Genomic DNA, 144,179 nt, shown 5'->3' with positions numbered 1-144,179 from the left:
CGGAAATCACGTGGGCCCCACCCGGAAATCACGTGGGCCCCACCCGGAAATCACGTGGGCCCCACCCGGAAATCACGTGGGCCCCACGGGGAAATCACGTGGGCCCCACCCGGAAATCACGTGGGCCCCACCCGGAAATCACGTGGGCCCCACCCGGAAATCACGTGGGCCCCACCCGGAAATCACGTGGGCCCCACGGGGAAATCACGTGGGCCCCACCCGGAAATCACGTGGGCCCCACCCGGAAATCACGTGGGCCCCACCCGGAAATCACGTGGGCCCCACCCGGAAATCACGTGGGCCCCACCCGGAAATCACGTGGGCCCCACCCGGAAATCACGTGGGCCCCACCCGGAAATCACGTGGGCCCCACGGGGAAATCACGTGGGCCCCACCCGGAAATCACGTGGGCCCCACCCGGAAATCACGTGGGCCACACCCGGAAATCACGTGGGCCCCACCCGGAAATCACGTGGGCCCCACGGGGAAATCACGTGGGCCCCACCCGGAAATCACGTGGGCCCCACCCGGAAATCACGTGGGCCCCACCCGGAAATCACGTGGGCCCCACCCGGAAATCACGTGGGGCCCACCCGGAAATCACGTGGGCCCCACGGGGAAATCACGTGGGCCCCACCCGGAAATCACGTGGGCCCCACCCGGAAATCACGTGGGCCCCACCCGGAAATCACGTGGGCCCCACCCGGAAATCACGTGGGCCCCACCCGGAAATCACGTGGGCCCCACCCGGAAATCACGTGGGCCCCACGGGGAAATCACGTGTGCCCCAAGGGGAAATCACGTGGGCCCCACCCGGAAATCACGTGGGCCCCACCCGGAAATCACGTGGGCCCCACCCGGAAATCACGTGGGCCCCACGGGGAAATCACGTGGGCCCCACCCGGAAATCACGTGGGCCCCACCCGGAAATCACGTGGGCCCCACCCGGAAATCACGTGGGCCCCACGGGGAAATCACGTGGGCCCCACCCGGAAATCACGTGGGCCCCACCCGGAAATCACGTGGGACCCACCCGGAAATCACGTGGGCCCCACCCGGAAATCACGTGGGCCCCACCCGGAAATCACGTGGGCCCCACGGGGAAATCACGTGGGCCCCACCCGGAAATCACGTGGGCCCCACCCCGGAAATCACGTGGGCCCCACCCGGAAATCACGTGGGCCCCACCCGGAAATCACGTGGGCCCAACCCGGAAATCACGTGGGCCCCACCCGGAAATCACGTGGGCCCCACCCGGAAATCACGGGGGCCCCACGGGGAAATCACGTGGGCCACACGGGGAAATCACGTGGGCCCCACCCGGAAATCACGGCTGGCCCACCGGGAAATCACGTGGGGCCCACCCGGAAATCACGTGGGCCCCACCCGGAAATCACGTGGGCCCCACCCGGAAATCACGTGGGCCCCACCCGGAAATCACGTGGGCCCCACGGGGAAATCACGTGGGCCCCACGGGGAAATCACGTGGGCCCACCCGGAAATCACGTGGGTCCCACCCGGAAATCACGTGGGCCCCACCCGGAAATCACGTGGGCCCCACCCGGAAATCACGTGGGCCCCACCCGGGAAATCACGTGGGCCCCACCCGGAAATCACGTGGGCCCCACCCGGAAATCACGTGGGCCCCACCCGGAAATCACGAGGGCCCCACCCGGAAATCACGTGGGCCCCACCCGGAAATCACGTGGGCCCCACCCGGAAATCACGTGGGCCCCACCCGGAAATCACGTGGGCCCCACCCGGAAATCACGTGGGCCCCACCCGGAAATCACGTGGGCCCCACCCGGAAATCACGTGGGCCCCACGGGGAAATCACGTGGGCCCCACGGGGAAATCACGTGGGCCCCACCCGGAAATCACGTGGGCCCCACCCGGAAATCACGTGGGCCCCACCCGGAAATCACGTGGGCCCCACCCGGAAATCACGTGGGCCCCACCCGGAAATCACGGGGGCCCCACGGGGAAATCACGTGGGCCCACGGGGAAATCACGTGGGCCCCACCCGGAAATCACGGGGGGCCCACTGGGAAATCACGTGGGGCCCACCCGGAAATCACGTGGGCCCCACCCGGAAATCACGTGGGCCCCACCCGGAAATCACGTGGGCCCCACCCGGAAATCACGTGGGCCCCACCCGGAAATCACGTGGGCCCCACCCGGAAATCACGTGGGGCCCACCTGGAAATCACGTGGGCCCCACCCGGAAATCACGTGGGCCCCACCCGGAAATCACGTGGGCCCCACCCGGAAATCACGTGGGCCCCACCCGGAAATCACGTGGGCCCCACGGGGAAATCACGTGGGCCCCACCCGGAAATCACGTGGGCCCCACCCGGAAATCACGTGGGCCCCACCCGGAAATCACGTGGGCCCCACCCGGAAATCACGTGGGCCCCACCCGGAAATCACGTGGGCCCCACCCGGAAATCACGTGGGCCCCACCCGGAAATCACGTGGGCCCCACCCGGAAATCACGTGGGCCCCACCCGGAAATCACGTGGGCCCCACCCGGAAATCACGTGGGCCCCAGCCGGAAATCACGTGGGCCCCACCCGGAAATCACGTGGGCCCCACCCGGAAATCACGTGGGCCCCACCCGGAAATCACGTGGGCCCCACCCGGAAATCACGTGGGCCCCACCCGGAAATCACGTGGGCCCCACCCGGAAATCACGTGGGCCCCACCCGGAAATCACGTGGGCCCCACCCGGAAATCACGTGGGCCCCACCCGGAAATCACGTGGGCCCCACCCGCAAATCACGTGGGCCCCACCCGGAAATCACGTGGGCCCCACCCGGAAATCACGTGGGCCCCACCCGGAAATCACGTGGGCCCCACCCGGAAATCACGTGGGCCCCACGGGGAAATCACGTGGGCCCCACCCGGAAACCACGTGGGCCCCACCCGGAAACCACGTGGGCCCCACCCGGAAATCACGTGGGCCCCACCCGGAAATCACGTGGGCCCCACCCGGAAATCACGTGGGCCCCACCCGGAAATCACGTGGGCCCCACCCGGAAATCACGTGGGCCCCACCCGGAAATCACGTGGGCCCCACCCGGAAATCACGTGGGCCCCACCCGGAAATCACGTGGGCCACACCCGGAAATCACGTGGGCCCCACCCGGAAATCACGTGGGCCCCACCCGGAAATCACGTGGGCCCCACCCGGAAATCACGTGGGCCCCACCCGGAAATCACGTGGGCCCCACCCGGAAATCACGTGGGCCACACCCGGAAATCACGTGGGCCCCACCCGGAAATCACGTGGGCCCCACCCGGAAATCACGTGGGCCCCACCCGGAAATCACGTGGGCCCCACCCGGAAATCACGTGGGCCCCACCCGGAAATCACGTGGGCCCCACCCTGAAATCACGTGGGCCCCACCCGGAAATCACGTGGGGCCCACGGGGAAATCACGTGGGCCGCACGGGGAAATCACGTGGGCCCCACCCGGAAATCACGTGGGCCCCACCCGGAAATCACGTGGGCCACACCCGGAAATCACGTGGGCCACACCCGGAAATCACGTGGGCCCCACCCGGAAATCACGTGGGCCCCACCCGGAAATCACGTGGGCCCCACCCGGAAATCACGTGGGCCCCACCCGGAAATCACGTGGGCCCCACCCGGAAATCACGTGGGCCCCACCCGGAAATCACGTGGGCCCCACCCGGAAATCACGTGGGCCCCACCCGGAAATCACGTGGGCCCCACCCGGAAATCACGTGGGCCCCACCCGGAAATCACGTGGGCCCCACCCGGAAATCACGTGGGCCCCACCCGGAAATCACGTGGGCCCCACCCGAAATCACGTGGGCCCCACGGGGAAATCACGTGGGCCCCACGGGGAAATCACGTGGGCCCCACCACGGGGAAATCACGTGGGCCCCACCCGGAAATCACGTGGGCCCCACCCGGAAATCACGTGGGCCCCACCCGGAAATCACGTGGGCCCCACCCGGAAATCACGTGGGCCCCACCCGGAAATCACGTGGGCCCCACCCGGAAATCACGTGGGCCCCACCCGGAAATCACGTGGGCCCCACACGGGAAATCACGTGGGCCCCACCCGGAAATCACGTGGGCCCCACCCGGAAATCACGTGGGCCCCACCCGGAAATCACGTGGGCCCCACCCGGAAATCACGTGGGCCCCACCCGGAAATCACGTGGGCCCCACCCGGAAATCACGTGGGCCCCACCCGGAAATCACGTGGGCCACACGGGGAAATCACGTGGGCCCCACGGGGAAATCACGTGGGCACCACCCGGAAATCACGTGGGCCCCAGCCGGAAATCACGTGGGCCCCACCCGGAAATCACGTGGGCCCCACCCGGAAATCACGTGGGCCCCACCCGGAAATCACGTGGGCCCCACCCGGAAATCACGTGGGCCCCACCCGGAAATCACGTGGGCCCCACCCGGAAATCACGTGGGCCCCACCCGGAAATCACGTGGGCCCCAGCCGGAAATCACGTGGGGCCCACCCGGAAATCACGTGGGCCCCACCCGGAAATCACGTGGGCCCCACCCGGAAATCACGTGGGCCCCACCCGGAAATCACGTGGGCCCCACCCGGAAATCACGTGGGCCCCACGGGGAAATCACGTGGGCCCCACCCGGAAATCACGTGGGCCCCACCCGGAAACCACGTGGGCCCCACCCGGAAATCACGTGGGCCCCACCCGGAAATCACGTGGGCCCCACCCGGAAATCACGTGGGCCCCACCCGGAAATCACGTGGGCCCCACCCGGAAATCACGTGGGCCCCACCCGGAAATCACGTGGGGCCCACCCGGAAATCACGTGGGGCCCACCCGGAAATCACGTGGGCCCCACGGGGAAATCACGTGGGCCCCACCCGGAAATCACGTGGGGCCCACCCGGAAATCACGTGGGCCCCACGGGGAAATCACGTGGGCCCCACGGGGAAATCACGTGGGCACCACCCGGAAATCACGTGGGCCCCAGCCGGAAATCACGTGGGCCCCACCCGGAAATCACGTGGGCCCCACCCGGAAATCACGTGGGCCCCACCCGGAAATCACGTGGGCCCCAGCCGGAAATCACGTGGGCCCCACCCGGGAAATCACGTGGGCCCCACCCGGAAATCACGTGGGCCCCACCCGGAAATCACGTGGGCCCCAGCCGGAAATCACGTGGGGCCCACCCGGAAATCACGTGGGCCCCACGGGGAAATCACGTGGGCCCCACCCGGAAATCACGTGGGCCCCACCCGGAAATCACGTGGGCCCCACCCGGAAATCACGTGGGCCCCACGGGAAATCACGTGGGCCCCACCCGGAAATCACGTGGGCCCCACGGGGAAATCACGTGGGCCACAGCCGGAAATCACGTGGGCCCCACCCGGAAATCACGTGGGACCCACGGGGAAATCACGTGGGCCCCACCCGGAAATCACGTGGGCCCCACCCGGAAATCACGTGGGCCCCACCCGGAAATCACGTGGGCCCCACCCTGAAATCACGTGGGACCCACGGGGAAATCACGTGGGGCCCACCCGGAAATCACGTGGGCCCCACGGGGAAATCACGTGGGCCCCACCCGGAAATCACGTGGGCCCCACCCGGAAATCACGTGGGCCCCACCCGGAAATCACGTGGGCCCCACCCGGAAATCACGTGGGCCCCCACCCGGAAATCACGTGGGCCCCACGGGGAAATCACGTGGGCCCCACCCGGAAATCACGTGGGCCCCACCCGGAAATCACGTGGGCCCCACCCGGAAATCACGTGGGCCCCACCCGGAAATCACGTGGGCCCCACCCGGAAATCACGTGGGCCCCACCCGGAAATCACGTGGGCCCCACCCGGAAATCACGTGGGCCCCACCGGGAAATCACGTGGGCCCCACCCGGAAATCACGGGGGGCCCACCGGGAAATCACGTGGGGCCCACCCGGAAATCACGTGGGCCCCACCCGGAAATCACGTGGGCCCCACCCGGAAATCACGTGGGCCCCACCCGGAAATCACGTGGGCCCCACCCGGAAATCACGTGGGCCCCACCCGGAAATCACGTGGGGCCCACCCGGAAATCACGTGGGCCCCACCCGGAAATCACGTGGGCCCCACCCGGAAATCACGTGGGCCCCACCCGGAAATCACGTGGGCCCCACCCGGAAATCACGTGGGCCCAACCCGGAAATCACGTGGGCCCCACGGGGAAATCACGTGGGCCCCACGGGGAAATCACGTGGGCCCCACCCGGAAATCACGTGGGTCCCACCCGGAAATCACGTGGGCCCCACCCGGAAATCACGTGGGCCCCACCCGGAAATCACGTGGGCCCACCCGGAAATCACGTGGGCCCCACCCGGAAATCACGTGGGCCCCACCCGGAAATCACGTGGGCCCCACCCGGAAATCACGAGGGCCCCACCCGGAAATCACGTGGGCCCCACCCGGAAATCACGTGGGCCCCACCCGGAAATCACGTGGGCCCCAGCCGGAAATCACGTGGGCCCCACCCGGAAATCACGTGGGCCCCACCCGGAAATCACGTGGGCCCCACGGGGAAATCACGTGGGCCCCACCCGGAAATCACGTGGGCCCCACGGGGAAATCACGTGGGCCCCACCCGGAAATCACGTGGGCCCCACCCGGAAATCACGTGGGCCCCACCCGGAAATCACGTGGGCCCCACCCGGAAATCACGTGGGCCCCACCCGGAAATCACGTGGGCCCCACCCGGAAATCACGTGGGCCCCAGCCGGAAATCACGTGGGCCCCACGGGGAAATCACGTGGGCCCCACCCGAAAATCACGTGGGCCCCACCCGGAAATCACGTGGGCCCCACCCGGAAATCACGTGGGCCCCACCCGGAAATCACGTGGGCCCCACCCGGAAATCACGTGGGCCCCACCCGGAAATCACGTGGGCCCCACCCGGAAATCACGTGGGCCCCACCCGGAAATCACGTGGGCCCCACCCGGAAATCACGTGGGCCCCACCCGGAAATCACGTGGGCCCCACCCGGAAATCACGTGGGCCCCACGGGGAAATCACGTGGGCCCCACCCCGAAATCACGTGGGCCCCACCCGGAAATCACGTGGGCCCCACCCGGAAATCACGTGGGCCCCACCCGGAAATCACGTGGGCCCCACCCGGAAATCACGGGGGCCCCACGGGGAAATCACGGGGGCCTCACGGGGAAATCACGTGGGCCCCACCCGGAAATCACGGGGGGCCCACCGGGAAATCACGTGGGGCCCACCCGGAAATCACGTGGGCCCCACCCGGAAATCACGTGGGCCCCACCCGGAAATCACGTGGGCCCCACCCGGAAATCACGTGGGCCCCACCCGGAAATCACGTGGGGCCCACCCGGAAATCACGTGGGCCCCACCCGGAAATCACGTGGGCCCCACCCGGAAATCACGTGGGCCCCACCCGGAAATCACGTGGGCCCCAGCCGGAAATCACGTGGGCCCCACCCGGAAATCACGTGGGCCCCACCCGGAAACCACGTGGGCCCCAGCCGGAAATCACGTGGGCCCCACGGGGAAATCACGTGGGCCCCACCCGGAAATCACGTGGGGCCCACCCGGAAATCACGTGGGCCCCACCCGGAAATCACGTGGGCCCCACCCGGAAATCACGTGGGCCCCACGGGGAAATCACGTGGGCCCCACCCGGAAGTCACGTGGGCCCCACCCGGAAATCACGTGGGCCCCACCCGGAAATCACGTGGGCCCCACCCGGAAATCACGTGGGCCCCACCCGGAAATCACGTGGGCCCCACCCGGAAATCACGTGGGGCCCACCCGGAAATCACGTGGGCCCCACCCGGAAATCACGTGGGCCCCACCCGGAAATCACGTGGGCCCCACCCGCAAATCACGTGGGCCCCACCCGGAAATCACGTGGGCCCCACCCGGAAATCACGTGGGCCCCACCCGGAAATCACGTGGGCCCCACGGGGAAATCACGTGGGCCCCACCCGGAAATCACGTGGGCCCCACCCGGAAATCACGTGGGCCCCACCGGGAAATCACGTGGGCCCCACCCGGAAATCACGGGGGGCCCACCGGGAAATCACGTGGGGCCCACCCGGAAATCACGTGGGCCCCACCCGGAAATCACGTGGGCCCCACCCGGAAATCACGTGGGCCCCACCCGGAAATCACGTGGGCCCCACCCGGAAATCACGTGGGCCCCACCCGGAAATGGGGCCCACCCGGAAATCACGTGGGCCCACCCGGAAATCACGTGGGCCCCACCCGGAAATCACGTGGGCCCCACCCGGAAATCACGTGGGCCCCACCCGGAAATCACGTGGGCCCCACGGGGAAATCACGTGGGCCCCACGGGGAAATCACGTGGGCCCCACCCGGAAATCACGTGGGTCCCACCCGGAAATCACGTGGGCCCCACCCGGAAATCACGTGGGCCCCACCCGGAAATCACGTGGGGCCCACCCGGAAATCACGTGGGCCCCACCCGGAAATCACGTGGGCCCCACCCGGAAATCACGTGGGCCCCACCCGGAAATCACGAGGGCCCCACCCGGAAATCACGTGGGCCCCACCCGGAAATCACGTGGGCCCCACCCGGAAATCACGTGGGCCCCACCCGGAAATCACGTGGGCCCCACGGGGAAATCACGTGGGCCCCACCCGGAAATCACGTGGGCCCCACCCGGAAATCACGTGGGCCCCACGGGGAAATCCCGTGGGCCCCACCCCGAAATCACGTGGGCCCCACCCGGAAATCACGTGGGCCCCACGGGGAAATCACGTGGGCCCCACCCGGAAATCACGTGGGCCCCACCCGGAAATCACGGGGGCCCCACGGGGAAATCACGGGGGCCTCACGGGGAAATCACGTGGGCCCCACCCGGAAATCACGGGGGGCCCACCGGGAAATCACGTGGGGCCCACCCGGAAATCACGTGGGCCCCACCCGGAAATCACGTGGGCCCCACCCGGAAATCACGTGGGCCCCACCCGGAAATCACGTGGGCCCCACCCGGAAATCACGTGGGGCCCACCCGGAAATCACGTGGGCCCCACCCGGAAATCACGTGGGCCCCACCCGGAAATCACGTGGGCCCCACCCGGAAATCACGTGGGCCCCAGCCGGAAATCACGTGGGCCCCACCCGGAAATCACGTGGGCCCCACCCGGAAATCACGTGGGCCCCACCCGGAAATCACGTGGGCCCCAGCCGGAAATCACGTGGGGCCCACCCGGAAATCACGTGGGCCCCACGGGGAAATCACGTGGGCCCCACCCGGAAATCACGTGGGCCCCACCCGGAAATCACGTGGGCCCCACCCGGAAATCACGTGGGCCCCACGGGGAAATCACGTGGGCCCCACCCGGAAATCACGTGGGCCCCACGGGGAAATCACGTGGGCCCCACCCGGAAATCACGTGGGCCCCACCCGGAAATCACGTGGGCCCCACCCGGAAATCACGTGGGGCCCACCCGGAAATCACGTGGGCCCCACCCGGAAATCACGTGGGCCCCACCCGGAAATCACGTGGCCCCACGGGGAAATCACGTGGGCCCACCCGGAAATCACGTGGGGCCCACCCGGAAATCACGTGGGCCCCGCGGGGAAATCACGTGGGCCCCACCCGGAAATCACGTGGGCCCCACCCGGAAATCACGTGGGCCCCACCCGGAAATCACGTGGGCCCCACCCGGAAATCACGTGGGCCCCACCCGGAAATCACGTGGGCCCCACGGGGAAATCACGTGGGCCCCACGTTGAAATCACGTGGGCCCCACCCGGAAATCACGTGGTCCCCACCCGGAAATCACGTGGACCACACCCGGAAATCACGTGGGCCTCCACCCGGAAATCACGTGGGCCCCACCCGGAAATCACGTGGGCCCCACCCGGAAATCACGTGGGCCCCACCCGGAAATCACGTGGGCCCCACGGGGAAATCACGTGGGCCCCACCCGGAAATCACGTGGGCCCCACCCGGAAATCACGTGGGCCCCACCCGGAAATCACGTGGGCCCCACGGGGAAATCACGTGGGCCCCACCCGGAAATCATGTGGGGCCCACCCGGAAATCACGTGGGCCCCACCCGGAAATCACGTGGGCCCAACGGGGAAATCACGTGGGCACCACCCGGAAATCACGTGGGCCCTAGCCGGAAATCACGTGGGCCCCACCCGGAAATCACGTGGGCCCCACCCGGAAATCACGTGGGCCCCACCCGGAAATCACGTGGGCCCCACACGGAAATCAGGTGGGGCCCACCCGGAAATCACGTGGGCCCCACCCGGAAATCACGTGGGCGCCACCCGGAAATCACGTGGGCCCCACCCGGAAATCACGTGGGCCCCACCCGGAAATCACGTGGGCCCCACGGGGAAATCACGTGGGCCCCACGGGGAAATCACGTGGGCCCCACCCGGAAATCACGTGGGCCCCACCCGGAAATCACGTGGGCCCCACCCGGAAATCACGTGGGCCCCACCCGGAAATCACGTGGGGCCCACCAGGAAATCACGTGGGCCCCACCCGGAAATCACGTGGGCCCCACCCGGAAATCACGTGGGCCCCACCCGGAAACATGTGGGCCCCACCCGGAAATCACGTGGGCCCCACCCGGAAAACACGTGGGCCCCACCCGGAAATCACGTGGGCCCCACCCGGAAATCACGTGTGCCCCACCCGGAAATCACGTGGGGCCCACCCGGAAATCACGTGTGCCCCACCCGGAAATCACGTGGGCCCCACCCGGAAATCACGTGGGCCCCACCCGGAAATCACGTGGGCCCCACCCGGAAATCACGTGGGCCCCACGGGGAAATCACGTGGGCCCCACCCGGAAATCACGTGGGCCCCACCCGGAAATCACGTGGGGCCCACCCGGAAATCACGTGTGCCCCACCCGGAAATCACGTGGGCCCCACCCGGAAATCACGTGGGCCCCACCCGGAAATCACGTGGGCCCCACCCGGAAATCACGTGGGCCCCACCCGGAAATCACGTGGGCCCCACACGGAAATCACGTGGGCCCCACCCGGAAATCACGTGGGCCTCACCGGGAAATCACGTGGGGCCCACCCGGAAATCACGTGGGCCCCACCCGGAAATCACGTGGGCCCCACCCGGAAATCACGTGGGCCCCACCCGGAAATCACGTGGGCCCCACGGGGAAATCACGTGGGCCCCACGGGGAAATCACGTGGGCCCCACGGGGAAATCACGTGGGCCCCACGGGGAAATCACGTGGGCCCCACCCGGAAATCACGTGGGCCCCACCCGGAAATCACGTGGGCCCCACCCGGAAATCACGTGGCCCCACGGGGAAATCACGTGGGCCCACCCGGAAATCACGTGGGGCCCACCCGGAAATCACGTGGGCCCCACGGGGAAATCACGTGGGCCCCACCCAGAAATCACGTGGGCCCCACCCGGAAATCACGTGGGCCCCACCCGGAAATCACGTGGGCCCCACCCGGAAATCACGTGGGCCCCACCCGGAAATCACGTGGGCCCCACCCGGAAATCACGTGGGCCCCACCCGGAAATCACGTGGGCCCCACCCGGAAATCACGTGGGCCCCACGGGGAAATCACGTGGGCCCCACGGGGAAATCACGTGGGCCCCACCCGGAAATCACGTGGGCCCCACCCGGAAATCACGTGGGCCCCACCCGGAAATCACGTGGGCCCCACCCGGAAATCACGTGGGGCCCACCATGAAATCATGTGGGCCCCACCCGGAAATCACGTGGGCCCCACCCGGAAATCACGTGGGCCCCACCCGGAAACACGTGGGCCCCACCCGGAAATCACGTGGGCCCCACCCGGAAAACACGTGGGCCCCACCCGGAAATCACGTGGGCCCCACCCGGAAATCACGTGTGCCCCACCCGGAAATCACGTGGGGCCCACCCGGAAATCACGTGTGCCCCACCCGGAAATCACGTGGGCCCCACCCGGAAATCACGTGGGCCCCACCCGGAATCACGTGGGCCCCACCCGGAAATCACGTGGGCCCCACGGGGAAATCCGTGGGCCCCACCCGGAAATCACGTGGGCCCCACCCGGAAATCACGGGGGGCCCACCCGGAAATCACGTGTGCCCCACCCGGAAATCACGTGGGCCCCACGTCACGTGGGCCCCACCCGGAAATCACGTGGGCCCCACCCGGAAATCACGTGGGCCCCACCCGGAAATCACCCCACCCGGAAATCACGTGGGCCCCACCCGGAAATCACGTGGGCCCCACCCGGAAATGGGCCCCACCCGGAAATCACGTGGGCCCACCCGGAAATCACGTGGGCCCCACGGGGAAATCACGTGGGCCCCACGGGGAAATCACGTGGGGCCCACCCGGAAATCACGTGGGCCCCACGGGGAAATCACGTGGGCCCCACCCGGAAATCACGTGGCCCCACGGGGAAATCACGTGGGCCCACCCGGAAATCACGTGGGGCCCACCCGGAAATCACGTGGGCCCCACGGGGAAATCACGTGGGCCCCACCCGGAAATCACGTGGGCCCCACCCGGAAATCACGTGGGCCCCACCCGGAAATCACGTGGGCCCACCCGGAAATCACGTGGGCCCCACCCGGAAATCACGTGGGCCCCACGGGGAAATCACGTGGGCCCCACGTTGAAATCACGTGGGCCCCACCCGGAAATCACGTGGTCCCCACCCGGAAATCACGTGGACCACACCCGGAAATCACGTGGGCCCCCACCCGGAAATCACGTGGGCCCCACCCGGAAATCACGTGGGCCCCACCCGGAAATCACGTGGGCCCCACCCGGAAATCACGTGGGCCCCACGGGGAAATCACGTGGGCCCCACCCGGAAATCACGTGGGCCCCACCCGGAAATCACGTGGGCCCCACCCGGAAATCACGTGGGCCCCACGGGGAAATCACGTGGGCCCCACCCGGAATCATGTGGGGCCCACCCGGAAATCACGTGGGCCCCACCCGGAAATCACGTGGGCCCAACGGGGAAATCACGTGGGCACCACCCGGAAATCACGTGGGCCCTAGCCGGAAATCACGTGGGCCCCACCCGGAAATCACGTGGGCCCCACCCGGAAATCACGTGGGCCCCACCCGGAAATCACGTGGGCCCCACCCGGAAATCACGTGGGCCCCACCCGGAAATCACGTGGGCCCCACCCGGAAATCACGTGGGCCCCACCCGGAAATCACGTGGGCCCCACCCGGAAATCACGTGGGCCCCACCCGGAAATCACGTGGGCCCCACGGGGAAATCACGTGGGCCCCACGGGGAAATCACGTGGGCCCCACCCGGAAATCACGTGGGCCCCACCCGGAAATCACGTGGGCCCCACCGGAAATCACGTGGGCCCCACCCGGAAATCACGTGGGCCCCACCAGGAAATCACGTGGGCCCCACCCGGAAATCACGTGGGCCCCACCCGGAAATCACGTGGGCCCCACCCGGAAATCACGTGGGCCCCACCCGGAAATCACGTGGGCCCCACCCGGAAAACACGTGGGCCCCACCCGGAAATCACGTGGGCCCCACCCGGAAATCACGTGGGCCCCACCCGGAAATCACGTGGGCCCCACCCGGAAATCACGTGGGCCCCACCCGGAAATCACGTGGGACCCACGGGGAAATCACGTGGGCCCCACCCGGAAATCACGTGGGCCCCACCCGGAAATCACGTGGGCCCCACCCGGAAATCACGTGGGGCCCACGGGGAAATCACGTGGGCCCCACCCGGAAATCACGTGGGCCCCACCCGGAAATCACGTGGGCCCCACCCGGAAATCACGTGGGCCCCACGGGGAAATCACGTGGGCCCCACGGGGAAATCACGTGGGCCCCACCCGGAAATCACGTGGGCCCCACCCGGAAATCACGTGGGCCCCACCCGGAAATCACGTGGGGCCCCACCCGGAAATCACGTGGGCCCCACCCGGAAATCACGTGGGCCCCACGGGGAAATCACGTGGGCCCCACCCGGAAATCACGTGGGCCCCACCCGGAAATCACGTGGGCCCCAGCCGGAAATCACGTGGGCCCCACCGGGAAATCACGTGGGCCCCACCCGGAAACCACGTGGGCCCCAGCCGGAAATCACGTGGGCCCCACCCGGAAATCACGTGGGCCCCACCCGGAAATCACGTGGGCCCCACCCGGAAATCACGTGGGCCCCACCCCGAAATCACGTGGGCCCCACCCGGAAATCACGTGGGCCCCAGCCCGAAATCACGTGGGCCCCACGGGGAAATCACGTGGGCCCCACCCGGAAACCACGTGGGCCCCAGCCGGAAATCACGTGGGCCCCACGGGGAAATCACGTGGGCCCCACCCGGAAATCACGTGGGGCCCACGGGGAAATCACGTGGGCCCCACCCGGAAATCACGTGGGGCCCACCCGGAAATCACGTGGGCCCCACCCGGAAATCACGTGGGCCCCACCCGGAAATCACGTGGGCCCCACCCGGAAATCACGTGGGCCCCACCCGGAAATCACGTGGGCCCCACCCGAAATCACGTGGGCCCCACCCGGAAATCACGTGGGCCCCACGGGGAAATCACGTGGGCCCCACCCGGAAATCACGTGGGCCCCACCCGGAAATCACGTGGGCCCCACCCGGAAATCACGTGGGCCCCACCCGGAAATCACGTGGGCCCCACCCGCAAATCACGTGGGCCCCACCCGGAAATCACGTGGGCCCCACCCGGAAATCACGTGGGCCCCACCCGGAAATCACGTGGGCCCCACGGGGAAATCACGTGGGCCCCACCCGGAAATCACGTGGGCCCCACCCGGAAATCACGTGGGCCCCACCGGGAAATCACGTGGGCCCCACCCGGAAATCACGGGGGGCCCACCGGGAAATCACGTGGGCCCCACCCGGAAATCACGTGGGCCCCACCCGGAAATCACGTGGGCCCCACGGGGAAATCACGTGGGCACCACCCGGAAATCACGTGGGCCCCACCCGGAAATCACGTGGGCCCCACCCGGAAATCACGTGGGCCCCACCCGGAAATCACGTGGGCCCCACCCGGAAATCACGTGGGCCCCACACGGAAATCACGTGGGCCCCACCCGGAAATCACGTGGGCCCCACGGGGAAATCACGTGGGCCCCACGGGGAAATCACGTGGGCCCCACCCGGAAATCACGTGGGTCCCACCCGGAAATCACGTGGGCCCCACCCGGAAATCACGGGGCCCCACCCGGAAATCACGTGGGCCCCACCCGGAAATCACGTGGGCCCCACCCGGAAATCACGTGGGCCCCACCCGGAAATCACGTGGGCCCCACCCGGAAATCACGAGGGCCCCACCCGGAAATCACGTGGGCCCCACCCGGAAATCACGTGGGCCCCACCCGGAAATCACGTGGGCCCCACCCGGAAACACGTGGGCCCCACCCGGAAATCACGTGGGCCCCACCCGGAAATCACGTGGGCCCCACCCGGAAATCACGTGGGCCCCACCCGGAAATCACGTGGGCCCCACCCGGAAATCACGTGGGCCCCACCCGGAAAACACGTGGGCCCCACCCGGAAATCACGTGGGGCCCACGGGGAAATCACGTGGGCCCCACCCGGAAATCACGTGGGCCCCACCCGGAAATCACGTGGGCCCCACGGGGAAATCACGTGGGCCCCACGGGGAAATCACGTGGGCCCCACCCGGAAATCACGTGGGCCCCACGGGGAAATCACGTGGGCCCCACCCCGAAATCACGTGGGCCCCACCCGGAAATCACGTGGGCCCCACGGGGAAATCACGTGGGCCCCACCCCGAAATCACGTGGGCCCCACCCGGAAATCACGTGGGCCCCACCGGGAAATCACGTGGGCCCCACCCGGAAATCACGTGGGCCCCACCCGGAAATCACGGGGGCCCCACGGGGAAATCACGGGGGCCTCACGGGGAAATCACGTGGGCCCCACCCGGAAATCACGGGGGGCCCACCGGGAAATCACGTGGGGCCCACCCGGAAATCACGTGGGCCCCACCCGGAAATCACGTGGGCCCCACGGGGAAATCACGTGGGCCCCACCCGGAAATCACGTGGGCCCCACCCGGAAATCACGTGGGCCCCACCCGGAAATCACGTGGGCCCCACCGGGAAATCACGTGGGCCCCACCCGGAAATCACGTGGGCCCCACCGGGAAATCACGTGGGCCCCAGCCGGAAATCACGTGGGCCCCACCCGGAAATCACGTGGGCCCCACCCGGAAATCACGTGGGCCCCACCCGGAAATCACGTGGGCCCCAGCCGGAAATCACGTGGGCCCCACCCGGAAATCACGTGGGCCCCACGGGGAAATCACGTGGGCCCCACCCGGAAATCACGTGGGCCCCAAGGGGAAATCACGTGGGCCCCACCCGGAAATCACGTGGGCCCCACGGGGAAATCACGTGGGCCCCACCCGGAAATCACGTGGGCCCCACGGGGAAATCACGTGGGCCCCACCCGGAAATCACGTGGGCCCCACCCGGAAATCACGTGGGCCCCACCCGAAATCACGTGGGCCCCACCCGGAAATCACGTGGGCCCCACCCGGAAATCACGTGGGCCCCACCCGGAAATCACGTGGGCCCCACGGGGAAATCACGTGGGCCCACCGCGGAAATCACGTGGGCCCCACCCGGAAATCACGTGGGCCCCGCGGGGAAATCACGTGGGCCCCACCCGGAAATCACGTGGGGGCCCCACCCGGAAATCACGTGGGCCACCACCCGGAAATCACGTGGGCCCCACCCGGAAATCACGTGGGGCCCCACCCGGAAATCACGTGGGCCCCACGGGGAAATCACGTGGGCCCCACGTTGAAATCACGTGGGCCCCACCCGGAAATCACGTGGTCCCCACGGGGAAATCACGTGGGCCCCCACCCGGAAATCACGTGGGCCCCCACCCGGAAATCACGTGGGCCCCACCCGGAAATCACGTGGGCCCCACCCGGAAATCACCGGGGAAATCACGTGGGCCCCACCCGGAAATCACGTGGGCCCCACGTGGGCCCCACCCGGAAATCACGTGGGCCCAACGGGGAAATCACGTGGGCACCACCCGGAAATCACGTGGGCCCTAGCCGGAAATCACGTGGGCCCCACCCGGAAATCACGTGGGCCCCACCCGGAAATCACGTGGGCCCCACCCGGAAATCACGTGGGCCCCCACACGGGAAATCACGTGGGCCCCACCCGGAAATCACGTGGGCGCCACCCGGAAATCACGTGGGCCCCACCCGGAAATCACGTGGGCCCCACCCGGAAATCACGTGGGCCCCACGGGGAAATCACGTGGGCCCCACGGGGAAATCACGTGGGCCCCACCCGAAATCACGTGGGCCCCACCCGGAAATCACGTGGGCCCCACCCGGAAATCACGTGGGCCCCACGGGGAAATCACGTGGGGCCCACCAGGAAATCACGTGGGCCCCACCCGGAAATCACGTGGGCCCCACCCGGAAATCACGTGGGCCCCACCCGGAAATCACGTGGGCCCCACCCGGAAATCACGTGGGCCCCACCCGGAAAACACGTGGGCCCCACCCGGAAATCACGTGGGCCCCACCCGGAAATCACGTGTGCCCCACCCGGAAATCACGTGGGCCCCACCCGGAAATCACGTGTGCCCCACCCGGAAATCACGTGGGCCCCACCCGGAAATCACGTGGGCCCCACCCGGAAATCACGTGGGCCCCACCCGGAAATCACGTGGGCCCCACGGGGAAATCACGTGGGGCCCACCCGGAAATCACGTGGGCCCCACCCGGAAATCACGTGGGCCCCACCCGGAAATCACGTGTGCCCCACCCGGAAATCACGTGGGCCCCACCCGGAAATCACGTGGGCCCCACCCGGAAATCACGTGGGCCCCACCCGGAAATCACGTGGGCCCCACCGGGAAATCACGTGGGCCCCACACGGAAATCACGTGGGCCCCACCCGGAAATCACGTGGGCCTCACCGGGAAATCACGTGGGGCCCACCCGGAAATCACGTGGGCCCCACCCGGAAATCACGTGGGCCCCACCCGGAAATCACGTGGGCCCCACCCGGAAATCACGTGGGCCCCACCCGGAAATCACGTGGGCCCCACGGGGAAATCACGTGGGCCCCACGGGGAAATCACGTGGGCCCCACCCGGAAATCACGTGGGCCCCACCCGGAAATCACGTGGGCCCCACCCGGAAATCACGTGGGCCCCACCCGGAAATCACGTGGCCCCACCCGGAAATCACGTGGGCCCACCCGGCAATCACGTGGGCCCCACCCGGAAATCACGTGGGCCCCACGGGGAAATCACGTGGGCCCCACCCGGAAATCACGTGGGCCCCACCCGGAAATCACGTGGGCCCCACCCGGAAATCACGTGCCCCACCCGGAAATCACGTGGGCCCCACCCGGAAATCACGTGGGCCCCACCCGGAAATCACGTGGGCCACCACCCGGAAATCACGTGGGCCCCACCCGGAAATCACGTGGGCCCCACGGGGAAATCACGTGGGCCCCACGGGGAAATCACGTGGGCCCCACCCGGAAATCACGTCACCCGGAAATCACGTGGGCCCCACCCGGAAATCACGTGGGCCCCACCCGGAAATCACGTGGGGCCCACCATGAAATCACGTGGGCCCCACCCGGAAATCACGTGGGCCCCACCCGGAAATCACGTGGGCCCCACCCGGAAAACCGGAAATCACGTGGGCCCCACCCGGAAAACACGTGGGCCCCACCCGGAAATCACGTGGGCCCCACCCGGAAATCACGTGTGCCCCACCCGGAAATCACGTGGGCCCCACCCGGAAATCACGTGTGCCCCACCCGGAAATCACGTGGGCCCCACCCGGAAATCACGTGGGCCCCACCCGGAAATCACGTGGGCCCCACCCGGAAATCACGAGGGCCCCACGGGGAAATCACGTGGGCCCCACCCGGAAATCACGTGGGCCCCACCCGGAAATCACGGGGGGCCCACCCGGAAATCACGTGTGCCCCACCCGGAAATCACGTGGGCCCCACCCGGAAATCACGTGGGCCCCACCCGGAAATCACGTGGGCCCCACCGGGAAATCACGTGGGCCCCACCCGGAAATCACGTGGGCCCCACCCGGAAATCACGTGGGCCCCACGGGGAAATCACGTGGGCCCCACCGGGAAATCACGTGGGCCCCACCCGGAAATCACGTGGGCCCCACCCGGAAATCACGTGGGCCCCACGGGGAAATCACGTGGGCCCCACGGGGAAATCACGTGGGGCCCACCCGGAAATCACGTGGGCCCCACGGGAAATCACGTGGGCCCCACCCGGAAATCACGTGGCCCCACGGGGAAATCACGTGGGCCCACCCGGAAATCACGTGGGGCCCACCCGGAAATCACGTGGGCCCCACGGGGAAATCACGTGGGCCCCACCCGGAAATCACGTGGGCCCCACCCGGAAATCACGTGGGCCCCACCCGGAAATCACGTGGGGCCCACCCGGAAATCACGTGGGCCCCACCCGGAAATCACGTGGGCCCCACGGGGAAATCACGTGGGCCCCACGTTGAAATCACGTGGGCCCCACCCGGAAATCACGTGGTCCCCACCCGGAAATCACGTGGACCACACCCGGAAATCACGTGGGCCCCCACCCGGAAATCACGTGGGCCCCACCCGGAAATCACGTGGGCCCCACCCGGAAATCACGTGGGCCCCACCCGGAAATCACGTGGGCCCCACGGGGAAATCACGTGGGCCCCACCCGGAAATCACGTGGGCCCCACCCGGAAATCACGTGGGCCCCACCCGGAAATCACGTGGGCCCCACGGGGAAATCACGTGGGCCCCACCCGGAAATCATGTGGGGCCCACCCGGAAATCACGTGGGCCCCACCCGGAAATCACGTGGGCCCAACGGGGAAATCACGTGGGCACCACCCGGAAATCACGTGGGCCCTAGCCGGAAATCACGTGGGCCCCACCCGGAACTCACGTGGGCCCCACCCGGCAATCACGTGGGCCCCACCCGGAAATGACGTGGGCCCCACACGGAAATCACGTGGGGCCCACCCGGAAATCACGTGGGCCCCACCCGGAAATCACGTGGGCCCCACCCGGAAATCACGTGGGCCCCACCCGGAAATCACGTGGGCCCCACCCGGAAATCACGTGGGCCCCACGGGGAAATCACGTGGGCCCCACGGGGAAATCACGTGGGCCCCACCCGGAAATCACGTGGGCCCCACCCGGAAATCACGTGGGCCCCACCCGGAAATCACGTGGGCCCCCACCCGGAAATCACGTGGGGCCCACCAGGAAATCACGTGGGCCCCACCCGGAAATCACGTGGGCCCCACCCGGAAATCACGTGGGCCCCACCCGGAAACACGTGGGCCCCACCCGGAAATCACGTGGGCCCCACCCGGAAAACACGTGGGCCCCACCCGGAAATCACGTGGGCCCCACCCGGAAAATCACGTGGGCCCCACCCGGAAATCACGTGGGCCCCACCCGGAAATCACGTGGGCCCCACCCGGAAATCACGTGGGACCCACGGGGAAATCACGTGGGCCCCACCCGGAAATCACGTGGCCCCCACCCGGAAATCACGTGGGCCCCACCCGGAAATCACGTGGGCCCCACGGGGAAATCACGTGGGCCCCACCCGGAAATCACGTGGGCCCCACCCGAAATCACGTGGGCCCCACCCGGAAATCACGTGGGCCCCACCCGGAAATCACGTGGGCCCCACGGGGAAATCACGTGGGCCCCACCCGGAAATCACGTGGGCCCCACCCGGAAATCACGTGGGCCCCACCCGGAAATCACGTGGGGCCCACCCGGAAATCACGTGGGCCCCACCCGGAAATCACGTGGGCCCCACGGGGAAATCACGTGGGCCCCACCCGGAAATCACGTGGGCCCCACCCGGAAATCACGTGGGCCCCACCCGGAAATCACGTGGGCCCCACCCGGAAATCACGTGGGCCCCACCCGGAAATCACGTGGGCCCCACGGGGAAATCACGTGGGCCCCACCCGGAAATCACGTGGGCCCCACCCGGAAATCACGTGGGCCCCACCGGGAAATCACGTGGGCCCCACGGGGAAATCACGTGGGCCCCACCCGGAAATCACGTGGGCCCCACGGGGAAAATCACGTGGGGCCCACCCGGAAATCACGTGGGCCCCACCCGGAAATCACGTGGGCCCCACCCGGAAATCACGTGGGCCCCACCCGGAAATCACGTGGGCCCCACCCGGAAATCACGTGGGCCCCACCCGGAAATCACGTGGGCCCCACCCGGAAATCACGTGGGCCCCACCCGGAAATCACGTGGGCCCCACCCGGAAATCACGTGGGCCCCACCCGGAAATCACGTGGGCCCCACCCGGAAATCACGTGGGCCCCAACCCGGAAATCACGTGGGCCCCACCCGGAAATCACCCCACCCGGAAATCACGTGGGCCCCACCCGGAAATCACGTGGGCCCCACGGGGAAATCACGTGGGCCCCACCCGAAATCACGTGGGCCCCACCCGGAAATCACGTGGGCCCCACGGGGAAATCACGTGGGCCCCACGGGGAAATCACGTGGGCCCCACGGGGAAATCACGTGGGCCCCACCCGGAAATCACGTGGGCCCCACCCGGAAATCACGTGGGCCCCACCCGGAAATCACGTGGGCCCCACCCGGAAATCACGTGGCCCCACCCGGAAATCACGTGGGCCCACCCGGAAATCACGTGGGGCCCACCCGGAAATCACGTGGGCCCCACCGAAATCACGTGGGCCCCACCCGGAAATCACGTGGGCCCCACCCGGAAATCACGTGGGCCCCACCCGGAAATCACGTGGGCCCCACCCGGAAATCACGTGGGCCCCACCCGGAAATCACGTGGGCCCCACCCGGAAATCACGTGGGCCCCACCCGGAAATCACGTGGGCCCCACCCGGAAATCACGTGGGCCCCACGGGGAAATCACGTGGGCCCCACGGGGAAATCACGTGGGCCCCACCCGGAAATCACGTGGGCCCCACCCGGAAATCACGTGGGCCCCACCCGGAAATCACGTGGGCCCCACCCGGAAATCACGTGGGGCCCACCAGGAAATCACGTGGGCCCCACCCGGAAATCACGTGGGCCCCACCCGGAAATCACGTGGGCCCCACCCGGAAACACGTGGGCCCCACCCGGAAATCACGTGGGCCCCACCCGGAAAACACGTGGGCCCCACCCGGAAATCACGTGGGCCCCACCCGGAAATCACGTGTGCCCCACCCGGAAATCACGTGGGCCCCACCCGGAAACCACGTGGGCCCCACCCGGAAATCACGTGCGCCCCACCCGGAAATCACGTGGGCCCCACCCGGAAATCACGTGGGCCCCACCCGGAAATCACGTGGGCCCCACCCGGAAATCACGTGGGGCCCACCCGGAAATCACGTGTGCCCCACCCGGAAATCACGTGGGCCCCACCCGGAAATCACGTGGGCCCCACCCGGAAATCACGTGGGCCCCACCCGGAAATCACGTGGGCCCCACCCGGAAATCACGTGGGCCCCACCCGGAAATCACGTGGGCCCCACGGGGAAATCACGTGTGCCCCAAGGGGAAATCACGTGGGCCCCACCCGGAAATCACGTGGGCCCCACGGGGAAATCACGTGGGCCCCACCCGGAATCACGTGGGCCCCACGGGGAAATCACGTGGGCCCCACCCGGAAATCACGTGGGCCCCACCCGGAAATCACGTGGGCCCCACCCGGGAAATCACGTGGGCCCCACCCGGAAATCACGTGGGCCCCACCCGGAAATCCCGTGGGCCCCACCCGGAAATCACGTGGGCCCCACGGGGAAATCACGTGGGCCCCAGCCGGAAATCACGTGGGCCCCACGGGGAAGTCACGTGGGCCCCACGGGGAAATCACGTGGGCCCCACGGGGAAATCACGTGGGCCCCACCCGGAAATCACGTGGGCCCCACGGGGAAATCACGTGGGCCCCACCCGGAAATCACGGGCCCCACCCGGAAATCACGTGGGCCCCACCCGGAAATCACGTGGGCCCCACCCGGAAATCACGTGGGCCCCACGGGGAAATCACGTGGGCCCCACCCGGAAATCACGTGGGCCCCACCCGGAAATCACGTGGGCCCCACCCGGAAATCTCGTGGGGCCCAACCGGAAATCACGTGGGGCCCACCCGGAAATCACGTGGGGCCCACCCGGAAATCACGTGGGCCCCACCCGGAAATCACGTGGCCCCCACCCGGAAATCACGTGGGCCCCACGGGGAAATCACGTGGGCCTCCGGGAAATCACGTGGGCCCCACCCGGAAATCACGTGGGCCTCTCCCGGAAATCACGTGGGCCCCACCCGGAAATCACGTGGGCCCCACGGGGAAATCACGTGGGCCCCACCCGGAAATAACGTGGGCCCCACCCGGAAATCACGTGGGCCCCACCCGGAAATCACGTGGGCCCCACCCGGAAATCACGTGGGCCCCACGGGGAAATCACGTGGGGCCCACCCGGAAATCACGTGGGCCCCGCCCGGAAATCACGTGGGCCCCACCCGGAAATCACGTGGGCCCCACCCACCCGGAAATCACGTGGGGCCCACCCGGAAATCACGTGGGCCCCACCCGGAAATCACGTGGGCCCCACCCGGAAATCACGTGGGCCCCACCCGGAAATCACGTGGGCCCCACCCGGAAATCACGTGGGCCCCACCCGGAAATCACGTGGGCCCCACCCGGAAATCACGTGGGCCCCACCCGGATATCACGTGGGCCCCACCCGGAAATCACGTGGGCCCCACCCGGAAATCACGTGGGGCCCACCCGGAAATCACGTGGGCCCCACCCGGAATCACGGGCCCCACCCGGAAATCACGTGGGCCCACCCGGAAATCACGTGGGCCCCACCCGGAAATCACGTGGGCCCCACCCGGAAATCACGTGGGGCCCACCCGGAAATCACGTGGGGCCCACCGGGAAATCACGTGGGCCCCACCCGGAAATCACGTGGGCCCCACGGGGAAATCACGTGGGCCCCACGGGGAAATCACGTGGGCCCCACGGGGAAATCACGTGGGCCCCACCCGGAAATCACGTGGGCCCCACACCGGAAATCACGTGGGCCCCACCCGGAAATCACGTGGGCCCCACCCGGAAATCACGTGGGCCCCACCCGGAAATCACGTGGGCCCCACCCGGAAATCACGTGGGCCCCCACCCGGAAATCACGTGGGCCCCACCCGGAAATCACGTGGGCCCCACCCGGAAATCACGTGGGCCCCACCCGGAAATCACGTGGGCCCCACCCGGAAATCACGTGGGCCCCACCCGGAAATCACGTGGGCCCCACCCGGAAATCACGTGGGGCCCACCCGGAAATCACGTGGGCCCCACCCGGAAATCACGTGGGCCCCACCCGGAAATCACGTGGGGCCCACCCGGGAAATCACGTTTGCCCCACCCGGAAATCACGTGGGCCCCACCCGGAAATCACGTGGGCCCCACCCGGAAATCACGTGGGGCCCACCCGGAAATCACGTGGGCCCAACCCGGAAATCACGTGGGCCCCACCCGGAATTCACGTGGGCCCCACCCGGAAATCACGTGGGCCCCACCCGGAAATCACGTGGGCCCCACCCGGAAATCACGTGGGCCCGACGGGGAAATCACGTGGGCCCCACGGGGAAATCACGTGGGCCCCACGGGGAAATCACGTGGGCCCCACCCGGAAATCACGTGGGCCCCACCCGGAAATCACGTGGGCCCCACCCGGAAATCACGTGGGCCCCACCTGGAAATCACGTGGGCCCCACCCGAAATCACGTGGGCCCCACGGGGAAATGACGTGGGCCCCACCCGGAAATCACGTGGGCCCCACCCGGAAAATCACGTGGGCCCCACCCGGAAATCACGTGGGCCCCACGGGGAAATCACGTGGGCCCCACCCGGAAATCACGTGGGCCCCACGGGGAAATCACGTGGGCCCCACCCGGAAATCACGTGGGCCCCACCCGGAAATCACGTGGGCCCCACCCGGAAATCACGTGGGGCCCACCCGGAAATCACGTGGGCCCCACGGGAAATCACGTGGGCCCCACGGGGAAATCACGTGGGCCCCATGGGGAAATCACGTGGGCCCCACGGGGAAATCAGGTGGGCCCCACGGGGAAATCACGTGGGCCCCACGGGGAAATCACGTGGGCCCCACCCGGAAATCACGTGGGCCCCACCCGGAAATCACGTGGGCCCCACGGGGAAATCACGTGGGCCCCACCCGAAATCACGTGGGCCCCACGGGGAAATCACGTGGGCCCCACCCGGAAATCACGTGGGCCCCACCCGGAAATCACGTGGGCCCCACGGGGAAATCACGTGGGCCCCAGCCGGAAATCACGTGGGCCCCACGGGGAAATCACGTGGGCCCCACCCGGAAATCACGTGGGCCCCACCCGGAAATCACGTGGCCCCACCCGGAAATCACGTGGGCCCCACCCGGAAATCACGTGGGCCCCACCCGGAAATCACGTGGGCCCCACCCGGAAATCACGTGGGCCCCACCCGGAAATCACGTGGGCCCCACGGGGAAATCACGTGGGCCCCACGGGGAAATCACGTGGGCCCCACCCGGAAATCACGTGGGCCCCACGCGGAAATCACGTGGGCCCCACCCGGAAATCACGTGGGGCCCACCCGGAAATCACGTGGGCCCCACCCGGAAATCACGTGGGGCCCACCCGGAAATCACGTGGGCCCCACCCGGAAATCACGTGGGCCCCACCCGGAAATCACGTGGGCCCCACCCGGAAATCACGTGGGCCCCACCCGGAAATCACGTGGGCCCCACCCGGAAATCACGTGCGCCCCACCCGGAAATCACGTGGGCCCCACCCGGAAATCACGTGGGCCCCACCCGGAAATCACGTGCGCCCCACCCGGAAATCACGTGGGCCCCACCCGGAAATCACGTGGGCCCCACCCGGAAATCACGTGGGCCCCACCCGGAAATCACGTGGGCCCCACCCGGAAATCACGTGGGGCCCACCCGGAAATCACGTGGGCCCCACCCGGAAATCACGTGGGCCCCACCCGGAAATCACGTGGGCCCCACCCGGAAATCACGTGGGCCCCACCCGGAAATCACGTGGGCCCCACCCGGAAATCACGTGGGCCCCACCCGGAAATCACGTGGGCCCCACCCGGAAATCACGTGGGCCCCACCCGGAAATCACGTGGGCCCCACCGGGAAATCACGTGGGCCCCACGGGGAAATCACGTGGGGCCCCACCCGGAAATCACGTGGGCCCCACCCGGAAATCACGTGGGCCCCACCCGGAAATCACGTGGGCCCCACCCGGAAATCACGTGGGCCCCACCCGGAAATCACGTGGGGCCCACCCGGAAATCACGTGGGCCCCACCCGGAAATCACGTGGGCCCCACCCGGAAATCACGTGGGCCCCACCCGGAAATCACGTGGGCCCCACGGGGAAATCACGTGGGCCCCACGGGGAAATCACGTGGGCCCCACGGGAAATCACGTGGGCCCCACCGGGAAATCACGTGGGCCCCACCCGGAAATCACGTGGGCCCCACCCGAAATCACGTGGGCCCCACCCGGAAATCACGTGGGCCCACCCGGAATCACGTGGGCCCCACCCGGAAATCACGTGGGCCCCACCCGGAATCACGTGGGCCCCACCCGGAAATCACGTGGGCCCCACCCGGAAATCACGTGGGCCCCACCCGGAAATCACGTGGGGCCCACCCGGAAATCACGTGGGCCCCACCCGGAAATCACGTGGGCCCCACCCGGAAATCACGTGGGGCCCACGGGGAAATCACGTGGGCCCCACCCGGAAATCACGTGGGCCCCACCCGGAAATCACGTGGGCCCCACCCGGAAATCACGTGGGCCCCACCCGGAAGTCACGTGGGGCCCACCCGGAAATCACGTGGGCCCCACCCGGAAATCACGTTTGCCCCACCCGGAAATCACGTGGGCCCCACCCGGAAATCACGTGGGCCCCACCCGGAAATCACGTGGGCCCCACGGGGAAATCACGTGGGCCCCACGGGGAAATCACGTGGGCCCCACCGGGAAATCACGTGGGCCCGACCCGGAAATCACGTGGGCCCCACCCGGAAATCACGTGGGGCCCCACCCGGAAATCACGTGGGCCCCACCCGAAATCACGTGGGCCCCACCCGAAATCACGTGGGCCCCACCCCGAAATCACGTGGGCCCCACCCGGAAATCACGTGGGCCCCACCCGGAAATCACGTGGGCCCCACCGGGAAATCACGTGGGCCCCACCCGGAAATCACGTGGGCCCCACCCCGGAAATCACGTGGGCCCCACCGGGAAATCACGTGGGCCCCACCCGGAAATCACGTGGGCCCCACCGGGGAAATCACGTGGGCCCCACCCGGAAATCACGTGGGACCCACCCGGAAATCACGTGGGCCCCACCCGGAAATCACGAGGGCCCCACCCGGAAATCACGTGGGCCCCACCCGGAAATCACGTGGGCCCCACCCGGGGATCACGTGGGCCCCACGGGGAAATCACGTGGGCCCCATGGGGAAATCACGTGGGCCCCACGGGGAAATCACGTGGGCCCCACGTTGAAATCACGTGGGCCCCACCCGGAAATCACGTGGTCCCCACCCGGAAATCACGTGGGCCACACCCGGAAATCACGTGGGCCCCACCCGGAAATCACGTGGGCCCCACCCGGAAATCACGTGGGCCCCACCGGGAAATCACGTGGGCCCCACCCGGAAATCACGTGGGCCCCACCGGGAAATCACGTGGGCCCCACGGGGAAATCACGTGGGCCCCAGCCGGAAATCACGTGGGCCCCACCCGGAAATCACGTGGGCCCCACCGGGAAATCACGTGGGCCCCACCCGGAAATCACGTGGGCCCCACCCGGAAATCACGTGGGCCCCACCCGGAAATCACGTGGGCCCCACCCGGGGAAATCACGTGGGCCCCACCCGGAAATCACGTGGGCCCCACCCGGAATCACGTGGGCCCCACCGGAAATCACGTGGGCCCCACGGGGAAATCACGTGGGCCCCACGGGGAAATCACGTGGGCCCCACGCGGAAATCACGTGGGGCCCACCCGGAAATCACGTGGGGCCCACCCGGAAATCACGTGGGCCCCACCCGGAAATCACGTGGGCCCCACCCGGAAATCACGTGGGCCCCACCCGGAAATCACGTGGGCCCCACCGGGAAATCACGTGGGCCCCACCCGGGAAATCACGTGGGCCCCACCCGGAAATCACGTGGGCCCCACCCGGAAATCACGTGGGCCCCACCCCGAAATCACGTGGGCCCCACCCGGAAATCACGTGGGCCCCACCAGGAAATCACGTGCGCCCCACCCGGAAATCACGTGGGCCCCACCCGGAAATCACGTGGGCCCCACCCGGAAATCACGTGGGCCCCACCCGAAATCACGTGGGCCCCACCCGGAAATCACGTGGGGCCCACCCGGAAATCACGTGGGCCCCACCCGGAAATCACGTGGGCCCCACCCGGAAATCACGTGGGCCCCACCCGGAAATCACGTGGGCCCCACCCGGAAATCACGTGGGCCCCACCCGGAAATCACGTGGGCCCCACCCGGAAATCACGTGGGCCCCACCCGGAAATCACGTGGGCCCCACCCGAAATCACGTGGGCCCCACCCGGAAATCACGTGGGCCCCACGGAAATCACGTGGGCCCCACCCGGAAATCACGTGTGCCCCACCCGGAAATCACGTGGCCCCCACCCGGAAATCACGTGGGCCCCACCCGGAAATACGTGGGCCCCACCCGGAAATCACGTGGGGCCCACCCGGAAATCACGTGGCCCCACCCGGAAATCACGTGGGCCCCACCCGGAAATCACGTGGGCCCCACCCGGAAATCACGTGGGCCCCACCCGGAAATCACGTGGGCCCCACCCGGAAATCACGTGGGCCCACACCCGGAAATCACGTGGGCCCCACGGGGAAATCACGTGGGCCCCACCCGGAAATCACGTGGGCCCCACGGGGAAATCACGTGGGCCCCACCCCGAAATCACGTGGGCCCCACCCGGAAATCACGTGGGCCCCACCCGGAATTCTCGTGGGCCCCACCCGGAAATCACGTGGGCCCCACCCGAAATCACGTGGGCCCCACCCGGAAATCACGTGGGCCCCACCCGGAAATCACGTGGGCCCCACCGGGAAATCACGTGGGCCCCACCGGGAAATCACGTGGGCCCCACGGGGAAATCACGTGGGCCCCACCCGGAAATCACGTGGGCCCCACCGGGAAATCACGTGGGCCCCACGGGGAAATCACGTGGGCCCCACCCGGAAATCACGTGGGCCCCACCCGGAAATCACGTGGGCCCCACCCGGAAATCACGTGGGCCCCACCCGGAAATCACGTGGGCCCCACCCGGAAATCACGTGGGCCCCACGGGGAAATCACGTGGGCCCCACGGGGAAATCACGTGGGCCCCACCCGGAAATCACGTGGGCCCCACCCGGAAATCACGTGGGCCCCACCCGGAATCACGTGGGCCCCACCCGGAAATCACGTGGGCCCCACCCGGAAATCACGTGGGCCCCACCCGGAAATCACGTGGGCCCCACCCGGAAATCACGGGGGCCCACCCGGAAATCACGTGGGCCCCACCCGGAATCACGTGGGCCCCACCCGGAAATCACGTGGGCCCCACCCGGAAATCACGTGGGCCCCACCCGGAAATCACGTGGGCCCCACCCGGAAATCACGTGCGCCCCACCCGGAAATCACGTGGGCCCCACCCGGAAATCACGTGGGCCCCACCCGGAAATCACGTGGGCCCCACGGGGAAATCACGTGGGCCCCACCCGGAAATCACGTGGGCCCCACCCGGAAATCACGTGGGCCCCACCCGGAAATCACGTGGGCCCACCGGGGAAATCACGTGGGCCCCACCCGGAAATCACGTGGGCCCCACGGGGAAATCACGTGGGCCCCACCGGGAAATCACGTGGGCCCCACGGGGAAATCACGTGGGCCCCACCCGGAAATCACGTGGGCCCCACCGGGAAATCACGTGGGCCCCACCCGGAAATCACGTGGGCCCCACCCGGAAATCACGTGGGCCCCACCCGGAAATCACGTGGGCCCCACCCGGAAATCACGTGGGGCCCACCCGGAAATCACGTGGGCCCCACCCGGAAATCACGTGGGCCCCACCCGGAAATCACGTGGGCCCCACCCGGGAAATCACGTGGGCCCCACCCGGAAATCACGTGGGCCCCACGGGGAAATCACGTGGGCCCCACGGGGAAATCACGTGGGCCCCACCCGGAAATCACGTGGGCCCCACCCGGAAATCACGTGGGCCCCACCCGGAAATCACGTGGGCCCCACCCGGAAATCACGTGGGCCCCACCCGGAAATCACGTGGGCCCCACCCGGAAATCACGTGGGCCCCACCCGGGAAATCACGTGGGCCCCACCCGGAAATCACGTGGGCCCCACCCGGAAATCACGTGGGCCCCACGGGGAAATCACGTGGGCCCCACCCGAAATCACGTGGGCCCCACGGGGAAATCACGTGGGCCCCACCCGGAAATCACGTGGGCCCCACCGGGAAATCACGTGGGCCCCACGGGGAAATCACGTGGGCCCACCCGGAAATCACGTGGGGCCCACCCGGAAATCACGTGGGCCCCACGGGGAAATCACGAGGCCCCACCCGGAAATCACGTGGGCCCCACCCGGAAATCACGTGGGCCCCACCCGGAAATCACGTGGGCCCCACCCGGAAATCACGTGGGCCCCACCCGGAAATCACGTGGGCCCCACGGGGAAATCACGTGGGCCCCACGTTGAAATCACGTGGGCCCCACCCGGAAATCACGTGGGCCCCACCCGGAAATCACGTGGGCCACACCCGGAAATCACGTGGGCCCCACCCGGAAATCACGTGGGCCCCACCCGGAAATCACGTGGGCCCCACCCGGAAATCACGTGGGCCCCACCCGGAAATCACGTGGGCCCCACGGAAATCACGTGGGCCCCACCCGGAAATCACGTGGGCCCCACCCGGAAATCACGTGGGCCCACAGCCGGAAATCACGTGGGCCCCACCGGGAAATCACGTGGGCCCCACCCGGAAATCACGTGGGGCCCACCCGGAAATCACGTGGGCCCCACCCGGAAATCACGTGGGCACCCACCCGGAAATCACGTGGGCCCACCCGGAAATCACGTGGGCCCCACCCCGGAAATCACGTGGGCCCCACCCGGAAATCACGTGGGCCCCACCCGGAAATCACGTGGGCCCCACACGGAAATCACGTGGGGCCCACCCGGAAATCACGTGGGCCCCACCCGGAAATCACGTGGGCCCCACCCGGAAATCACGTGGGCCCCACCCGGAAATCACGTGGGCCCCACCCGGAAATCACGTGGGCCCCACCCGGGAAATCACGTGGGCCCCACCCGGAAATCACGTGGGCCCCACCCGGGAAATCACGTGGGCCCCACCCGGAAATCACGTGGGCCCCACCCGGAAATCACGTGGGCCCCACCCGGAAATCACGTGGGCCCACCCGGAAATCACGTGGGCCCCACCCGAAATCACGTGGGCCCCACCCGGAAATCACGTGGGCCCCACCCGAAACACGTGGGCCCCACCCGGAAATCACGTGGGCCCCACCCGGAAAACACGTGGGCCCCACCCGGAAATCACGTGGGCCCCACCCGAAATCACGTGGGCCCCACCCGGAAATCACGTGGGGCCCACCCGGAAATCACGTGTGCCCCACCCGGAAATCACGTGGGCCCCACCCGGGAAATCACGTGGGCCCCACCCGGAAATCACGTGGGCCCCACCCGGAAATCACGTGGGCCCCACGGAAATCACGTGGGCCCCACCCGGAAATCACGTGGGCCCCACCCGGAAATCACGTGGGCCCACCCGGAAATCACGTGGGCCCCACCCGGAAATCACGTGGGCCCCACCCGGAAATCACGTGGGCCCCACCCGGAAATCACGTGGGCCCCACCCGGAAATCACGTGGGCCCCACCCGGAAATCACGTGGGCCCCACCCGGAAATCACGTGGGCCCCACCCGGAAATCACGTGGGCCTCACCCGGAAATCACGTGGGGCCCACCCGGAAATCACGTGGGCCCCACCCGGAAATCACGTGGGCCCCACCCGGAAATCACGTGGGCCCCACCCGGAAATCACGTGGGCCCCACCCGGAAATCACGTGGGCCCCACAGGGGAAATCACGTGGGCCCCACCCGGAAATCACGTGGGCCCCACCCGGAAATCACGTGGGCCCCACCCGGAATTCACGTGGGCCCCACCCGGAAATCACGTGGGCCCCACCCGGAAATCACGTGGGGTCCACCCGGAAATCACGTGGGCCCCACCCGGAAATCACGTGGGCCCCACCCGGAAATCACGTTGGCCCCACCCGGAAATCACGTGGGCCCCACCCGGAAATCACGTGGGCCCCACCCGAAATCACGTGGGCCCCACCCGGAAATCACGTGGGGCCCACCCGGAAATCACGTTTGCCCCACCCGAAAATCACGTGGGCCCCACCCGGAAATCACGTGGGCCCCACCCGGAAATCACGTGGGCCCCACCCGGAAATCACGTGGGCCCCACCCGGAAATCACGTGGGCCCCACCCGGAAATCACGTGGGCCCCACCCGGAAATCACGTGGGCCCAACCCGGAAATCACGTGGGCCCCACCCGGAAATCACGTGGGCCCCACGGGGAAATCACGTGGGCCCCACCCGGAAATCACGTGGGCCCCACCCGGAAATCACGTGGGGGCCCCACCCGGAAATCACGTGGGCCCCACCCGGGAAATCACGTGGGCCCCACCCGGAAATCACGTGGGCCCCACCCGGAAATCACGTGGGCCCCACGGGGAAATCACGTGGGCCCCACCCGGAAATCACGTGGGCCCCACACGGAAATCACGTGGGCCCCACCCGGAAATAACGTGGGCCCCACCCGGAAATCACGTGGGCCCCACCCGGAAATCACGTGGGCCCCACCCGGAAATCACGTGGGCCCCACCCGGAAATCCCGTGGGCCCCACCCGGAAATCACGTGGGCCCCACCCGGGAAATCACGTGGGCCCCACCCGGAAATCACGTGGGCCCCACCCGGAAATCACGTGGGGCCCCACCGGGAAATCACGTGGGCCCCACCCGGAAATCACGTGGGCCCCACGGGGAAATCACGTGGGCCCCACGGGGAAATCACGTGGGCCCCACCCGGAAATCACGTGGGCCCCACCCGGAAATCACGTGGGCCCCACCCGGAAATCACGTGGGCCCCACCCGGAAATCACGTGGGCCCCAGCCGGAAATCACGTGGGCCCCACCCGGGAAATCACGTGGGCCCCCACCCGGAAATCACGTGGGCCCCACCCGGAAATCACGTGGGCCCCACCCGGAAATCACGTGGGCCCCACCCGGAAATCACGTGGGCCCACCCGGAAATCACGTGGGCCCCACCCGGGAAATCACGTGGGCCCCACCCGGGAAATCACGTGGGCCCCACCCGGAAATCACGTGGTCCCCACCCGGAAATCACGTGGGCCCCACCGGGGAAATCACGTGGGCCCCACCCGGAAATCACGTGGGCCCCACCCGGAAATCACGTGGGCCCCACCCGGAAATCACGTGGTCCCCACCCGGAAATCACGTGGGCCCCACCCGGAAATCAGGTGGGCCCCACCCGGAAATCACGTGGGCCCCACCCGGAAATCACGTGGGCCCCACGGGGAAATCACGTGGGCCCCACCCGGAAATCACGTGGGCCCCACCGGGAAATCACGTGGGCCCCACCCGGAAATCACGTGGGCCCCACCCGGAAATCACGTGGGCCCCACCCGGAAATCACGTGGGCCCCACGGGGAAATCACGTGGGCCCCAACCGGAAATCACGTGGGCCCCACCCGGAAATCACGTGGGCCCCACCCGGAAATCCCGTGGGCCCCACCCGGAAATCACGTGGGCCCCACCCGGAAATCACGTGTGCCCCACCCGGAAATCACGTGGGCCCCACCCGGAAATCACGTGGGCCCCAGCCGGAAATCACGTGGGCCCCACCCGGAAATCACGTGGGCCCCACGGGGAGATCACGTGGGCCCCACCCGGAAATCACGTGGGCCCCACCCGGAAATCACGTGGGCCCCACCCGGAAATCACGTGGGCCCCACCCGGAGATCACGTGGGCCCCACCCGGAAATCACGTGGGCCCCACCCGGGAAATCACGTGGGCCCCACCCGGAAATCACGTGGGCCCCACCCCGGAAATCACGTGGGCCCCACCCGGAAATCACGTGGGCCCCACCCGGAAATCACGTGGGCCCCACCCGGAAATCACGTGGGCCCCACCCGGAAATCACGTGGGCCCCACCCGGAAATCACGTGGGCCCCACCCGGAAATCACGTGGGCCCCACCCGGAAATCACGTGGGCCCCCAGCCGGAAATCACGTGGGCCCCACCCGGAAATCACGTGGGCCCCACGGGGAAATCACGTGGGCCCCACGGGGAAATCACGTGGGCCCCTACGGGGAAATCACGTGGGCCCCACCCGGAAATCACGTGCGCCCCACCCGGAAATCACGTGGGCCCCACCCGGAAATCACGTGGGCCCCCCACCCGGAAATCACGTGGGCCCCCACCCGGAAATCACGTGGGCCCCACGGGGAAATCACGTGGGCCCCTCCCGGAAATCACGTGGGCCCCACCCGGAAATCACGTGGGCCCCTCCCGGAAATCACGTGGGCCCCACCCGGAAATCACGTGGGCCCCACCGGGAAATCACGTGGGCCCCACCCGGAAATCACGTTGGCCCCCACCCGGAAATCACGTGGGCCCACCCGGAAATCACGTGGGCCCCACCCGGAAATCACGTGGGCCCCACCCGGAAATCACGTGGGGCCCACCCGGAAATCACGTTTGCCCCACCCGGAAATCACGTGGGCCCCACCCGGAATCACGTGGGCCCCACCCGGAAATCACGTGGGCCCTACCCGGAAATCACGTGGGCCCAACCCGGAAATCACGTGGGCCCCACCCGGAAATCACGTGGGCCCCACGGGGAAATCACGTGGGCCCCACCCGGAAATCACGTGGGCCCCACGGGGAAATCACGTGGGCCCCACCCGGAAATCACGTGGGCCCCACCCGGAAATCACGTGGCCCCACCCCGGAAATCACGTGGGCCCCACGGGGAAATCACGTGGGCCCCACCCGGATATCACGTGGGCCCCACGGGGAAATCACGTGGGCCCCACCCGGAAATAACGTGGGCCCCACCCGGAAATCACGTGGGCCCCACCCGGGGAAATCACGTGGGCCCCACCCGGAAATCACGTGGGCCCCACCGGGAAATCACGTGGGCCCCACCCGGAAATCACGTGGGCCCCACCCGGAAATCACGTGGGCCCCACCCGGAAATCACGTGGGGCCCACCCGGAAATCACGTGGGCCCCACCCGGAAATCACGTGGGCCCCACCCGGAAATCACGTGGGCCCCACCCGGGAAATCACGTGGGCCCCACCCGGAAATCACGTGGGGCCCACCCGGAAATCACGTGGGCCCCACCCGGAATCACGTGGGCCCCACCCGGAAATCACGTGGGCCCCACCCGGAAATCACGTGGGCCCCACGGGGAAATCACGTGGGCCCCACGGGGAAATCACGTGGGCCCCACCCGGAAATCACGTGGGCCCCACGGGGAAATCACGTGGGCCCAACCCGGAAATCACGTGGGCCCCACCCGGAAATCACGTGGGCCCCACCCGGAAATCACGTGGGCCCCACCCGGAAATCACGTGGGCCCCACCCGGAAATCACGTGGGCCCCACCCGGAAATCACGTGGGCCCCACCCGGAAATCACGTGGGCCCCACCCGGAAATCACGTGGGCCCCACCCGGAAATCACGTGGGCCCCACCCGGAAATCACGTGGGCCCCACCCGGAAATCACGTGGGCCCCACCCGGAAATCACGTGGGCCCCACCCGGAAATCACGTGGGCCCCACCCGGAAATCACGTGGGGCCCACCCGGAAATCACGTGGGCCCCACCCGGAAATCACGTGGGCCCCACCCGGAAATCACGTGGGCCCCACCCGGAAATCACGTGGGCCCCACCCGGAAATCACGTGGGCCCCACGGGGAAATCACGTGGGCCCCACCCGGAAATCACGTGGTCCCCACCCGGAAATCACGTGGGCCCCACGGGGAAATCACGTGGGCCCCACCCGGAAATCACGTGGTCCCCACCCGGAAATCACGTGGGCCCCACGGGGAAATCACGTGGGCCCCACCCGGAAATCACGTGGGCCCCACGGGGAAATCACGTGGGCCCCACCCGGAAATCACGTGGGCCCCACCCGGAAATCACGTGGGCCCCACCCGGAAATCACGTGGGCCCCACGGGGAAATCACGTGTGCCCCACCCGGAAATCACGTGGGCCCCACCCGGAAATCACGTGGGCCCCACCCGGAAATCCCGTGGGCCCCACCCGGAAATCACGTGGGCCCCACGGGGAAATCACGTGGGCCCCACCCGGAAATCACGTGGGCCCCACCCGGAAATCACGTGGGCCCCAGCCGGAAATCACGTGGGCCCCACCCGGAAATCACGTGGGCCCCACGGGGAGATCACGTGGGCCCCACCCGGAAATCACGTGGGCCCCACCCGGAAATCACGTGGGCCCCACCCGGAAATCACGTGGGCCCCACGGGGAGATCACGTGGGCCCCACCCGGAAATCACGTGGGCCCCACCCGGAAATCACGTGGGCCCCACCCGGAAATCACGTGGGCCCCACCCTGAAATCACGTGGGCCCCACCCGGAAATCACGTGGGCCCCACCCGGAAATCACGTGGGCCCCACCCGGAAATCACGTGGGCCCCACCCGGAAATCACGTGGGGCCCACCCGAAATCACGTGGGCCCCACCCGGAAATCACGTGGGCCCCACCCGGAAATCACGTGGGCCCCACCCGGAAAACACGTGGGCCCCACCCGGAAATCACGTGGGCCCCACCCGGAAATCACGTGGGCCCCACCCGGAAATCACGTGGGCCCCACCCGGAAATCACGTGGGCCCCACCCGGAAATCACGTGGGCCACACCCGGAAATCACGTGGGCCCCACCCGGAAATCACGTGGGCCCCACCCGGAAATCACGTGGGCCCCAGCCGGAAATCACGTGGGCCCCACGGGGAAATCACGTGGGCCCCACCCGGAAATCACGTGGGCCCCACCCGGAAATCACGTGGGCCCCACCCGGAAATCACGTGGGCCCCACCCGGAAATCACGTGGGCCCCACCCGGAAATCACGTGGGCCCCACCCGGAAATCACGTGGGCCCCACCCGGAAATCACGTGGGGCCCACCCGGAAATCACGTGGGCCCCACCCGGAAATCACGTGGGCCCCACCCGGAAATCACGTGGGGCCCACCCGGAAATCACGTTTGCCCCACCCGGAAATCACGTGGGCCCCACCCGGAAATCACGTGGGCCCCACCCGGAAATCACGTGGGCCCCACCCGGAAATCACGTGGGCCCCACCCGGAAATCACGTGGGCCCCACCCGGAAATCACGTGGGCCCCACCCGGAAATCACGTGGGCCCCACCCGGAAATCACGTGGGCCCCACGGGGAAATCACGTGGGCCCCACCCGGAAATCACGTGGGCCCCACCCGGAAATCACGTGGGCCCCACCCGGAAATCACGTGGGCCCCACACGGAAATCACGTGGGCCCCACCCGGAAATCACGTGGGCCCCACCCGGAAATCACGTGGGCCCCACCCGGAAATCACGTGGGCCCCACCCGGAAATCACGTGGGCCCCACCCGGAAATCACGTGGGCCCCACCCGGAAATCACGTGGGCCCCACCCGGAAATCACGTGGGCCCACCCGGAAATCACGTGGGCCCCACCCGGAAATCACGTGGGCCCCACCCGGAAATCACGTGGGCCCCACCCGGAAATCACGTGGGCCCCACGGGGAAATCACGTGGGCCCCACCCGGAAATCACGTGGGCCCCACCCGGAAATCACGTGGGCCCCACCCGGAAATCACGTGGGCCCCACCCGGAAATCACGTGGGCCCCAGCCGGAAATCACGTGGGCCCCACGGGGAAATCACGTGGGCCCCACCCGGAAATCACGTGGGCCCCACCCGGAAATCACGTGGGCCCCACCCGGAAATCACGTGGGCCCCACCCGGAAATCACGTGGGCCCCACCCGGAAATCACGTGGGCCCCACCCGGAAATCACGTGGGCCCCACCCGGAAATCACGTGGGCCCCACCCGGAAATCACGTGGGGCCCACCCGGAAATCACGTGGGCCCCACCCGGAAATCACGTGGGCCCCACCCGGAAATCACGTGGGCCCCACCCGGAAATCACGTGGGGCCCACCCGGAAATCACGTGGGCCCCACCCGGAAATCACGTGGGCCCCACCCGGAAATCACGTGGGCCCCACCCGGAAATCACGTGGGGCCCACCCGGAAATCACGTGGGCCCCACCCGGAAATCACGTGGGCCCCACCCGGAAATCACGTGGGCCCCACCCGGAAATCACGTGGGCCCCACCCGGAAATCACGTGGGCCCCACCCGGAAATCACGTGGGCCCCACCCGGAAATCACGTGGGCCCCACGGAGAAATCACGTGGGCCCCACCCGGAAATCACGTGGGCCCACCCGGAAATCACGTGGGCCCCACCCGGAAATCACGTGGGCCCCACCCGGAAATCACGTGGGCCCCACGGGGAAATCACGTGGGCCCCACCCGGAAATCACGTGGGCCCCACCCGGAAATCACGTGGGCCCCACCCGGAAATCACGTGGGCCCAACCCGGAAATCACGGGGCCCCACCCGGAAATCACGTGGGCCCCACGGGGAAATCACGTGGGCCCCACCCGGAAATCACGTGGGCCCCACGGGGAAATCACGTGGGCCCCACCCGGAAATCACGTGGGCCCCACCCGGAAATCACGTGGGCCCCACCCGGAAATCACGTGGGCCCCACGGGGAAATCACGTGGGCCCCACCCGGAAATCACGTGGGCCCCACCCGGAAATCACGTGGGCCCCACCCGGAAATCACGTGGGCCCCACCCGGAAATCACGTGGGCCCCAGCCGGAAATCACGTGGGCCCCACGGGGAAATCACGTGGGCCCCACGGGGAAATCACGTGGGCCCCACGGGGAAATCACGTGGGCCCCACGGGGAAATCACGTGGGCCCCACCCGGAAATCACGTGGGCCCCACCCGGAAATCACGTGGGCCCCACCCGGAAATCACGTGGGCCCCACCCGGAAATCACGTGGGCCCCAGCCGGAAATCACGTGGGCCCCACGGGGAAATCACGTGGGCCCCACCCGGAAATCACGTGGGCCCCACCCGGAAATCACGTGGGCCCCACCCGGAAATCACGTGGGCCCCACCCGGAAATCACGTGGGCCCCACCCGGAAATCACGTGGGCCCCACCCGGAAATCACGTTGGCCCCACCCGGAAATCACGTGGGGCCCACCCGGAAATCACGTGGGCCCCACCCGGAAATCACGTGGGCCCCACCCGGAAATCACGTGGGGCCCACCCGGAAATCACGTTTGCCCCACCCGGAAATCACGTGGGCCCCACCCGGAAATCACGTGGGCCCCACCCGGAAATCACGTGGGCCCCACCCGGAAATCACGTGGGCCCCACCCGGAAATCACGTGGGCCCCACCCGGAAATCACGTGGGCCCCAGCCGGAAATCACGTGGGCCCCACGGGGAAATCACGTGGGCCCCACCCGGAAATCACGTGGGCCCCACCCGGAAATCACGTGGGCCCCACCCGGAAATCACGTGGGCCCCACCCGGAAATCACGTGGGCCCCACCCGGAAATCACGTGGGCCCCACCCGGAAATCACGTGGGCCCCACCCGGAAATCACGTGGGCCCCACCCGGAAATCACGTGGGCCCCACCCGGAAATCACGTGGGGCCCACCCGGAAATCACGTGGGCCCCACCCGGAAATCACGTGGGCCCCACCCGGAAATCACGTGGGCCCCACCCGGAAATCACGTGGGCCCCACCCGGAAATCACGTGGGCCCACCCGGAAATCACGTGGGCCCCACCCGGAAATCACGTGGGCCCCACCCGGAAATCACGTGGGCCCCACCCGGAAATCACGTGGGCCCCACCCGGAAATCACGTGGGCCCCACCCGGAAATCACGTGGGCCCCACCCGGAAATCACGTGGGCCCCACCCGGAAATCACGTGGGCCCCACCCGGAAATCACGTGGGCCCCACGGAAATCACGTGGGCCCCACCCGGAAATCACGTGGGCCCCACCCGGAAATCACGTGGGCCCCACCCGGAAATCACGTGGGCCCCACCCGGAAATCACGTGGGCCCCACCCGGAAATCACGTGGGCCCCACGGGGAAATCACGTGGGCCCCACCCGGAAATCACGTGGGCCCCACCCGGAAATCACGTGGGCCCCACCCGGAAATCACGTGGGCCCCACCCGGAAATCACGTGGGCCCAACCCGGAAATCACGTGGGCCCCACCCGGAAATCACGTGGGCCCCACCCGGAAATCACGTGGGCCCCACCCGGAAATCACGTGGGCCCCACGGGGAAATCACGTGGGCCCCACCCGGAATCACGTGGGCCCCACACGGAAATCACGTGGGCCCCACCCGAAAATAACGTGGGCCCCACCCGGAAATCACGTGGGCCCCAGCCGGAAATCACGTGGGCCCCACCCGGAAATCACGTGGGCCCCACCCGGAAATCACGTGGGCCCCACCCGGAAATCACGTGGGCCCCACCCGGAAATCACGTGGGCCCCACCCGGAAATCACGTGGGCCCCACCCGGAAATCACGTGGGGCCCACCCGGAAATCACGTGGGCCCCACCCGGAAATCACGTGGGCCCCACCCGGAAATCACGTGGGCCCCACCCGGAAATCACGTGGGCCCCACGGGGAAATCACGTGGGCCCCACCCGGAAATCACGTGGTCCCCACCCGGAAATCACGTGGGCCCCACCCGGAAATCACGTGGGCCCAACCCGGAAATCACGTGGGGCCCACCCGGAAATCACGTGGGCCCCACCCGGAAATCACGTGGGCCCCACCCTGAAATCACGTGGGCCCCACCCGTAAAACACGTGGGCCCCACCCGGAAATCACGTGGGCCCCACCCGGAAATCACGTGGGCCCCACCCGGAAATCACGTGGGCCCCACCCGGAAATCTCGTGGGCCCCACCCGGAAATCACGTGGGCCCCACCCGGAAATCACGTGGGTCCCACCCGGAAATCACGTGGGCCCCACCCGGAAAAACCGTGGGCCCCACCCGGAAATCACGTGGGGCCCACCCGGAAATCACGTGGGCCCCACGGGGAAATCACGTGGGCCCCACCCGGAAATCACGTGGGCCCCACGGGGAAATCACGTGGGCCCCACCCGGAAATCACGTGGGCCCCACCCGGAAATCACGTGGGCCCCACGGGGAAATCACGTGGGCCCCACCCGGAAATCACGTGGGCCCCACACGGGCCCCACCCGGAAATCACGTGGGCCCCACCCGGAAATCACGTGGGCCCCACCCGGAAATCACGTGGGCCCCACCCGGAAATCACGTGGGCCCCACCCGGAAATCACGTGGGCCCCACCCGGAAATCACGTGGGCCCCACCCGGAAATCACGTGGGCCCCACCCGGAAATCACGTGGGCCCCACGGGGAAATCACGTGGGCCCCACCCGGAAATCACGTGGGCCCCACCCGGAAATCACGTGGGCCCCACCCGGAAATCACGTGGGCCCCACCCGGAAATCACGTGGGCCCCACCCGAAATCACGTGGGCCCCACCCAGAAATCACGTGGGCCCCACGGGGAAATCACGTGGGGCCCACCCGGAAATCACGTGGGCCCCACCCGGAAATCACGTGGGCCCCACCCGAAATCACGTGGGCCCCACCCGGAAATCACGTGGGCCCCACCCGGAAATCACGTGGGCCCCACCCGGAAACCACGTGGGCCCCACCCGGAAATCACGTGGGCCCCACCCGGAAATCACGTGGGCCCCACCCGGAAATCACGTGGGCCCCACCCGGAAATCACGTGGGCCCCACCCGGAAATCACGTGGGCCCCACCCGGAAATCACGTGGGCCCCACCCGGAAATCACGTGGGCCCCACCCGGAAATCCCGTGGGACCCACCCGGAAATCACGTGGGCCCCACGGGGCCATCACGTGGGCCCCACCCGGACCTCACGTGGGCCCCACCCGGAACTCACGTGGGCCACAGCCGGAAATCACGTGGGCCCCACCCGGAAATCACGTGGGCCCCACGGGGAAATCACGTGGGCTCCACCCGGAAATCACGTGGGCCCCACCCGGAAATCACGTGGGCCCCACCCTGTTATCACGTGGGCCCCACCCGGAAATCACGTGGGGCCCACCCGGAAATCACGTGGGCCCCACGGGGAAATCACGTGGGCCCCACCCGGAAATCACATGGGCCCCACCCGAAATCACGTGGGCCCCACCCGGAAATCACGTGGGCCCCACCCGGAAATCACGTGGGCCCCACCCGGAAATCACGTGGGCCCCACCCGGAAATCACGTGGGCCCCACGGGGAAATCACGTGTGCCCCAAGGGGAAATCACGTGGGCCCCACCCGAAATCACGTGGGCCCCACGGGGAAATCACGTGGGCCCCACCCGGAAATCACGTGGGCCCCACGGGGAAATCACGTGGGCCCCACCCGGAAATCACGTGGGCCCCACCCGGAAATCACGTGGGCCCCACCCGGAAATCACGTGGCCCCACGGGGAAATCACGTGGGCCCCACCCGGAAATCACGTGGGCCCCACCCGGAAATCACGTGGGCCCCACCCGGAAATCACGTGGGCCCCACCCGGAAATCACGTGGGCCCCACCCGGAAATCACGTGGGCCCCACGGGGAAATCACGTGGGCCCCACCCGGAAATCACGTGGGCCCCACCCGGAAATCACGTGGGCCCCACCCGGAAATCACGTGGGCCCCACCCGGAAATCACGTGGGCCCCAGCCGGAAATCACGAGGGCCCCACGGGGAAATCACGTGGGCCCCACCCGGAAATCACGTGGTCCCCACCCGAAAATCACGTGGGCCCCACCCGGAAATCACGTGGGCCCCACCCGGAAATCACGTGGGCCCCACCCGGAAATCACGTGGGCCCCACCCGGAAATCACGTGGGCCCCACCCGGAAATCACGTGGGCCCCACCCGGAAATCACGTGGGCCCCACCCGAAAATCACGTGGGCCCCACCCGGAAATCACGTGGGCCCCACCCGGAAATCACGTGGGGCCCACCCGGAAATCACGTGGGCCCCACCCGGAAATCACGTGGGCCCCACGGGGAAATCACGTGGGCCCCACCCGGAAATCACGTGGGCCCCACGGGGAAATCACCGTGGGCCCCACCCGGAAATCACGGGGGCCCCACCCGGAAATCACGTGGGCCCCACCCGGAAATCACGTGGGCCCCACGGGGAAATCACGTGGGCCCCACCCGGAAATCACGTGGGCCCCACCCGGAAATCACGTGGGCCCCACCCGGAAATCACGTGGGGCCCACCCGGAAATCACGTGGGCCCCACCCGGAAATCACGTGGGCCCCACGGGGAAATCACCTGGGCCCCACCCAGAAATCACGTGGGCCCCACCCGGAAATCACGTGGGCCCCACCCGGAAATCACGTGGGCCCCACCCGGAAATCACGTGGGCCCCACCCGGAAATCACGTGGGCCCCACCCGGAAATCACGTGCGCCCCACCCGGAAATCACGTGGGCCCCACCCGGAAATCACGTGGGCCCCACCCGGAAATCACGTGGGCCCCACCCGGAAATCACGTGGGCCCCACCCGGAAATCACGTGGGCCCCACCCGGAAATCACGTGGGCCCCACCCGGAAATCACGTGGGCCCCACCCGGAAATCACGTGGGCCCCACGGGGAAATCACCTGGGCCCCACCTGGAAATCACGTGGGCCCCACCCGGAAATCACGTGGGCCCCACCCGGAAATCACGTGGGCCCCACCCGGAAATCACGTGGGCCCCACGGGGAAATCACGTGGGCCCCACCCGGAAATCACGTGGGCCCCACCCGGAAATCACGTGGGCCCCACCCGGAAATCACGTGGGCCCCACCCGGAAATCACGTGGGCCCCACCCGGAAATCACGTGGGCCCCACCCGGAAATCACGTGGGCCCCACCCGGAAATCACGTGGGCCCCACCCGGAAATCACGTGGGCCCCACCCGGAAATCACGTGGGCCCCACCCGGAAATCACGTGGGCCCCACCCGGAAATCACGTGGGCCCCACCCGGAAATCCCGTGGGACCCACCCGGAAATCACGTGGGCCCCACGGGGAAATCACGTGGGCCCCACCCGGAAATCACGTGGGCCCCACCCGGAAATCACGTGGGCCACAGCCGGAAATCACGTGGGCCCCACCCGGAAATCACGTGGGCCCCACGGGGAAATCACGTGGGCTCCACCCGGAAATCACGTGGGCCCCACCCGGAAATCACGTGGGCCCCACCCTGAAATCACGTGGGCCCCACCCGGAAATCACGTAGGGCCCACCCGGAAATCACGTGGGCCCCACGGGGAAATCACGTGGGCCCCACCCGGAAATCACATGGGCCCCACCCGGAAATCACGTGGGCCCCACCCGGAAATCACGTGGGCCCCACCCGGAAATCACGTGGGCCCCACCCGAAATCACGTGGGCCCCACCCGGAAATCACGTGGGCCCCACGGGGAAATCACGTGTGCCCCAAGGGGAAATCACGTGGGCCCCACCGAAATCACGTGGGCCCCACGGGGAAATCACGTGGGCCCCACCCGGAAATCACGTGGGCCCCACGGGGAAATCACGTGGGCCCCACCCGGAAATCACGTGGGCCCCACCCGGAAATCACGTGGGCCCCACCCGGAAATCACGTGGGCCCCACGGGGAAATCACGTGGGCCCCACCCGGAAATCACGTGGGCCCCACCCGGAAATCACGTGGGCCCCACCCGGAAATCACGTGGGCCCCACCCGGAAATCACGTGGGCCCCACCCGGAAATCACGTGGGCCCCACGGGGAAATCACGTGGGCCCCACCCGGAAATCACGTGGGCCCCACCCGGAAATCACGTGGGCCCCACCCGGAAATCACGTGGGCCCCACCCGGAAATCACGTGGGCCCCAGCCGGAAATCACGAGGGCCCCACGGGGAAATCACGTGGGCCCCACCCGGAATCACGTGGGCCCCACCCGAAAATCACGTGGGCCCCACCCGGAAATCACGTGGGCCCCACCCGGAAATCACGTGGGCCCCACCCGGAAATCACGTGGGCCCCACCCGGAAATCACGTGGGGCCCACCCGGAAATCACGTGGGCCCCACCCGGAAATCACGTGGGCCCCACCCGGAAATCACGTGGGCCCCACCCGGAAAACACGTGGGCCCCACCCGGAATTCACGTGGGGCCCACCCGGAAATCACGTGGGCCCCACGGGGAAATCACGTGGGCCCCACCCGGAAATCACGTGGGCCCCACCCGGAAATCACGTGGGCCCCACCCGGAAATCACGTGGGCCCCACGGGGAAATCACGTGGGGCCCACCCGGAAATCACGTGGGCCCCACCCGGAAATCACGTGGGCCCCACCCGGAAATCACGTGGGCCCCACCCGGAAATCACGTGGGCCCCAGCCGGAAATCACGTGGGCCCCACGGGTAAATCAGGTGGGCCCCACCCGGAAATCACGTGGGCCCCACCCGGAAATCACGTGGGCCCCACCCGGAAATCACGTGGGCCCCACGGGGAAATCACGTGGGCCCCACCCGGAAATCACGTGGGCCCCACCCGGAAATCACGTGGGCCCCACCCGGAAATCACGTGGGCCCCACCCGGAATCACGTGGGCCCCACCCGGAAATCACGTGGGCCCCACCCGGAAATCACGTGGGCCCCACGGGGAAATCACGTGGGGCCCACCCGGAAATCACGTGGGCCCCACCCGGAAATCACGTGGGCCCCACCCGGAAATCACGTGGGCCCCACCCGGAAATCACGTGGGCCCCAGCCGGAAATCACGTGGGCCCCATGGGTAAATCAGGTGGGCCCCACCCGGAAATCACGTGGGCCCCACCCGGAAATCACGTGGGCCCCACCCGGAAATCACGTGGGCCCCACCCGGAAATCACGTGGGCCCCACCCGGAAATCACGTGGGCCCCACCCGGAAATCACGTGGGCCCCACCCGGAAATCACGTGGGCCCCACGGGGAAATCTCGTGTGCCCCACCCGGAAATCACGTGGGCCCCACCCGGAAATCACGTGGGCCCCACCCGAAATCACGTGGGCCCCACCCGGAAATCACGTGGGCCCCACCGGGAAATCACGTGGGCCCCACCCGGAAATCACGTGGGCCCCACCCGAAATCACGTGGGCCCCAGCCGGAAATCACGTGGGCCCCAGCCGGAAATCACGTGGGCCCCACGGGGAAATCACGTGGGCCCCACGGGGAAATCACGTGGGCCCCACGGGGAAATCACGTGGGCCCCACGGGGAAATCACGTGGGCCCCACCCGGAAATCACGTGGGCCCCACCCGGAAATCACGTGGGCCCCACCCGGAAATCACGTGGGCCCCATCCGGAAATCACGTGGGCCCCACCCGGAAATCACGTGGGCCCCAGCCGGAAATCACGTGGGCCCCACGGGGAAATCACGTGGGCCCCACCCGGAAATCACGTGGGCCCCACCCGGAAATCACGTGGGCCCCACCCGGAAATCACGTGGGCCCCACCCGGAAATCACGTGGGCCCCACCCGGAAATCACGTTGGCCCCACCCGGAAATCACGTGGGGCCCACCCGGAAATCACGTGGGCCCCACCCGGAAATCACGTGGGCCCCACCCGGAAATCACGTGGGGCCCACCCGGAAATCACGTTTGCCCCACCCGGAAATCACGTGGGCCCCACCCGGAAATCACGTGGGCCCCACACGGAAATCACGTGGGCCCCACGGGGAAATCACGTGGGCCCCACGGGAAAATCACGTGGGCCCCACCCGGAAATCACGTGGGCCCCACCCGGAAATCACGTGGGCCCCACCCGGAAATCACGTGGGCCCCACCCGGAAATCACGTGGGCCCCACCCGGAAATCACGTGGGCCCCACCCGGAAATCACGTGGGCCCCACCCGGAAATCACGTGGGCCCCACCCGGAAATCACGTGGGCCCCACGGGGAAATCACGTGGGCCCCACCCGGAAATCACGTGGGCCCCACCCGGAAATCACGTGGGCCCCACCCGGAAATCACGTGGGCCCCACGGGGAAATCACGTGGGCCCCACCCGGAAATCACGTGGGCCCCACGGGAAATCACGTGGGCCCCACCCGAAATCACGTGGGCCCCACCCGGAAATCACGTGGGCCCCACCCGGAAATCACGTGGGCCCCACCCGGAAATCACGTGGGCCCCAGCCGGAAATCACGTGGGCCCCAGCCGGAAATCACGTGGGCCCCACCCGGAAATCACGTGGGCCCCACCCGGAAATCACGTGGGCCCCACCCGGAAATCACGTGGGCCCCACCCGGAAATCACGTGGGGCCCACCCGGAAATCACGTGGGCCCCACCCGGAAATCACGTGGGCCCCACCCGGAAATCACGTGGGCCCCACCCGGAAATCACGTGGGCCCCACGGGGAAATCACGTGGGCCCCACCCGGAAATCACGTGGTCCCCACCCGGAAATCACGTGGGCCCCACCCGGAAATCACGTGGGCCCCACGGGGAAATCACGTGGGCCCCACGGGGAAATCACGTGGGCCCCACGGTGAAATCACGTGGGCCCCACCCGGAAATCACGTGGGCCCCACCCGGAAATCACGTGGGCCCCACCCGGAAATCACGTGGGCCCCACCCGGAATCACGTGGGCCCCACCCGGAAATCACGTGGGCCCCACCCGGAAATCACGTGGGCCCCACCCGGAAATCACGTGGGCCCCACGGGGAAATCACGTGGGCCCCACGGGAAATCACGTGGGCCCCACCCGGAAATCACGTGGGCCCCACCCGGAAATCACGTGGGCCCCACCCGGAAATCACGTGGGCCCCACGGGGAAATCACGTGGGCCCCACCCGGAAATCACGTGGGGCCCACCCGGAAATCACGTGGGCCCCACCCGGAAATCACGTGGGCCCCACCCGGAAATCACGTGGGCCCCACCCTGAAATCACGTGGGCCCCACCCGGAAATCACGTGGGCCCCACCCGGAAATCACGTGGGCCCCACCCGGAAATCACGTGGGCCCCACCCGGAAATCACGTGGGGCCCACCCGGAAATCACGTGGGCCCCACCCGGAAATCACGTGGGCCCCACCCGGAAATCACGTGGGCCCCACCCGGAAAACACGTGGGCCCCACCCGGAAATCACGTGGGCCCCACCCGGAAATCACGTGGGCCCCACCCGGAAATCACGTGGGCCCCACCCGGAATCACGTGGGCCCCACCCGGAAATCACGTGGGCCCCACCCGGAAATCACGTGGGCCCCACCCGGAAATCACGTGGGCCCCACCCGGAAATCACGTGGGCCCCAGCCGGAAATCACGTGGGCCCCACGGGGAAATCACGTGGGCCCCACCCGGAAATCACGTGGGCCCCACCCGAAATCACGTGGGCCCCACCCGGATATCACGTGGGCCCCACCCGGAAATCACGTGGGCCCCACCCGGAAATCACGTGGGCCCCACCCGGAAATCACGTGGGCCCCACCCGGAAATCACGTGGGGCCCACCCGGAAATCACGTGGGCCCCACCCGGAAATCACGTGGGCCCCACCCGGAAATCACGTGGGGCCCACCCGGAAATCACGTTTGCCCCACCCGGAACACGTGGGCCCCACCCGGAAATCACGTGGGCCCCACCCGGAAATCACGTGGGCCCCACCCGGAAATCACGTGGGCCCCACCCGGAAATCACGTGGGCCCCACCCGGAAATCACGTGGGCCCCACCCGGAAATCACGTGGGCCCAACCCGGAAATCACGTGGGCCCCACCCGGAAATCACGTGGGCCCCACGGGGAAATCACGTGGGCCCCACCCGGAAATCACGTGGGCCCCACCGGAAATCACGTGGGCCCCACCCGAAATCACGTGGGCCCCACCCGGAAATCACGTGGGCCCCACCCGGAAATCACGTGCCCCACGGGAAATCACGTGGGCCCCACCCGGAAATCACGTGGGCCCCACGGGGAAATCACGTGGGCCCCACCCGGAAATCACGTGGGCCCCACACGGAAATCACGTGGGCCCCACCCGGAAATAACGTGGGCCCCACCCGGAAATCACGTGGGCCCCACCCGAAATCACGTGGGCCCCACCCGGAAATCACGTGGGCCCCACCCGGAAATCACGTGGGCCCCAGCCGGAAATCACGTGGGCCCCATGGGTAAATCAGGTGGGCCCCACCCGGAAATCACGTGGGCCCCACCCGGAAATCACGTGGGCCCCACCCGGAAATCACGTGGGCCCCACCCGGAAATCACGTGGGCCCCACCCGGAAATCACGTGGGCCCCACCCGGAAATCACGTGGGCCCCACCCGGAAATCACGTGGGCCCCACGGGGAAATCACGTGTGCCCCACCCGGAAATCACGTGGGCCCCACCCGGAAATCACGTGGGCCCCACCCGGAAATCACGTGGGCCCCACCCGGAAATCACGTGGGCCCCACCCGGAAATCACGTGGGCCCCACCCGGAAATCACGTGGGCCCCACCCGGAAATCACGTGGGCCCCACCCGGAAATCACGTGGGCCCCACGGGGAAACTGTGCCCCACCCGGAAATCACGTGGGCCCCACCCGGAAATCACGTGGGCCCCACCCGGAAATCACGTGGGCCCCACCCGGAAATCACGTGGGCCCCACCCGGAAATTACGTGGGCCCCACCCGGAAATCACGTGGGCCCCACCCGGAAATCACGTGGGCCCCAGCCGGAAATCACGTGGGCCCCACCCGGAATCACGTGGGCCCCACGGGGAAATCACGTGGGCCCCACGGGGAAATCACGTGGGCCCCACGGGGAAATCACGTGGGCCCCACCCGGAAATCACGTGGGCCCCACCCGGAAATCACGTGGGCCCCACCCGGAAATCACGTGGGCCCCACCCGGAAATCACGTGGGCCCCATCCGGAATCACGGGGCCCCACCCGGAAATCACGTGGGCCCCAGCCGGAAATCACGTGGGCCCCACGGGGAAATCACGTGGGCCCCACCCGGAAATCACGTGGGCCCCACCCGGAAATCACGTGGGCCCCACCCGAAATCACGTGGGCCCCACCCGGAAATCACGTGGGCCCCACCCGGAAATCACGTTGGCCCCACCCGGAAATCACGTGGGGCCCACCCGGAAATCACGTGGGCCCCACCCGGAAATCACGTGGGCCCCACCCGGAAATCACGTGGGGCCCACCCGGAAATCACGTTTGCCCCACCCGGAATCACGTGGGCCCCACCCGGAAATCACGTGGGCCCCACACGGAAATCACGTGGGCCCCACGGGGAAATCACGTGGGCCCCACGGGAAATCACGTGGGCCCCACCCGGAAATCACGTGGGCCCCACCCGGAAATCACGGGGCCCCACCCGGAAATCACGTGGGCCCCACCCGGAAATCACGTGGGCCCCACCCGGAAATCACGTGGGCCCCACCCGGAAATCACGTGGGCCCCACCCGGAAATCACGTGGGCCCCACCCGGAAATCACGTGGGCCCCACGGGGAAATCACGTGGGCCCCACCCGGAAATCACGTGGGCCCCACCCGGAAATCACGTGGGCCCCACCCGGAAATCACGTGGGCCCCACGGGGAAATCACGTGGGCCCCACCCGGAAATCACGTGGGCCCCACGGGAAATCACGTGGGCCCCACCCGAAATCACGTGGGCCCCACCCGGAAATCACGTGGGCCCCACCCGGAAATCACGTGGGCCCCACCCGGAAATCACGTGGGCCCCAGCCGGAAATCACGTGGGCCCCAGCCGGAAATCACGTGGGCCCCACCCGGAAATCACGTGGGCCCCACCCGGAAATCACGTGGGCCCCACCCGGAAATCACGTGGGCCCCACCCGGAAATCACGTGGGGCCCACCCGGAAATCACGTGGGCCCCACCCGGAAATCACGTGGGCCCCACCCGGAAATCACGTGGGCCCCACCCGGAAATCACGTGGGCCCCACGGGGAAATCACGTGGGCCCCACCCGGAAATCACGTGGTCCCCACCCGGAAATCACGTGGGCCCCACCCGGAAATCACGTGGGCCCCACGGGGAAATCACGTGGGCCCCACGGGGAAATCACGTGGGCCCCACGGGGTCACGTGGGCCCCACCCGGAAATCACGTGGGCCCCACCCGGAAATCACGTGGGCCCCACCCGGAAATCACGTGGGCCCCACCCGGAAATCACGTGGGCCCCACCCGGAAATCACGTGGGCCCCACCCGGAAATCACGTGGGCCCCACGGGGAAATCACGTGGGCCCCACGGGGAAATCACGTGGGCCCCACGGGGAAATCACGTGGGCCCCACCCGGAAATCACGTGGGCCCCACCCGGAAATCACGTGGGCCCCACCCGGAAATCACGTGGGCCCCACGGGGAAATCACGTGGGCCCCACCCGGAAATCACGTGGGGCCCACCCGGAAATCACGTGGGCCCCACCCGGAAATCACGTGGGCCCCACCCGGAAATCACGTGGGCCCCACCCTGAAATCACGTGGGCCCCACCCGGAAATCACGTGGGCCCCACCCGAAATCACGTGGGCCCCACCCGGAAATCACGTGGGCCCCACCCGGATCACGTGGGCCCCACCCGGAAATCACGTGGGCCCCACCCGGAAATCACGTGGGCCCCACCCGGAAATCACGTGGGCCCCACCCGGACACGTGGGCCCCACCCGGAAATCACGTGGGCCCACCCGGAAATCACGTGGGCCCCACCCGGAAATCACGTGGGCCCCACCCGGAAATCACGTGGGCCCCACCCGAAATCACGTGGGCCCCACCGAAATACGTGGGCCCCACCCGGAAATCACGTCACGTGGGCCCCAGCCGGAAATCACGTGGGCCCCACGGGGAAATCACGTGGGCCCCACCCGGAAATCACGTGGGCCCCACCCGGAAATCACGTGGGCCCCACCCGGATATCACGTGGCCCCACCCGGAATCACGTGGGCCCCACCCGGAAATCACGTGGGCCCCACCCGGAAATCACGTTGGCCCCACCCGGAAATCACGTGGGGCCCACCCGGAAATCACGTGGGCCCCACCCGGAAATCACGTGGGCCCCACCCGGAAATCACGTGGGGCCCACCCGGAAATCACGTTTGCCCCACCCGAAATCACGTGGGCCCCACCCGGAAATCACGTGGGCCCCACCCGAAATCACGGGCCCCACCCGGAAATCACGTGGGCCCCACCCGAAATCACGTGGGCCCCACCCGGAAATCACGTGGGCCCAACCCGGAAATCACGTGGGCCCCACCCGGAAATCACGTGGGCCGCACGGGGAATCACGTGGGCCCCACCCGGAAATCACGTGGGCCCCACCCGGAAATCACGTGGGCCCCACCCGGAAATCACGTGGGCCCCACCCGGAAATCACGTGGGCCCCACCCGGAAATCACGTGGGCCCCACGGGGAAATCACGTGGGCCCCACCCGGAAATCACGTGGGCCCCACCGGTCACGTGGGCCCCACCCGGAAATCACGTGGGCCCCACACGAATCACGTGGGCCCCACCCGGAAATAACGTGGGCCCCACCCGGAAATCACGTGGGCCCCACCCGGAAATCACGTGGGCCCCACCCGAAATCACGCGGGCCCCACCCGGAAATCACGTGGGCCCCACCCGGAAATACGGGGCCCCACCCGGAAATCACGTGGGGCCCACCCGAAATCACGTGGGCCCCACCCGGAAATCACGTGGGCCCCACCCGGAAATCACGTGGGCCCCACCCGGAAATCACGTGGGCCCCACGGGGAAATCACGTGGGCCCCACGGGGAAATCACGTGGGCCCCACCCGAAATCACGTGGGCCCCACCCGGAAATCACGTGGGCCCCACCCGGAAATCACGTGGGCCCCACCCGGAAATCACGTGGGCCCCAGCCGGAAATCACGTGCCCCACGGGGAAATCACGTGGGCCCCACCCGGAAATCACGTGGGCCCCACCCGGAAATCACGTGGGCCCCACCCGGAATCACGTGGGCCCCACCCGGAAATCACGTGGGCCCCACCCGAAATCACGTGGGCCCCACCCGGAAATCACGTGGGCCCCACCAAATCACGTGGGCCCCACCCGGAAATCACGTGGGCCCCACCCGGAAATCACGTGGGCCCCACCCGGAAATCACGTGGGGCCCACCCGGAAATCACGTGGGCCCCACCCGGAAATCACGTGGGCCCCACCCGAATCACGTGGGGCCCACCCGGAAATCACGTGGGCCCCACCCGGAAATCACGTGGGCCCCACCCGGAAATCACGTGGGCCCCACCCGGAAATCACGTGGGGCCCACCCGGAAATCACGTGGGCCCAACCCGGAAATCACGTGGGCCCCACCCGGAAATCACGTGGGCCCCACGGGGAAATCACGTGGGCCCCACCCGGAAATCACGTGGGCCCCACCCGAAATCACGTGGGCCCCACCCGGAAATCACGTGGGCCCCACGGGAAATCACGTGGGCCCAACCCGAAAATCACGTGGGCCCCACCCGGAAATCACGTGCCCCACGGGGAAATCACGTGGGCCCCACCCGGAAATCACGTGGGCCCCACGGGGAAATCACGTGGGCCCCACCCGGAAATCACGTGGGCCCCACCCGGAAATCACGTGGGCCCCACCCGGAAATCACGTGGGCCCCACGGGGAAATCACGTGGGCCCCACCCGGAAATCACGTGGGCCCCACCCGGAAATCACGTGGGCCCCACCCGGAAATCACGTTGGCCCCACCCGGAAATCACGTGGGGCCCACCCGGAAATCACGTGGGCCCCACCCGGAAATCACGTGGGCCCCACGGGAAATCACGTGGGGCCCACCCGGAAATCACGTGGCCCCACCCGGAATCACGTGGGCCCCACCCGGAAATCACGTGGGCCCCACCCGGAAATCACGTGGGCCCCACCCGGAAATCACGTGGGCCCCACCCGGAAATCACGTGGGCCCCACCCGGAAATCACGTGGGCCCCACCCGAAATCACGTGGGCCCAACCCGGAAATCACGTGGGGCCCCACCCGAAATCACGTGGGCCCCACGGGGAAATCACGTGGGCCCCACCCGAAATCACGTGGGCCCCACCCGGAAATCACGTGGGCCCCACCCGGAAATCACGTGGGCCCCACCCGGAAATCACGTGGGCCCCACCCGGAATCACGTGGCCCCACGGGGAAATCACGTGGGCCCCACCCGAAATCACGTGGGCCCCACGGGGAAATCACGTGGCCCCACCCGGAAATCACGTGGGCCCCACACGGAAATCACGTGGGCCCCACCCGGAATAACGTGGGCCCCACCCGGAAATCACGTGGGCCCCACCCGAAATCACGTGGGCCCCACCCGGAAATCACGTGGGCCCCACCCGAAATCACGTGGGCCCCACCCGGAAATCACGTGGGCCCCACCCGGGAATCACGTGAGGCCCACCCGGAAATCACGGGCCCCACCCGGAAATCACGTGGGCCCCACCCGGAAATCACGTGGGCCCCACCCGGAAATCACGTGGGCCCCACGGGGAAATCACGGGCCCCACGGGAAATCACGTGGGCCCCACCCGGAAATCACGTGGGCCCCACCCGGAATCACGTGGGCCCCACCCGGAAATCACGTGGGCCCCACCCGGAAATCACGTGGGCCCCACCCGGAAATCACGTGGGCCCCACCCGGAAATCACGTGGGCCCCACCCGGAAATCACGTGGGCCCCACGGGGAAATCACGTGGGCCCCACGGGGAAATCACGTGGGCCCCACCCGAAATCACGTGGCCCCACCCGGAAATCACGTGGGCCCCACCCGGAAATCACGTGGGCCCCACCCGGAAATCACGTGGGCCCCACCCGGAATCACGTGGGCCCCACCCGGAAATCACGTGGGCCCCACCCGGAATCACGTGGGCCCCACCCGGAAATCACGTGGGCCCACCCGGAAATCACGTGGGCCCCACCCGGAAATCACGTGGGCCCCACCCGGAAATCACGTGGGCCCCACCCGGAAATCACGTGGGCCCCACCCGGAAATCACGTGGGCCCCACCCGGAAATCACGTGGGCCCCACCCGAAATCACGTGGGCCCCACCCGGAAATCACGTGGGCCCCACCCGGAAATCACGTGGGCCCCACCCGGAAATCACGTGGGCCCCACGGAGAAATCACGTGGGCCCCACCCGGAAATCACGTGGGCCCCACCCGGAAATCACGTGGGCCCCACCCGGAAATCACGTGGGCCCCACCCGGAAATCACGTGGGCCCCACCCGGAAATCACGTGGGCCCCACCCGGAAATCACGTGGGCCCCACCCGGAAATCACGTGGGCCCCACCCGAAATCACGTGGGCCCCACCCGGAAATCACGTGGGCCCCACCCGGAAAATCACGTGGGCCCCACCCGGAAATCACGTGGGCCCCACCCGGAAATCACGTGGGCCCCACCCGGAAATCACGTGGGCCCCACCCGGAAATCACGTGGGCCCCACCCGGAAATCACGTGGGCCCCACCCGGAAATCACGTGGGCCCCACCCGGAAATCACGTGGGCCCCACCCGGAAATCACGTGGGCCCCACCCGGAAATCACGTGGGCCCCACCCGGAAATCACGTGGGCCCCACCCGGAAATCACGTGGGCCCCACCCGGAAATCACGTGGGCCCCACCCGGAAATCACGTGGGCCCCACCCGGAAATCACGTGGGCCCCACCCGGAAATCACGTGGGCCCCACCCGGAAATCACGTGGGCCCCACGGGGAAATCACGTGGGCCCCACCCGGAAATCACGTGGGCCCCACCCGGAAATCACGTGGGCCCCACCCGGAAATCACGTGGGCCCCACCCGGAAATCACGTGGGCCCCACCCGGAAATCACGTGGGCCCCACCCGGAAATCACGTGGGCCCCACCCGGAAATCACGTGGGCCCCACGGGAAATCACGTGGGCCCCACCCGGAAATCACGTGGGCCCCACCCGGAAATCACGTGGGCCCCACCCGGAAATCACGTGGGCCCCACCCGGAAATCACGTGGGCCCCACCCGGAAATCACGTGGGCCCCACCCCCCACCCGGAAATCACGTGGGCCCCACCCGGAAATCACGTGGGCCCCACCCGGAAATCACGTGGGCCCCACCCGGAAATCACGTGGGCCCCACCCGGAAATCACGTGGGCCCCACCCGGAAATCACGTGGGCCCCACGGGGAAATCACGTGGGCCCCACCCGGAAATCACGTGGGCCCCACCCGGAAATCACGTGGGCCCCACCCGGAAATCACGTGGGCCCCACCCGGAAATCACGTGGGCCCCACCCGGAAATCACGTGGGCCCCACCCGAAATCACGTGGGCCCCACCCGGAAATCACGTGGGCCCCACCCGGAAATCACGTGGGCCCCACCCGGAAATCACGTGGGCCCCACCCGGAAATCACGTGGGCCCCACCCGGAAATCACGTGGGCCCCACCCGGAAATCACGTGGGCCCCACCCGGAAATCACGTGGGCCCCACCCGGAAATCACGTGGGCCCCACCCGGAAATCACGTGGGCCCCACCCGGAAATCACGTGGGCCCCACCCGGAAATCACGTGGGCCCCACCCGGAAATCACGTGGGCCCCACCCGGAAATCACGTGGGCCCCACCCGGAAATCACGTGGGCCCCACCCGGAAATCACGTGGGCCCCACCCGGAAATCACGTGGGCCCCACCCGGAAATCACGTGGGCCCCACCCGGAAATCACGTGGGCCCCACCCGGAAATCACGTGGGCCCCACCCGGAAATCACGTGGGCCCCACCCGGAAATCACGTGGGCCCCACCCGGAAATCACGTGGGCCCCACCCGGAAATCACGTGGGCCCCACCCGGAAATCACGTGGGCCCCACCCGGAAATCACGTGGGCCCCACCCGGAAATCACGTGGGCCCCACCCGGAAATCACGTGGGCCCCACGGGGAAATCACGTGGGCCCCACCCGGAAATCACGTGGGCCCCACCCGGAAATCACGTGGGCCCCACCCGGAAATCACGTGGGCCCCACCCGGAAATCACGTGGGCCCCACGGGGAAATCACGTGGGCCCCACCCGGAAATCACGTGGGCCCCACCCGGAAATCACGTGGGCCCCACCCGGAAATCACGTGGGCCCCACCCGGAAATCACGTGGGCCCCACCCGGAAATCACGTGGGCCCCACCCGGAAATCACGTGGGCCCCACCCGGAAATCACGTGGGCCCCACCCGGAAATCACGTGGGCCCCACCCGGAAATCACGTGGGCCCCACCCGGAAATCACGTGGGCCCCACCCGGAAATCACGTGGGCCCCACCCGGAAATCACGTGGGCCCCACCCGGAAATCACGTGGGCCCCACCCGGAAATCACGTGGGCCCCACCCGGAAATCACGTGGGCCCCACCCGGAAATCACGTGGGCCCCACCCGGAAATCACGTGGGCCCCACCCGGAAATCACGTGGGCCCCACCCGGAAATCACGTGGGCCCCACCCGGAAATCACGTGGGCCCCACCCGGAAATCACGTGGGCCCCACGGGGAAATCACGTGGGCCCCACCCGGAAATCACGTGGGCCCCACCCGGAAATCACGTGGGCCCCACCCGGAAATCACGTGGGCCCCACGGGGAAATCACGTGGGCCCCACCCGGAAATCACGTGGGCCCCACCCGGAAATCACGTGGGCCCCACCCGGAAATCACGTGGGCCCCACCCGGAAATCACGTGGGCCCCACCCGGAAATCACGTGGGCCCCACCCGGAAATCACGTGGGCCCCACCCGGAAATCACGTGGGCCCCACCCGGAAATCACGTGGGCCCCACCCGGAAATCACGTGGGCCCCACCCGGAAATCACGTGGGCCCCACCCGGAAATCACGTGGGCCCCACCCGGAAATCACGTGGGCCCCACGGGGAAATCACGTGGGCCCCACCCGGAAATCACGTGGGCCCCACCCGGAAATCACGTGGGCCCCACCCGGAAATCACGTGGGCCCCACCCGGAAATCACGTGGGCCCCACCCGGAAATCACGTGGGCCCCACCCGGAAATCACGTGGGCCCCACCCGGAAATCACGTGGGCCCCACCCGGAAATCACGTGGGCCCCACCCGGAAATCACGTGGGCCCCACCCGGAAATCACGTGGGCCCCACCCGGAAATCACGTGGGCCCCACCCGGAAATCACGTGGGCCCCACCCGGAAATCACGTGGGCCCCACCCGGAAATCACGTGGGCCCCACCCGGAAATCACGTGGGCCCCACCCGGAAATCACGTGGGCCCCACCCGGAAATCACGTGGGCCCCACCCGGAAATCACGTGGGCCCCACCCGGAAATCACGTGGGCCCCACGGGGAAATCACGTGGGCCCCACCCGGAAATCACGTGGGCCCCACCCGGAAATCACGTGGGCCCCACCCGGAAATCACGTGGGCCCCACCCGGAAATCACGTGGGCCCCACGGGGAAATCACGTGGGCCCCACCCGGAAATCACGTGGGCCCCACCCGGAAATCACGTGGGCCCCACCCGGAAATCACGTGGGCCCCACCCGGAAATCACGTGGGCCCCACCCGGAAATCACGTGGGCCCCACCCGGAAATCACGTGGGCCCCACCCGGAAATCACGTGGGCCCCACCCGGAAATCACGTGGGCCCCACCCGGAAATCACGTGGGCCCCACCCGGAAATCACGTGGGCCCCACCCGGAAATCACGTGGGCCCCACCCGGAAATCACGTGGGCCCCACCCGGAAATCACGTGGGCCCCACCCGGAAATCACGTGGGCCCCACCCGGAAATCACGTGGGCCCCACCCGGAAATCACGTGGGCCCCACCCGGAAATCACGTGGGCCCCACCCGGAAATCACGTGGGCCCCACCCGGAAATCACGTGGGCCCCACCCGGAAATCACGTGGGCCCCACCCGGAAATCACGTGGGCCCCACCCGGAAATCACGTGGGCCCCACCCGGAAATCACGTGGGCCCCACCCGGAAATCACGTGGGCCCCACCCGGAAATCACGTGGGCCCCACCCGGAAATCACGTGGGCCCCACCCGGAAATCACGTGGGCCCCACCCGGAAATCACGTGGGCCCCACCCGGAAATCACGTGGGCCCCACCCGGAAATCACGTGGGCCCCACCCGGAAATCACGTGGGCCCCACCCGGAAATCACGTGGGCCCCACCCGGAAATCACGTGGGCCCCACCCGGAAATCACGTGGGCCCCACCCGGAAATCACGTGGGCCCCACCCGGAAATCACGTGGGCCCCACCCGGAAATCACGTGGGCCCCACCCGGAAATCACGTGGGCCCCACCCGGAAATCACGTGGGCCCCACCCGGAAATCACGTGGGCCCCACCCGGAAATCACGTGGGCCCCACCCGGAAATCACGTGGGCCCACCCGGAAATCACGTGGGGCCCACCCGGAAATCACGTGGGCCCCACCCGGAAATCACGTGGGCCCCACCCGGAAATCACGTGGGCCCCACCCGGAAATCACGTGGGCCCCACCCGGAAATCACGTGGGCCCCACCCGGAAATCACGTGGGCCCCACCCGGAAATCACGTGGGCCCCACCCGGAAATCACGTGGGCCCCACCCGGAAATCACGTGGGCCCCACCCGGAAATCACGTGGGCCCCACCCGGAAATCACGTGGGCCCCACCCGGAAATCACGTGGGCCCCACCCGGAAATCACGTGGGCCCCACCCGGAAATCACGTGGGCCCCACCCGGAAATCACGTGGGCCCCACCCGGAAATCACGTGGGCCCCACGGAAATCACGTGGGCCCCACCCGGAAATCACGTGGGCCCCACCCGGAAATCACGTGGGCCCCACCCGGAAATCACGTGGGCCCCACCCGGAAATCACGTGGGCCCCACCCGGAAATCACGTGGGCCCCACCCGGAAATCACGTGGGCCCCACCCCGAAATCACGTGGGCCCCACCCGGAAATCACGTGGGCCCCACCCGGAAATCACGTGGGCCCCACCCGGAAATCACGTGGGCCCCACCCGGAAATCACGTGGGCCCCACCCGGAAATCACGTGGGCCCCACCGGAAATCACGTGGGCCCCACCCGGAAATCACGTGGGCCCCACCCGGAAATCACGTGGGCCCCACCCGGAAATCACGTGGGCCCCACGGGGAAATCACGTGGGCCCCACCCGGAAATCACGTGGGCCCCACCCGGAAATCACGTGGGCCCCACCCGGAAATCACGTGGGCCCCACGGGGAAATCACGTGGGCCCCCACCGGGAAATCACGTGGGCCCCACCCGGGAAATCACGTGGGCCCCACCCGGGGAAATCACGTGGGCCCCACCCGGAAATCACGTGGGCCCCACCCGGGAAATCACGTGGGCCCCACCCGGAAATCACGTGGGCCCCACGGGGAAATCACGTGGGCCCCACCCGGGAAATCACGTGGGCCCCACCCGGAAATCACGTGGGCCCCACCCGGAAATCACGTGGGCCCCACCCGGAAATCACGTGGGCCCCACCCGGAAATCACGTGGGCCCCACCCGGAAATCACGTGGGCCCCACGGGGAAATCACGTGGGCCCCACCCGGAAATCACGTGGGCCCCACCCGGAAATCACGTGGGCCCCACGGGGAAATCACGTGGGCCCCACGGGGAAATCACGTGGGCCCCACCCGGAAATCACGTGGGCCCCACTCGGAAATCACGTGGGCCCCACCCGGAAATCACGTGGGCCCCACGGGGAAATCACGTGGGCCCCACCCGGAAATCACGTGGGCCCCACCCGGAAATCACGTGGGCCCCACCCGGAAATCACGTGGGCCCCACCCGGAAATCACGTGGGCCCCACCGGGAAATCACGTGGGCCCCACCCGGAAATCACGTGGGCCCCACGGGGAAATCACGTGGGCCCCACCCGGAAATCACGTGGGCCCCACCGGGAAATCACGTGGGCCCCACCCGGAAATCACGTGGGCCCCACCGGGAAATCACGTGGGCCCCACCCGGAAATCACGTGGGCCCCACCCGGAAATCACGTGGGCCCCACCCGGAAATCACGTGGGCCCCACCCGGAAATCACGTGGGCCCCACCCGGAAATCACGTGGGCCCCACCCGGAAATCACGTGGGCCCCACCCGGAAATCACGTGGGCCCCACCCGGAAATCACGTGGGCCCCACCCGGGAAATCACGTGGGCCCCACCCGGAAATCACGTGGGCCCCACCCGGAAATCACGTGGGCCCCACCGGGAAATCACGTGGGCCCCACCCGGAAATCACGTGGGCCCCACCCGGAAATCACGTGGGCCCCACCCGGGAAATCACGTGGGGCCCACCCGGAAATCACGTGGGCCCCACCCGGAAATCACGTGGGCCCCACCCGGAAATCACGTGGGCCCCACCCGGGAAATCACGTGGGCCCCACCGGGAAATCACGTGGGCCCCACCCGGAAATCACGTGGGCCCCACCGGGAAATCACGTGGGCCCCACCCGGAAATCACGTGGGCCCCACCCGGAAATCACGTGGGCCCCACCGGGAAATCACGTGGGCCCCACCCGGAAATCACGTGGGCCCCACCGGGGAAATCACGTGGGCCCCACCCGGGAAATCACGTGGGCCCCACCCGGGAAATCACGTGGGCCCCACCCGGAAATCACGTGGGCCCCACCCGGGAAATCACGTGGGCCCCACCCGGGAAATCACGTGGGCCCCACCGGGAAATCACGTGGGCCCCACCCGGAAATCACGTGGGCCCCACCCGGAAATCACGTGGGCCCCACCCGGAAATCACGTGGGCCCCACCCGGAAATCACGTGGGCCCCACGGGGAAATCACGTGGGCCCCACCCGGGAAATCACGTGGGCCCCACCCGGAAATCACGTGGGCCCCACCCGGAAATCACGTGGGCCCCACCCGGAAATCACGTGGGCCCCACCCGGAAATCACGTGGGCCCCACCCGGAAATCACGTGGGCCCCACCCGGAAATCACGTGGGCCCCACCCGGAAATCACGTGGGCCCCACCCGGAAATCACGTGGGCCCCACCCGGAAATCACGTGGGCCCCACCCGGAAATCACGTGGGCCCCACCCGGGAAATCACGTGGGCCCCACCCGGAAATCACGTGGGCCCCACCCGGAAATCACGTGGGCCCCACCCGGAAATCACGTGGGCCCCACCCGGAAATCACGTGGGCCCCACCCGGAAATCACGTGGGCCCCACCCGGGAAATCACGTGGGCCCCACCCGGAAATCACGTGGGCCCCACCCGGAAATCACGTGGGGCCCACCCGGAAATCACGTGGGCCCCACCCGGAAATCACGTGGGCCCCACCCGGAATCACGTGGGCCCCACCCGGAAATCACGTGGGCCCCACCCGGAAATCACGTGGGCCCCACCCGGAAATCACGTGGGCCCCACGGGGAAATCACGTGGGCCCCACGGGGAAATCACGTGGGCCCCACCCGGAAATCACGTGGGCCCCACCCGGAAATCACGTGGGCCCCACCCGGAAATCACGTGGGCCCCACCCGGAAATCACGTGGGCCCCACCTGGAAATCACGTGGGCCCCACCCGGAAATCACGTGGGCCCCACCCGGAAATGACGTGGGCCCCACCCGGAAATCACGTGGGCCCCACCCGGAAATCACGTGGGCCCCACCCGGAAATCACGTGGGCCCCACGGGGAAATCACGTGGGCCCCACCCGGAAATCACGTGGGCCCCACGGGGAAATCACGTGGGCCCCACCCGGAAATCACGTGGGCCCCACCCGGAAATCACGTGGGCCCCACCCGGAAATCACGTGGGCCCCACCCGGAAATCACGTGGGCCCCACCAGGAAATCACGTGGGCCCCACGGGGAAATCACGTGGGCCCCACCCGGAAATCACGTGGGCCCCACGGGGAAATCACGTGGGCCCCACGGGGAAATCACGTGGGCCCCACCCGGAAATCACGTGGGCCCCACCCGGAAATCACGTGGGCCCCACCCGGAAATCACGTGGGCCCCACGGGGAAATCACGTGGGCCCCACCCGGAAATCACGTGGGCCCCACGGGGAAATCACGTGGGCCCCACCCGGAAATCACGTGGCCCCACGGGGAAATCACGTGGGCCCACCCGGAAATCACGTGGGGCCCACCCGGAAATCACGTGGGCCCCACGGGGAAATCACGTGGGCCCCACCCGGAAATCACGTGGGCCCCACCCGGAAATCACGTGGGCCCCACCCGGAAATCACGTGGGGCCCACCCGGAAATCACGTGGGCCCCACCCGGAAATCACGTGGGCCCCACGGGGAAATCACGTGGGCCCCACGTTGAAATCACGTGGGCCCCACCCGGAAATCACGTGGGCCCCACCCGGAAATCACGTGGGCCCCACCCGGAAATCACGTGGGCCCCACCCGGAAATCACGTGGGCCCCACCCGGAAATCACGTGGGCCCCACCCGGAAATCACGTGGGCCCCACCCGGAAATCACGTGGGCCCCACCCGGAAATCACGTGGGCCCCACCCGGAAATCACGTGGGCCCCACCCGGAAATCACGTGGGCCCCACCCGGAAATCACGTGGGCCCCACGGGGAAATCACGTGGGCCCCACCCGGAAATCACGTGGGCCCCACCCGGAAATCACGTGGGCCCCACCCGGAAATCACGTGGGCCCAACCCGGAAATCACGTGGGCCCCACCCGGAAATCACGTGGGCCCCACCCGGAAATCACGTGGGCCCCACCCGGAAATCACGTGGGCCCCACCCGGAAATCACGTGGGCCCCACCCGGAAATCACGTGGGCCCCACCCGGAAATCACGTGGGCCCCACCCGGAAATCACGTGGGCCCCACCCGGAAATCACGTGGGCCCCACCCGGAAATCACGTGGGCCCCACCCGGAAATCACGTGGGCCCCACCCGGAAATCACGTGGGCCCCACCCGGAAATCACGTGGGCCCCACGGGGAAATCACGTGGGCCCCACCCGGAAATCACGTGGGCCCCACCCGGAAATCACGTGGGCCCCACCCGGAAATCACGTGGGCCCCACGGGGGAAATCACGTGGGCCCCACCCGGAAATCACGTGGGCCCCACCCGGAAATCACGTGGGCCCCACCCGGAAATCACGTGGGCCCCACCCGGAAACACGTGGGCCCCACCCGGAAATCACGTGGGCCCCACCCGGAAATCACGTGGGCCCCACCCGGAAATCACGTGGGCCCCACCCGGAAATCACGTGGGCCCCACCCGGAAATCACGTGGGCCCCACCCGGAAATCACGTGGGCCCCACCCGGAAATCACGTGGGCCCCACCCGGAAATCACGTGGGCCCCACCCGGAAATCACGTGGGCCCCACCCGGAAATCACGTGGGCCCCACCCGGAAATCACGTGGGCCCCACCCGGAAATCACGTGGGCCCCACGGGGAAATCACGTGGGCCCCACCCGGAAATCACGTGGGCCCCACCCGGAAATCACGTGGGCCCCACCCGGAAATCACGTGGGCCCCACCCGGAAATCACGTGGGCCCCACGGGGAAATCACGTGGGCCCCACCCGGAAATCACGTGGGCCCCACCCGGAAATCACGTGGGCCCCACCCGGAAATCACGTGGGCCCCACCCGGAAATCACGTGGGCCCCACCCGGAAATCACGTGGGCCCCACGGAAATCACGTGGGCCCCACCCGGAAATCACGTGGGCCCCACCCGGAAATCACGTGGGCCCCACCCGGAAATCACGTGGGCCCCACCCGGAAATCACGTGGGCCCCACCCGGAAATCACGTGGGCCCCACCCGGAAATCACGTGGGCCCCACCCGGAAATCACGTGGGCCCCACCCGGAAATCACGTGGGCCCCACCCGGAAATCACGTGGGCCCCACGGGGAAATCACGTGGGCCCCACCCGGAAATCACGTGGGCCCCACCCGGAAATCACGTGGGCCCCACCCGGAAATCACGTGGGCCCCACCCGGAAATCACGTGGGCCCCACCCGGAAATCACGTGGGCCCCACCCGCAAATCACGTGGGCCCCACCCGGAAATCACGTGGGCCCCACCCGGAAATCACGTGGGCCCCACCCGGAAATCACGTGGGCCCCACCCGGAAATCACGTGGGCCCCACCCGGAAATCACGTGGGCCCCACCCGGAAATCACGTGGGCCCCACCCGGAAATCACGTGGGCCCCACCCGGAAATCACGTGGGCCCCACCCGGAAATCACGTGGGCCCCACCCGGAAATCACGTGGGCCCCACCCGGAAATCACGTGGGCCCCACCCGGAAATCACGTGGGCCCCACCCGGAAATCACGTGGGCCCCACCCGGAAATCACGTGGGCCCCACGGGGAAATCACGTGGGCCCCACCCGGAAATCACGTGGGCCCCACGGGGAAATCACGTGGGCCCCACCGGAAATCACGTGGGCCCCACCCGGAAATCACGTGGGCCCCACCCGGAAATCACGTGGGCCCCACCCGGAAATCACGTGGCCCCACCCGGAAATCACGTGGGCCCCACCCGGAAATCACGTGGGCCCCACCCGGAAATCACGTGGGCCCCACCGGGAAATCACGTGGGCCCCACCCGGAAATCACGTGGGCCCCACCCGGAAATCACGTGGGCCCCACCCGGAAATCACGTGGGCCCCACCCGGAAATCACGTGGGCCCCACCCGGAAATCACGTGGGCCCCACCCGGAAATCACGTGGGCCCCACCCGGAAATCACGTGGGCCCCACCCGGAAATCACGTGGGCCCCACCCGGAAATCACGTGGGCCCCACGGGGAAATCACGTGGGCCCCACCCGGAAATCACGTGGGCCCCACCCGGAAATCACGTGGGCCCCACCCGGAAATCACGTGGGCCCCACCCGGAAATCACGTGGGCCCCACCCGGAAATCACGTGGGCCCCACCGGGGAAATCACGTGGGCCCCACCCGGAAATCACGTGGGCCCCACCCGGAAATCACGTGGGCCCCACCCGGGAAATCACGTGGGCCCCACCCGGGAAATCACGTGGGCCCCACGGGGAAATCACGTGGGCCCCACGGGGAAATCACGTGGGCCCCACCCGGAAATCACGTGGGCCCCACCGGGAAATCACGTGGGCCCCACCCGGAAATCACGTGGGCCCCACCCGGAAATCACGTGGGCCCCACCGGGAAATCACGTGGGCCCCACCCGGAAATCACGTGGGCCCCACCCGGAAATCACGTGGGCCCACCCGGAAATCACGTGGGGCCCCACCCGGAAATCACGTGGGCCCCACGGGGAAATCACGTGGGCCCCACCCGGAAATCACGTGGGCCCCACCCGGAAATCACGTGGGCCCCACCCGGAAATCACGTGGGCCCCACCCGGAAATCACGTGGGCCCCACCCGGGAAATCACGTGGGCCCCACCCGGAAATCACGTGGGCCCCACCCGGAAATCACGTGGGCCCCACGGGGAAATCACGTGGGCCCCACGGGGAAATCACGTGGGCCCCACCCGGAAATCACGTGGGCCCCACGCGGAAATCACGTGGGCCCCACCCGGAAATCACGTGGGCCCCACCCGGAAATCACGTGGGCCCCACCCGGAAATCACGTGGGCCCCACCCGGAAATCACGTGGGCCCCACCCGGAAATCACGTGGGCCCCACGGGGAAATCACGTGGGCCCCAGCCGGAAATCACGTGGGCCCCACCCGGAAATCACGTGGGCCCCACCCGGAAATCACGTGCGCCCCACCCGGAAATCACGTGGGCCCCACCCGGAAATCACGTGGGCCCCACCCGGAAATCACGTGCGCCCCACCCGGAAATCACGTGGGCCCCACCCGGAAATCACGTGGGCCCCACCCGGAAATCACGTGGGCCCCACCGGAAATCACGTGGGCCCCACCCGGAAATCACGTGGGCCCCACCCGGAAATCACGTGGGGCCCACCCGGAATCACGTGGGCCCACCCGGAAATCACGTGGGCCCCACCCGGAAATCACGTGGGGCCCACCCGGAAATCACGTGGGCCCCACCCGGAAATCACGTGGGCCCCACCCGGAAATCACGTGGGCCCCACCCGGAAATCACGTGGGCCCCTCCCGGAAATCACGTGGGCCCCACCCGGAAATCACGTGGGCCCCACGGGGAAATCACGTGGGCCCCACCCGGAAATCACGTGGGCCCCACCCGGAAATCACGTGGGCCCCACCCGGAAATCACGTGGGCCCCACCCGGAAATCACGTGGGCCCCACCGGAAATCACGTGGGCCCCACCCGGAAATCACGTGGGCCCCACCCGGAAATCACGTGGGCCCCACCCGGAAATCACGTGGGCCCCACCCGGAAATCACGTGGGCCCCACGGGGAAATCACGTGGGCCCCACGGGGAAATCACGTGGGCCCCACCCGGAAATCACGTGGGCCCCACCCGGAAATCACGTGGGCCCCACCCGGAAATCACGTGGGCCCCACCCGGAAATCACGTGGGCCCCACCCGGAAATCACGTGGGCCCCACCCGGAAATCACGTGGGCCCCACCCGGAAATCACGTGGGCCCCACCCGGATATCACGTGGGCCCCACCCGGAAATCACGTGGGCCCCACGGGGAAATCACGTGGGGCCCACCCGGAAATCACGTGGGCCCCACCCGGAAATCACGTGGGCCCCACCCGGAAATCACGTGGGCCCACCCGGAAATCACGTGGGCCCCACCCGGAAATCACGTGGGCCCCACCCGGAAATCACGTGGGGCCCACCCGGAAATCACGTGGGCCCCACCGGGAAATCACGTGGGCCCCACCCGGAAATCACGTGGGCCCCACCCGGAAATCACGTGGGCCCCACCGGGAAATCACGTGGGCCCCACCCGGAAATCACGTGGGCCCCACCCGGGAAATCACGTGGGCCCCACCCGGAAATCACGTGGGCCCCACGGGGAAATCACGTGGGCCCCACGGGGAAATCACGTGGGCCCCACCCGGAAATCACGTGGGCCCCACCCGGAAATCACGTGGGCCCCACCCGGAAATCACGTGGGCCCCAACCGGAAATCACGTGGGCCCCACCCGGAAATCACGTGGGCCCCACCCGGAAATCACGTGGGCCCCACCCGGAAATCACGTGGGCCCCACCCGGAAATCACGTGGGCCCCACCCGGAAATCACGTGGGCCCACGGGGAAATCACGTGGGCCCCACCCGGAAATCACGTGGGCCCCACCCGGAAATCACGTGGGCCCCACCCGGAAATCACGTTTGCCCCACCCGGAAATCACGTGGGCCCCACCCGGAAATCACGTGGGCCCCACCCGGAAATCACGTGGGGCCCACCCGGAAATCACGTGGGCCCCACCGGGAAATCACGTGGGCACCACCCGGAAATCACGTGGGCCCCACCGGGAAATCACGTGGGCCCCACCCGGAAATCACGTGGGCCCCACCCGGAAATCACGTGGGCCCGACCCGGAAATCACGTGGGCCCCACGGGGAAATCACGTGGGCCCCACGTTGAAATCACGTGGGCCCCACCCGGAAATCACGTGGTCCCCACCCGGAAATCACGTGGGCCACACCCGGAAATCACGTGGGCCCCACCCGGAAATCACGTGGGCCCCACCCGGAAATCACGTGGGCCCCACCCGGAAATGACGTGGGCCCCACCCGGAAATCACGTGGGCCCCACGGGGAAATCACGTGGGCCCCACCCGGAAATCACGTGGGCCCCACGGGGAAATCACGTGGGCCCCACCCGGAAATCACGTGGGCCCCACGGGGAAATCACGTGGGCCCCACCCGGAAATCACGTGGGCCCCACCCGGAAATCACGTGGGCCCCACCCGGAAATCACGTGGGCCGGAAATCACGTGGGCCCCACGGGGAAATCACGTGGGCACCACCCGGAAATCACGTGGGCCCTAGCCGGAAATCACGTGGGCCCCACCCGGAAATCACGTGGGCCCCACGGGGAAATCACGTGGGCCCCACCCGGAAATCACGTGGGCCCCACACGGAAATCACGTGGGCCCCACCCGGAAATCACGTGGGCCCCACGGGGAAATCACGTGGGCCCCACCCGGAAATCACGTGGGCCCCACCCGGGGAAATCACGTGGGCCCCACCCGGAAATCACGTGGGCCCCACGGGGAAATCACGTGGGCCCCACGGGGAAATCACGTGGGCCCCACCCGGAAATCACGTGGGCCCCACCCCGGAAATCACGTGGGCCCCACCCGGAAATCACGTGGGCCCCACCCGGAAATCACGTGGGCCCCACCAGGAAATCACGTGGGCCCCACCCGGAAATCACGTGGGCCCCACCCGGAAATCACGTGGGCCCCACCCGGAAATCACGTGGGCCCCACCGGAAATCACGTGGGCCCCACGGGGAAATCACGTGGGCCCCACGGGGAAATCACGTGGGCCCCACCCGGAAATCACGTGTGCCCCACCCGGAAATCACGTGGGGCCCACCCGGAAATCACGTGTGCCCCACCCGGAAATCACGTGGGCCCCACCCGGAAATCACGTGGGCCCCACCCGGAAATCACGTGGGCCCCACCCGGAAATCACGTGGGCCCCACGGGGAAATCACGTGGGGCCCACCCGGAAATCACGTGGGCCCCACCCGGAAATCACGTGGGCCCCACCCGGAAATCACGTGTGCCCCACCCGGAAATCACGTGGGCCCCACCCGGAAATCACGTGGGCCCCACCCGGAAATCACGTGCGCCCCACCCGGAAATCACGTGGGCCCCACCCGGAAATCACGTGGGCCCCACCCGGAAATCACGTGGGCCCCACCCGGAAATCACGTGGGCCCCACCCGGAAATCACGTGGGGCCCACCCGGAAATCACGTGGGCCCCACCCGGAAATCACGTGGGCCCCACCCGGAAATCACGTGGGCCCCACCCGGAAATCACGTGGGCCCCACCCGGAAATCACGTGGGCCCCACCCGGAAATCACGTGGGCCCCACCCGGAAATCACGTGGGCCCCACCCGGAAATCACGTGGGCCCCACCCGGAATTCTCGTGGGCCCCAACCGGAAATCACGTGGGCCCCACGGGGAAATCACGTGGGCCCCACCCGGAAATCACGTGGGCCCCACCCGGAAATCACGTGGGCCCCACCCGGAAATCACGTGGGGCCCACCGGGAAATCACGTGGGCCCCACCCGGAAATCACGTGGGCCCCACGGGGAAATCACGTGGGCCCCACGGGGAAATCACGTGGGCCCCACCCGGAAATCACGTGGGCCCCACCCGGAAATCACGTGGGCCCCACCCGGAAATCACGTGGGCCCCACGGGGAAATCACGTGGGCCCCACGGGGAAATCACGTGGGCCCCACCCGGAAATCACGTGGGCCCCACCCGGAAATCACGTGGGCCCCACCCGGAAATCACGTGGGCCCCACCCGGAAATCACGTGGGGCCCACCCGGAAATCACGTGGGCCCCACCCGGAAATCACGTGGGCCCCACCCGGAAATCACGTGGGCCCCACCCGGAAATCACGTGGGCCCCACCCGGAAATCACGTGGGCCCCACCCGGAAATCACGTGGGGCCCACCCGGAAATCACGTGGGCCCCACCCGGAAATCACGTGGGCCCCACCCGGAAATCACGTGGGGCCCCACCCGGAAATCACGTGGGCCCCACCCGGAAATCACGTGGGCCCCACCCGGAAATCACGTGGGCCCCACCCGGAAATCACGTGGGGCCCCACCCGGAAATCACGTGGGCCCAACCCGGAAATCACGTGGGCCCCACCCGGAATTCACGTGGGCCCCACCCGGAAATCACGTGGGCCCCACCCGGAAATCACGTGGGCCCCACCCGGAAATCACGTGGGCCCGACGGGGAAATCACGTGGGCCCCACGGGGAAATCACGTGGGCCCCACGGGGAAATCACGTGGGCCCCACCCGGAAATCACGTGGGCCCCACCCGGAAATCACGTGGGCCCCACCCGGAAATCACGTGGGCCCCACCTGGAAATCACGTGGGCCCCACCCGGAAATCACGTGGGCCCCACGGGGAAATGACGTGGGCCCCACCCGGAAATCACGTGGGCCCCACCCGGAAATCACGTGGGCCCCACCCGGAAATCACGTGGGCCCCACGGGGAAATCACGTGGGCCCCACCCGGAAATCACGTGGGCCCCACGGGAAATCACGTGGGCCCCACCCGGAAATCACGTGGGCCCCACCCGGAAATCACGTGGGCCCCACCCGGAAATCACGTGGGGCCCAGCCGGAAATCACGTGGGCCCCACGGGGAAATCACGTGGGCCCCACGGGGAAATCACGTGGGCCCCATGGGGAAATCACGTGGGCCCCACGGGGAAATCAGGTGGGCCCCACGGGGAAATCACGTGGGCCCCACGGGGAAATCACGTGGGCCCCACCCGGAAATCACGTGGGCCCCACCCGGAAATCACGTGGGCCCCACGGGGAAATCACGTGGGCCCCACCCGGGAAATCACGTGGGCCCCACGGGGAAATCACGTGGGCCCCACCCGGAAATCACGTGGGCCCCACCCGGAAATCACGTGGGCCCCACGGGGAAATCACGTGGGCCCCAGCCGGAAATCACGTGGGCCCCACGGGGAAATCACGTGGGCCCCACCCGGAAATCACGTGGGCCCCACCCGGAAATCACGTGGGCCCCACCCGGAAATCACGTGGGCCCCACCCGGAAATCACGTGGGCCCCACCCGGAAATCACGTGGGCCCCACCCGGAAATCACGTGGGCCCCACCCGGAAATCACGTGGGCCCCACGGGGAAATCACGTGGGCCCCACGGGGAAATCACGTGGGCCCCACGGGGAAATCACGTGGGCCCCACGCGGAAATCACGTGGGGCCCACCCGGAAATCACGTGGGCCCACCCGGAAATCACGTGGGCCCCACCCGGAAATCACGTGGGCCCCACCCGGAAATCACGTGGGCCCCACCCGGAAATCACGTGGGCCCCACCCGGAAATCACGTGGGGCCCACCCGGAAATCACGTGGGCCCCACCCGGAAATCACGTGGGCCCCACCCGGAAATCACGTGCGCCCCACCCGGAAATCACGTGGGCCCCACCCGGAAATCACGTGGGCCCCACCCGGAAATCACGTGCGCCCCACCCGGAAATCACGTGGGCCCCACCCGGAAATCACGTGGGCCCCACCCGGAAATCACGTGGGCCCCACCCGGAAATCACGTGGGCCCCACCCGGAAATCACGTGGGGCCCACCCGGAAATCACGTGGGCCCCACCCGGAAATCACGTGGGCCCCACCCGGAAATCACGTGGGCCCCACCCGGAAATCACGTGGGCCCCACCCGGAAATCACGTGGGCCCCACCCGGAAATCACGTGGGCCCCACCCGGAAATCACGTGGGCCCCACCCGGAAATCACGTGGGCCCCACCCGGAAATCACGTGGGCCCCACCCGGAAATCACGTGGGCCCCACGGGGAAATCACGTGGGCCCCACCCGGAAATCACGTGGGCCCCACCCGGAAATCACGTGGGCCCCACCCGGAAATCACGTGGGCCCCACCCGGAAATCACGTGGGCCCCACCCGGAAATCACGTGGGGCCCACCCGGAAATCACGTGGGCCCCACCCGGAAATCACGTGGGCCCCACCCGGAAATCACGTGGGCCCCACCCGGAAATCACGTGGGCCCCACGGGGAAATCACGTGGGCCCCACGGGGAAATCACGTGGGCCCCACGGGGAAATCACGTGGGCCCCACCCGGAAATCACGTGGGCCCCACCCGGAAATCACGTGGGGCCCACCCGGAAATCACGTGGGCCCCACCCGGAAATCACGTGGGCCCCACCCGGAAATCACGTGGGCCCCACCCGGAAATCACGTGGGCCCCACCCGGAAATCACGTGGGCCCCACCCGGAAATCACGTGGGCCCCACGGGGAAATCACGTGGGCCCCACCCGGAAATCACGTGGGCCCCACCCGGAAATCACGTGGGCCCCACCCGGAAATCACGTGGGCCCCACCCGGAAATCACGTGGGCCCCACCGGGAAATCACGTGGGCCCCACCCGGAAATCACGTGGGCCCCACCCGGAAATCACGTGGGCCCCACCCGGAAATCACGTGGGCCCCACCCGGAAATCACGTGGGCCCCACCCGGAAATCACGTGGGCCCCACGGGGAAATCACGTGGGCCCCACGGGGAAATCACGTGGGCCCCACCCGGAAATCACGTGGGCCCCACCCGGAAATCACGTGGGCCCACCCGGAAATCACGTGGGCCCCACCCGGAAATCACGTGGGCCCCACCCGGAAATCACGTGGGCCCCACCCGGAAATCACGTGGGCCCCACCCGGAAATCACGTGGGGCCCACCCGGAAATCACGTGGGCCCCACCCGGAAATCACGTGGGCCCCACCCGGAAATCACGTGGGCCCCACCCGGAAATCACGTGGGCCCCACCCGGAAATCACGTGGGCCCCACCCGGAAATCACGTGGGCCCCACCCGGAAATCACGTGGGCCCCACCCGGAAATCACGTGGGGCCCACCCGGAAATCACGTGGGCCCCACCCGGAAATCACGTGGGCCCCACCCGGAAATCACGTGGGCCCCACCCGGAAATCACGTGGGCCCCACCCGGAAATCACGTGGGCCCCACGGGGAAATCACGTGGGCCCCACGGGGAAATCACGTGGGCCCCACGGGGAAATCACGTGGGCCCCACCCGGAAATCACGTGGGCCCCACCCGGAAATCACGTGGGGCCCACCCGGAAATCACGTGGGCCCCACCCGGAAATCACGTGGGCCCCACCCGGAAATCACGTGGGCCCCACCCGGAAATCACGTGGGCCCCACCCGGAAATCACGTGGGCCCCACCCGGAAATCACGTGGGCCCCACGGGGAAATCACGTGGGCCCCACCCGGAAATCACGTGGGCCCCACCCGGAAATCACGTGGGCCCCACCCGGAAATCACGTGGGCCCCACCCGGAAATCACGTGGCCCCACGGGGAAATCACGTGGGCCCACCCGGAAATCACGTGGGGCCCACCCGGAAATCACGTGGGCCCCACGGGGAAATCACGAGGGCCCCACCCGGAAATCACGTGGGCCCCACCCGGAAATCACGTGGGCCCCACCCGGAAATCACGTGGGCCCCACCCGGAAATCACGTGGGCCCCACCCGGAAATCACGTGGGCCCCACGGGGAAATCACGTGGGCCCCACGTTGAAATCACGTGGGCCCCACCCGGAAATCACGTGGTCCCCACCCGGAAATCACGTGGACCACACCCGGAAATCACGTGGGCCCCCACCCGGAAATCACGTGGGCCCCACCCGGAAATCACGTGGGCCCCACCCGGAAATCACGTGGGCCCCACCCGGAAATCACGTGGGCCCCACGGGGAAATCACGTGGGCCCCACCCGGAAATCACGTGGGCCCCACCCGGAAATCACGTGGGCCCCACCCGGAAATCACGTGGGCCCCACGGGGAAATCACGTGGGCCCCACCCGGAAATCATGTGGGGCCCACCCGGAAATCACGTGGGCCCCACCCGGAAATCACGTGGGCCCAACGGGGAAATCACGTGGGCACCACCCGGAAATCACGTGGGCCCTAGCCGGAAATCACGTGGGGCCCACCAGGAAATCACGTGGGCCCCACCCGGAAATCACGTGGGCCCCACCCGGAAATCACGTGGGCCCCACACGGAAATCACGTGGGGCCCACCCGGAAATCACGTGGGCCCCACCCGGAAATCACGTGGGCCCCACCCGGAAATCACGTGGGCCCCACCCGGAAATCACGTGGGCCCCACCCGGAAATCACGTGGGCCCCACGGGGAAATCACGTGGGCCCCACGGGGAAATCACGTGGGCCCCACCCGGAAATCACGTGGGCCCCACCCGGAAATCACGTGGGCCCCACCCGGAAATCACGTGGGCCCCACCCGGAAATCACGTGGGGCCCACCAGGAAATCACGTGGGCCCCACCCGGAAATCACGTGGGCCCCACCCGGAAATCACGTGGGCCCCACCCGGAAACACGTGGGCCCCACCCGGAAATCACGTGGGCCCCACCCGGAAAACACGTGGGCCCCACCCGGAAATCACGTGGGCCCCACCCGGAAATCACGTGTGCCCCACCCGGAAATCACGTGGGGCCCACCCGGAAATCACGTGTGCCCCACCCGGAAATCACGTGGGCCCCACCCGGAAATCACGTGGGCCCCACCCGGAAATCACGTGGGCCCCACCCGGAAATCACGTGGGCCCCACGGGGAAATCACGTGGGCCCCACCCGGAAATCACGTGGGCCCCACCCGGAAATCACGTGGGGCCCACCCGGAAATCACGTGTGCCCCACCCGGAAATCACGTGGGCCCCACCCGGAAATCACGTGGGCCCCACCCGGAAATCACGTGGGCCCCACCCGGAAATCACGTGGGCCCCACCCGGAAATCACGTGGGCCCCACACGGAAATCACGTGGGCCCCACCCGGAAATCACGTGGGCCTCACCCGGAAATCACGTGGGGCCCACCCGGAAATCACGTGGGCCCCACCCGGAAATCACGTGGGCCCCACCCGGAAATCACGTGGGCCCCACCCGGAAATCACGTGGGCCCCACCCGGAAATCACGTGGGCCCCACGGGGAAATCACGTGGGCCCCACCCGGAAATCACGTGGGCCCCACCCGGAAATCACGTGGGCCCCACCCGGAATTCTCGTGGGGCCCAACCGGAAATCACGTGGGGCCCACCCGGAAATCACGTGGGGTCCACCCGGAAATCACGTGGGCCCCACCCGGAAATCACGTGGCCCCCACCCGGAAATCACGTGGGCCCCACGGGGAAATCACGTGGGCCTCTCGGGGACATCACGTGGGCCCCACCCGGAAATCACGTGGGCCTCTCGGGGAAATCACGTGGGCCCCACCCGGAAATCACGTGGGCCCCACGGGGAAATCACGTGGGCCCCACCCGGAAATAACGTGGGCCCCACCCGGAAATCACGTGGGCCCCACCCGGAAATCACGTGGGCCCCACCCGGAAATCACGTGGGCCCCACGGGGAAATCACGTGGGGCCCACCCGGAAATCACGTGGGCCCCGCCCGGAAATCACGTGGGCCCCACCCGGAAATCACGTGGGCCCCACCCGGAAATCACGTGGGGCCCACCCGGAAATCACGTGGGCCCCACCCGGAAATCACGTGGGCCCCACCCGGAAATCACGTGGGCCCCACCCGGAAATCACGTGGGCCCCACCCGGAAATCACGTGGGCCCCACCCGGAAATCACGTGGGCCCCACCCGGAAATCACGTGGGCCCCACCCGGAAATCACGTGGGCCCCACCCGGATATCACGTGGGCCCCACCCGGAAATCACGTGGGCCCCACCCGGAAATCACGTGGGGCCCACCCGGAAATCACGTGGGCCCCACCCGGAAATCACGTGGGCCCACCCGGAAATCACGTGGGCCCCACCCGGAAATCACGTGGGCCCCACCCGGAAATCACGTGGGGCCCACCCGGAAATCACGTGGGGCCCACCGGGAAATCACGTGGGCCCCACCCGGGAAATCACGTGGGCCCCACCCGGGGAAATCACGTGGGCCCCACGGGGAAATCACGTGGGCCCCACGGGGAAATCACGTGGGCCCCACGGGGAAATCACGTGGGCCCCACCCGGAAATCACGTGGGCCCCACCCGGAAATCACGTGGGCCCCACCCGGAAATCACGTGGGCCCCACCCGGAAATCACGTGGACCCCACCCGGAAATCACGTGGGCCCCAGCCGGAAATCACGTGGGCCCCACCCGGAAATCACGTGGGCCCCACCCGGAAATCACGTGGGCCCCACCCGGAAATCACGTGGGCCCCACCCGGAAATCACGTGGGCCCCACCCGGAAATCACGTGGGCCCCACCCGGAAATCACGTGGGCCCCACCCGGAAATCACGTGGGGCCCACCCGGAAATCACGTGGGCCCCACCCGGAAATCACGTGGGCCCCACCCGGAAATCACGTGGGGCCCACCCGGAAATCACGTTTGCCCCACCCGGAAATCACGTGGGCCCCACCCGGAAATCACGTGGGCCCCACCCGGAAATCACGTGGGGCCCACCCGGAAATCACGTGGGCCCAACCCGGAAATCACGTGGGCCCCACCCGGAATTCACGTGGGCCCCACCCGGAAATCACGTGGGCCCCACCCGGAAATCACGTGGGCCCCACCCGGAAATCACGTGGGCCCGACGGGGAAATCACGTGGGCCCCACGGGGAAATCACGTGGGCCCCACGGGGAAATCACGTGGGCCCCACCCGGAAATCACGTGGGCCCCACCCGGAAATCACGTGGGCCCCACCCGGAAATCACGTGGGCCCCACCTGGAAATCACGTGGGCCCCACCCGGAAATCACGTGGGCCCCACGGGGAAATGACGTGGGCCCCACCCGGAAATCACGTGGGCCCCACCCGGAAATCACGTGGGCCCCACCCGGAAATCACGTGGGCCCCACGGGGAAATCACGTGGGCCCCACCCGGAAATCACGTGGGCCCCACGGGGAAATCACGTGGGCCCCACCCGGAAATCACGTGGGCCCCACCCGGAAATCACGTGGGCCCCACCCGGAAATCACGTGGGGCCCACCCGGAAATCACGTGGGCCCCACGGGGAAATCACGTGGGCCCCACGGGGAAATCACGTGGGCCCCACGGGGAAATCACGTGGGCCCCACGGGGAAATCAGGTGGGCCCCACGGGGAAATCACGTGGGCCCCACGGGGAAATCACGTGGGCCCCACCCGGAAATCACGTGGGCCCCACCCGGAAATCACGTGGGCCCCACGGGGAAATCACGTGGGCCCCACCCGGAAATCACGTGGGCCCCACGGGGAAATCACGTGGGCCCCACCCGGAAATCACGTGGGCCCCACCCGGAAATCACGTGGGCCCCACGGGGAAATCACGTGGGCCCCAGCCGGAAATCACGTGGGCCCCACGGGGAAATCACGTGGGCCCCACGGGGAAATCACGTGGGCCCCACCCGGAAATCACGTGGGCCCCACCCGGAAATCACGTGGGCCCCACCCGGAAATCACGTGGGCCCCACCCGGAAATCACGTGGGCCCCACCCGGAAATCACGTGGGCCCCACCCGGAAATCACGTGGGCCCCACGGGGAAATCACGTGGGCCCCACGGGGAAATCACGTGGGCCCCACGGGGAAATCACGTGGGCCCCACGCGGAAATCACGTGGGGCCCACCCGGAAATCACGTGGGGCCCACCCGGAAATCACGTGGGCCCCACCCGGAAATCACGTGGGCCCCACCCGGAAATCACGTGGGCCCCACCCGGAAATCACGTGGGCCCCACCCGGAAATCACGTGGGGCCCACCCGGAAATCACGTGGGCCCCACCCGGAAATCACGTGGGCCCCACCCGGAAATCACGTGGGCCCCACCCGGAAATCACGTGGGCCCCACCCGGAAATCACGTGGGCCCCACCCGGAAATCACGTGCGCCCCACCCGGAAATCACGTGGGCCCCACCCGGAAATCACGTGGGCCCCACCCGGAAATCACGTGGGCCCCACCCGGAAATCACGTGGGCCCCACCCGGAAATCACGTGGGGCCCACCCGGAAATCACGTGGGCCCCACCCGGAAATCACGTGGGCCCCACCCGGAAATCACGTGGGCCCCACCCGGAAATCACGTGGGCCCCACCCGGAAATCACGTGGGCCCCACCCGGAAATCACGTGGGCCCACCCGGAAATCACGTGGGCCCCACGGGGAAATCACGTGGGCCCCACGGGGAAATCACGTGGGCCCCACGGGGAAATCACGTGGGCCCCACCCGGAAATCACGTGGGCCCCACCCGGAAATCACGTGGGCCCCACCCGGAAATCACGTGGGGCCCACCCGGAAATCACGTGGGCCCCACCCGGAAATCACGTGGGCCCCACCCGGAAATCACGTGGGCCCCACGGGGAAATCACGTGGGCCCCACCCGGAAATCACGTGGGCCCCACCCGGAAATCACGTGGGCCCCACGGGGAAATCACGTGGGCCCCACCCGGAAATCACGTGGGCCCCACCCGGAAATCACGTGGGCCCCACCCGGAAATCACGTGGGCCCCACCCGGAAATCACGTGGGCCCCACCCGGAAATCACGTGGGCCCCACCGGGGAAATCACGTGGGCCCCACCCGGAAATCACGTGGGCCCCACCCGGAAATCACGTGGGCCCCACCCGGAAATCACGTGGGCCCCACCCGGAAATCACGTGGGCCCCACCCGGAAATCACGTGGGCCCCACCCGGAAATCACGTGGGCCCCACCCGGATATCACGTGGGCCCCACCCGGAAATCACGTGGGCCCCACCCGGAAATCACGTGGGGCCCACCCGGAAATCACGTGGGCCCCACCCGGAAATCACGTGGGCCCACCCGGAAATCACGTGGGCCCCACCCGGAAATCACGTGGGCCCCACCCGGAAATCACGTGGGCCCACCCGGAAATCACGTGGGGCCCACCGGGAAATCACGTGGGCCCCACCCGGAAATCACGTGGGCCCCACGGGGAAATCACGTGGGCCCCACGGGGAAATCACGTGGGCCCCACGGGGAAATCACGTGGGCCCCACCCGGAAATCACGTGGGCCCCACCCGGAAATCACGTGGGCCCCACCCGGAAATCACGTGGGCCCCACCCGGAAATCACGTGGGCCCCACCCGGAAATCACGTGGACCCCACCCGGAAATCACGTGGGCCCCAGCCGGAAATCACGTGGGCCCCACCCGGAAATCACGTGGGCCCCACCCGGAAATCACGTGGGCCCCACCCGGAAATCACGTGGGCCCCACCCGGAAATCACGTGGGCCCCACCCGGAAATCACGTGGGCCCCACCCGGAAATCACGTGGGCCCCACCCGGAAATCACGTGGGGCCCACCCGGAAATCACGTGGGCCCCACCCGGAAATCACGTGGGCCCCACCCGGAAATCACGTGGGGCCCACCCGGAAATCACGTTTGCCCCACCCGGAAATCACGTGGGCCCCACCCGGAAATCACGTGGGCCCCACCCGGAAATCACGTGGGGCCCACCCGGAAATCACGTGGGCCCAACCCGGAAATCACGTGGGCCCCACCCGGAATTCACGTGGGCCCCACCCGGAAATCACGTGGGCCCCACCCGGAAATCACGTGGGCCCCACCCGGAAATCACGTGGGCCCGACGGGGAAATCACGTGGGCCCCACGGGGAAATCACGTGGGCCCCACGGGGAAATCACGTGGGCCCCACCCGGAAATCACGTGGGCCCCACCCGGAAATCACGTGGGCCCCACCCGGAAATCACGTGGGCCCCACCTGGAAATCACGTGGGCCCCACCCGGAAATCACGTGGGCCCCACGGGGAAATGACGTGGGCCCCACCCGGAAATCACGTGGGCCCCACCCGGAAATCACGTGGGCCCCACCCGGAAATCACGTGGGCCCCACGGGGAAATCACGTGGGCCCCACCCGGAAATCACGTGGGCCCCACCCGGAAATCACGTGGGCCCCACCCGGAAATCACGTGGGCCCCACCCGGAAATCACGTGGGCCCCACCCGGAAATCACGTGGGGCCCACCCGGAAATCACGTGGGCCCCACGGGGAAATCACGTGGGCCCCACGGGGAAATCACGTGGGCCCCACGGGGAAATCACGTGGGCCCCACGGGGAAATCAGGTGGGCCCCACGGGGAAATCACGTGGGCCCCACGGGGAAATCACGTGGGCCCCACCCGGAAATCACGTGGGCCCCACCCGGAAATCACGTGGGCCCCACGGGGAAATCACGTGGGCCCCACCCGGAAATCACGTGGGCCCCACGGGGAAATCACGTGGGCCCCACCCGGAAATCACGTGGGCCCCACCCGGAAATCACGTGGGCCCCACGGGGAAATCACGTGGGCCCCAGCCGGAAATCACGTGGGCCCCACGGGGAAATCACGTGGGCCCCACGGGGAAATCACGTGGGCCCCACCCGGAAATCACGTGGGCCCCACCCGGAAATCACGTGGGCCCCACCCGGAAATCACGTGGGCCCCACCCGGAAATCACGTGGGCCCCACCCGGAAATCACGTGGGCCCCACCCGGAAATCACGTGGGCCCCACGGGGAAATCACGTGGGCCCCACGGGGAAATCACGTGGGCCCCACGCGGAAATCACGTGGGGCCCACCCGGAAATCACGTGGGGCCCACCCGGAAATCACGTGGGCCCCACCCGGAAATCACGTGGGCCCCACCCGGAAATCACGTGGGCCCCACCCGGAAATCACGTGGGCCCCACCCGGAAATCACGTGGGGCCCACCCGGAAATCACGTGGGCCCCACCCGGAAATCACGTGGGCCCCACCCGGAAATCACGTGGGCCCCACCCGGAAATCACGTGGGCCCCACCCGGAAATCACGTGGGCCCCACCCGGAAATCACGTGCGCCCCACCCGGAAATCACGTGGGCCCCACCCGGAAATCACGTGGGCCCCACCCGGAAATCACGTGGGCCCCACCCGGAAATCACGTGGGCCCCACCCGGAAATCACGTGGGGCCCACCCGGAAATCACGTGGGCCCCACCCGGAAATCACGTGGGCCCCACCCGGAAATCACGTGGGCCCCACCCGGAAATCACGTGGGCCCCACCCGGAAATCACGTGGGCCCCACCCGGAAATCACGTGGGCCCCACCCGGAAATCACGTGGGCCCCACGGGGAAATCACGTGGGCCCCACGGGGAAATCACGTGGGCCCCACGGGGAAATCACGTGGGCCCCACCCGGAAATCACGTGGGCCCCACCCGGAAATCACGTGGGCCCCACCCGGAAATCACGTGGGGCCCACCCGGAAATCACGTGGGCCCCACCCGGAAATCACGTGGGCCCCACCCGGAAATCACGTGGGCCCCACCCGGAAATCACGTGGGCCCCACCCGCAAATCACGTGGGCCCCACCCGGAAATCACGTGGGCCCCACCCGGAAATCACGTGGGCCCCACCCGGAAATCACGTGGGCCCCACGGGGAAATCACGTGGGCCCCACCCGGAAATCACGTGGGCCCCACCCGGAAATCACGTGGGCCCCACCGGGAAATCACGTGGGCCCCACCCGGAAATCACGGGGGGCCCACCGGGAAATCACGTGGGGCCCACCCGGAAATCACGTGGGCCCCACCCGGAAATCACGTGGGCCCCACCCGGAAATCACGTGGGCCCCACCCGGAAATCACGTGGGCCCCACCCGGAAATCACGTGGGCCCCACCCGGAAATCACGTGGGGCCCACCCGGAAATCACGTGGGCCCCACCCGGAAATCACGTGGGCCCCACCCGGAAATCACGTGGGCCCCACCCGGAAATCACGTGGGCCCCACCCGGAAATCACGTGGGCCCCACGGGGAAATCACGTGGGCCCCACGGGGAAATCACGTGGGCCCCACCCGGAAATCACGTGGGTCCCACCCGGAAATCACGTGGGCCCCACCCGGAAATCACGTGGGCCCCACCCGGAAATCACGTGGGGCCCACCCGGAAATCACGTGGGCCCCACCCGGAAATCACGTGGGCCCCACCCGGAAATCACGTGGGCCCCACCCGGAAATCACGAGGGCCCCACCCGGAAATCACGTGGGCCCCACCCGGAAATCACGTGGGCCCCACCCGGAAATCACGTGGGCCCCACCCGGAAATCACGTGGGCCCCACCCGGAAATCACGTGGGCCCCACCCGGAAATCACGTGGGCCCCACCCGGAAATCACGTGGGCCCCACCCGGAAATCACGTGGGCCCCACCCGGAAAACACGTGGGCCCCACCCGGAAATCACGTGGGGCCCACCCGGAAATCACGTGGGCCCCACCCGGAAATCACGTGGGCCTCACCCGGAAATCACGTGGGCCCCACGGGGAAATCACGTGGGCCCCACCCGGAAATCACGTGGGCCCCACCCGGAAATCACGTGGGCCCCACGGGGAAATCACGTGGGCCCCACCCCGAAATCACGTGGGCCCCACCCGGAAATCACGTGGGCCCCACGGGGAAATCACGTGGGCCCCACCCGGAAATCACGTGGGCCCCACCCGGAAATCACGGGGGCCCCACGGGGAAATCACGGGGGCCTCACGGGGAAATCACGTGGGCCCCACCCGGAAATCACGGGGGGCCCACCGGGAAATCACGTGGGGCCCACCCGGAAATAACGTGGGCCCCACCCGGAAATCACGTGGGCCCCACCCGGAAATCACGTGGGCCCCACCCGGAAATCACGTGGGCCCCACCCGGAAATCACGTGGGGCCCACCCGGAAATCACGTGGGCCCCACCCGGAAATCACGTGGGCCCCACCCGGAAATCACGTGGGCCCCACCCGGAAATCACGTGGGCCCCAGCCGGAAATCACGTGGGCCCCACCCGGAAATCACGTGGGCCCCACCCGGAAATCACGTGGGCCCCACCCGGAAATCACGTGGGCCCCAGCCGGAAATCACGTGGGGCCCACCCGGAAATCACGTGGGCCCCACGGGGAAATCACGTGGGCCCCACCCGGAAATCACGTGGGCCCCACCCGGAAATCACGTGGGCCCCACCCGGAAATCACGTGGGCCCCACGGGGAAATCACGTGGGCCCCACCCGGAAATCACGTGGGCCCCACGGGGAAATCACGTGGGCCCCACCCGGAAATCACGTGGCCCCACCCGGAAATCACGTGGGCCCCACCCGGAAATCACGTGGGGCCCACCCGGAAATCACGTGGGCCCCACCCGGAAATCACGTGGGCCCCACCCGGAAATCACGTGGCCCCACGGGGAAATCACGTGGGCCCACCCGGAAATCACGTGGGGCCCACCCGGAAATCACGTGGGCCCCGCGGGGAAATCACGTGGGCCCCACCCGGAAATCACGTGGGCCCCACCCGGAAATCACGTGGGCCCCACCCGGAAATCACGTGGGCCCCACCCGGAAATCACGTGGGCCCCACCCGGAAATCACGTGGGCCCCACGGGGAAATCACGTGGGCCCCACGTTGAAATCACGTGGGCCCCACCCGGAAATCACGTGGTCCCCACCCGGAAATCACGTGGACCACACCCGGAAATCACGTGGGCCCCCACCCGGAAATCACGTGGGCCCCACCCGGAAATCACGTGGGCCCCACCCGGAAATCACGTGGGCCCCACCCGGAAATCACGTGGGCCCCACGGGGAAATCACGTGGGCCCCACCCGGAAATCACGTGGGCCCCACCCGGAAATCACGTGGGCCCCACCCGGAAATCACGTGGGCCCCACGCGGAAATCACGTGGGCCCCACCCGGAAATCATGTGGGGCCCACCCGGAAATCACGTGGGCCCCACCCGGAAATCACGTGGGCCCAACGGGGAAATCACGTGGGCACCACCCGGAAATCACGTGGGCCCTAGCCGGAAATCACGTGGGCCCCACCCGGAAATCACGTGGGCCCCACCCGGAAATCACGTGGGCCCCACCCGGAAATCACGTGGGCCCCACACGGAAATCAGGTGGGGCCCACCCGGAAATCACGTGGGCCCCACCCGGAAATCACGTGGGCGCCACCCGGAAATCACGTGGGCCCCACCCGGAAATCACGTGGGCCCCACCCGGAAATCACGTGGGCCCCCCGGGGAAATCACGTGGGCCCCACGGGGAAATCACGTGGGCCCCACCCGGAAATCACGTGGGCCCCACCCGGAAATCACGTGGGCCCCACCCGGAAATCACGTGGGCCCCACCCGGAAATCACGTGGGGCCCACCAGGAAATCACGTGGGCCCCACCCGGAAATCACGTGGGCCCCACCCGGAAATCACGTGGGCCCCACCCGGAAACATGTGGGCCCCACCCGGAAAACACGTGGGCCCCACCCGTAAAACACGTGGGCCCCACCCGGAAATCACGTGGGCCCCACCCGGAAATCACGTGTGCCCCACCCGGAAATCACGTGGGGCCCACCCGGAAATCACGTGTGCCCCACCCGGAAATCACGTGGGCCCCACCCGGAAATCACGTGGGCCCCACCCGGAAATCACGTGGGCCCCACCCGGAAATCACGTGGGCCCCACGGGGAAATCACGTGGGCCCCACCCGGAAATCACGTGGGCCCCACCCGGAAATCACGTGGGGCCCACCCGGAAATCACGTGTGCCCCACCCGGAAATCACGTGGGCCCCACCCGGAAATCACGTGGGCCCCACCCGGAAATCACGTGGGCCCCACCCGGAAATCACGTGGGCCCCACCCGGAAATCACGTGGGCCCCACACGGAAATCACGTGGGCCCCACCCGGAAATCACGTGGGCCTCACCGGGAAATCACGTGGGGCCCACCCGGAAATCACGTGGGCCCCACCCGGAAATCACGTGGGCCCCACCCGGAAATCACGTGGGCCCCACCCGGAAATCACGTGGGCCCCACCCGGAAATCACGTGGGCCCCACGGGGAAATCACGTGGGCCCCACGGGGAAATCACGTGGGCCCCACGGGGAAATCACGTGGGCCCCACCCGGAAATCACGTGGGCCCCACCCGGAAATCACGTGGGCCCCACCCGGAAATCACGTGGGCCCCACCCGGAAATCACGTGGCCCCACGGGGAAATCACGTGGGCCCACCCGGAAATCACGTGGGGCCCACCCGGAAATCACGTGGGCCCCACGGGGAAATCACGTGGGCCCCACCCAGAAATCACGTGGGCCCCACCCGGAAATCACGTGGGCCCCACCCGGAAATCACGTGGGCCCCACCCGGAAATCACGTGGGCCCCACCCGGAAATCACGTGGGCCCCACCCGGAAATCACGTGGGCCCCACCCGGAAATCACGTGGGCCCCACCCGGAAATCACGTGGGCCCCACGGGGAAATCACGTGGGCCCCACGGGGAAATCACGTGGGCCCCACCCGGAAATCACGTGGGCCCCACCCGGAAATCACGTGGGCCCCACCCGGAAATCACGTGGGCCCCACCCGGAAATCACGTGGGGCCCACCATGAAATCATGTGGGCCCCACCCGGAAATCACGTGGGCCCCACCCGGAAATCACGTGGGCCCCACCCGGAAACACGTGGGCCCCACCCGGAAATCACGTGGGCCCCACCCGGAAAACACGTGGGCCCCACCCGGAAATCACGTGGGCCCCACCCGGAAATCACGTGTGCCCCACCCGGAAATCACGTGGGGCCCACCCGGAAATCACGTGTGCCCCACCCGGAAATCACGTGGGCCCCACCCGGAAATCACGTGGGCCCCACCCGGAAATCACGTGGGCCCCACCCGGAAATCACGTGGGCCCCACGGGGAAATCACGTGGGCCCCACCCGGAAATCACGTGGGCCCCACCCGGAAATCACGGGGGGCCCACCCGGAAATCACGTGTGCCCCACCCGGAAATCACGTGGGCCCCACCCGGAAATCACGTGGGCCCCACCCGGAAATCACGTGGGCCCCACCCGGAAATCACGTGGGCCCCACCCGGAAATCACGTGGGGCCCACCCGGAAATCACGTGGGCCCCACCCGGAAATCACGTGGGCCCCACCCGGAAATCACGTGGGCCCCACCCGGAAATCACGTGGGCCCCACCCGGAAATCACGTGGGCCCCACGGGGAAATCACGTGGGCCCCACGGGGAAATCACGTGGGGCCCACCCGGAAATCACGTGGGCCCCACGGGGAAATCACGTGGGCCCCACCCGGAAATCACGTGGCCCCACGGGGAAATCACGTGGGCCCACCCGGAAATCACGTGGGGCCCACCCGGAAATCACGTGGGCCCCACGGGGAAATCACGTGGGCCCCACCCGGAAATCACGTGGGCCCCACCCGGAAATCACGTGGGCCCCACCCGGAAATCACGTGGGGCCCACCCGGAAATCACGTGGGCCCCACCCGGAAATCACGTGGGCCCCACGGGGAAATCACGTGGGCCCCACGTTGAAATCACGTGGGCCCCACCCGGAAATCACGTGGTCCCCACCCGGAAATCACGTGGACCACACCCGGAAATCACGTGGGCCCCCACCCGGAAATCACGTGGGCCCCAGCCGGACATCACGTGGGCCCCACCCGGAAATCACGTGGGCCCCACCCGGAAATCACGTGGGCCCCACGGGGAAATCACGTGGGCCCCACCCGGAAATCACGTGGGCCCCACCCGGAAATCACGTGGGCCCCACCCGGAAATCACGTGGGCCCCACGGGGAAATCACGTGGGCCCCACCCGGAAATCATGTGGGGCCCACCCGGAAATCACGTGGGCCCCACCCGGAAATCACGTGGGCCCAACGGGGAAATCACGTGGGCACCACCCGGAAATCACGTGGGCCCTAGCCGGAAATCACGTGGGCCCCACCCGGAAATCACGTGGGCCCCACCCGGAAATCACGTGGGCCCCACCCGGAAATCACGTGGGCCCCACACGGAAATCACGTGGGGCCCACCCGGAAATCACGTGGGCCCCACCCGGAAATCACGTGGGCCCCACCCGGAAATCACGTGGGCCCCACCCGGAAATCACGTGGGCCCCACCCGGAAATCACGTGGGCCCCACGGGGAAATCACGTGGGCCCCACGGGGAAATCACGTGGGCCCCACCCGGAAATCACGTGGGCCCCACCCGGAAATCACGTGGGCCCCACCCGGAAATCACGTGGGCCCCACCCGGAAATCACGTGGGGCCCACCAGGAAATCACGTGGGCCCCACCCGGAAATCACGTGGGCCCCACCCGGAAATCACGTGGGCCCCACCCGGAAACACGTGGGCCCCACCCGGAAATCACGTGGGCCCCACCCGGAAAACACGTGGGCCCCACCCGGAAATCACGTGGGCCCCACCCGGAAATCACGTGGGCCCCACCCGGAAATCACGTGGGCCCCACCCGGAAATCACGTGGGCCCCACCCGGAAATCACGTGGGACCCACGGGGAAATCACGTGGGCCCCACCCGGAAATCACGTGGGCCCCACCCGGAAATCACGTGGGCCCCACCCGGAAATCACGTGGGCCCCACGGGGAAATCACGTGGGCCCCACCCGGAAATCACGTGGGCCCCACCCGGAAATCACGTGGGCCCCACCCGGAAATCACGTGGGCCCCACCCGGAAATCACGTGGGCCCCACGGGGAAATCACGTGGGCCCCACCCGGAAATCACGTGGGCCCCACCCGGAAATCACGTGGGCCCCACCCGGAAATCACGTGGGGCCCACCCGGAAATCACGTGGGCCCCACCCGGAAATCACGTGGGCCCCACGGGGAAATCACGTGGGCCCCACCCGGAAATCACGTGGGCCCCACCCGGAAATCACGTGGGCCCCACCCGGAAATCACGTGGGCCCCACCCGGAAATCACGTGGGCCCCACCCGGAAATCACGTGGGCCCCACGGGGAAATCACGTGGGCCCCACCCGGAAATCACGTGGGCCCCACCCGGAAATCACGTGGGCCCCACCCGGAAATCACGTGGGCCCCACGGGGAAATCACGTGGGCCCCACCCGGAAATCACGTGGGCCCCACGGGGAAATCACGTGGGGCCCACCCGGAAATCACGTGGGCCCCACCCGGAAATCACGTGGGCCCCACCCGGAAATCACGTGGGCCCCACCCGGAAATCACGTGGGCCCCACCCGGAAATCACGTGGGCCCCACCCGGAAATCACGTGGGCCCCACCCGGAAATCACGTGGGCCCCACCCGGAAATCACGTGGGCCCCACCCGGAAATCACGTGGGCCCCACCCGGAAATCACGTGGGCCCCACCCGGAAATCACGTGGGCCCCACCCGGAAATCACGTGGGCCCCACCCGGAAATCACGTGGGCCCCACCCGGAAATCACGTGGGCCCCACCCGGAAATCACGTGGGGCCCACCCGGAAATCACGTGGGCCCCACCCGGAAATCACGTGGGCCCCACGGGGAAATCACGTGGGCCCCACCCGGAAATCACGTGGGCCCCACCCGGAAATCACGTGGGCCCCACCCGGAAATCACGTGGGCCCCACCCGGAAATCACGTGGGCCCCACCCGGAAATCACGTGGGCCCCACGGGGAAATCACGTGGGCCCCCACCCGGAAATCACGTGGGGCCCACCCGGAAATCACGTGGGCCCCACGGGGAAATCACGTGGGCCCCACCCGGAAATCACGTGGGCCCCACCCGGAAATCACGTGGGCCCCACCCGGAAATCACGTGGGCCCCACCCGGAAATCACGTGGGCCCCACCCGGAAATCACGTGGGCCCCACCCGGAAATCACGTGGGCCCCACCCGGAAATCACGTGGGCCCCACCCGGAAATCACGTGGGCCCCACGGGGAAATCACGTGGGCCCCACGGGGAAATCACGTGGGCCCCACCCGGAAATCACGTGGGCCCCACCCGGAAATCACGTGGGCCCCACCCGGAAATCACGTGGGCCCCACCCGGAAATCACGTGGGGCCCACCAGGAAATCACGTGGGCCCCACCCGGAAATCACGTGGGCCCCACCCGGAAATCACGTGGGCCCCACCCGGAAACACGTGGGCCCCACCCGGAAATCACGTGGGCCCCACCCGGAAAACACGTGGGCCCCACCCGGAAATCACGTGGGCCCCACCCGGAAATCACGTGTGCCCCACCCGGAAATCACGTGGGCCCCACCCGGAAATCACGTGGGCCCCACCCGGAAATCACGTGCGCCCCACCCGGAAATCACGTGGGCCCCACGGGGAAATCACGTGGGCCCCACCCGGAAATCACGTGGGCCCCACCCGGAAATCACGTGGGGCCCACCCGGAAATCACGTGGGCCCCACGGGGAAATCACGTGGGCCCCACCCGGAAATCACGTGGGCCCCACCCGGAAATCACGTGGGCCCCACCCGGAAATCACGTGGGCCCCACCCGGAAATCACGTGGGCCCCACCCGGAAATCACGTGGGCCCCACGGGGAAATCACGTGTGCCCCAAGGGGAAATCACGTGGGCCCCACCCGGAAATCACGTGGGCCCCACGGGGAAATCACGTGGGCCCCACCCGGAAATCACGTGGGCCCCACGGGGAAATCACGTGGGCCCCACCCGGAAATCACGTGGGCCCCACCCGGAAATCACGTGGGCCCCACCCGGAAATCACGTGGGCCCCACCCGGAAATCACGTGGGCCCCACCCGGAAATCCCGTGGGCCCCACCCGGAAATCACGTGGGCCCCACGGGGAAATCACGTGGGCCCCAGCCGGAAATCACGTGGGCCCCACGGGGAAGTCACGTGGGCCCCACGGGGAAATCACGTGGGCCCCACGGGGAAATCACGTGGGCCCCACCCGGAAATCACGTGGGCCCCACGGGGAAATCACGTGGGCCCCACCCGGAAATCACGTGGGCCCCACCCGGAAATCACGTGGGCCCCACCCGGAAATCACGTGGGCCCCACCCGGAAATCACGTGGGCCCCACGGGGAAATCACGTGGGCCCCACGCGGAAATCACGTGGGCCCCACGCGGAAATCACGTGGGCCCCACCCGGAATTCACGTGGGGCCCAACCGGAAATCACGTGGGGCCCACCCGGAAATCACGTGGGGCCCACCCGGAAATCACGTGGGCCCCACCCGGAAATCACGTGGCCCCCACCCGGAAATCACGTGGGCCCCACGGGGAAATCACGTGGGCCTCTCGGGGAAATCACGTGGGCCCCACCCGGAAATCACGTGGGCCTCTCGGGGAAATCACGTGGGCCCCACCCGGAAATCACGTGGGCCCCACGGGGAAATCACGTGGGCCCCACCCGGAAATAACGTGGGCCCCACCCGGAAATCACGTGGGCCCCACCCGGAAATCACGTGGGCCCCACCCGGAAATCACGTGGGCCCCACGGGGAAATCACGTGGGGCCCACCCGGAAATCACGTGGGCCCCGCCCGGAAATCACGTGGGCCCCACCCGGAAATCACGTGGGCCCCACCCGGAAATCACGTGGGGCCCACCCGGAAATCACGTGGGCCCCACCCGGAAATCACGTGGGCCCCACCCGGAAATCACGTGGGCCCCACCCGGAAATCACGTGGGCCCCACCCGGAAATCACGTGGGCCCCACCCGGAAATCACGTGGGCCCCACCCGGAAATCACGTGGGCCCCACCCGGAAATCACGTGGGCCCCACCCGGATATCACGTGGGCCCCACCCGGAAATCACGTGGGCCCCACCCGGAAATCACGTGGGGCCCACCCGGAAATCACGTGGGCCCCACCCGGAAATCACGTGGGCCCCACCCGGAAATCACGTGGGCCCACCCGGAAATCACGTGGGCCCCACCCGGAAATCACGTGGGCCCCACCCGGAAATCACGTGGGGCCCACCCGGAAATCACGTGGGGCCCACCGGGAAATCACGTGGGCCCCACCCGGAAATCACGTGGGCCCCACGGGGAAATCACGTGGGCCCCACGGGGAAATCACGTGGGCCCCACGGGGAAATCACGTGGGCCCCACCCGGAAATCACGTGGGCCCCACCCGGAAATCACGTGGGCCCCACCCGGAAATCACGTGGGCCCCACCCGGAAATCACGTGGGCCCCACCCGGAAATCACGTGGGCCCCACCCGGAAATCACGTGGGCCCCACCCGGAAATCACGTGGGCCCCACCCGGAAATCACGTGGGCCCCACCCGGAAATCACGTGGGCCCCACCCGGAAATCACGTGGGCCCCACCCGGAAATCACGTGGGCCCCACCCGGCAATCACGTGGGCCCCACCCGGAAATCACGTGGGGGCCCACCCGGAAATCACGTGGGCCCCACCCGGAAATCACGTGGGCCCCACCCGGAAATCACGTGGGGCCCACCCGGAAATCACGTTTGCCCCACCCGGAAATCACGTGGGCCCCACCCGGAAATCACGTGGGCCCCACCCGGAAATCACGTGGGGCCCACCCGGAAATCACGTGGGCCCAACCCGGAAATCACGTGGGCCCCACCCGGAATTCACGTGGGCCCCACCCGGAAATCACGTGGGCCCCACCCGGAAATCACGTGGGCCCCACCCGGAAATCACGTGGGCCCGACGGGGAAATCACGTGGGCCCCACGGGGAAATCACGTGGGCCCCACGGGGAAATCACGTGGGCCCCACCCGGAAATCACGTGGGCCCCACCCGGAAATCACGTGGGCCCCACCCGGAAATCACGTGGGCCCCACCCGGAAATCACGTGGGCCCCACCCGGAAATCACGTGGGCCCCACGGGGAAATGACGTGGGCCCCACCCGGAAATCACGTGGGCCCCACCCGGAAATCACGTGGGCCCCACCCGGAAATCACGTGGGCCCCACGGGGAAATCACGTGGGCCCCACCCGGAAATCACGTGGGCCCCACGGGGAAATCACGTGGGCCCCACCCGGAAATCACGTGGGCCCCACCCGGAAATCACGTGGGCCCCACCCGGAAATCACGTGGGGCCCACCCGGAAATCACGTGGGCCCCACGGGGAAATCACGTGGGCCCCACGGGGAAATCACGTGGGCCCCATGGGGAAATCACGTGGGCCCCACGGGGAAATCAGGTGGGCCCCACGGGGAAATCACGTGGGCCCCACGGGGAAATCACGTGGGCCCCACCCGGAAATCACGTGGGCCCCACCCGGAAATCACGTGGGCCCCACGGGGAAATCACGTGGGGCCCACCCGGAAATCACGTGGGCCCCACGGGGAAATCACGTGGGCCCCACCCGGAAATCACGTGGCCCCACGGGGAAATCACGTGGGCCCACCCGGAAATCACGTGGGGCCCACCCGGAAATCACGTGGGCCCCACGGGGAAATCACGTGGGCCCCACCCGGAAATCACGTGGGCCCCACCCGGAAATCACGTGGGCCCCACCCGGAAATCACGTGGGGCCCACCCGGAAATCACGTGGGCCCCACCCGGAAATCACGTGGGCCCCACGGGGAAATCACGTGGGCCCCACGTTGAAATCACGTGGGCCCCACCCGGAAATCACGTGGTCCCCACCCGGAAATCACGTGGACCACACCCGGAAATCACGTGGGCCCCCACCCGGAAATCACGTGGGCCCCACCCGGAAATCACGTGGGCCCCACCCGGAAATCACGTGGGCCCCACCCGGAAATCACGTGGGCCCCACGGGGAAATCACGTGGGCCCCACCCGGAAATCACGTGGGCCCCACCCGGAAATCACGTGGGCCCCACCCGGAAATCACGTGGGCCCCACGGGTAAATCACGTTGGCCCCACCCGGAAATCATGTGGGGCCCACCCGGAAATCACGTGGGCCCCACCCGGAAATCACGTGGGCCCAACGGGGAAATCACGTGGGCACCACCCGGAAATCACGTGGGCCCTAGCCGGAAATCACGTGGGCCCCACCCGGAAATCACGTGGGCCCCACCCGGAAATCACGTGGGCCCCACCCGGAAATCACGTGGGCCCCACACGGAAATCACGTGGGGCCCACCCGGAAATCACGTGGGCCCCACCCGGAAATCACGTGGGCCCCACCCGGAAATCACGTGGGCCCCACCCGGAAATCACGTGGGCCCCACCCGGAAATCACGTGGGCCCCACGGGGAAATCACGTGGGCCCCACGGGGAAATCACGTGGGCCCCACCCGGAAATCACGTGGGCCCCACCCGGAAATCACGTGGGCCCCACCCGGAAATCACGTGGGCCCCACCCGGAAATCACGTGGGGCCCACCAGGAAATCACGTGGGCCCCACCCGGAAATCACGTGGGCCCCACCCGGAAATCACGTGGGCCCCACCCGGAAACACGTGGGCCCCACCCGGAAATCACGTGGGCCCCACCCGGAAAACACGTGGGCCCCACCCGGAAATCACGTGGGCCCCACCCGGAAATCACGTGGGCCCCACCCGGAAATCACGTGGGCCCCACCCGGAAATCACGTGGGCCCCACCCGGAAATCACGTGGGCCCCACCCGGAAATCACGTGGGACCCACGGGGAAATCACGTGGGCCCCACCCGGAAATCACGTGGGCCCCACCCGGAAATCACGTGGGCCCCACCCGGAAATCACGTGGGCCCCACGGGGAAATCACGTGGGCCCCACCCGGAAATCACGTGGGCCCCACCCGGAAATCACGTGGGCCCCACCCGGAAATCACGTGGGCCCCACCCGGAAATCACGTGGGCCCCACGGGGAAATCACGTGGGCCCCACCCGGAAATCACGTGGGCCCCACCCGGAAATCACGTGGGCCCCACCCGGAAATCACGTGGGGCCCACCCGGAAATCACGTGGGCCCCACCCGGAAATCACGTGGGCCCCACGGGGAAATCACGTGGGCCCCACCCGGAAATCACGTGGGCCCCACCCGGAAATCACGTGGGCCCCACCCGGAAATCACGTGGGCCCCACCCGGAAATCACGTGGGCCCCACCCGGAAATCACGTGGGCCCCACGGGGAAATCACGTGGGCCCCACCCGGAAATCACGTGGGCCCCACCCGGAAATCACGTGGGCCCCACCCGGAAATCACGTGGGCCCCACGGGGAAATCACGTGGGCCCCACCCGGAAATCACGTGGGCCCCACGGGGAAATCACGTGGGGCCCACCCGGAAATCACGTGGGCCCCACCCGGAAATCACGTGGGCCCCACCCGGAAATCACGTGGGCCCCACCCGGAAATCACGTGGGCCCCACCCGGAAATCACGTGGGCCCCACCCGGAAATCACGTGGGCCCCACCCGGAAATCACGTGGGCCCCACCCGGAAATCACGTGGGCCCCACCCGGAAATCACGTGGGCCCCACCCGGAAATCACGTGGGCCCCACCCGGAAATCACGTGGGCCCCACCCGGAAATCACGTGGGGCCCACCCGGAAATCACGTGGGCCCCACCCGGAAATCACGTGGGCCCCACGGGGAAATCACGTGGGCCCCACCCGGAAATCACGTGGGCCCCACCCGGAAATCACGTGGGCCCCACGGGGAAATCACGTGGGCCCCACGGGGAAATCACGTGGGCCCCACGGGGAAATCACGTGGGCCCCACCCGGAAATCACGTGGGCCCCACCCGGAAATCACGTGGGCCCCACCCGGAAATCACGTGGGCCCCACCCGGAAATCACGTGGCCCCACGGGGAAATCACGTGGGCCCACCCGGAAATCACGTGGGGCCCACCCGGAAATCACGTGGGCCCCACGGGGAAATCACGTGGGCCCCACCCGGAAATCACGTGGGCCCCACCCGGAAATCACGTGGGCCCCACCCGGAAATCACGTGGGCCCCACCCGGAAATCACGTGGGCCCCACCCGGAAATCACGTGGGCCCCACCCGGAAATCACGTGGGCCCCACCCGGAAATCACGTGGGCCCCACCCGGAAATCACGTGGGCCCCACGGGGAAATCACGTGGGCCCCACCCGGAAATCACGTGGGCCCCACCCGGAAATCACGTGGGCCCCACCCGGAAATCACGTGGGCCCCACCCGGAAATCACGTGGGCCCCACCCGGAAATCACGTGGGGCCCACCAGGAAATCACGTGGGCCCCACCCGGAAATCACGTGGGCCCCACCCGGAAATCACGTGGGCCCCACACGGAAATCACGTGGGGCCCACCCGGAAATCACGTGGGCCCCACCCGGAAAACACGTGGGCCCCACCCGGAAATCACGTGGGCCCCACCCGGAAATCACGTGTGCCCCACCCGGAAATCACGTGGGCCCCACCCGGAAATCACGTGGGCCCCACCCGGAAATCACGTGCGCCCCACCCGGAAATCACGTGGGCCCCACGGGGAAATCACGTGGGCCCCACCCGGAAATCACGTGGGCCCCACCCGGAAATCACGTGGGGCCCACCCGGAAATCACGTGTGCCCCACCCGGAAATCACGTGGGCCCCACCCGGAAATCACGTGGGCCCCACCCGGAAATCACGTGGGCCCCACCCGGAAATCACGTGGGCCCCACCCGGAAATCACGTGGGCCCCACCCGGAAATCACGTGGGCCCCACGGGGAAATCACGTGTGCCCCAAGGGGAAATCACGTGGGCCCCACCCGGAAATCACGTGGGCCCCACGGGGAAATCACGTGGGCCCCACCCGGAAATCACGTGGGCCCCACGGGGAAATCACGTGGGCCCCACCCGGAAATCACGTGGGCCCCACCCGGAAATCACGTGGGCCCCACCCGGAAATCACGTGGGCCCCACCCGGAAATCACGTGGGCCCCACCCGGAAATCCCGTGGGCCCCACCCGGAAATCACGTGGGCCCCACGGGGAAATCACGTGGGCCCCAGCCGGAAATCACGTGGGCCCCACGGGGAAGTCACGTGGGCCCCAAGGGGAAATCACGTGGGCCCCACGGGGAAATCACGTGGGCCCCACCCGGAAATCACGTGGGCCCCACGGGGAAATCACGTGGGCCCCACCCGGAAATCACGTGGGCCCCACCCGGAAATCACGTGGGCCCCACCCGGAAATCACGTGGGCCCCACCCGGAAATCACGTGGGCCCCACGGTGAAATCACGTGGGCCCCACGCGGAAATCACGTGGGCCCCACCCGGAAATCACGTGGGCCCCACCCGGAATTCTCGTGGGGCCCAACCGGAAATCACGTGGGGCCCACCCGGAAATCACGTGGGGCCCACCCGGAAATCACGTGGGCCCCACCCGGAAATCACGTGGCCCCCACCCGGAAATCACGTGGGCCCCACGGGGAAATCACGTGGGCCTCTCGGGGAAATCACGTGGGCCCCACCCGGAAATCACGTGGGCCTCTCGGGGAAATCACGTGGGCCCCACCCGGAAATCACGTGGGCCCCACGGGGAAATCACGTGGGCCCCACCCGGAAATAACGTGGGCCCCACCCGGAAATCACGTGGGCCCCACCCGGAAATCACGTGGGCCCCACCCGGAAATCACGTGGGCCCCACGGGGAAATCACGTGGGGCCCACCCGGAAATCACGTGGGCCCCGCCCGGAAATCACGTGGGCCCCACCCGGAAATCACGTGGGCCCCACCCGGAAATCACGTGGGGCCCACCCGGAAATCACGTGGGCCCCACCCGGAAATCACGTGGGCCCCACCCGGAAATCACGTGGGCCCCACCCGGAAATCACGTGGGCCCCACCCGGAAATCACGTGGGCCCCACCCGGAAATCACGTGGGCCCCACCCGGAAATCACGTGGGCCCCACCCGGATATCACGTGGGCCCCACCCGGAAATCACGTGGGCCCCACCCGGAAATCACGTGGGGCCCACCCGGAAATCACGTGGGCCCCACCCGGAAATCACGTGGGCCCCACCCGGAAATCACGTGGGCCCACCCGGAAATCACGTGGGCCCCACCCGGAAATCACGTGGGCCCCACCCGGAAATCACGTGGGGCCCACCCGGAAATCACGTGGGGCCCACCGGGAAATCACGTGGGCCCCACCCGGAAATCACGTGGGCCCCACGGGGAAATCACGTGGGCCCCACGGGGAAATCACGTGGGCCCCACGGGGAAATCACGTGGGCCCCACCCGGAAATCACGTGGGCCCCACCCGGAAATCACGTGGGCCCCACCCGGAAATCACGTGGGCCCCACCCGGAAATCACGTGGGCCCCACCCGGAAATCACGTGGGCCCCACCCGGAAATCACGTGGGCCCCACCCGGAAATCACGTGGGCCCCACCCGGAAATCACGTGGGCCCCACCCGGAAATCACGTGGGCCCCACCCGGAAATCACGTGGGCCCCACCCGGAAATCACGTGGGCCCCACCCGGAAATCACGTGGGCCCCACCCGGAAATCACGTGGGGCCCACCCGGAAATCACGTGGGCCCCACCCGGAAATCACGTGGGCCCCACCCGGAAATCACGTGAGGCCCACCCGGAAATCACGTTTGCCCCACCCGGAAATCACGTGGGCCCCACCCGGAAATCACGTGGGCCCCACCCGGAAATCACGTGGGGCCCACCCGGAAATCACGTGGGCCCAACCCGGAAATCACGTGGGCCCCACCCGGAATTCACGTGGGCCCCACCCGGAAATCACGTGGGCCCCACCCGGAAATCACGTGGGCCCCACCCGGAAATCACGTGGGCCCGACGGGGAAATCACGTGGGCCCCACGGGGAAATCACGTGGGCCCCACGGGGAAATCACGTGGGCCCCACCCGGAAATCACGTGGGCCCCACCCGGAAATCACGTGGGCCCCACCCGGAAATCACGTGGGCCCCACCTGGAAATCACGTGGGCCCCACCCGGAAATCACGTGGGCCCCACGGGGAAATGACGTGGGCCCCACCCGGAAATCACGTGGGCCCCACCCGGAAATCACGTGGGCCCCACCCGGAAATCACGTGGGCCCCACGGGGAAATCACGTGGGCCCCACCCGGAAATCACGTGGGCCCCACGGGGAAATCACGTGGGCCCCACCCGGAAATCACGTGGGCCCCACCCGGAAATCACGTGGGCCCCACCCGGAAATCACGTGGGGCCCACCCGGAAATCACGTGGGCCCCACGGGGAAATCACGTGGGCCCCACGGGGAAATCACGTGGGCCCCATGGGGAAATCACGTGGGCCCCACGGGGAAATCAGGTGGGCCCCACGGGGAAATCACGTGGGCCCCACGGGGAAATCACGTGGGCCCCACCCGGAAATCACGTGGGCCCCACCCGGAAATCACGTGGGCCCCACGGGGAAATCACGTGGGCCCCACCCGGAAATCACGTGGGCCCCACGGGGAAATCACGTGGGCCCCACCCGGAAATCACGTGGGCCCCACCCGGAAATCACGTGGGCCCCACGGGGAAATCACGTGGGCCCCAGCCGGAAATCACGTGGGCCCCACGGGGAAATCACGTGGGCCCCACCCGGAAATCACGTGGGCCCCACCCGGAAATCACGTGGGCCCCACCCGGAAATCACGTGGGCCCCACCCGGAAATCACGTGGGCCCCACCCGGAAATCACGTGGGCCCCACCCGGAAATCACGTGGGCCCCACCCGGAAATCACGTGGGCCCCACGGGGAAATCACGTGGGCCCCACGGGGAAATCACGTGGGCCCCACGGGGAAATCACGTGGGCCCCACGCGGAAATCACGTGGGGCCCACCCGGAAATCACGTGGGGCCCACCCGGAAATCACGTGGGCCCCACCCGGAAATCACGTGGGCCCCACCCGGAAATCACGTGGGCCCCACCCGGAAATCACGTGGGCCCCACCCGGAAATCACGTGGGGCCCACCCGGAAATCACGTGGGCCCCACCCGGAAATCACGTGGGCCCCACCCGGAAATCACGTGGGCCCCACCCGGAAATCACGTGGGCCCCACCCGGAAATCACGTGGGCCCCACCCGGAAATCACGTGCGCCCCACCCGGAAATCACGTGGGCCCCACCCGGAAATCACGTGGGCCCCACCCGGAAATCACGTGGGCCCCACCCGGAAATCACGTGGGCCCCACCCGGAAATCACGTGGGGCCCACCCGGAAATCACGTGGGCCCCACCCGGAAATCACGTGGGCCCCACCCGGAAATCACGTGGGCCCCACCCGGAAATCACGTGGGCCCCACCCGGAAATCACGTGGGCCCCACCCGGAAATCACGTGGGCCCCACCCGGAAATCACGTGGGCCCCACCCGGAAATCACGTGGGCCCCACCCGGAAATCACGTGGGCCCCACCCGGAAATCACGTGGGCCCCACGGGGAAATCACGTGGGCCCCACCCGGAAATCACGTGGGCCCCACCCGGAAATCACGTGGGCCCCACCCGGAAATCACGTGGGCCCCACCCGGAAATCACGTGGGCCCCACCCGGAAATCACGTGGGGCCCACCCGGAAATCACGTGGGCCCCACCCGGAAATCACGTGGGCCCCACCCGGAAATCACGTGGGCCCCACCCGGAAATCACGTGGGCCCCACCCGGAAATCACGTGGGCCCCACGGGGAAATCACGTGGGCCCCACGGGGAAATCACGTGGGCCCCACGGGGAAATCACGTGGGCCCCACCCGGAAATCACGTGGGCCCCACCCGGAAATCACGTGGGCCCCACCCGGAAATCACGTGGGGCCCACCCGGAAATCACGTGGGCCCCACCCGGAAATCACGTGGGCCCCACCCGGAAATCACGTGGGCCCCACCCGGAAATCACGTGGGCCCCACCCGGAAATCACGTGGGCCCCACCCGGAAATCACGTGGGGCCCACCCGGAAATCACGTGGGCCCCACCCGGAAATCACGTGGGCCCCACCCGGAAATCACGTGGGGCCCACCCGGAAATCACGTTTGCCCCACCCGGAAATCACGTGGGCCCCACCCGGAAATCACGTGGGCCCCACCCGGAAATCACGTGGGCCCCACCCGGAAATCACGTGGGCCCCACCCGGAAATCACGTGGGGCCCACCCGGAAATCACGTTTGCCCCACCCGGAAATCACGTGGGCCCAACCCGGAAATCACGTGGGCCCCACCCGGAATTCACGTGGGCCCCACCCGGAAATCACGTGGGCCCCACCCGGAAATCACGTGGGCCCCACCCGGAAATCACGTGGGCCCGACGGGGAAATCACGTGGGCCCCACGGGGAAATCACGTGGGCCCCACGGGGAAATCACGTGGGCCCCACCCGGAAATCACGTGGGCCCCACCCGGAAATCACGTGGGCCCCACCCGGAAATCACGTGGGCCCCACCTGGAAATCACGTGGGCCCCACCCGGAAATCACGTGGGCCCCACGGGGAAATGACGTGGGCCCCACCCGGAAATCACGTGGGCCCCACCCGGAAATCACGTGGGCCCCACCCGGAAATCACGTGGGCCCCACGGGGAAATCACGTGGGCCCCACCCGGAAATCACGTGGGCCCCACGGGGAAATCACGTGGGCCCCACCCGGAAATCACGTGGGCCCCACCCGGAAATCACGTGGGCCCCACCCGGAAATCACGTGGGGCCCACCCGGAAATCACGTGGGCCCCACGGGGAAATCACGTGGGCCCCACGGGGAAATCACGTGGGCCCCATGGGGAAATCACGTGGGCCCCACGGGGAAATCAGGTGGGCCCCACGGGGAAATCACGTGGGCCCCACGGGGAAATCACGTGGGCCCCACCCGGAAATCACGTGGGCCCCACCCGGAAATCACGTGGGCCCCACGGGGAAATCACGTGGGCCCCACCCGGAAATCACGTGGGCCCCACGGGGAAATCACGTGGGCCCCACCCGGAAATCACGTGGGCCCCACCCGGAAATCACGTGGGCCCCACGGGGAAATCACGTGGGCCCCAGCCGGAAATCACGTGGGCCCCACGGGGAAATCACGTGGGCCCCACCCGGAAATCACGTGGGCCCCACCCGGAAATCACGTGGGCCCCACCCGGAAATCACGTGGGCCCCACCCGGAAATCACGAGGGCCCCACCCGGAAATCACGTGGGCCCCACCCGGAAATCACGTGGGCCCCACCCGGAAATCACGTGGGCCCCACGGGGAAATCACGTGGGCCCCACGGGGAAATCACGTGGGCCCCACGGGGAAATCACGTGGGCCCCACGCGGAAATCACGTGGGGCCCACCCGGAAATCACGTGGGGCCCACCCGGAAATCACGTGGGCCCCACCCGGAAATCACGTGGGCCCCACCCGGAAATCACGTGGGCCCCACCCGGAAATCACGTGGGCCCCACCCGGAAATCACGTGGGGCCCACCCGGAAATCACGTGGGCCCCACCCGGAAATCACGTGGGCCCCACCCGGAAATCACGTGGGCCCCACCCGGAAATCACGTGGGCCCCACCCGGAAATCACGTGGGCCCCACCCGGAAATCACGTGCGCCCCACCCGGAAATCACGTGGGCCCCACCCGGAAATCACGTGGGCCCCACCCGGAAATCACGTGGGCCCCACCCGGAAATCACGTGGGCCCCACCCGGAAATCACGTGGGGCCCACCCGGAAATCACGTGGGCCCCACCCGGAAATCACGTGGGCCCCACCCGGAAATCACGTGGGCCCCACCCGGAAATCACGTGGGCCCCACCCGGAAATCACGTGGGCCCCACCCGGAAATCACGTGGGCCCCACCCGGAAATCACGTGGGCCCCACCCGGAAATCACGTGGGCCCCACCCGGAAATCACGTGGGCCCCACCCGGAAATCACGTGGGCCCCACGGGGAAATCACGTGGGCCCCACCCGGAAATCACGTGGGCCCCACCCGGAAATCACGTGGGCCCCACCCGGAAATCACGTGGGCCCCACCCGGAAATCACGTGGGCCCCACCCGGAAATCACGTGGGGCCCACCCGGAAATCACGTGGGCCCCACCCGGAAATCACGTGGGCCCCACCCGGAAATCACGTGGGCCCCACCCGGAAATCACGTGGGCCCCACCCGGAAATCACGTGGGCCCCACGGGGAAATCACGTGGGCCCCACGGGGAAATCACGTGGGCCCCACGGGGAAATCACGTGGGCCCCACCCGGAAATCACGTGGGCCCCACCCGGAAATCACGTGGGCCCCACCCGGAAATCACGTGGGGCCCACCCGGAAATCACGTGGGCCCCACCCGGAAATCACGTGGGCCCCACCCGGAAATCACGTGGGCCCCACCCGGAAATCACGTGGGCCCCACCCGGAAATCACGTGGGCCCCACCCGGAAATCACGTGGGCCCCTCGGGGAAATCACGTGGGCCCCACCCGGAAATCACGTGGGCCCCACCCGGAAATCACGTGGGCCCCACCCGGAAATCACGTGGGCCCCACCCGGAAATCACGTGGGCCCCACCCGGAAATCACGTGGGCCCCACCCGGAAATCACGTGGGCCCCACCCGGAAATCACGTGGGCCCCACCCGGAAATCACGTGGGCCCCACCCGGAAATCACGTGGGCCCCACCCGGAAATCACGTGGGCCCCACGGGGAAATCACGTGGGCCCCACGGGGAAATCACGTGGGCCCCACGCGGAAATCACGTGGGGCCCACCCGGAAATCACGTGGGGCCCACCCGGAAATCACGTGGGCCCCACCCGGAAATCACGTGGGCCCCACCCGGAAATCACGTGGGCCCCACCCGGAAATCACGTGGGCCCCACCCGGAAATCACGTGGGGCCCACCCGGAAATCACGTGGGCCCCACCCGGAAATCACGTGGGCCCCACCCGGAAATCACGTGGGCCCCACCCGGAAATCACGTGGGCCCCACCCGGAAATCACGTGGGCCCCACCCGGAAATCACGTGCGCCCCACCCGGAAATCACGTGGGCCCCACCCGGAAATCACGTGGGCCCCACCCGGAAATCACGTGGGCCCCACCCGGAAATCACGTGGGCCCCACCCGGAAATCACGTGGGGCCCACCCGGAAATCACGTGGGCCCCACCCGGAAATCACGTGGGCCCCACCCGGAAATCACGTGGGCCCCACCCGGAAATCACGTGGGCCCCACCCGGAAATCACGTGGGCCCCACCCGGAAATCACGTGGGCCCCACCCGGAAATCACGTGGGCCCCACCCGGAAATCACGTGGGCCCCACGGGGAAATCACGTGGGCCCCACCCGGAAATCACGTGGGCCCCACCCGGAAATCACGTGGGCCCCACCCGGAAATCACGTGGGCCCCACCCGGAAATCACGTGGGGCCCACCCGGAAATCACGTGGGCCCCACCCGGAAATCACGTGGGCCCCACCCGGAAATCACGTGGGCCCCACCCGGAAATCACGTGGGCCCCACCCGGAAATCACGTGGGCCCCACGGGGAAATCACGTGGGCCCCACGGGGAAATCACGTGGGCCCCACGGGGAAATCACGTGGGCCCCACCCGGAAATCACGTGGGCCCCACCCGGAAATCACGTGGGGCCCACCCGGAAATCACGTGGGCCCCACCCGGAAATCACGTGGGCCCCACCCGGAAATCACGTGGGCCCCACCCGGAAATCACGTGGGCCCCACCCGGAAATCACGTGGGCCCCACCCGGAAATCACGTGGGCCCCACGGGGAAATCACGTGGGCCCCACCCGGAAATCACGTGGGCCCCACCCGGAAATCACGTGGGCCCCACCCGGAAATCACGTGGGCCCCACCCGGAAATCACGTGGCCCCACGGGGAAATCACGTGGGCCCACCCGGAAATCACGTGGGGCCCACCCGGAAATCACGTGGGCCCCACGGGGAAATCACGAGGGCCCCACCCGGAAATCACGTGGGCCCCACCCGGAAATCACGTGGGCCCCACCCGGAAATCACGTGGGCCCCACCCGGAAATCACGTGGGCCCCACCCGGAAATCACGTGGGCCCCACGGGGAAATCACGTGGGCCCCACGTTGAAATCACGTGGGCCCCACCCGGAAATCACGTGGTCCCCACCCGGAAATCACGTGGACCACACCCGGAAATCACGTGGGCCCCCACCCGGAAATCACGTGGGCCCCACCCGGAAATCACGTGGGCCCCACCCGGAAATCACGTGGGCCCCACCCGGAAATCACGTGGGCCCCACGGGGAAATCACGTGGGCCCCACCCGGAAATCACGTGGGCCCCACCCGGAAATCACGTGGGCCCCACCCGGAAATCACGTGGGCCCCACGGGGAAATCACGTGCGCCCCACCCGGAAATCATGTGGGGCCCACCCGGAAATCACGTGGGCCCCACCCGGAAATCACGTGGGCCCAACGGGGAAATCACGTGGGCACCACCCGGAAATCACGTGGGCCCTAGCCGGAAATCACGTGGGCCCCACCCGGAAATCACGTGGGCCCCACCCGGAAATCACGTGGGCCCCACCCGGAAATCACGTGGGCCCCACACGGAAATCACGTGGGGCCCACCCGGAAATCACGTGGGCCCCACCCGGAAATCACGTGGGCCCCACCCGGAAATCACGTGGGCCCCACCCGGAAATCACGTGGGCCCCACCCGGAAATCACGTGGGCCCCACGGGGAAATCACGTGGGCCCCACGGGGAAATCACGTGGGCCCCACCCGGAAATCACGTGGGCCCCACCCGGAAATCACGTGGGCCCCACCCGGAAATCACGTGGGCCCCACCCGGAAATCACGTGGGGCCCACCAGGAAATCACGTGGGCCCCACCCGGAAATCACGTGGGCCCCACCCGGAAATCACGTGGGCCCCACCCGGAAACACGTGGGCCCCACCCGGAAATCACGTGGGCCCCACCCGGAAAACACGTGGGCCCCACCCGGAAATCACGTGGGCCCCACCCGGAAATCACGTGTGCCCCACCCGGAAATCACGTGGGGCCCACCCGGAAATCACGTGTGCCCCACCCGGAAATCACGTGGGCCCCACCCGGAAATCACGTGGGCCCCACCCGGAAATCACGTGGGCCCCACCCGGAAATCACGTGGGCCCCACGGGGAAATCACGTGGGCCCCACCCGGAAATCACGTGGGCCCCACCCGGAAATCACGTGGGGCCCACCCGGAAATCACGTGTGCCCCACCCGGAAATCACGTGGGCCCCACCCGGAAATCACGTGGGCCCCACCCGGAAATCACGTGGGCCCCACCCGGAAATCACGTGGGCCCCACCCGGAAATCACGTGGGCCCCACACGGAAATCACGTGGGCCCCACCCGGAAATCACGTGGGCCTCACCCGGAAATCACGTGGGGCCCACCCGGAAATCACGTGGGCCCCACCCGGAAATCACGTGGGCCCCACCCGGAAATCACGTGGGCCCCACCCGGAAATCACGTGGGCCCCACCCGGAAATCACGTGGGCCCCACGGGGAAATCACGTGGGCCCCACCCGGAAATCACGTGGGCCCCACCCGGAAATCACGTGGGCCCCACCCGGAATTCTCGTGGGGCCCACCCGGAAATCACGTGGGGCCCACCCGGAAATCACGTGGGGTCCACCCGGAAATCACGTGGGCCCCACCCGGAAATCACGTGGCCCCCACCCGGAAATCACGTGGGCCCCACGGGGAAATCACGTGGGCCTCTCGGGGAAATCACGTGGGCCCCACCCGGAAATCACGTGGGCCTCTCGGGGAAATCACGTGGGCCCCACCCGGAAATCACGTGGGCCCCACGGGGAAATCACGTGGGCCCCACCCGGAAATAACGTGGGCCCCACCCGGAAATCACGTGGGCCCCACCCGGAAATCACGTGGGCCCCACCCGGAAATCACGTGGGCCCCACGGGGAAATCACGTGGGGCCCACCCGGAAATCACGTGGGCCCCGCCCGGAAATCACGTGGGCCCCACCCGGAAATCACGTGGGCCCCACCCGGAAATCACGTGGGGCCCACCCGGAAATCACGTGGGCCCCACCCGGAAATCACGTGGGCCCCACCCGGAAATCACGTGGGCCCCACCCGGAAATCACGTGGGCCCCACCCGGAAATCACGTGGGCCCCACCCGGAAATCACGTGGGCCCCACCCGGAAATCACGTGGGCCCCACCCGGAAATCACGTGGGCCCCACCCGGATATCACGTGGGCCCCACCCGGAAATCACGTGGGCCCCACCCGGAAATCACGTGGGGCCCACCCGGAAATCACGTGGGCCCCACCCGGAAATCACGTGGGCCCACCCGGAAATCACGTGGGCCCCACCCGGAAATCACGTGGGCCCCACCCGGAAATCACGTGGGGCCCACCCGGAAATCACGTGGGGCCCACCGGGAAATCACGTGGGCCCCACCCGGAAATCACGTGGGCCCCACGGGGAAATCACGTGGGCCCCACGGGGAAATCACGTGGGCCCCACGGGGAAATCACGTGGGCCCCACCCGGAAATCACGTGGGCCCCACCCGGAAATCACGTGGGCCCCACCCGGAAATCACGTGGGCCCCACCCGGAAATCACGTGGGCCCCACCCGGAAATCACGTGGACCCCACCCGGAAATCACGTGGGCCCCAGCCGGAAATCACGTGGGCCCCACCCGGAAATCACGTGGGCCCCACCCGGAAATCACGTGGGCCCCACCCGGAAATCACGTGGGCCCCACCCGGAAATCACGTGGGCCCCACCCGGAAATCACGTGGGCCCCACCCGGAAATCACGTGGGCCCCACCCGGAAATCACGTGGGGCCCACCCGGAAATCACGTGGGCCCCACCCGGAAATCACGTGGGCCCCACCCGGAAATCACGTGGGGCCCACCCGGAAATCACGTTTGCCCCACCCGGAAATCACGTGGGCCCCACCCGGAAATCACGTGGGCCCCACCCGGAAATCACGTGGGGCCCACCCGGAAATCACGTGGGCCCAACCCGGAAATCACGTGGGCCCCACCCGGAATTCACGTGGGCCCCACCCGGAAATCACGTGGGCCCCACCCGGAAATCACGTGGGCCCCACCCGGAAATCACGTGGGCCCGACGGGGAAATCACGTGGGCCCCACGGGGAAATCACGTGGGCCCCACGGGGAAATCACGTGGGCCCCACCCGGAAATCACGTGGGCCCCACCCGGAAATCACGTGGGCCCCACCCGGAAATCACGTGGGCCCCACCTGGAAATCACGTGGGCCCCACCCGGAAATCACGTGGGCCCCACGGGGAAATGACGTGGGCCCCACCCGGAAATCACGTGGGCCCCACCCGGAAATCACGTGGGCCCCACCCGGAAATCACGTGGGCCCCACGGGGAAATCACGTGGGCCCCACCCGGAAATCACGTGGGCCCCACGGGGAAATCACGTGGGCCCCACCCGGAAATCACGTGGGCCCCACCCGGAAATCACGTGGGCCCCACCCGGAAATCACGTGGGGCCCACCCGGAAATCACGTGGGCCCCACGGGGAAATCACGTGGGCCCCACGGGGAAATCACGTGGGCCCCACGGGGAAATCACGTGGGCCCCACGGGGAAATCAGGTGGGCCCCACGGGGAAATCACGTGGGCCCCACGGGGAAATCACGTGGGCCCCACCCGGAAATCACGTGGGCCCCACCCGGAAATCACGTGGGCCCCACGGGGAAATCACGTGGGCCCCACCCGGAAATCACGTGGGCCCCACGGGGAAATCACGTGGGCCCCACCCGGAAATCACGTGGGCCCCACCCGGAAATCACGTGGGCCCCACGGGGAAATCACGTGGGCCCCAGCCGGAAATCACGTGGGCCCCACGGGGAAATCACGTGGGCCCCACGGGGAAATCACGTGGGCCCCACCCGGAAATCACGTGGGCCCCACCCGGAAATCACGTGGGCCCCACCCGGAAATCACGTGGGCCCCACCCGGAAATCACGTGGGCCCCACCCGGAAATCACGTGGGCCCCACCCGGAAATCACGTGGGCCCCACGGGGAAATCACGTGGGCCCCACGGGGAAATCACGTGGGCCCCACGGGGAAATCACGTGGGCCCCACGCGGAAATCACGTGGGGCCCACCCGGAAATCACGTGGGGCCCACCCGGAAATCACGTGGGCCCCACCCGGAAATCACGTGGGCCCCACCCGGAAATCACGTGGGCCCCACCCGGAAATCACGTGGGCCCCACCCGGAAATCACGTGGGGCCCACCCGGAAATCACGTGGGCCCCACCCGGAAATCACGTGGGCCCCACCCGGAAATCACGTGGGCCCCACCCGGAAATCACGTGGGCCCCACCCGGAAATCACGTGGGCCCCACCCGGAAATCACGTGCGCCCCACCCGGAAATCACGTGGGCCCCACCCGGAAATCACGTGGGCCCCACCCGGAAATCACGTGGGCCCCACCCGGAAATCACGTGGGCCCCACCCGGAAATCACGTGGGGCCCACCCGGAAATCACGTGGGCCCCACCCGGAAATCACGTGGGCCCCACCCGGAAATCACGTGGGCCCCACCCGGAAATCACGTGGGCCCCACCCGGAAATCACGTGGGCCCCACCCGGAAATCACGTGGGCCCACCCGGAAATCACGTGGGCCCCACGGGGAAATCACGTGGGCCCCACGGGGAAATCACGTGGGCCCCACGGGGAAATCACGTGGGCCCCACCCGGAAATCACGTGGGCCCCACCCGGAAATCACGTGGGCCCCACCCGGAAATCACGTGGGGCCCACCCGGAAATCACGTGGGCCCCACCCGGAAATCACGTGGGCCCCACCCGGAAATCACGTGGGCCCCACGGGGAAATCACGTGGGCCCCACCCGGAAATCACGTGGGCCCCACCCGGAAATCACGTGGGCCCCACGGGGAAATCACGTGGGCCCCACCCGGAAATCACGTGGGCCCCACCCGGAAATCACGTGGGCCCCACCCGGAAATCACGTGGGCCCCACCCGGAAATCACGTGGGCCCCACCCGGAAATCACGTGGGCCCCACGGGGAAATCACGTGGGCCCCACCCGGAAATCACGTGGGCCCCACCCGGAAATCACGTGGGCCCCACCCGGAAATCACGTGGGCCCCACCCGGAAATCACGTGGGCCCCACCCGGAAATCACGTGGGCCCCACCCGGAAATCACGTGGGCCCCACCCGGATATCACGTGGGCCCCACCCGGAAATCACGTGGGCCCCACCCGGAAATCACGTGGGGCCCACCCGGAAATCACGTGGGCCCCACCCGGAAATCACGTGGGCCCACCCGGAAATCACGTGGGCCCCACCCGGAAATCACGTGGGCCCCACCCGGAAATCACGTGGGGCCCACCCGGAAATCACGTGGGGCCCACCGGGAAATCACGTGGGCCCCACCCGGAAATCACGTGGGCCCCACGGGGAAATCACGTGGGCCCCACGGGGAAATCACGTGGGCCCCACGGGGAAATCACGTGGGCCCCACCCGGAAATCACGTGGGCCCCACCCGGAAATCACGTGGGCCCCACCCGGAAATCACGTGGGCCCCACCCGGAAATCACGTGGGCCCCACCCGGAAATCACGTGGACCCCACCCGGAAATCACGTGGGCCCCAGCCGGAAATCACGTGGGCCCCACCCGGAAATCACGTGGGCCCCACCCGGAAATCACGTGGGCCCCACCCGGAAATCACGTGGGCCCCACCCGGAAATCACGTGGGCCCCACCCGGAAATCACGTGGGCCCCACCCGGAAATCACGTGGGCCCCACCCGGAAATCACGTGGGGCCCACCCGGAAATCACGTGGGCCCCACCCGGAAATCACGTGGGCCCCACCCGGAAATCACGTGGGGCCCACCCGGAAATCACGTTTGCCCCACCCGGAAATCACGTGGGCCCCACCCGGAAATCACGTGGGCCCCACCCGGAAATCACGTGGGGCCCACCCGGAAATCACGTGGGCCCAACCCGGAAATCACGTGGGCCCCACCCGGAATTCACGTGGGCCCCACCCGGAAATCACGTGGGCCCCACCCGGAAATCACGTGGGCCCCACCCGGAAATCACGTGGGCCCGACGGGGAAATCACGTGGGCCCCACGGGGAAATCACGTGGGCCCCACGGGGAAATCACGTGGGCCCCACCCGGAAATCACGTGGGCCCCACCCGGAAATCACGTGGGCCCCACCCGGAAATCACGTGGGCCCCACCTGGAAATCACGTGGGCCCCACCCGGAAATCACGTGGGCCCCACGGGGAAATGACGTGGGCCCCACCCGGAAATCACGTGGGCCCCACCCGGAAATCACGTGGGCCCCACCCGGAAATCACGTGGGCCCCACGGGGAAATCACGTGGGCCCCACCCGGAAATCACGTGGGCCCCACCCGGAAATCACGTGGGCCCCACCCGGAAATCACGTGGGCCCCACCCGGAAATCACGTGGGCCCCACCCGGAAATCACGTGGGGCCCACCCGGAAATCACGTGGGCCCCACGGGGAAATCACGTGGGCCCCACGGGGAAATCACGTGGGCCCCACGGGGAAATCACGTGGGCCCCACGGGGAAATCAGGTGGGCCCCACGGGGAAATCACGTGGGCCCCACGGGGAAATCACGTGGGCCCCACCCGGAAATCACGTGGGCCCCACCCGGAAATCACGTGGGCCCCACGGGGAAATCACGTGGGCCCCACCCGGAAATCACGTGGGCCCCACGGGGAAATCACGTGGGCCCCACCCGGAAATCACGTGGGCCCCACCCGGAAATCACGTGGGCCCCACGGGGAAATCACGTGGGCCCCAGCCGGAAATCACGTGGGCCCCACGGGGAAATCACGTGGGCCCCACGGGGAAATCACGTGGGCCCCACCCGGAAATCACGTGGGCCCCACCCGGAAATCACGTGGGCCCCACCCGGAAATCACGTGGGCCCCACCCGGAAATCACGTGGGCCCCACCCGGAAATCACGTGGGCCCCACCCGGAAATCACGTGGGCCCCACGGGGAAATCACGTGGGCCCCACGGGGAAATCACGTGGGCCCCACGCGGAAATCACGTGGGGCCCACCCGGAAATCACGTGGGGCCCACCCGGAAATCACGTGGGCCCCACCCGGAAATCACGTGGGCCCCACCCGGAAATCACGTGGGCCCCACCCGGAAATCACGTGGGCCCCACCCGGAAATCACGTGGGGCCCACCCGGAAATCACGTGGGCCCCACCCGGAAATCACGTGGGCCCCACCCGGAAATCACGTGGGCCCCACCCGGAAATCACGTGGGCCCCACCCGGAAATCACGTGGGCCCCACCCGGAAATCACGTGCGCCCCACCCGGAAATCACGTGGGCCCCACCCGGAAATCACGTGGGCCCCACCCGGAAATCACGTGGGCCCCACCCGGAAATCACGTGGGCCCCACCCGGAAATCACGTGGGGCCCACCCGGAAATCACGTGGGCCCCACCCGGAAATCACGTGGGCCCCACCCGGAAATCACGTGGGCCCCACCCGGAAATCACGTGGGCCCCACCCGGAAATCACGTGGGCCCCACCCGGAAATCACGTGGGCCCCACCCGGAAATCACGTGGGCCCCACGGGGAAATCACGTGGGCCCCACGGGGAAATCACGTGGGCCCCACGGGGAAATCACGTGGGCCCCACCCGGAAATCACGTGGGCCCCACCCGGAAATCACGTGGGCCCCACCCGGAAATCACGTGGGGCCCACCCGGAAATCACGTGGGCCCCACCCGGAAATCACGTGGGCCCCACCCGGAAATCACGTGGGCCCCACCCGGAAATCACGTGGGCCCCACCCGGAAATCACGTGGGCCCCACCCGGAAATCACGTGGGCCCCACGGGGAAATCACGTGGGCCCCACCCGGAAATCACGTGGGCCCCACCCGGAAATCACGTGGGCCCCACCCGGAAATCACGTGGGCCCCACCCGGAAATCACGTGGGCCCCACCCGGAAATCACGTGGGCCCCACCCGGAAATCACGTGGGCCCCACCCGGAAATCACGTGGGCCCCACCCGGAAATCACGTGGGCCCCACCCGGAAATCACGTGGGCCCCACGGGGAAATCACGTGGGCCCCACGGGGAAATCACGTGGGCCCCACGCGGAAATCACGTGGGGCCCACCCGGAAATCACGTGGGGCCCACCCGGAAATCACGTGGGCCCCACCCGGAAATCACGTGGGCCCCACCCGGAAATCACGTGGGCCCCACCCGGAAATCACGTGGGCCCCACCCGGAAATCACGTGGGGCCCACCCGGAAATCACGTGGGCCCCACCCGGAAATCACGTGGGCCCCACCCGGAAATCACGTGGGCCCCACCCGGAAATCACGTGGGCCCCACCCGGAAATCACGTGGGCCCCACCCGGAAATCACGTGCGCCCCACCCGGAAATCACGTGGGCCCCACCCGGAAATCACGTGGGCCCCACCCGGAAATCACGTGGGCCCCACCCGGAAATCACGTGGGCCCCACCCGGAAATCACGTGGGGCCCACCCGGAAATCACGTGGGCCCCACCCGGAAATCACGTGGGCCCCACCCGGAAATCACGTGGGCCCCACCCGGAAATCACGTGGGCCCCACCCGGAAATCACGTGGGCCCCACCCGGAAATCACGTGGGCCCCACCCGGAAATCACGTGGGCCCCACCCGGAAATCACGTGGGCCCCACCCGGAAATCACGTGGGCCCCACCCGGAAATCACGTGGGCCCCACGGGGAAATCACGTGGGCCCCACCCGGAAATCACGTGGGCCCCACCCGGAAATCACGTGGGCCCCACCCGGAAATCACGTGGGCCCCACCCGGAAATCACGTGGGGCCCACCCGGAAATCACGTGGGCCCCACCCGGAAATCACGTGGGCCCCACCCGGAAATCACGTGGGCCCCACCCGGAAATCACGTGGGCCCCACCCGGAAATCACGTGGGCCCCACGGGGAAATCACGTGGGCCCCACGGGGAAATCACGTGGGCCCCACGGGGAAATCACGTGGGCCCCACCCGGAAATCACGTGGGCCCCACCCGGAAATCACGTGGGCCCCACCCGGAAATCACGTGGGGCCCACCCGGAAATCACGTGGGCCCCACCCGGAAATCACGTGGGCCCCACCCGGAAATCACGTGGGCCCCACCCGGAAATCACGTGGGCCCCACCCGGAAATCACGTGGGCCCCACCCGGAAATCACGTGGGCCCCACGGGGAAATCACGTGGGCCCCACCCGGAAATCACGTGGGCCCCACCCGGAAATCACGTGGGCCCCACCCGGAAATCACGTGGGCCCCACCCGGAAATCACGTGGCCCCACGGGGAAATCACGTGGGCCCACCCGGAAATCACGTGGGGCCCACCCGGAAATCACGTGGGCCCCACGGGGAAATCACGAGGGCCCCACCCGGAAATCACGTGGGCCCCACCCGGAAATCACGTGGGCCCCACCCGGAAATCACGTGGGCCCCACCCGGAAATCACGTGGGCCCCACCCGGAAATCACGTGGGCCCCACGGGGAAATCACGTGGGCCCCACGTTGAAATCACGTGGGCCCCACCCGGAAATCACGTGGTCCCCACCCGGAAATCACGTGGGCCCCACCCGGAAATCACGTGGGGCCCACCCGGAAATCACGTGGGCCCCACCCGGAAATCACGTGGGGCCCACCCGGAAATCACTTGGGCCCCACCCGGAAATCACGTGGGCCCCACCCGGAAATCACGTGGGGCCCACCCGGAAATCACGTGGGCCCCACCCGGAAATCACGTGGGCCCCACCCGGAAATCACGTGGGCCCCACCCGGAAATCACGTGGGCCCCACCCGGAAATCACGTGGGCCCCACCCGGAAATCACGTGGGGCCCACCCGGAAATCACGTGGGCCCCACCCGGAAATCACGTGGGCCCCACCCGGAAATCACGTGGGGCCCACCCGGAAATCACGTGGGCCCCACCCGGAAATCACGTGGGCCCCACCCGGAAATCACGTGGGCCCCACCCGGAAATCACGTGGGGCCCACCCGGAAATCACGTGGGCCCAACCCGGAAATCACGTGGGCCCCACCCGGAATTCACGTGGGCCCCACCCGGAAATCACGTGGGCCCCACCCGGAAATCACGTGGGCCCCACCCGCAAATCACGTGGGCCCGACGGGGAAATCACGTGGGCCCCACGGGGAAATCACGTGGGCCCCACGGGGAAATCACGTGGGCCCCACCCGGAAATCACGTGGGCCCCACCCGGAAATCACGTGGGCCCCACCCGGAAATCACGTGGGCCCCACCTGGAAATCACGTGGGCCCCACCCGGAAATCACGTGGGCCCCACGGGGAAATGACGTGGGCCCCACCCGGAAATCACGTGGGCCCCACCCGGAAATCACGTGGGCCCCACCCGGAAATCACGTGGGCCCCACGGGGAAATCACGTGGGCCCCACCCGGAAATCACGTGGGCCCCACGGGGAAATCACGTGGGCCCCACCCGGAAATCACGTGGGCCCCACCCGGAAATCACGTGGGCCCCACCCGGAAATCACGTGGGGCCCACCCGGAAATCACGTGGGCCCCACGGGGAAATCACGTGGGCCCCACGGGGAAATCACGTGGGCCCCACGGGGAAATCACGTGGGCCCCACGGGGAAATCAGGTGGGCCCCACGGGGAAATCACGTGGGCCCCACGGGGAAATCACGTGGGCCCCACCCGGAAATCACGTGGGCCCCACCCGGAAATCACGTGGGCCCCACGGGGAAATCACGTGGGCCCCACCCGGAAATCACGTGGGCCCCACGGGGAAATCACGTGGGCCCCACCCGGAAATCACGTGGGCCCCACCCGGAAATCACGTGGGCCCCACGGGGAAATCACGTGGGCCCCAGCCGGAAATCACGTGGGCCCCACGGGGAAATCACGTGGGCCCCACGGGGAAATCACGTGGGCCCCACCCGGAAATCACGTGGGCCCCACCCGGAAATCACGTGGGCCCCACCCGGAAATCACGTGGGCCCCACCCGGAAATCACGTGGGCCCCACCCGGAAATCACGTGGGCCCCACCCGGAAATCACGTGGGCCCCACGGGGAAATCACGTGGGCCCCACGGGGAAATCACGTGGGCCCCACGGGGAAATCTCGTGGGCCCCACGCGGAAATCACGTGGGGCCCACCCGGAAATCACGTGGGGCCCACCCGGAAATCACGTGGGCCCCACCCGGAAATCACGTGGGCCCCACCCGGAAATCACGTGGGCCCCACCCGGAAATCACGTGGGCCCCACCCGGAAATCACGTGGGGCCCACCCGGAAATCACGTGGGCCCCACCCGGAAATCACGTGGGCCCCACCCGGAAATCACGTGGGCCCCACCCGGAAATCACGTGGGCCCCACCCGGAAATCACGTGGGCCCCACCCGGAAATCACGTGCGCCCCACCCGGAAATCACGTGGGCCCCACCCGGAAATCACGTGGGCCCCACCCGGAAATCACGTGGGCCCCACCCGGAAATCACGTGGGCCCCACCCGGAAATTACGTGGGGCCCACCCGGAAATCACGTGGGCCCCACCCGGAAATCACGTGGGCCCCACCCGGAAATCACGTGGGCCCCACCCGGAAATCACGTGGGCCCCACCCGGAAATCACGTGGGCCCCACCCGGAAATCACGTGGGCCCCACCCGGAAATCACGTGGGCCCCACCCGGAAATCACGTGGGCCCCACCCGGAAATCACGTGGGCCCCACCCGGAAATCACGTGGGCCCCACGGGGAAATCACGTGGGCCCCACCCGGAAATCACGTGGGCCCCACCCGGAAATCACGTGGGCCCCACCCGGAAATCACGTGGGCCCCACCCGGAAATCACGTGGGCCCCACCCGGAAATCACGTGGGGCCCACCCGGAAATCACGTGGGCCCCACCCGGAAATCACGTGGGCCCCACCCGGAAATCACGTGGGCCCCACCCGGAAATCACGTGGGCCCCACCCGGAAATCACGTGGGCCCCACGGGGAAATCACGTGGGCCCCACGGGGAAATCACGTGGGCCCCACGGGGAAATCACGTGGGCCCCACCCGGAAATCACGTGGGCCCCACCCGGAAATCACGTGGGGCCCACCCGGAAATCACGTGGGCCCCACCCGGAAATCACGTGGGCCCCACCCGGAAATCACGTGGGCCCCACCCGGAAATCACGTGGGCCCCACCCGGAAATCACGTGGGCCCCACCCGGAAATCACGTGGGCCCCACCCGGAAATCACGTGGGCCCCACCCGGAAATCACGTGCGCCCCACCCGGAAATCACGTGGGCCCCACCCGGAAATCACGTGGGCCCCACCCGGAAATCACGTGGGCCCCACCCGGAAATCACGTGGGCCCCACCCGGAAATCACGTGGGGCCCACCCGGAAATCACGTGGGCCCCACCCGGAAATCACGTGGGCCCCACCCGGAAATCACGTGGGCCCCACCCGGAAATCACGTGGGCCCCACCCGGAAATCACGTGGGCCCCACCCGGAAATCACGTGGGCCCCACCCGGAAATCACGTGGGCCCCACCCGGAAATCACGTGGGCCCCACCCGGAAATCACGTGGGCCCCACGGGGAAATCACGTGGGCCCCACCCGGAAATCACGTGGGCCCCACCCGGAAATCACGTGGGCCCCACCCGGAAATCACGTGGGCCCCACCCGGAAATCACGTGGGCCCCACCCGGAAATCACGTGGGGCCCACCCGGAAATCACGTGGGCCCCACCCGGAAATCACGTGGGCCCCACCCGGAAATCACGTGGGCCCCACCCGGAAATCACGTGGGCCCCACCCGGAAATCACGTGGGCCCCACGGGGAAATCACGTGGGCCCCACGGGGAAATCACGTGGGCCCCACGGGGAAATCACGTGGGCCCCACCCGGAAATCACGTGGGCCCCACCCGGAAATCACGTGGGCCCCACCCGGAAATCACGTGGGGCCCACCCGGAAATCACGTGGGCCCCACCCGGAAATCACGTGGGCCCCACCCGGAAATCACGTGGGCCCCACCCGGAAATCACGTGGGCCCCACCCGGAAATCACGTGGGCCCCACCCGGAAATCACGTGGGCCCCACGGGGAAATCACGTGGGCCCCACCCGGAAATCACGTGGGCCCCACCCGGAAATCACGTGGGCCCCACCCGGAAATCACGTGGGCCCCACCCGGAAATCACGTGGGCCCCACCCGGAAATCACGTGGGCCCCACCCGGAAATCACGTGGGCCCCACCCGGAAATCACGTGGGCCCCACCCGGAAATCACGAGGGCCCCACGGGGAAATCACGTGGGCCCCACGGGGAAATCACGTGGGCCCCACGCGGAAATCACGTGGGGCCCACCCGGAAATCACGTGGGGCCCACCCGGAAATCACGTGGGCCCCACCCGGAAATCACGTGGGCCCCACCCGGAAATCACGTGGGCCCCACCCGGAAATCACGTGGGCCCCACCCGGAAATCACGTGGGGCCCACCCGGAAATCACGTGGGCCCCACCCGGAAATCACGTGGGCCCCACCCGGAAATCACGTGGGCCCCACCCGGAAATCACGTGGGCCCCACCCGGAAATCACGTGGGCCCCACCCGGAAATCACGTGGGCCCCACCCGGAAATCACGTGGGCCCCACCCGGAAATCACGTGGGCCCCACCCGGAAATCACGTGGGCCCCACCCGGAAATCACGTGGGGCCCACCCGGAAATCACGTGGGCCCCACCCGGAAATCACGTGGGCCCCACCCGGAAATCACGTGGGCCCCACCCGGAAATCACGTGGGCCCCACCCGGAAATCACGTGGGCCCCACCCGGAAATCACGTGGGCCCCACCCGGAAATCACGTGGGCCCCACCCGGAAATCACGTGGGCCCCACCCGGAAATCACGTGGGCCCCACCCGGAAATCACGTGGGCCCCACGGGGAAATCACGTGGGCCCCACCCGGAAATCACGTGGGCCCCACCCGGAAATCACGTGGGCCCCACCCGGAAATCACGTGGGCCCCACCCGGAAATCACGTGGGGCCCACCCGGAAATCACGTGGGCCCCACCCGGAAATCACGTGGGCCCCACCCGGAAATCACGTGGGCCCCACCCGGAAATCACGTGGGCCCCACCCGGAAATCACGTGGGCCCCACGGGGAAATCACGTGGGCCCCACGGGGAAATCACGTGGGCCCCACGGGGAAATCACGTGGGCCCCACCCGGAAATCACGTGGGCCCCACCCGGAAATCACGTGGGCCCCACCCGGAAATCACGTGGGGCCCACCCGGAAATCACGTGGGCCCCACCCGGAAATCACGTGGGCCCCACCCGGAAATCACGTGGGCCCCACCCGGAAATCACGTGGGCCCCACCCGGAAATCACGTGGGCCCCACCCGGAAATCACGTGGGCCCCACGGGGAAATCACGTGGGCCCCACCCGGAAATCACGTGGGCCCCACCCGGAAATCACGTGGGCCCCACCCGGAAATCACGTGGGCCCCACCCGGAAATCACGTGGCCCCACGGGGAAATCACGTGGGCCCACCCGGAAATCACGTGGGGCCCACCCGGAAATCACGTGGGCCCCACGGGGAAATCACGAGGGCCCCACCCGGAAATCACGTGGGCCCCACCCGGAAATCACGTGGGCCCCACCCGGAAATCACGTGGGCCCCACCCGGAAATCACGTGGGCCCCACCCGGAAATCACGTGGGCCCCACGGGGAAATCACGTGGGCCCCACGTTGAAATCACGTGGGCCCCACCCGGAAATCACGTGGTCCCCACCCGGAAATCACGTGGACCACACCCGGAAATCACGTGGTCCCCCACCCGGAAATCACGTGGGCCCCACCCGGAAATCACGTGGGCCCCACCCGGAAATCACGTGGGCCCCACCCGGAAATCACGTGGGCCCCACGGGGAAATCACGTGGGCCCCACCCGGAAATCACGTGGGCCCCACCCGGAAATCACGTGGGCCCCACCCGGAAATCACGTGGGCCCCACGGGGAAATCACGTGGGCCCCACCCGGAAATCATGTGGGGCCCACCCGGAAATCACGTGGGCCCCACCCGGAAATCACGTGGGCCCAACGGGGAAATCACGTGGGCACCACCCGGAAATCACGTGGGCCCTAGCCGGAAATCACGTGGGCCCCACCCGGAAATCACGTGGGCCCCACCCGGAAATCACGTGGGCCCCACCCGGAAATCACGTGGGCCCCACCCGGAAATCACGTGGGGCCCACCAGGAAATCACGTGGGCCCCACCCGGAAATCACGTGGGCCCCACCCGGAAATCACGTGGGCCCCACCCGGAAATCACGTGGGCCCCACCCGGAAATCACGTGGGCCCCACGGGGAAATCACGTGGGCCCCACGGGGAAATCACGTGGGCCCCACCCGGAAATCACGTGGGCCCCACGGGGAAATCACGTGGGCCCCACCCGGAAATCACGTGGGCCCCACGGGGAAATCACGTGGGGCCCACCAGGAAATCACGTGGGCCCCACCCGGAAATCACGTGGGCCCCACCCGGAAATCACGTGGGCCCCACCCGGAAACACGTGGGCCCCACCCGGAAATCACGTGGGCCCCACCCGGAAAACACGTGGGCCCCACCCGGAAATCACGTGGGCCCCACCCGGAAATCACGTGTGCCCCACCCGGAAATCATGTGGGGCCCACCCGGAAATCACGTGGGCCCCACCCGGAAATCACGTGGGCCCAACGGGGAAATCACGTGGGCACCACCCGGAAATCACGTGGGCCCTAGCCGGAAATCACGTGGGCCCCACCCGGAAATCACGTGGGCCCCACCCGGAAATCACGTGGGCCCCACCCGGAAATCACGTGGGCCCCACCCGGAAATCACGTGGGCCCCACCCGGAAATCACGTGGGCCCCACCCGGAAATCACGTGGGCCCCACCCGGAAATCACGTGGGCCCCACGGGGAAATCACGTGGGCCCCACGGGGAAATCACGTGGGCCCCACCCGGAAATCACGTGGGCCCCACCCGGAAATCACGTGGGCCCCACCCGGAAATCACGTGGGCCCCACCCAGAAATCACGTGGGGCCCACCAGGAAATCACGTGGGCCCCACCCGGAAATCACGTGGGCCCCACCCGGAAATCACGTGGGCCCCACCCGGAAACACGTGGGCCCCACCCGGAAATCACGTGGGCCCCACCCGGAAAACACGTGGGCCCCACCCGGAAATCACGTGGGCCCCACCCGGAAATCACGTGTGCCCCACCCGGAAATCACGTGGGGCCCACCCGGAAATCACGTGTGCCCCACCCGGAAATCACGTGGGCCCCACCCGGAAATCACGTGGGCCCCACCCGGAAATCACGTGGGCCCCACCCGGAAATCACGTGGGCCCCACGGGGAAATCACGTGGGCCCCACCCGGAAATCACGTGGGCCCCACCCGGAAATCACGTGGGGCCCACCCGGAAATCACGTGTGCCCCACCCGGAAATCACGTGGGCCCCACCCGGAAATCACGTGGGGCCCACCCGGAAATCACGTGGGCCCCACGGGGAAATCACGTGGGCCCCACCCGGAAATCACGTGGGCCCCACCCGGAAATCACGTGGGCCCCACCCGGAAATCACGTGGGGCCCACCCGGAAATCACGTGGGCCCCACCCCCAAATCCCGTGGGCCCCACGGGGAAATCACGTGGGCCCCACGTTGAAATCACGTGGGCCCCACCCGGAAATCACGTGGTCCCCACCCGGAAATCACGTGGACCACACCCGGAAATCACGTGGGCCCCCACCCGGAAATCACGTGGGCCCCACCCGGAAATCACGTGGGCCCCACCCGGAAATCACGTGGGCCCCACCCGGAAATCACGTGGGCCCCACGGGGAAATCACTTGGGCCCCACCCGGAAATCACGTGGGCCCCACCCGGAAATCACGTGGGCCCCACCCGGAAATCACGGGGGCCCCACGGGGAAATCACGTGGGCCCCACCCGGAAATCATGTGGGGCCCACCCGGAAATCACGTGGGCCCCACCCGGAAATCACGTGGGCCCAACGGGGAAATCACGTGGGCACCACCCGGAAATCACGTGGGCCCTAGCCGGAAATCACGTGGGCCCCACCCGGAAATCACGTGGGCCCCACCCGGAAATCACGTGGGCCCCACCCGGAAATCACGTGGGCCCCACACGGAAATCACGTGGGGCCCACCCGGAAATCACGTGGGCCCCACCCGGAAATCACGTGGGCCCCACCCGGAAATCACGTGGGCCCCACCCGGAAATCACGTGGGCCCCACGGGGAAATCACGTGGGCCCCACGGGGAAATCACGTGGGCCCCACCCGGAAATCACGTGGGCCCCACCCGGAAATCACGTGGGCCCCACCCGGAAATCACGTGGGCCCCACCCGGAAATCACGTGGGGCCCACCAGGAAATCACGTGGGCCCCACCCGGAAATCACGTGGGCCCCACCCGGAAATCACGTGGGCCCCACCCGGAAACACGTGGGCCCCACCCGGAAATCACGTGGGCCCCACCCGGAAAACACGTGGGCCCCACCCGGAAATCACGTGGGCCCCACCCGGAAATCACGTGGGCCCCACCCGGAAATCACGTGGGCCCCACCCGGAAATCACGTGGGCCCCACCCGGAAATCACGTGGGACCCACGGGGAAATCACGTGGGCCCCACCCGGAAATCACGTGGGCCCCACCCGGAAATCACGTGGGCCCCACCCGGAAATCACGTGGGGCCCACCCGGAAATCACGTGGGCCCCACCCGGAAATCACGTGGGCCCCACCCGGAAATCACGTGGGCCCCACCCGGAAATCACGTGGGCCCCACCCGGAAATCACGTGGGCCCCACGGGGAAATCACGTGGGCCCCACCCGGAAATCACGTGGGCCCCACCCGGAAATCACGTGGGCCCCACCCGGAAATCACGTGGGGCCCACCCGGAAATCACGTGGGCCCCACCCGGAAATCACGTGGGCCCCACGGGGAAATCACGTGGGCCCCACCCGGAAATCACGTGGGCCCCACCCGGAAATCACGTGGGCCCCACCCGGAAATCACGTGGGCCCCACCCGGAAATCACGTGGGCCCCACCCGGAAATCACGTGGGCCCCACGGGGAAATCACGTGGGCCCCACCCGGAAATCACGTGGGCCCCACCCGGAAATCACGTGGGCCCCACCCGGAAATCACGTGGGCCCCACGGGGAAATCACGTGGGCCCCACCCGGAAATCACGTGGGCCCCACGGGGAAATCACGTGGGGCCCACCCGGAAATCACGTGTGCCCCACCCGGAAATCACGTGGGCCCCACCCGGAAATCACGTGGGCCCCACCCGGAAATCACGTGGGCCCCACCCGGAAATCACGTGGGCCCCACGGGGAAATCAGGTGGGCCCCACCCGGAAATCACGTGGGCCCCACCCGGAAATCACGTGGGCCCCACCCGGAAATCACGTGGGCCCCACCCGGAAATCACGTGGGCCCCACCCGGAAATCACGTGGGCCCCACCCGGAAATCACGTGGGCCCCACCCGGAAATCACGTGGGCCCCACCCGGAAATCACGTGGGCCCCACCCGGAAATCACGTGGGCCCCACCCGGAAATCACGTGGGGCCCACCCGGAAATCACGTGGGCCCCACCCGGAAATCACGTGGGCCCCACGGGGAAATCACGTGGGCCCCACCCGGAAATCACGTGGGCCCCACCCGGAAATCACGTGGGCCCCACGGGGAAATCACGTGGGCCCCACGGGGAAATCACGTGGGCCCCACGGGGAAATCACGTGGGCCCCACCCGGAAATCACGTGGGCCCCACCCGGAAATCACGTGGGCCCCACCCGGAAATCACGTGGGCCCCACCCGGAAATCACGTGGCCCCACGGGGAAATCACGTGGGCCCACCCGGAAATCACGTGGGGCCCACCCGGAAATCACGTGGGCCCCACGGGGAAATCACGTGGGCCCCACCCGGAAATCACGTGGGCCCCACCCGGAAATCACGTGGGCCCCACCCGGAAATCACGTGGGCCCCACCCGGAAATCACGTGGGCCCCACCCGGAAATCACGTGGGCCCCACCCGGAAATCACGTGGGCCCCACCCGGAAATCACGTGGGCCCCACCCGGAAATCACGTGGGCCCCACGGGGAAATCACGTGGGCCCCACGGGGAAATCACGTGGGCCCCACCCGGAAATCACGTGGGCCCCACCCGGAAATCACGTGGGCCCCACCCGGAAATCACGTGGGCCCCACCCGGAAATCACGTGGGGCCCACCAGGAAATCACGTGGGCCCCACCCGGAAATCACGTGGGCCCCACCCGGAAATCACGTGGGCCCCACCCGGAAACACGTGGGCCCCACCCGGAAATCACGTGGGCCCCACCCGGAAAACACGTGGGCCCCACCCGGAAATCACGTGGGCCCCACCCGGAAATCACGTGTGCCCCACCCGGAAATCACGTGGGGCCCACCCGGAAATCACGTGTGCCCCACCCGGAAATCACGTGGGCCCCACCCGGAAATCACGTGGGCCCCACCCGGAAATCACGTGGGCCCCACCCGGAAATCACGTGGGCCCCACGGGGAAATCACGTGGGCCCCACCCGGAAATCACGTGGGCCCCACCCGGAAATCACGTGGGGCCCACCCGGAAATCACGTGTGCCCCACCCGGAAATCACGTGGGCCCCACCCGGAAATCACGTGGGCCCCACCCGGAAATCACGTGGGCCCCACCCGGAAATCACGTGGGCCCCACCCGGAAATCACGTGGGCCCCACCCGGAAATCACGTGGGCCCCACGGGGAAATCACGTGTGCCCCAAGGGGAAATCACGTGGGCCCCACCCGGAAATCACGTGGGCCCCACGGGGAAATCACGTGGGCCCCACCCGGAAATCACGTGGGCCCCACGGGGAAATCACGTGGGCCCCACCCGGAAATCACGTGGGCCCCACCCGGAAATCACGTGGGCCCCACCCGGAAATCACGTGGGCCCCACCCGGAAATCACGTGGGCCCCACCCGGAAATCACGTGGGCCCCACCCGGAAATCACGTGGGCCCCACCCGGAAATCACGTGGGGCCCACCCGGAAATCACGTGGGCCCCACCCGGAAATCACGTGGGCCCCACCCAGAAATCACGTGGGCCCCACCCGGAAATCACGTGGGCCCCACCCGGAAATCACGTGGGCCCCACCCGGAAATCACGTGGGCCCCACCCGGAAATCCCGTGGGCCCCACCCGGAAATCACGTGGGCCCCACGGGGAAATCACGTGGGCCCCAGCCGGAAATCACGTGGGCCCCACGGGGAAGTCACGTGGGCCCCACGGGGAAATCACGTGGGCCCCACGGGGAAATCACGTGGGCCCCACCCGGAAATCACGTGGGCCCCACCCGGAAATCACGTGGGCCCCACCCGGAAATCACGTGGGCCCCACCCGGAAATCACGTGGGCCCCACCCGGAAATCACGTGGGCCCCACCCGGAAATCACGTGGGCCCCACGGGGAAATCACGTGGGCCCCACCCGGAAATCACGGGGGCCCCACCCGGAAAGCACGTGGGCCCCACCCGGAATTCTCGTGGGGCCCAACCGGAAATCACGTGGGGCCCACCCGGAAATCACGTGGGGCCCACCCGGAAATCACGTGGGCCCCACCCGGAAATCACGTGGCCCCCACCCGGAAATCACGTGGGCCCCACGGGGAAATCACGTGGGCCCCACGGGGAAATCACGTGGGCCTCTCGGGGAAATCACGTGGGCCCCACCCGGAAATCACGTGGGCCCCACGGGGAAATCACGTGGGCCCCACCCGGAAATCACGTGGGCCCCACGGGGAAATCACGTGGGCCCCACCCGGAAATCACGTGGGCCCCACGGGGAAATCACGTGGGGCCCACCCGGAAATCACGTGGGCCCCGCCCGGAAATCACGTGGGCCCCAACCGGAAATCACGTGGGCCCCACCCGGAAATAACGTGGGCCCCACCCGGAAATCACGTGGGCGCCACCCGGAAATCACGTGGGCCCCACCCGGATATCAAGTGGGCCCCACCCGGAAATCACGTGGGCCCCACCCGGAAATCACGTGGGCCCCACCCGGAAATCACGTGGGCCCCACCCGGAAATCACGTGGGCCCCACCCGGAAATCACGTGGGCCCCACCCGGAAATCACGTGGGCCCCACCCGGAAATCACGTGGGCCCCACCCGGAAATCACGTGGGGCCCACCCGGAAATCACGTGGGCCCCACCCGGAAATCACGTGGGCCCCACCCGGAAATCACGTGGGCCCACCCGGAAATCACGTGGGCCCCACCCGGAAATCACGTGGGCCCCACCCGGAAATCACGTGGGGCCCACCCGGAAATCACGTGGGGCCCACCGGGAAATCACGTGGGCCCCACCCGGAAATCACGTGGGCCCCACCCGGAAATCACGTGGGCCCCACGGGGAAATCACGTGGGCCCCACGGGGAAATCACGTGGGCCTCTCGGGGAAATCACGTGGGCCCCACCCGGAAATCACGTGGGCCCCACGGGGAAATCACGTGGGCCCCACCCGGAAATCTCGTGGGCCCCACCCGGAAATCTCGTGGGCCCCACCCGGAACTCACGTGGGCCCCACCCGGAAATCACGTGGGCCCCTCCCGGAAATCACGTGGGCCCCACCCGGAAATCACGTGGGCCCCGCCCGGAAATCACGTGGGCCCCGCCCGGAAATCACGTGGGCCCCACGGGGAAATCACGTGGGCCCCACCCGGAAATCACGTGGGCCCCACCCGGAAATCACGTGGGCCCCACCCGGTAATCACGGGGGCCCCACCCGGAAATCACGTGGGCCCCACCCGGAAATCACGTGGGCCCCACCCGGAAATCACGTGGGCCCCACCCGGAAATCACGTGGGCCCCACCCGGAAATCACGTGGGCCCCACCCGGATATCACGTGGGCCCCACCCGGAAATCACGTGGGCCCCACCCGGAAATCACGTGGGGCCCACCCGGAAATCACGTGGGCCCCACCCGGAAATCACGTGGGCCCCACCCGGAAATCACGTGGGCCCACCCGGAAATCACGTGGGCCCCACCCGGAAATCACGTGGGCCCCACCCGGAAATCACGTGGGGCCCACCCGGAAATCACGTGGGGCCCACCCGGAAATCACGTGGGCCCCACCCGGAAATCACGTGGGCCCCACCCGGAAATCACGTGGGCCCCACCCGGAAATCACGTGGGCCCCACCCGGAAATCACGTGGGCCCCACGGGGAAATCACGTGGGCCCCACGGGGAAATCACGTGGGCCCCACCCGGAAATCACGTGGGCCCCACCCGGAAATCACGTGGGCCCCACCCGGAAATCACGTGGGCCCCACCCGGAAATCACGTGGGCCCCACCCGGAAATCACGTGGGGCCCACCCGGAAATCACGTGGGGCCCACCCGGAAATCACGTGGGCCCCACCCGGAAATCACGTGGGCCCCACCCGGAAATCCCGTGGGCCCCACCCGGAAATCACGTGGGCCCCACGGGGAAATCACGTGGGCCCCACCCGGAAATCACGTGGGGCCCACCCGGAAATCACGTGGGCCCCACACGGAAATCACGTGGGCCCCACCCGGAAATCACGTGGGCCCCACCCGGAAATCACGTGGGCCCCACCCGGAAATCACGTGGGGCCCACCCGGAAATCACGTGGGCCCCACCCGGAAATCACGTGGGCCCCACCCGGAAATCACGTGGGCCCCACCCGGAAATCACGTGGGCCCCACGGGGAAATCACGTGGGCCCCACCCGGAAATCACGTGGGCCCCACCCGGAAATCACGTGGGCCCCACCCGGAAATCACGTGGGCCCCACCCGGAAATCCCGTGGGGCCCACCCGGAAATCACGTGGGCCCCACCCGGAAATCACGTGGGCCCCACCCGGAAATCACGTGGGGCCCACCCGGAAATCACGTGGGCCCCACCCGGAAATCACGTGGGCCCCACCCGGAAATCACGTGGGGCCCACCCGGAAATCACGTGGGCCCCACCCGGAAATCACGTGGGCCCCACCCGGAAATCACGTGGGCCCCACCCGGAAATCACGTGGGCCCCACCCGGAAATCACGTGGGCCCCACCCGGAAATCACGTGGGCCCCACCCGGAAATCACGTGGGGCCCACCCGGAAATCACGTGGGCCCCACCCGGAAATCACGTGGGCCCCACCCGGAAATCACGTGGGGCCCACCCGGAAATCACGTGGGCCCCACCCGGAAATCACGTGGGCCCCACCCGGAAATCACGTGGGCCCCACCCGGAAATCACGTGGGCCCCACCCGGAAATCACGTGGGCCCCACCCGGAAATCACGTGGGCCCCACCCGGAAATCACATGGGCCCCACCCGGAAATCACGTGGGCCCCACCCGGAATTCTCGTGGGGCCCACCCGGAAATCACGTGGGGCCCACCCGGAAATCACGTGGGGCCCACCCGGAAATCACGTGGGCCCCACCCGGAAATCACGTGGGCCCCACCCGGAAATCACGTGGGCCCCACGGGGAAATCACGTGGGCCCCACCCGGAAATCACGTGGGCCCCACGGGGAAATCACGCGGGCCCCACCCGGAAATCACGTGGGCCCCACGGGGAAATCACGTGGGCCCCACCCGGAAATCACGTGGGCCCCACCCGGAAATCACGTGGGCCCCACGGGGAAATCACGTGGGCCCCACGGGGAAATCACGTGGGCCCCACCCGGAAATCACGTGGGGCCCACCCGGAAATCACCTGGGCCCCACGGGGAAATCACGTGGGCCCCACGGGGAAATCACGTGGGCCCCACCCGGAAATCACGTGGGCCCCACCCGGAAATCACGTGGGCCCCACCCGGAAATCACGTGGGGCCCACCCGGAAATCACGTGGGCCCCACCCGGAAATCACGTGGGCCCCACCCGGAAATCACGTGGGCCCCCCCCGAAATCACGTGGGCCCCACCCGGAAATCACGTGGGCCCCACCCGGAAATCACGTGGGCCCCACCCGGAAATCACGTGGGCCCCACGGGGAAATCACGTGGGCCCCACCCGGAAATCACGTGGGGCCCACCCGGAAATCACGTGGGCCCCACCCGGAAATCACGTGGGGCCCACCCGGAAATCACGTGGGCCCCACCCGGAAATCACGTGGGCCCCACCCGGAAATCACGTGGGCCCCACCCGGAAATCACGTGGGCCCCACCCGGAAATCACGTGGGCCCCACCCGGAAATCACGTGGGCCCCACCCGGAAATCACGTGGGCCCCACCCGGAAATCACGTGGGCCCCACGGGGAAATCACGTGGGCCCCACGGGGAAATCACGTGGGCCCCACGGGGAAATCACGTGGGCCCCACCCGGAAATCACGTGGGCCCCACGGGGAAATCACGTGGGCCCCACCCGGAAATCACGTGGGCCCCACCCGGAAATCACGTGGGCCCCACCCGGAAATCACGTGGGCCCCACCCGGAAATCACGTGGGGCCCACCCGGAAATCACGTGGGCCCCACCCGGAAATCACGTGGGCCCCACCCGGAAATCACGTGGGCCCCACCCGGAAATCACGAGGGCCCCACCCGGAAATCACGTGGGCCCCACCCGGAAATCACGTGAGCCCCACCCGGAAATCACGTGGGCCCCACGGGGAAATCACGTGGGCCCCACCCGGAAATCACGTGGGGCCCACCCGGAAATCTCGTGGGCCCCACCCGGAAATCACGTGGGCCCCACCCGGAAATCACGTGGGCCCCACCCGGAATTCACGTGGGCCCCACCCGGAAATCACGTGGGCCCAACCCGGAAATCACGTGGGGCCCACCCGGAAATCACATGGGCCTCACCCGGAAATCACGTGGGCCCCACCCGGAAATCACGTGGGGACCACCCGGAAATCACGTGGGCCCCACCCGGAAATCACGTGGGCCCCACCCGGAAATCACGTGGGCCCCACCCGGAAATCACGTGGGCCCCACGGGGAAATCACGTGGGCCCCACCCGGAAATCACGTGGGCCCCACGGGGAAATCACGTGGGCCCCACCCGGAAATCACGTGGGCCCCACGGGGAAATCACGTGGGCCCCACCCGGAAATCACGTGGGCCCCACCCGGAAATCACGTGGGCCCCACGGGGAAATCACGTGGGCCCCACGGGGAAATCACGTGGGCCCCACCCGGAAATCACGTGGGGCCCACCCGGAAATCACCTGGGCCCCACGGGGAAATCACGTGGGCCCCACGGGGAAATCACGTAGGCACCACCCGGAAATCACGTGGGCCCCACCCGGAAATCACGTGGGCCCCACCCGGAAATCACGTGGGCCCCACCCGGAAATCACGTGGGGCTCACCCGGAAATCACGTGGGCCCCACCCGGAAATCACGTGGGCCCCACCCGGAAATCACGTGGGCCCCACCCGGAAATCACGTGGGCCCCACCCGGAAATCACGTGGGCCCCACCCGGAAATCACGTGGGCCCCACCCGGAAATCACGTGGGCCCCACCCGGAAATCACGTGGGCCCCACCCGGAAATCACGTGGGCCCCACCCGGAAATCACGTGGGCCCCACCCGGAATTCTCGTGGGGCCCACCCGGAAATCACGTGGGGCCCACCCGGAAATCACGTGGGCCCCACCCGGAAATCACGTGGGCCCCACCCGGAAATCACGTGGGCCCCACCCGGAAATCACGTGGGCCCCACCCGGAAATCACGTGGGCCCCACGGGGAAATCACGTGGGCCCCACCCGGAAATCACGTGGGCCCCACGGGGAAATCACGTGGGCCCCACCCGGAAATCACGTGGGCCCCACCCGGAAATCACGTGTGCCCCACGGGGAAATCACGTGGGCCCCACCCGGAAATCACGTGGGCCCCACGGGGAAATCACGTGGGCCCCACCCGGAAATCACGTGGGCCCCACGGGGAAATCACGTGGGCCCCACCCGGAAATCACGTGGGCCCCACGGGGAAATCACGTGGGCCCCACCCGGAAATCACGTGGGCCCCACCCGGAAATCACGTGGGCCCCACCCGGAAATCACGTGGGCCCTACCCGGAAATCAGGTGGGCCCCACGGGGAAATCACGTGGGCCCCACCCGGAAATCACGTGGGCTCCACCCGGAAATCACGTGGGCCCCACCCGGAAATCACGTGGGCCCCACCCGGAAATCACGTGGGCCCCACGGGGAAATCATGTGGGCCCCACCCGGAAATCACGTGGGCCCCACACGGAAATCACGTGGGCCCCACCCGGAAATCACGTGGGCCCCACCCGGAAATCACGTGGGCCCCACCCGGAAATCACGTGGGCCCCACCCGGAAATCACGTGGGCCCCACGGGGAAATCACGTGGGCCCCACCCGGAAATCACGTGGGCCCCACGGGGAAATCACGTGGGCCCCACCCGGAAATAACGTGGGCCCCACCCGGAAATCACGTGGGCCACAGCCGGAAATCACGTGGGCCCCACCCGGAAATCACGTGGGCCCCACCCGGAAATCACGTGGGCCCCACCCGGAAATCACGTGGGCCCCACCCGGGAATCACGTGGGCCCCACGGGGAAATCACGTGGGCCTCACGGGGAAATCACGTGGGCCCCACCCGGAAATCACGTGGGCCCCACGGGGAAATCACGTGGGCCCCACGGGGAAATCACGTGGGCCCCACCCGGAAATCACGTGGGCCCCACCCGGAAATCACGTGGGGCCTACCCGGAAATCACGTGGGCCCCACCCGGAAATCACGTGGGCACCACCCGGAAATCACGTGGGCCCCACCCGGAAATCACGTGGGCCCCACCCGGAAATCACGTGGGCCCCACCAGGAAATCACGTGGGCCCCACCCGGAAATCACGTGGGGCCCACCCGGAAATCACGTGGGCCCCACCCGGAAATCACGTGGGCCCCACTCGGAAATCACGTGGGCCCCACCCGGAAATCACGTGGGCCCCACCCGGAAATCACGTGGGCCCCACCCGGAAATCACGTGGGCCCCACCCGGAAATCACGTGGGCCCCACCCGGAAATCACGTGGGCCCCACCCGGAAATCACGTGGGCCCCACGGGGAAATCACGTGGGCCCCACCCGGAAATCACGTGGGCCCCACCCGGAAATCACCTGGGCCCCACCCGGAAATCACGTGGGCCCCACCCGGAAATCACGTGGGCCCCACGGGGAAATCACGTGGGCCCCACCCGGAAATCACGTGGGGCCCACCCGGAAATCACGTGGGCCCCACACGGAAATCACGGGGGCCCCACCCGGAAATCACGTGGGCCCCACCCGGAATTCACGTGGGCCCCACCCGGAAATCACGTGGGCCCCACCCGGAAATCACGTGGGCCCCACCCGGAAATCACGTGGGCCCCACCCGGAAATCACGTGGGCCCCACCCGGAAATCACGTGGGCCCCACCCGGAAATCACGTGGGCCCCACCCGGAAATCACGTGGGCCCCACCAGGAAATCACGTGGGCCCCACCCGGAAATCACGTGGGCCCCACGGGGAAATCACGTGGGCCCCACCCGGAAATCACGTGGGCCCCACCCGGAAATCACGTGGGCCCCACCCGGAAATCACGTGGGCCCCACCCGGAAATCACGTGGGCCCCACGGGGAAATCACGTGGGCCCCACACGGAAATCACGGGGGCCCCACCCGGAAATCACGTGGGCCCCACCCGGAATTCACGTGGGCCCCACCCGGAAATCACGTGGGCCCCACGGGGAAATCACGTGGGCCCCACCCGGAAATCACGTGGGCCCCACCCGGAAATCACGTGGGCCCCACGGGGAAATCACGTGGGCCCCACCCGGAAATCACGTGGGCCCCACCCGGAAATCACGTGGGCCCCACCCGGAAATCACGTGGGCCCCACGGGGAAATCACGTGGGCCCCACGGGGAAATCACGTGGGCACCACCCGGAAATCACGTGGGCCCCACCCGGAAATCACGTGGGCCCCACCCGGAAATCACGTGGGCCCCACCCGGAAATCATGTGGGCCCCACCCGGAAATCACGTGGGGCCAACCCGGAAATCACGTGGGCCCCACCCGGAAATCACGTGGGGCCCACCCGGAAATCACGTGGGCCCCACCCGGAAATCACGTGGGCCCCACCCGGAAATCACGTGGGCCCCACGGGGAAATCACGTGGGCCCCACGGGGAAATCACGTGGGCCCCACGGGGAAATCATGTGGGCCCCACGGGGAAATTACGTGGGGCCCACCCGGAAATCACGTGGGCCCCACCCGGAAATCACGTGGGCCCCACCCGGAAATCACGTGGGCCCCACCCGGAAATCACGTGGGCCCGACCCGGAAATCACGTGGGCCCCACCCGGAAATCACGTGGGCCCCACGGGGAAATCACGTGGGCCCCACGGGGAAATCACGTGGGCACCACCCGGAAATCACGTGGGCCCCACCCGGAAATCACGTGGGCCCCACCCGGAAATCACGTGGGCCCCACCCGGAAATCACGTGGGCCCCAAACGGAAATCACGTGGGGCCCACCCGGAAATCACGTGGGCCCCACCCGGAAATCACGTGGGCCCCACCCGGAAATCACGTGGTGCCCACCCGGAAATCACGTGGGCCCCACCCGGAAATCACGTGGGCCCCACCCGGAAATCACGTGGGCCCCACCCGGAAATCACGTGGGCCCCACCCGGAAATCACGTGGGCCCCACCCGGAAATCACGAGGGCCCCACCCGGAAATCACGTGGGCCCCACCCGGAAATCAAGTGGGCGCCACCCGGAAATCACGTGGGCCCCACCCGGAAATCACGTGGGGCCCACCCGGAAATCACGTGGGCCCCACTCGGAAATCACGTGGGCCCCACCCGGAAATCACGTGGGCCCCACCCGGAAATCACGTGGGGCCCACCCGGAAATCACGTGGGCCCCACCCGGAAATCACGTGGGCCCCACCCGGAAATCACGTGGGCCCCACGGGGAAATCACGTGGGCCCCACGGGGAAATCACGTGGGCCCCACGGGGAAATCACGTGGGCCCCACGGGGAAATCACGTGGGGCCCACCCGGAAATCACGTGGGCCCCACCCGGAAATCACGTGGGCCCCACCCGGAAATCACGTGGGCCCCACCCGGAAATCACGTGGGCCCCACCCGGAAATCACGTGGGCCCCACCCGGAAATCACGTGGGCCCCACGGGGAAATCACGTGGGCCTCACCCGGAAATCACGTGGGGCCCACCCGGAAATCACGTGGGCCCCACCCGGAAATCACGTGGGCCCCACCCGGAAATCACGAGGGCCCCACCCGGAAATCACGTGGGCCCCACCCGGAAATCACGTGGGCCCCACCCGGAAATCACGTGGTCCCCACGGGGAAATCACGTGGGCCCCACCCGGAAATCACGTGGGCCCCACCCGGAAATCACGTGGGCCCCCCCAGAAATCACGTGGGCCCAACCCGGAAATCACGTGGGCCCCACCCGGAAAACACGTGGGCCCCCAGGGGAAATCACGTGGGCCCCACGTTGAAATCACGTGGGCCCCACCCGGAAATCACGTGGTCCCCACCCGGAAATCACGTGGGCCCCACCCGGAAATCACGTGGGCCCCACGGGGAAATCACGTGGGCCCCACCCGGAAATCACGGGGGCCCCACCCGGAAATCACGTGGGCCCCACCCGGAAATCACGTGGGCCCCACCCGGAAATCACGTGGGCCCCACCTCGAAATCACGTGGGCCCCACCCGGAAATCACGTGTGGCCCACCCGGAAATCACGTAGGCCCCACGGGGAAATCACGTGGGCCCCACCCGGAAATCACGTGGGCCACACCCGGAAATCACGTGGGCCCCACCCGGAAATGACGTGGGCCCCACGGGGAAATCACGTGGGCCCCCAGGGGAAATCACGTGGGCCCCAAGGGGAAATCACGTGGGCCCCACCCGGAAATCACGTGGGCCCCACCCGGAAATCACGTCGGCCCCACGGGGAAATCACGTGGGCCCCACCCGGAAATCACGTGGGCCCCACCCGGAAATCACGTGGGCCCCACCCAGAAATCACGTGGGCCCAACCCGGAAATCACGTGGGCCCCACCCGGAAAACACGTTGGCCCCCAGGGGAAATCACGTGGGCCCCACGTTGAAATCACGTGGGCCCCACCCGGAAATCACGTGGGCCCCACCCGGAAATCACGTGGGCCCCACGGGGAAATCACGTGTGCCCCCAGGGGAAATCACGTGGGCCCCACCCGGAAATCACGTGGGGCCCACCCGGAAATCACGTGGGCCCCACCCGGAAATCACGTGGGCCCCACGGGGAAATCACGTGGGCCCCACACGGAAATCACGTGGGCCCCACCCGGAAATCACGTGGGGCCCACCCGGAAATCACGTGGGCCCCACCCGGAAATCACGTGGTCCCCACCCGGGAATCACGTGGGCCCCACCCGGAAATCACGTGGGCCCCACGGGGAAATCACGTGGGCCCCTCCCGGAAATCACGTGGGCCCCACCCGGAAATCACGAGGGCCCCACCCGGAAATCACGTGGGCCCCACCCGGAAATCACGTGGGCCCCACCCGGAAATCACGTGGGCCCCACCCGGAAATCACGTGGGCCCCACCCGGAAATCACGTGGGCCCCACCCGGAAATCACGTGGGCCCCACCCGGAAATCACGTGGGCCCCACCCGGAAATCACGTGGGCCCCACGGGGAAATCACGTGGGCCCCACCCGGAAATCACGTGGGCCCCACCCGGAAATCACGTGGGCCCCACCCGGAAATCACGTGGGCCCCACCCGGAAATCACGTGGGCCCCACGGGGAAATCACGTGGGCCCCATCCGGAAATCACGTGGGCCCCACCCGGAAATCACGTGGGCCCCACCCGGAAATCACGTGGGCCCCACCCGGAAATGACGTGGGCCCCCAGGGGAAATCACGTGGGCCCCCAGGGGAAATCACGTGGGCCCCACCCTGAAATCACGTGGGCCCCACCCGGAAATCTCGTGGGCCCCAGGGGGAAATCACGTGGGACCCACCCGGAAATTACGTGGGCCCCACCCGGAAATCACGTGGGCCCCACGGGGAAATCACGTGTGCCCCAAGGGGAAATCACGTGGGCCCCACCCGGAAATCACGTGGGGCCCACCCGGAAATCACGTGGGCCCCACCCGGAAATCACGTGGGCCCCACCCGGAAATCACGTGGGCCCCACCCGGAAATCACGTGGGCCCCACCCGGAAATCACGTGGGCCCCACCCGGAAATCACGTGGGCCCCACCCGGAAATCACGTGGGCCCCACCCGGAAATCACGTGGGCCCCACGGGGAAATCACGTGGGCCCCACCCGGAAATCACGTGGGCCCCACGGGGAAATCACGTGGGCCCCACGGGGAAATCACGTGGGCCCCACCCGGAAATCACGTGGGGCCCACCCGGAAATCACGTGGGCCCCACCCGGAAATCACGTGGGCCCCACCCGGAAATCACGTGGGCCCCACGGGGAAATCACGTGGGCCCCACCCGGAAATCACGTGGGGCCCACCCGGAAATCACGTGGGCCCCACGGGGAAATCACGTGGGCCCCACCCGGAAATCACGTGGGCCCCAACCGGAAATCACGTGGGCCCCACCCGGAAATCACGTGGGGCCCACGTTGAAATCACGTGGGCCCCACCCGGAAATCACGTGGTCCCCACCCGGAAATCACGTGGGCCCCACGGGGAAATCACGTGTGCCCCAAGGGGAAATCACGTGGGCCACACGGGGAAATCACGTGGGCCCCACCCGGAAATCACGTGGGCCGCACCCGGAAATCACGTGGGCCCCACCCGGAAATCACGTGGGCCCCACCCGGAAATCACGTGGGCCCCACCCGGAAATCACGTGGGCCCAAACCGGAAATCACGTGGGCTCCACGGTTAAATCAAGTGGGCCCCACCCGGAAATCACGTTGGGCCCACCCGGAAATCACGTGGGCCCCACGGGGAAATCACGTGGGCCCCACCCGGAAATCACGTGGGCCCCACCCGGAAATCACGTGGGCACCACGGGGAAATCACGTGGGCCCCCAGGGGAAATCACGTGGGCCCCACCCTGAAATCACGTGGGCCCCACCCGGAAATCACGTGGGCCCAACGGGGAAATCACGTGGGACCCACCCGGAAATCACGTGGGCCCCACCCGGAAATCACGTGGGCCCCACACAGAAATCACGTGGGCCCAACCCGGAAATCACGTGGGCCCCACCCGGAAAACACGTGGGCCCCCAGGGGAAATCACGTGGGCCCCACGTTGAAATCACGTGGGCCCCACCCGGAAATCACGTGGTCCACACCCGGAAATCACGTGGGCCCCACCCGGAAATCACGTGGGCCCCACGGGGAAATCACGTGGGCCCCACCCGGAAATCACGTGGGCCTCACCCGGAAATCACGTGGGCCCCACCCGGAAATCACTTGGGCCCCACCTCGAAATCACGTGGGGCCCACCCGGAAATCACGTGGGGCCCACCCGGAAATCACGTGGGCCCCACGGGAAAATCACGTGGGCCCCACCCGGAAATCACGTGGGCCCCACCCGGAAATCACGTGGGCCCCACCCGGAAATGACGTGGGCCCCACGGGGAAATCACGTTGGCCCCCAGGGGAAATCACGTGGGCCCCACGGGGAAATCACGTGGGCCCCCACCCGGAAATCACGTGGGCCCCCACGGGGAAATCACGTGGGCCCCACCCGTAAATCACGTGGGCCCCACCCAGAAATCACGTGGGCCCAACCCGGAAATCACGTGGGCCCCACCCGGAAAACACGTTGGACCCACCCGGAAATCACGTGGGCCCCACGTTGAAATCACGTGGGCCCCACCCGGAAATCACGGGGTCCCCACCCGGAAATCACGTGGGCCCCACGGGGAAATCACGTGTGCCCCAAGGGGAAATCACGTGGGCCCCACGGGGAAATCACGTGGGCCCCACCCGGAAATCAAGTGGGCCCCACCCGGAAATCACGTGGGCCCCACCCGGAAATCACGTGGGCCCCACCCGGAAATCACGTGGGCCCAACCCGGAAAACACGTGGGCCCCACCCGGAAATCACGTGGGCCCCACCCGGAAAACACGTGGGCCCCCAGGGGAAATCACGTGGGCCCCACGGGGAAATCACGTGGGCCCCACCCGGAAATCACGTGAGCCCCACCCGGAAATCACGTGGGCCCCACCCGGAAATCACGTGGGCCCCACGGGGAAATCACGTGGGCCCCACCCGGAAATCACGTGGGCCCCACCCGGAAATCACGTGGGCCCCACCCGGAAATCACGTGGGCCCCACCCGGAAATCACGTGGGCCCCACCCGGAAATCACGTGGGCCCCACCCGGAAAACACGTGGGCCCCACCCGGAAATCACGTGGGCCCCACCCGGAAATCACGTGGGCCCCACCCGGAAATCACGTGGGCCCCACCCGGAAATCACGGGGGCCCCACCCGGAAATCACGTGCGCCCCACCCGGAAATCACGTGGGCCCCACCCGGAAATCACGTGGGCCCCACGGGGAAATCACGTGGGCCCCACCCGGAAATCACGTGGGCCCCACCCGGAAATCACGTGGGCCCCACCCGGAAATCACGTGGGCCCCACGGGGAAATCACGTGGGCCCCACCCGGAAATCACGTGGGCCCCACCCGGAAATCACGTGGGCCCCACTCGGAAATCACGTGGGCCCCACGGGGAAATCACGTGGGCCCCACCCGGAAATCACGTGGGCCCCACCCGGAAATCACGTGGGCCCCACCCGGAAATCACGTGGGCCCCACGGGGAAATCACGTGGGCCCCACCCGGAAATCACGTGGGCCCCACCCGGAAATCACGTGGGGCCCACCCGGAAATCACGTGGGACCCACCCGGAAATCACGTGGGCCCCACGGGGAAATCTCGTGGGCCCCACGGGGAAATCACGTGGGCCCCACCCGGAAATCACGTGGGCCCCACCCGTAAATCACGTGGGCCCCACCCGGAAATCACGTGGGCCCCACCCGGAAATCACGTGGGCCCCACGGGGAAATCACGTGGGCCCCACGGGGAAATCACGTGGGCCCCACCCGGAAATCACGTGGGCCCCACCCGGAAATCACGTGGGCCCCAGGGGAAATCACGTGGGCCCCACCCGGAAATCACGTGGACCCCACCCGGAAATCACGTGGGCCCCACCCGGAAATCACGTGGGCCCCACCCGGAAATCACGTGGGCCCCACCCGGAAATCACGTGGGCCCCACGGGGAAATCACGTGGGCCCCACCCGGAAATCACGTGGGGCCCACCCGGAAATCACGTGGGCCCCACGGGGAAATCACGTGGGCCCCACCCGGAAATCACGAGGGCCCAACCCGGAAATCACGTGGGAAGCCTCGTGGGAAAGCCTCATGGGAAAGACTCGAGGGAAAACCATAGATCCTTTGATCCACGCGGCGGACTGAGTGACACTGCTTCTACTGCTCTGGAGGAAAGCGCAAGTGCATGCCCGCATTCGAGACGAGGACTGACTCCCCTGGGGAGACTCCAGAATTACCCCAAGATCCATGTCAGCACTGGAGAGGAATCCTCAGGTTCCGGCCCCGACTCCACACAAGGTCTTCGGCCCCGGCATCGACGGGAGAGGAATCCCGAGACGCCCCCGAGGAACTCGCATTGGGACTGGCCTTTCCTGAGGCCACCAGAGCGGGTCCATGAGGTCCCCGTCGTAAGTCGAGAGCACCTGCCGCAATTCGAGAAAATCCAGGAGGTTTTGCCCTCCAGGCGAGATGAGGCTCATTTCCGCTGAGGCTTCTCGAGGCTAATCACATCTAACCACTGGAACTTCCAAAGTGTCCTTCACACCCTTGCTACAACTCAAGAAGTTCCCCGAAATAACCATCTCCACTCGAGAGGAAGCACGTGGGGTCCCGCAAACATCCAGGGGAGCCCCGTTTCCGCCTCCTAGCTCGAGATGAGGGATCCTTTCCCTGTGTCGTAGGGAAAGAATTCCCGGCGTTCCAGTCGCATCTCAAGAGGAGTCACTTTCCACAGGAAAGGCGAGAGGAACTCCAGGGTCGAGCCACCATTCCAAGAGTCCCCCAGATGGGTCAGTCCATTCCAGAGGAACCTGTTTTCCCTGCACTGCCTTGACGTTCAAGCCGAGGATCGACTCCCACCACGTGTGCACGTGGGACAGCCCTGTGGGAAAGCCTCGTGGGAATGCCTCGTGGGAAAGACTCGAGGGAAAACCATAGATCCTTTGATCCACGCGGCGGACTGCGTGACACTGCTGCTACCGCTCTGGAGGAAAGCGCAAGTGCATGCCCGCATTCGAGACGAGGACTGACTCCCCTGGGGAGACTCCAGAAGTACCGAAAGATCCATGTCAGCACTGGAGAGGAATCCTCAGGTTCTGGCCCCGACTCCACACAAGGTCTTAGGCCCCGGCATCGACGGGAGAGGAATCCCGAGAGGCCCCTGAGGAACTCGCATGGGGACTGGCCTTTCCTGAGGCCACCAGAGCGGGTCCCTGAGGTCCCCGTCGTAAGTCGAGAGCAGCTACCACAACTCGAGAAAATCCAGGAGGTTTTGCCCTCCAGGCGAGATAAGGCCCATTTCCGCTGAGGCCTCTCGAGGCTAATCACATCTAACCACTGGAACTTTCAAAGGGTCCTTCACACCCTTGCTGCAACTCAAGAAGTTCCCCGACATACCCGTCTCCACTCGAGAGGAAGCACGAGGGTCCAGCACACATCCAGGGGAGTCCCGTTTCCGCCTCCTAGCTCGAGATGAGGGATCCTTTCCCTGTTTCGTAGGGAAAGAATTCCCGGCGTTCCCATCGCATCTCAAGAGGAGGCGCTCTCCACAGGAAAGGCGAGAGGAACTCCAGGGTCGTGCCACCATTCAAAGAGTCCCCCAGATGTGTAAGTTCATTCCAGAGGAACCTGTTTTCCCTGCACTGCCTTGACGTTCAAGCCGAGGATCGACTCCCACCACGTGTGCACGTGGGACAGCCCTGTGGGAAAGCCTCGTGGGAAAGCCTCGTGGGAAAGACTCGAGGGAAAACCACAGATCCTTTGATCCACGCGGCGGACTGCGTGACACTGCTGCTACCGCTCTGGAGGAAAGCGCAAGTGCATGCCCGCATTCGAGACGAGGACTGACTTCCCTGGGGAGACTCCAGAAGTACCCAAAGATCCATGTCAACACTGGAGAGGAATCCTCAGGTTCCGGCCCCGACTCCACACAAGGACTTAGGCCCCGGCATCGACGGGAGAGGAATCCCGAGAGGCCCCTGAGGAACTTGCATGGGGACTGGCCTTTCCTGAGGCCTCCAGAGCGGGTCCCTGAGGTCCCCGTCGTAAGTCGAGAGCACCTGCCGCAACTCGAGAAAATCCAGGAGGTTTTGCGCTCCAGGCGAGATGAGGCTCATTTCCGCTGAGGCTTCTCGAGGCTAATCACATTTAACCACTGGAACTTCCAAAGGGTCCTTCACACCCTTGCTGCAACTCAAGCAGTTCCCCGACATACCCGTCTCCACTCGAGAGGAAGCACGTGGGGTCCCGCACACATCCAGGGGAGCCCCGTTTCCGCCTCCTAGCTCGAGATGAGGGATCCTTTCCCTGTTTCTTAGGGAAAGAATTCCCGGCGTTCCCGTCGCTTCTCAAGAGGAGGCGCTCTCCACAGGAAAGGCGAGAGGAACTCCAGGGTCGTGCCACCATTCCAAGAGTCCCCCAGATGTGTCAGTCCATTCCAGAGGAACCTGTTTTCCCTGCACTGCCTTGACGTTCAAGCCGAGGATCGACTTCCACCACGTGTGCACGTGGGACAGCCCTGTGGGAAAGCCTCGTGGGAAAGCCTCGTGGGAAAGACTCGAGGGAAAACCAAAGATCCTTTGATCCACGGGGCGGACTGCGTGACACTGCTGCTACCGCTCTGGAGGAAAGGTCAAGTGCATGCCCGCATTCGAGACGAGGACTGACTCCCCTGGTGAGACTCCAGAAGTACCGAAAGATCCATGTCAGCACTGGAGAGGAATCCTCAGGTTCCGGCCCCGACTCCACACAAGGTCTTAGGCCCCGGCATCGACGGGTGAGGAATCCCGAGAGGCCCCTGAGGAACTCGCATGGGGACTGGCCTTTCCTGAGGCCTCCAGATCGGGTCCCTGAGGTCCCCGTCGTAAGTCGAGAGCACCTGCCGCAACTCGAGAAAATCCAGGAGGTTTGGCCCTCCAGGCGAGATGAGGCCCATTTCCGCTCAGGCTTCTCGAGGCTAATCACATCTAACCACTGCAACTTCCAAAGGGTCCTTCACACCCTTGCTGCAACTCAAGCAGTTCCCCGACATACTCGTCTCCACTCGAGAGGAACCACGTGGGGTCCCGCACACATCCAGGGGAGCCCCGTTTCCGCCTCCTAGCTCGAGATGAGGGATCCTTTCCCTGTTTCAGAAGGAAAGAATTCCCGGCGTTCCCGTCGTATCTCAAGAGGAGGCGCTCTCCACAGGAAAGGCGAGAGGAACTCCAGGGTCGTGGCACCATTCCAAGAGACCCCCAGATGTGTCAGTCCATTCCAGAGGAACCTGTTTTCCCTGCACTGCCTTGACGTTCAAGCCGAGGATCGACTCCCACCACGTGTGCACGTGGGACAGCCCTGTGGGAAAGCCTCGTGGGAAAGCCTCGTGTGAAAGGCTCGAGGGAAAACCATAGACCTTTGATCCACGCGTCGGACTGAGTGACACTGCTGCTACCGCTCTGGAGGAAAGCGCAAGTGCATGCCCGCATTCGAGACGAGGACTGACTCCCCTGGGGAGACTCCAGAAGTACCCCAAGATCCATGTCAGCACTGGAGAGGAATCGTGAGGTTCCGGCCCCGACTCCACACAAGGTCTTAGGCCCCGGCATCGACGGGAGAGGAATCCCGAGAGGCCCCCGAGGAACTCGCATGGGGACTGGCCTTTTCTGATGCCACCAGAGCGGGTCCCCGAGATCCCCGTCATATGTCGAGAGCACCTGCCGCAACTCGAGAAAATCCAGGAGCTTTTGCCCTCCAGGTGAGAAGAGGCCCATTTCCGCTGAGGCTTCTCGAAGCTAATCACATCTAACCACTGGAACTTCCAAAGGGTCCTTCACACCCTTGCTGCAACTCAAGCAGTTCCGTGACATACCCGTCTCCACTCGAGAGGAAGCACGTGGGGTCCCGCACACATCCAGGGGAGCCCCGTTTCCGCCTCCTAGCTCGAGATGAGGGATCCTTTCCCTGTTTCGGAGGGAAAGAATTCCCGGCGTTCCCGTGGCATCTCAAGAGGAGGCGCTCTCCACAGGAAAGGCGTGAGGAACTCCAGGGTCGTGGCACCATTCCAAGAGACCCCAAGATGTGTCAGTCCATTCCAGAGGAACCTGTTTTCCCTGCACTGCCTTGACGTTCAAGCCGAGGATCGACTCCCACCACGTGTGCACGTGGGACAGCCCTGTGGGAAAGCCTCGTGGGAAAGTCTCATGGGAAAGACTCGAGGGAAAACCATAGATCCTTTGATCCACGCGGCGGACTGCGTGACACTGCTGCTACCGCTCTGGAGGAAAGCGCAAGTGCATGCCCGCATTCGAGACGAGGACTGACTCCCCTGGGGAGACTCCAGAAGTACCCAAAGATCCATGTCAGCACTGGAGAGGAATCCTCTGGTTCCGGCCCCGACTCCAAACAAGGTCTTAGGCCCCGGCATCGACGGGAGAGGAATCCCGAGAGGCCCCCGAGGAACTCGCATGGGGACTGGCCTTTCCTGAGGCCACCAGAGCGGGTCCCTGAGGTCCCCGTCGTAAGTCGAGAGCACCTGCCACAACTCGAGAAAATCCAGGAGGTTTTGCCCTCCAGGCGAGATGAGGCCCATTTCTGCTGAGGCTTCTCTAGGCTAATCATATCTAACCAATGGAACTTCCAAAGGGTCCTTCACACCCTTTGTACAACTCAAGAAGTTCCCCGACATACCCGTCTCCACACGAGAGGAAGCAAGTGGGGTCCCGCACACATCCAGGGGAGCCCCGTTTCCGCCTCCTAGCTCGAGATGAGGGATCCTTTCCCTGTTTCGTAGGGAAAGAATTCCCGGCGTTCCCGTCGCATCTCAAGAGGAGGCGCTCTCCACAGGAAAGGCGAGAGGAACTCCAGGGTCGTGTCACCATTCCAAGAGTATCCCAATTGGGTCAGTCCATTCCAGAGGAACCTGTTTTCCCTGCACTACCTTGACGTTCAAGCCGAGGATCGACTCCCAACACGTGTGCACGTGGGACAGCCCTGTGGGAAAGCCTCGTGGGAAAGCCTCGTGGGAAAGACTCGAGGGAAAACCATAGATCCTTTGATCCACGCGGTGGACTGCGTGACACTGCTGCTACCGCTCTGGAGGAAAGCGCAAGTGCATGCCCGCATTCGAGACGAGGACTGACTCCCCTGGGGAGACTCCAGAAGTACCCCAAGATCCATGTCAGCACTGG

This window comes from Ovis canadensis, chromosome 10 (assembly GCF_042477335.2).
Source record: "Ovis canadensis isolate MfBH-ARS-UI-01 breed Bighorn chromosome 10, ARS-UI_OviCan_v2, whole genome shotgun sequence".
Lineage (NCBI taxonomy): Eukaryota > Metazoa > Chordata > Mammalia > Artiodactyla > Bovidae > Ovis > Ovis canadensis.
This window is presented reverse-complemented; position numbering follows the sequence as displayed.